General features: G+C 43.1%; 1 protein-coding gene, 29 non-coding genes and 2 pseudogenes across 30 annotated transcripts; 1 reads left to right on the forward strand and 31 right to left on the reverse strand.

The window, feature by feature from the left end:
• The first annotated feature begins 36,906 nt into the window (after positions 1-36,906).
• LOC142385949 (uncharacterized) lies at positions 36,907-44,335 on the forward strand (annotated as a pseudogene).
• An 8,554-nt stretch (positions 44,336-52,889) lies between these two features.
• trnar-acg (transfer RNA arginine (anticodon ACG)) lies at positions 52,890-52,962 on the reverse strand. Its single transcript has one exon. It is a non-coding gene; the product is annotated as a tRNA-Arg (tRNA).
• A 114-nt stretch (positions 52,963-53,076) lies between these two features.
• trnay-gua (transfer RNA tyrosine (anticodon GUA)) lies at positions 53,077-53,165 on the reverse strand. The gene is given in 2 exon segments: positions 53,077-53,112; positions 53,129-53,165. It is a non-coding gene; the product is annotated as a tRNA-Tyr (tRNA).
• Positions 53,166-53,879: 714 nt separating this feature from the next.
• Positions 53,880-53,951, reverse strand: trnah-gug (transfer RNA histidin (anticodon GUG)). Its single transcript has one exon. It is a non-coding gene; the product is annotated as a tRNA-His (tRNA).
• Positions 53,952-55,834: 1,883 nt separating this feature from the next.
• On the reverse strand, positions 55,835-55,923 carry trnay-gua (transfer RNA tyrosine (anticodon GUA)). Its single transcript is given in 2 exon segments — positions 55,835-55,870; positions 55,887-55,923. It is a non-coding gene; the product is annotated as a tRNA-Tyr (tRNA).
• Positions 55,924-57,213: 1,290 nt separating this feature from the next.
• On the reverse strand, positions 57,214-57,302 carry trnay-gua (transfer RNA tyrosine (anticodon GUA)). Its single transcript is given in 2 exon segments — positions 57,214-57,249; positions 57,266-57,302. It is a non-coding gene; the product is annotated as a tRNA-Tyr (tRNA).
• Positions 57,303-75,420: 18,118 nt separating this feature from the next.
• On the reverse strand, positions 75,421-75,493 carry trnar-acg (transfer RNA arginine (anticodon ACG)). The gene has a single exon. It is a non-coding gene; the product is annotated as a tRNA-Arg (tRNA).
• Positions 75,494-75,607: 114 nt separating this feature from the next.
• trnay-gua (transfer RNA tyrosine (anticodon GUA)) lies at positions 75,608-75,696 on the reverse strand. The gene is given in 2 exon segments: positions 75,608-75,643; positions 75,660-75,696. It is a non-coding gene; the product is annotated as a tRNA-Tyr (tRNA).
• A 1,130-nt stretch (positions 75,697-76,826) lies between these two features.
• Positions 76,827-76,898, reverse strand: trnah-gug (transfer RNA histidin (anticodon GUG)). The gene has a single exon. It is a non-coding gene; the product is annotated as a tRNA-His (tRNA).
• A 504-nt stretch (positions 76,899-77,402) lies between these two features.
• On the reverse strand, positions 77,403-77,491 carry trnay-gua (transfer RNA tyrosine (anticodon GUA)). Its single transcript is given in 2 exon segments — positions 77,403-77,438; positions 77,455-77,491. It is a non-coding gene; the product is annotated as a tRNA-Tyr (tRNA).
• Positions 77,492-78,596: 1,105 nt separating this feature from the next.
• On the reverse strand, positions 78,597-78,669 carry trnar-acg (transfer RNA arginine (anticodon ACG)). Its single transcript has one exon. It is a non-coding gene; the product is annotated as a tRNA-Arg (tRNA).
• Positions 78,670-78,783: 114 nt separating this feature from the next.
• On the reverse strand, positions 78,784-78,872 carry trnay-gua (transfer RNA tyrosine (anticodon GUA)). Its single transcript is given in 2 exon segments — positions 78,784-78,819; positions 78,836-78,872. It is a non-coding gene; the product is annotated as a tRNA-Tyr (tRNA).
• A 1,130-nt stretch (positions 78,873-80,002) lies between these two features.
• Positions 80,003-80,074, reverse strand: trnah-gug (transfer RNA histidin (anticodon GUG)). Its single transcript has one exon. It is a non-coding gene; the product is annotated as a tRNA-His (tRNA).
• Positions 80,075-80,578: 504 nt separating this feature from the next.
• Positions 80,579-80,667, reverse strand: trnay-gua (transfer RNA tyrosine (anticodon GUA)). The gene is given in 2 exon segments: positions 80,579-80,614; positions 80,631-80,667. It is a non-coding gene; the product is annotated as a tRNA-Tyr (tRNA).
• Positions 80,668-81,772: 1,105 nt separating this feature from the next.
• Positions 81,773-81,845, reverse strand: trnar-acg (transfer RNA arginine (anticodon ACG)). The gene has a single exon. It is a non-coding gene; the product is annotated as a tRNA-Arg (tRNA).
• A 114-nt stretch (positions 81,846-81,959) lies between these two features.
• Positions 81,960-82,048, reverse strand: trnay-gua (transfer RNA tyrosine (anticodon GUA)). Its single transcript is given in 2 exon segments — positions 81,960-81,995; positions 82,012-82,048. It is a non-coding gene; the product is annotated as a tRNA-Tyr (tRNA).
• Positions 82,049-83,178: 1,130 nt separating this feature from the next.
• Positions 83,179-83,250, reverse strand: trnah-gug (transfer RNA histidin (anticodon GUG)). The gene has a single exon. It is a non-coding gene; the product is annotated as a tRNA-His (tRNA).
• Positions 83,251-83,567: 317 nt separating this feature from the next.
• Positions 83,568-83,640, reverse strand: trnar-acg (transfer RNA arginine (anticodon ACG)). Its single transcript has one exon. It is a non-coding gene; the product is annotated as a tRNA-Arg (tRNA).
• A 114-nt stretch (positions 83,641-83,754) lies between these two features.
• trnay-gua (transfer RNA tyrosine (anticodon GUA)) lies at positions 83,755-83,843 on the reverse strand. Its single transcript is given in 2 exon segments — positions 83,755-83,790; positions 83,807-83,843. It is a non-coding gene; the product is annotated as a tRNA-Tyr (tRNA).
• A 1,105-nt stretch (positions 83,844-84,948) lies between these two features.
• trnar-acg (transfer RNA arginine (anticodon ACG)) lies at positions 84,949-85,021 on the reverse strand. The gene has a single exon. It is a non-coding gene; the product is annotated as a tRNA-Arg (tRNA).
• A 114-nt stretch (positions 85,022-85,135) lies between these two features.
• On the reverse strand, positions 85,136-85,224 carry trnay-gua (transfer RNA tyrosine (anticodon GUA)). Its single transcript is given in 2 exon segments — positions 85,136-85,171; positions 85,188-85,224. It is a non-coding gene; the product is annotated as a tRNA-Tyr (tRNA).
• A 1,292-nt stretch (positions 85,225-86,516) lies between these two features.
• Positions 86,517-86,605, reverse strand: trnay-gua (transfer RNA tyrosine (anticodon GUA)). Its single transcript is given in 2 exon segments — positions 86,517-86,552; positions 86,569-86,605. It is a non-coding gene; the product is annotated as a tRNA-Tyr (tRNA).
• A 1,291-nt stretch (positions 86,606-87,896) lies between these two features.
• On the reverse strand, positions 87,897-87,985 carry trnay-gua (transfer RNA tyrosine (anticodon GUA)). The gene is given in 2 exon segments: positions 87,897-87,932; positions 87,949-87,985. It is a non-coding gene; the product is annotated as a tRNA-Tyr (tRNA).
• A 1,291-nt stretch (positions 87,986-89,276) lies between these two features.
• trnay-gua (transfer RNA tyrosine (anticodon GUA)) lies at positions 89,277-89,365 on the reverse strand. Its single transcript is given in 2 exon segments — positions 89,277-89,312; positions 89,329-89,365. It is a non-coding gene; the product is annotated as a tRNA-Tyr (tRNA).
• Positions 89,366-91,342: 1,977 nt separating this feature from the next.
• LOC142385950 (uncharacterized) lies at positions 91,343-97,302 on the reverse strand. The gene is made up of 10 exons (XM_075472623.1): positions 97,236-97,302; positions 96,590-97,128; positions 96,162-96,489; positions 95,223-96,027; positions 94,853-95,062; positions 94,453-94,733; positions 94,225-94,332; positions 93,978-94,130; positions 93,723-93,875; positions 91,343-93,296 (listed from the first exon to the last, which is right to left on the reverse strand). The coding sequence occupies exons 2-10, from the start codon at positions 97,048-97,050 to the stop codon at positions 92,262-92,264; spliced, it is 3,534 nt and encodes a 1,177-aa protein (XP_075328738.1). The 5' UTR covers positions 97,051-97,128; positions 97,236-97,302; the 3' UTR covers positions 91,343-92,261.
• Positions 97,303-100,785: 3,483 nt separating this feature from the next.
• Positions 100,786-100,858, reverse strand: trnar-acg (transfer RNA arginine (anticodon ACG)). The gene has a single exon. It is a non-coding gene; the product is annotated as a tRNA-Arg (tRNA).
• A 114-nt stretch (positions 100,859-100,972) lies between these two features.
• trnay-gua (transfer RNA tyrosine (anticodon GUA)) lies at positions 100,973-101,061 on the reverse strand. The gene is given in 2 exon segments: positions 100,973-101,008; positions 101,025-101,061. It is a non-coding gene; the product is annotated as a tRNA-Tyr (tRNA).
• A 1,694-nt stretch (positions 101,062-102,755) lies between these two features.
• trnay-gua (transfer RNA tyrosine (anticodon GUA)) lies at positions 102,756-102,844 on the reverse strand. Its single transcript is given in 2 exon segments — positions 102,756-102,791; positions 102,808-102,844. It is a non-coding gene; the product is annotated as a tRNA-Tyr (tRNA).
• Positions 102,845-107,591: 4,747 nt separating this feature from the next.
• Positions 107,592-107,665, reverse strand: trnai-aau (transfer RNA isoleucine (anticodon AAU)). Its single transcript has one exon. It is a non-coding gene; the product is annotated as a tRNA-Ile (tRNA).
• Positions 107,666-109,431: 1,766 nt separating this feature from the next.
• On the reverse strand, positions 109,432-109,504 carry trnar-ucg (transfer RNA arginine (anticodon UCG)). Its single transcript has one exon. It is a non-coding gene; the product is annotated as a tRNA-Arg (tRNA).
• A 13,349-nt stretch (positions 109,505-122,853) lies between these two features.
• trnar-ccu (transfer RNA arginine (anticodon CCU)) lies at positions 122,854-122,926 on the reverse strand. The gene has a single exon. It is a non-coding gene; the product is annotated as a tRNA-Arg (tRNA).
• Positions 122,927-124,867: 1,941 nt separating this feature from the next.
• Positions 124,868-127,314, reverse strand: LOC142385951 (uncharacterized; annotated as a pseudogene).
• Positions 127,315-138,335: the final 11,021 nt, after the last annotated feature.

Below are 138,335 nucleotides of genomic sequence, written 5' to 3' on the forward strand. Positions count from 1 at the left end.
ATGCTCTTCCTGTTACCGGGAGATCTTCTAGTTACATGGTGTGGAGTAGCGAGTTGAGAGGATGTGTTATGATTAGCAGCACACCATAAGAGACATATGGAACCGAGCAGAGTTATTGCAACCGTTACTGAGGCATGACCATGTAGCCCCCAAAGTGGTGCTTTTCTTACTGGTTTCATTGTCAGTCACTTTTCTTTAATCTTTGTCCGTTAATGAGGTTCTTAGGTCAGTACGAACCTCAGTCAGTGTTCTGTCGGTAGGATCTTGATCAAAAGTACAGTGCGTCTTGTGAATCCAATTACTGAGTTTGTCTTCTGTCAACCATACCTTTACACAATGTGATGTGGTCTCTGCTACTTTGTATGGTCCAGACCACCGTGGAGAGGACCAGTTAAGTTTGTTGACTCTCCTTAGGACCCAGTTTCCAACTTCAACTGGTGAAGTGTCTTGGTCCTGTTCCTTCGTGAGTATTTCTGCAACCTGTTGAGATATACTCATCACCGTGTTGTTCAATTGTTTTACATATTCACACATGTTTTCATGTTGTAATAAAACCGGAGGTGTATCTGTTGGTGCAGTTGTAAATGGACAGGGCATCTTCCTGCCTGTCAAAATCTCATGTGGACTCACATTCATGGTGGCATTTGGAGTAGATCTCATGTTAAATAGCCCAATAGGGAGAGCATCAAGCCAGGTTAACCGTGTGTCCGCACAGACTTTTGCTAAACCCTCCTTAATTGTTCTATTCGCTCTTTCCACAAGTCCCTGTGAAGCTGGGTGATACACTGCACCAAACATATGTCTAATTCCAAACATCTTTTCCACTTCTCTTAATTGGTCATTAGAGAAGTGGGTGCCATTATCAGATCTTATCACTTCTGGTACCCCAAATCTTGGAATTATTTCTCTTGTAAGCCATTTAATGACTTCTTTGCCTTGTTCAGTTCTGGTCGGTGTGGCTTCAACCCATCTAGAGAAGGGATCTACACACACGAGAAGAAATCTCTTACATTCAGTCCTTTTGGCTGCTCCCATGTCAGTAAAATCAATTACTATTTGTTTCCATGGGGCATCAGGCACTGGGAAAGTACCCAATCCTGCTTTGAGAGAAACCTTTGGATTAAAGTGATTGCAAATTTCACATGATTGCACAAAGTATTTCGTTGTGTCCTTGAGGTGGGGATGCCACCAATGTTGTGAAATGAGCGCTGTCACTTTTGAGCTAGCACAGTGAGCTCTACTGTGTGCCTCTTGACATAGCAAGTTTAGCAGCCCAGCTGGAGCTACGATTTTGCCTTCATGATTCCTCCAAAGTCCTGTGGAATCTTTTGTGGCTCCCTTTTCTTTCCATGCTTGTTTTTCTGAGGGAGCAGCTGCTCCCTGGAGCTCTCTGATGTTTTGTACACTTAGCTGTTGTTGCAATTTATCCTCTAATGTATTCTGAAACATTTGGTTAAATGCAGTGTACCCCGCTATGGCTTTTGCTGCCATATCTGCCGCATGGTTACCCCTTGTTATTTTACCCTCCCCTTTTTGATGTCCTCTGCACTTGACTATGGCAACTTGTTTTGGTTCAAGTAAAGCATGGTATAAGTCAAGTAATTGTTTCAGGTGTTTTACAGGGGTGCCTGCTGAGGTCACAAACCCCTTTCTTCTCCAGTGACACATATCTACATGTACAGCTTGAACTGCGTAAGCTGAGTCTGTATAGATTGTTACCGTTTTGTCTTTTGCCAATAGGCATGCCTCTGTGATTGCAACCAGTTCTGCCATTTGAGCTGATGCCGGCTGTGGAATTATCTGTGCCTTTCGTGTCCGCAATCCATCGGATGCGTCTTCCACAACAGCATATGATGCTATTAATGTGCCGCCTGGTGCATGATGGCTATGCCCATCACAATATAAAGTCATTTCAGAGTTTTGGACGGGCTCGCTGTGCAGTGTAGAATGCAGCTGCATTTCTCTGTTTGTCTCTGCTACACAGTCATGATTTTGTACAGTGTCCATTTGTGAGGCCATATTTGTTCCTGCGTTTGAAAAATGGATATGCGGTTTGTCCAGTAGTTGTTGCAAACCGTGGACTCTGTGTTGTGACAATGTGAATGAGTTGGAGTCAAGGAATGCTTTTACTCCATGTGTAGTGTGCACTACAGTGTGATTACACATTGTGATATGGGATGTTTTCTGCAGTGCTTTTCCTATGGCCGCCACATGTCTGACACATGTAGGGTGGCCTATTTCCACATTATCCAATTTAGAGCTGTAATACATTAACACCTTCCTGTCTGCCGTGGCACTGTCCCCCTTTTGAAACAGTACAGCATTGACAAACCCGTCCTTTTCATCAACATCAAGGTGAAACGGTTCTGAGTAGTTTGGAGCATGTAAAGCACAAGCTGCAGACAGGGCAGATTTCACATCCACAAACGCTTTCTCTGCTTCAACTGTCCACTGCAATGGAGACTTTTTATAGCCTGCCTGTGTTATTAGTGCTCTTAATGGTGCTACCAACCCAGAAAAATCAGGGACAAAATTTTTGCTGTACGTTACTAGCCCAAGAAATTGCATCATTGATTTCACAGTGGTTGGCTTGGAGTAACTTGAAATGTCTATTTTTTGTTCATTTGTCATGTACAAGCTGGAGGACCAAATGACACGGCCCAGAAAAGTCACCTTAGGCCTCCGAATTTGGAGCTTGGATTTTGACACTTTAAATCCACACTCAGCAAGATGACGCAAAACTGTTTCAGTTGCTGTCATAATCGATTCTCCGTCTGGAGCGGCCACCAGGATATCATCCACACACTGCAGAAGGGAGACGCCTGGTGGTAGTGTCAATGATTGTAGTTGTTGTCTTAAGACATGATTGAAGATGGAAGGTGAATCAATAAAGCCTTGTGGTGGACGAGTGTAAGTGTATTGCTTACCCTTGAAAGTAAATGCAAACATTTTCTGTGATTCCTCATGAAGGGGCACACAAAAGAATGCATTAGCCAAGTCAATGCAAGAAAAGAAGCGCTGGTCCGGTGAAATGCCATTCAACATAGTGTATGGATTTGGCGTGTCATAATTTGTGGGGATGATGACCTTGTTAATGGGTCTGAGGTCATGTATCATTCGATAATCAGGTTTTCCAAGTTTTGGGACAGGGTTTATGGGAGTGTTCCATAAAGACATTGTCGGTTTAAGAACACCAGTGTGTAAAAATCCCCTAATTGTGTTCCCAATACCCATAATTTGTCCCTGCTTTAGTGGGTATTGGGCCCTATAAATAGGAACAATGTTGTCTTTCAAAGGAATTGATACAGGCGGGATCTTTAAAAGACCCACGTCCGTGGGTCCAGTCGACCACATGGTATCAGGCAAGCTGTCTAGCAACACTTGTGTGTGTGGGTGATCAGTATTTTCCCTGCCATGTGTTCGGGACAAATAACATTTTTCTGGATGCAGTACAGTATGAGAGACGTGAGCAATCATATAGGTCTGCGTAGAGGGTGAATAACGAAGATTTTTGTTCTGCGTTGGAGTCCAATCAGATGCCAGTAAACACTGTCTCACCATGGGACCCAAGTTCTTCGCTTCTCCTCCATTCGCTATCTGCAGGGTGATGTGGGGGGCAGATGTGTCCGACAAAGCATACAATGCTTCCATTGAGGCCGGCACAGACACAGCTGCAGCTACACCCTCCTTTCCTACATAGATATCACATATCTCAACACACGGTTCCTCCCCAGTCTCCAAACACTGAAGTACAAAGCCGTCCCACAGCGCATCATAGTTTTCATCACCATATAGCTCATAATTAAATGTGCAGTGTGGTGGATCAACCGGATCGGTGTACAGATGCATGACAGAAATCCAAGGAAGCCAAGAGGAAAACGTGGCATGGAGTGAGGTGGAGTCAAAGTCCGGAACACGCCCCCACCATATCTCAGCTGTGCTCTCACTGCCTCTGACAGAGGAATCAGCTGTTGTTTGCACCATTTGCCCACTTAATTGTTGTGACTTAGCACATCGCTGTACAGAGCCATTCGGGAAGGCGATGTCCACATAATCTGGAGTCATAAACACAGATATGTTTTGTGAACACAAGATATCCCTGGCTAAAAGATTAACCGGACAAGAGGATGAAAGAAGAAATGAATGATCAAACACAATAGAGTTCCATACACATGAAACAGGTGTTGACATTGGCCACTCTTCTGTTTTTCCCGAGAAACCAATGACGGGTACGGTATGCCGTGATAGAGGAAGTGGCGTATTAAGTGTGGAATACCTGGCTCCTGTGTCGATCATACACGTGTGATCTCGGCCGTTAATCGATAATTCAATCAGCGGCTCGAGAAACAAATCGTCACAACACAGTGAGTCACCCGTCGTTGGTTCTGGGCACCCCTATTGGGGCATTTGATGGGAGCCTGGGGCATAATACCCAGAATCCTGTCGCGGGCCCTGTTGAGAAGTGACTGCCCCCCCAGGAGCACTGTGGGGGTAGTTATTGTACTCATATGGTCGCGTCCCATCCCCTGATTGCACTGAGTAGGGAGCATCGCGACAGTCAGAGGCCCAATGGCCGTATCGTTGACAGATATAACATCTGTCATTTTTTCTATTATTTACGCGTTGACGGGGTTTTCCTCTTCTATTAGCTCTGACCTGGGATCTGTTCTGTTCTGGGTATGACCCATATGAAGAAGCTGGATCTTGTGGTCGTACAGCACGAGGAGGAGCCTGCTGAGACATCTGTTTAATTTGAGCCTTATTTTGGTTTACCTGGTCCCTCATATCTTTAAGCTGTGATTTTGCCACTTGTGCCTGCAGGGTAACTAACTCAGCTTTTTCTTGTTCTCGTTCTTCGATTTCATTATCAATGTATTGAGTGACATGGGCTGACCATAATTCATACGTGAAATTTGTTAGTCCAACAACTTTTCTTAACGTATTATGTATATTGGGAGATAACGATGCTTCCACCGCTCCTCTAAATAACATCTCAGTGGCATCACTGATGGCTGGATCTTCCCCAGTTCTCTCATGCCATAACTCTCTCACCCGCAATAAGTAAGCTGTACCTTTCTCGTTTTCATTAGGTGGAATTCGACATAATTCAGCCGATTTGATATGTACAGGGAATTTCTCTCGTACCTGTGGCCATAATAAGTACACCAGATCCTCCAGGGGTGTACTGTCTTGAGCCGAATCAGTGTGGCATAGCAGTTCGATTTCTGTGAGCATGCCTAATGACGTACATGAGGCAAATACTCGTCTGAAATCACCCAAGGCTGGGGTTAATCCAGCACATGCCTCCAAAAATGCTTTAATCCACGGAGCCCCGCCCTTATCAATGTCCGGCAAATTAGATTTAATCATTTTAGCGTCCTGCAGGGAGAATGGACTGTATGTGACCGTGATACGCCCATTTACATTATGTGTTGCTAACAATGGCATTTGATGACGACCCCGACGGATGTCAGCGCATGCATGAATATTACCAGTACTTTGATTGCGAGGGAGGCTGTAATTTCCTGATTGGTTAGTTTGATTCATTCCCTCACCAAGTGTTTGTCTACGCAGCAAAGATGTTAAATCACGCACTAATGGATCAGCATGTGTTGGAGAGGGTGTTGCGTACGAGCGCGTATTCAGTGATCCAAATGTATCGTCTGTAGCTCTGGAGGCGGGTGCCTCCTCTATAGTACTAGTGGTTAATTGTGTACTGTTTTGCGCTGTTACATTTAGGTATTCTGCTGCCTGGGCTTGGCTGTGCGAGTCCCCTGGAAAGGGTGCAGTTTGCAGTAAGCCGTTTTTTATTACTACTACTTTGCTCCTTACACTAGGGTCAGACAACCCGCCTGCAGCAGTGGGCGTTGTTTGAGGCATTTGCCTTTGTGTGGCATCCAATAGCATGCGAGCTTCAGCATAAGGGGGAGGAGAATGCAGAAGCGAGTCGCTTCCCTGCTTCTCAGTCGGAAGAGCTGTGCTTGGAGGTCTTTTTTCCTCCTCATTCTCATGGCTCACTGGAGAAGATTTTTTCTCTGGGTTAATTTGTTCCATAAGTGCAGAGGACCGTGTTTGAATTGAAACTTTTAATTCCTCGAAAAAACATTCACAATCTGCGAGAAAAATTGAGGCTTTTGTTAATTCTCTCTCTGCTGTGCGTCTCTGCATTATCCCCGCTCCCTGACATTTCTGTTCTGCCTGTTCCTTACTGATTTTCGCTTGCTTTGCAAAAACTGCCAACATTATAAGCTTAGGCGGAACATTTGCAACGGGTCCAAACATCCCCCTATTTTGCATCTCTGTGGACCAATCCACAAACCTGTCCGTTGCTCGTTTTTCGCCACTCATCGCCACTTTTTTCTTCCATCTTTCTAACGTGTCAACCAGCACCGACCCCAGCGAGCCGGATTTACATTTTTTCCAGTCGTCAATCAATTTTTGTGACATATTCAAAAGTTATACACATGTTAGTCAAAGTATTTGGAGACGTAATTGCCCAAATGCTGAAAGTAGTGAAGAAACTTCTACGCAGAACGCAGTGTTCTGTGCGCTCCACCTCTCGGGGTTACCCCACTTATCAAAGCATTTGTTTATTCCAAAACTTTGGGTCACACCATAAAAATACTGATTTCCCCGAACAAAGCGACCCGTATAGCACGCGCAGCCACTTGTTCTCCCCCTTTTTATCTATACCAACCCCAATATTGAACAGAAACCACTCGAGATCTGCTGGCGCAGTCAAATATCTTCGAGCGGCGAACCCCACCCCACAGTTGCATGAAAAAAAATAAAAAAAATCTGACCCTGTGTCCTACAGTATAAATTTATTCTTGTCAGACCGACTGTCTCGGGATTATAGACCGCTTCGCACACCGGAGGTCTCAATCCCTCGTTCTAACTTTCGTCAGAGGAGAAACCTTCCGTGTCGGAATTCCACTAATTTTATTTATTTATTTAGTTGACCCCCTCAATTTGGGGATTTTATAAACTACTTCGGCCACACTTAGCTATTAGTGCACGGAAACAATTTGAAGACAAGCTCCCCGCATGGGACATTCATTTATAAAATGAATTTATCTTGTCACTTTGTTCGAATTCACTTGTCAGGACACTTATTTGCTTTCCCTATGTGAGACTATGTGTATTATACTTCACGTGTTACCATTCAATGCAAACATCAGACAGTACATTAACACTTGGATTCACTATGACCAGAGGACAACTTAATTCAGACAACTTCATTTAGTTTACCCAATATGCAGATATTTCACATTTAGTCATTAAGTGGTGTTCTGCTCACCTTTTCTCTGGCGCCTGATTGTCTGAAAAAAGCTGTCCCTCCAATCACCTCGAGGCGTCCTCCCTCGGACGGGGTCGGTCGCACGGCACGGTGGTCCTTTAGCCTTCGAACCTCGTGTCACGGCACCATTTGTTAGATCTGGTTCTTTTAGTAGGAGGCTCAAGAACGGACCGGAGTAAATTCAAGTGAAAATGAAGTCTTTATTGGTCTGGCAACAAGTGGAGCATTTCAGCGCTGGTCTTAGTCTGACAGAACTCTCGCAGGAATACGTCAGCCCGAGCCCCGTATCCCCGGTGACACCTCGTATATATGTCTCCTAGTTTCCCGAGGTGGATCCCTTGTTGATCAAATGTGATTGGATATGAATTGTCTAACTCAAATAATGTCTGTGAGGAATTCAAATAATGTGTGTGTATCAATCTGCCCTTGGTTTCCCAGACTTTCCTGATTGTTTTGTCTGTCTACTCCTGCATCACTTAAGGTCATATGGAAAAGTACTGAGACTTATTTCATTCCTAATGTCTAAGAACAAAGCCAATTATAACATGCCTCAAACTCGATCCAAGACGGACGGACGGATGGACGGCCAGCACCTGCCAGATCACCAAATGCTCCAAGTCCACGGACAAAAACATTTTGTCCGACAATAGACCATGAAATTTCTCTTTTTCCGTATCATTCGTGGATGCCCATGTCATTTAATGACAAATAGCATTTGTCTTTGCTGCTCAAAATTTTATTAAGCACCGTGTTACCCAACAAAGTATCAGAAAAACTTGATCATTCTTTTAGTTTTTAAAAGCCACAATGGTCCTAGAGCTGCTGGAAAGAGTTAAGCGAGCCCTTCTCTAAAGAGAAGTAGTAAATCTGCTGGCTGTAATGTGTTATTTCAAATCAAGTGGTGCGCATAGGATGACCCCTTACAAACCAACGTCCTATTGAATTTGTGACAGGGCTCCATTAAATTGACATTCTTGTCATGTCATTGGAAAACAACAGCAGAAATGTCTTTGGTTTACGCTACACACAGTGCCAAAACCTAGTTCCCTCATTCCCTGACGGGGAATCGAACCCGGGCCGCGGCAGTGAGAGCGCCGAATCCTAGCCACTAGACCATCAGGGACCCAAAAGCAGTGCACACGGTACAGGTTGCAAGACAGTGGTAAACTCATTCCTAACTGGCAAATTAATTGGCATAGTGCATTGTACTGAAGTTGTGAACATTTTAACCGAAGATGAAAGCAATGGTGCGCATCTGGAGAATAAATCCAAGCAAGCACAAGTTTCACGCTTTAGACTTCTCTCTTATTTCAGGGAGAAATAGAAAGATTCCTGAGTAAGAGTGAGTGTGTCATAGCCCTGCAAGAAAAACAGTTGATAGATGACTAAATAAGGGTCTGTCAGGGCATTGGTGGTATAGTGGAGAGAATAAATGCTTGCCAAGCAGTTGACCCGGGATTGATTCCCAGCCAATGCATACTCTGCACCTTGTATAATCAGCTTTCAAATGTACCTTGCTATCTCTACCTCTGCTCAGAATATGGGTGGCTTGTAGGGAAAACACAGTCTCCAGCTTAATGCACTCTAGCAACTCTTCAACCAAGGAAGCATGTTTTGCTATGACTCTTCAGTTAAAGCACTGCTGCTCAATTTCAGCCATTTTCACAGTCATGATGGATGATAGAGTTCCATTCAGAGCCAACTTATTCCTGGTCTTAGTTTCATTGCGCCCCACCATGGAAAAAACCCTCTCTGCATCAGCATTTCAGGGCGGCAGAACTAATACCATTTGGCAATTGTAGATATCCTTGGGAATCTGCTCACACCTTTGAAAAAATTAACCACGGAAGCCTAATTACACTCCTACATATTTTTCATTTTTCATTAAGTTGCTCATGTCAAAGGGTGTGTGCTGAATATTTAGGCCTACTACTCCAACAAACACTTTAATCGGCAGGTCTTTTACAAAGAGTAGGAAAACTATGGTAACTAATAAAAGATTAAAATAAATGAAGATATGACCTGCTGATGATTCTGACGGGTCTCTTCCACCTCCAGCTCGTTTACAACTTCTGGACGCATTCAGAGCATAATAGTTGCATTCATGGAACGCGTGCTTGCAGCTGAAAGCTATTTCAGACCTCACCCGGCAACAAGAAATTCTGTTTTCTGATTGGCTGAGAAATTCCATTTTGTGATTTGCCGATTGGTTGCCAAATCAAGACAGCTGTACCAGAGCTATAGTTCTGAGCTGTACAAGCGTACAGTAACATGCCAGTGATTCGTTTATAGTATAGGCCATTAGAATTTCTGTGCGACGAAGTTGATCATTTCTCAGCGTGAGAAATGGCATGTGTGGCGTGTGAGCGTGTGAACTTGTTGAAATGCGTGTCTCACGCTCATTGGTGAGACTTGAGAGCCCTGATAAAGTATTTTTATGAGCCTGGATAGAAGCATTTTTGAACAGGGAAACGTAACATCCTGTATTAATGTTAAGACCTTTATTTTATAAGCAAGACAGGAAGTGGTTCTGTGGTTGACCTGGAAGTGAAGGTGAGGATTAAAGGTTAAAGGAGCCAGCCAATGTTGAACGCCACGTGTGGTTCTTTTGTTTTCTTCAGTAAATAAAGTCAAGACGACCCTCTGTTACATTTTGAACTTTTTTATTAATTCATCTATAAAATACACGGCTTACATCATCTTATATACATTTTAAAGGAGCATTTTTACTTTTTATAATATTAAGGGACTTTGGTAAAGGAAAGAAAATCTTTATGAAATACAAAAAATCTGGGTTTTACCTTCATATATTTACATTTATGTATGAAATATTTTCTGAATAATAATATGTTATTGACCAGAAAGTCCCATTCACTATTAACCATCATAACACCATAAATAATGTCTTTTAGGGAGAAGGGTTGGAGACGGATCCCCGTGTGCAGCCAGTCATGTACATCAATCCAGAATGTTGAAAACATACAATGAAAAAACAAGTGATCAGAAGTTTCATCCTCTCCACAAAACACACATCCATCCGATTCACAACCAAATCTCCATCTCAGTAGCTCTCCGGATGGATATACACCATTTAGGATTTTAAAGTGAATTTCTTCTACTTTGGGATTAAAGGGGAATTTTAAATATTTAGAACGCAACGAATATATGTCTTCTTTGGAGAAACTTTGTTTAATGGAGTTACGAAATGACAATAAAGGGTGCGTGACGTCATCAAATATCTTTCTAATTGTTTTTATTAGGAATCTTAATAGTCTTAAAATGACAATTTCCAACAAGAAGAAGTGGAACATTAGGAGTGATGTCAGTGGAATTGGAAACAATCCCTTGAATTAAATGTAAAGTAGGTTTAGGGATGGCTTTTATTATGGATACAAAGAAGTTTCGATTGATGATCAGATTATATTTGAGGCAAAAATGTTCATATGTCTACGCGACTTCCGCATTCCTTTCTTTCTTTGGAAGTCTGTGGGGGTGTCGCTGTCCAAGATGGCGGCCCCACGGCTCGTCAGCGCCAATAAACAGTAGCGGTACTATATAAGTAAGCCTATTATGAATATTAAAATACGCTGAATCAAGTGTCCCGTAACCTGGGACAAACTTAAGAGTAGGCCCTATTCGTATTTCAAAATCCGCATTTTAGTACAAGACACGATTTCGGTTATTGCACAGCCCTTGACACACCAACAAATCTCAGACAAACCTCGACCAAGCAAGAGCACAACAGGAGACGTAGCCTGGCTACAAACAGCCCTTGCCCTGACAAAGTTTTCAAACATTGCCAGGCTATGAAACGACGGGCAAGAGTGAACGAGCAGCAACCCCTCTGTGAAATAAGTTTTCATTCATTGTCTCTCGCCTGATATGCATCATAAACACTGACGAATCTTCACCTGCAACACCAGCGACGTCTTTCATTACACTGTAACAGACTGCAGACCGCAAGCGCAGTGTGTGGGAGCGGATTCAACATAGTTGCTATTCAGCAATGGGGGCTGATCGCAAGCGCCATTCATACAAGGAGAGTGAAAGCAGAGCGGATCAAATAGTCTTTGGTTAGGAGAATGCCATGATATAAAATTATAGTTTTTAGGTTCTGCACCAAAAGCGGCGTTTGCACTTTCTCTACTTTTTTAAAGTGGTGGGGACAAATCTGCTCATCAGACAAAGTGCCGGGGACGCGTCCCCACCGCATTAACACGTTTTATTTTTTTTTAAAGAAATTTTTTGAGGTCTTTTGTGCCTTTAATGGATAGGAAGTTCAGACAGACAGGAAGCAGGGGCCGAGAGAGGGGGAACGCACATGACACTGACATGATGAATGAAGGTGAAATGCTGTTTCAAAAAGCCTTTCCTTTCAAGATACTTTTAATAATTTGAGGAACTAATGTTAGCTAAACCTTGGTCCAGCGCAGTGTTGGCCAGGGCTAGCGAGCTAAGCTAACGTTAGCTAGCTAGACAACTTCGCTAGGTAGCTAGAGGCCAAAGTCAACCACATAAAAAAAAATAAATAAAAAAAAAATCGCTAAAATCATTAAAAAAGAGAACATTTTATTGACCGAAACTTAACTTACCGTAGAAAGAAGAGACTTGGAAGACAAGTGTGACTGCAGTCTGAGTGCTGACTCTGAGTGTAAATCCAGAGTGATTCTCAGAACGACGGAGTTCTTTCACTATCAGGAAAGAACTGCAGGGGAAGTTCATTTTGATCAATTCTGAGTAAAATGAATAGTAACCCCTGTTAATTTACACCAACACTAAAAAAAATAACACTGACACATTTGCTGCGCAGTGAAGCACTCGGGATGGGTGTCACTGTGGGCCCCTCCTCTCTCACTTGGGAGTGTGAAGGGTGTGACAGAGATTTGGTCTGAAGGTCTCCATGGTAACCTCGGTTCTAATACGTCACAAAGAGCTCACAACATATGTGATGATAAGGCCTCAACGACACAGTCAATGCACGTCAATGTAAAACACGTGCATGCCACGTGATTTATACGTCATAACACATCATTATACGTCAGAGGCGAAAGTTTATAAATAGGACCCAGAGATATCAACAGCTTTGTGTTGGGAGGTTGTGGCTCCCCTCCCTCAGGGAGCAGGTTGAGAGGCTGATGGCAGATGGGCGTTGAGTCTCGGCTGCCAGGACAGCAGTCAGGCTCTTTCCATGCGTACAGTATGAGGCTGCGGCTGGAAGCGTCTGCTCCGCACTCGCAAGTCAGGCTTGTGTTGTGGACAGGAGCCCCCGGAATTGGTTGCGTCTTGGTCTCGGTCCTCTCATGTCCTTCTGGTCCCTGAGTACGTCTTTTGTGTTAATTCCAAACACAATCATCTGAGGCTACAGCAGTGCCCGCTGTCACTGCCGTGCATTATTAGCCTCCATCACAACAGCTGGTCTCACTTTTCCATGGCAAGGAAACGAAACCAAATCATCACGGGTCCAACACATCACTTGTCCACTTCACTAGTGGGACCTGCTAGTAGGTTTTAAAGGGGGAAAAACTGAGATCGGGTTTAAGTATTAAGTTAACGTGCTGAGTCTTGGAAATAACTCTAAAATAATTTTACTCCTCGGCAGGAATATCTCTGCAGCTCTCTCATCCAGAGGATCTACAATCATGCATGTGTTTGTAACATAGCCGAGGGTGTATTCTTCCTAAAGTCAAGCATATTGCCTTTTGTGCACTCTGAGATGTTTAAAGATCAGATTAATGTCAGAGCTGAGATTCAGAAACACGTGGAACATTCTGTATTTCCTCTTTTGTCTGTTGAGGAGCTGCTAAATATCAATGGTTCAGTATTTGTAGCACATGCGCGTGCACGTAAACACATTCACTTATAATATCGTGCGCTCATAAATTCACAAACACTTACACAGGCGTGCACAGACACACACACACACACTCACAACGGCCTACAACCACCACACGCGGGCAAACTAGTGTGTTGGTGTGTGTTCCTGCAGATCTTTCAGTCAAACCTGCAGCTGATTGGTAAGATAAGAAAGCTGGGAAAGCCTTGGCAAAATAAAAGAACGTTCATTTCTAAATTTTATTAAGTGTACTCAGGAAAAAAGTTTAAGTGTATTTCTAAAATATACTCTGTATGTCACAGCCTGTGGGTCTTTGCTTCCATTTGTCATACTTGGTCATTTTGATTTCAGGAATCTGGGTTAGTTCCGTTTGGCTCGTGCTGGATCTCTGTTTCGTGTCCTTTTGTCTTCTTCCATTTACTCAGTTATACTCTTGTTTTCTGCTCAGCCTGTAAAACTGGCTGAAGTTAGCCAAAGACCACCACCTGTCCTGTGTTAATCATCAGCCTCCTCAATATGAATGCTCTCAGTTTCCTTTTTTCATAGCCAGACCCTCATTGTTGTTGTTCCCTTCTTGTGAGTTTGTTGTCAGTTTTGTGTTCCAGCTCTGCTCGATGTCTAGTTTTGTCTGAAGTTTTCATTTTTGGTGATTTCCTGTTTTGCATTAAAAGTACGCATTTGTCATACTGTCCCGTGATTTAGTACAACAAATAGATCTTTCGAGAGTATAAATCATGTTATCATGTACTGTAAGAGTACCTCTGGTGTGAGAGCAGTAAACTTTAAGGTAACTACTAGTTATGTTTAGGTTTTATTTTGTACTGTAGCTATACATACTGTGAGCTACACCACAGCTGACTGCTTATACCTCATTATATAGTCATATACTGTATACATAGACCACTTTGGTATTGCCCTTGAGTATAATCCAGGGTTTTATACCTGAAGCTATGCCATAAATCCACTATCAGTGGACTACACATACGAATTCACAGACCGACTTGGAATTATTAGGAAGTTTATTTCTAAGAGTTCTGTGTTGAAGCAGTGCTGCACACTTAGAAGACGGTACATTGGGTTTAATTCATTTTCATTTTCAATTCATTTTTATTTATATCGCGCCAAATACAACAAATGTCATCTCAAGGCACTTAGATAATAAAGTCCAATTCAAGCCAATTGGAATTCAATTAATTGTAATCATAATTATTCATAAAATAATCCAATTTGTTCATACAGAGCCAATTCAAAAACAATTTCCTAGCTAAGGAAACCAACAGATTGCACTGAAAACTTTTTGTTTTTCGGTCCAATCTCCCGTCCTGAGCATGCCTGAGGCGACTGTGGAGAGAAACGACTCCCTTTTAACAGGAAGAAACCTCTGGCAGAACCAGACTCAGGAAGGGTGGCCATCCAGGGAAACACGAGTTAATGACCACAATAATGTCACACATACATAAAGAGAGTAAAGTGAGGAAAGGTGTGACAGATGAGGCCCCCCAGCAGTCTAGGCCTATAGCAGCTTACCTATGGGATGTTTCAGGATCACCTGAGCCATCCCTAACTATAAGCTTTATAAAAAAGGAAAGTTTTAAGCCTGGTCTTAAAAGTGGAAAGGGTGTCTGCTTCCCGGACATTTACTGGCAGCTTATTCCACAGAGAGGGGCCTGATAACTGAAGGCTCTGCCTCCCATTCTACTTTTAGAAACTCTGGGAACCTCAAGTAAACCTGCAGTTTGGGAACGAAGTGCTCTGTTAGGAAAATATCTTACAATGAGATATTTAAGATATGATGGAGCTCGGTCATTAAGAGCTTTATATGTTAGGAGAAGAATCTTAAATTCTATTTTTAATTTAATAGGGAGCCAATGAAGAGAAGCTAAAACTGGAGAAATATGATCTCTCCCGTTAGTTCTCATCAGAACTCTGGCTGCAGCATTTTGGATCAGCTGAAGGCTTTTCAGAGAATATGTGGGACAGCCCAATAATAAAGAATTACAGTAGTCCAATCTTGAAGTAACAAATGCATGGACTAGTTTTTCTGCATCACTCTGAGACAAGATGTTCCTGATTTTAACAATATTACGAAGATGAAAGAAGGCAGTCCTAGAAACCTGTTTTATATGCGAGTCAAATGATAAATTCTGGTCAAAAATAACTCCAAGGTTCCTCACTGTAGAACTAGAAGCAAAGGAAATACCATCTAGAGTAACCATATAGCTAGACAATTTCTCCCTGAAGCGCTCAGGTCCAAAGATAACGACTTCAGTTTTGTCTGAATTTAGAAGCAGACAGTTCTGAGTCATCCGGGTCTTTATGTCTTTAAGACATGCTTGTAGTCTGACCAACCTATTGGGTTCATCTGGTTTTATAGATACCTCCTTGAACAGTCTGGTTGGGATTGGGTCTAAAACACAAGTTGATGGTTTAGAAAAGACTATTGCTGTTGTTAGTTCAGAGAGATCAACTGGGCAGAAGCCGTCTAAATACAAATCAGGTTCTAAAGATATTTCTAAAGCTGCTGTACTTGATGATACATCACTGATAATAGTGGGAAGGACTCCATCAATCTTCTCTCTGATAGAAACAATTTTATTGATAAAGAAGCTCATGAAATCATCACTGCTGAGAGTTAAAGGAATAACTGGCTCAGCAGAGCTCGGACTCTTAGTCAGTCTGGCTACAGTGCTGAAAAGAAACCTGGGATTATTCTTATTCTCTTCTATCAATGATGAATAATAAGCAGTTCTAGCTTTACGAAGGGCTTTCTTATACGTTATTAAACTATCTTTCCAGACTAACTGAGACTCTTCTAAATTAGAGGAACGCCACTGTCTCTCCAGCTTTCTTGCAGTCTGCTTTAAAGCACGCAGCTGTGAATTATACCAAGGAGCCAATCTTTTCTGACTGATTACCTTCCTTTTCAGAGGGGCAACATTGTCCAGTGCTGTACGCATTGAAACTATAGTGCTGTCAACAAGAGAGTCAAGTGTTGCTGGAGTAAAATTTAGGTAGTCGTCCTCTGTCATATCTGCACATGGCAGTGAAGAAAAGGATGATGGAATTAATTCTTTAAATCTGGTTACAACATCCTCTGATAGGCACCTTCTATATGTAAATTTCTTCTCAGAAACTGTATAGTCAAGTAATGTAAACTCAAAGGTTATCAGAAAATGGTCAGATAAGACAGGGTTATGAGGGAACACTGTTAACTGTTCACTCTCAATGCCATAAGTCAGAACAAGATCAAGGGTGTGATTAAGGCAGTGAGTCGGTCTGTGAACACTCTGAGAAAATCCAATAGAGTCTAATATAGAATTAAAGTTCATATTTAGGCTGTCATTTTCAACATCTACATGATTATTAAAGTCACCCACTACAATGTGTAACCCACATGGTTTTCATATTATTTTACCCCTCCGTATTACTATCCAGCTGTTTCTGATTTACAGCGCACAAGGAAAATGTTTGAGAGTCTTCTTCCACCTGCGGCTCATATGGTGAAGCATCTACAGCCAGATACACCGCCCATAACTTATCTCCAGATTCTTGACTCCGCCTACGGAACTGTTCAAGATGGCGACGAATTGTATGCAAAGTTTATGGAGCTGTTCCAGGATGCTGGAGAGGAGCCATCTACGTACTTGCAACGCCTGCAAGTTGCATTGAGTCTTGCTGTGAAGAGGGGAGGAGTAAAAGTGGTTGACCTGGACCGACACTTATTAAATCAATTTTGTCGAGGTTGTTGGGACAACACGCTCATCTCAGAACTTCAACTGAAGCAGCGCAAGTCCCAGGCGCCCACTTTTGCCGAGTTATTACTGCTACTACGCACTGAAGAAGACAGAGAGGCTGCAAAAGCTCAGCGTATGAAGCAGCACCTTGGCTCAAAAGCTAGAGCCGGGGCGCACGCTCAATACGCTTATGCTACGCTAGAAGACAGTAAAGTGGATGCATTAACTACCATCACTCAGCAGCTCACCCAGCAGCTTGCAGACATTCAAAGGCAGCTGGCATCCCTTACTACCCACTCGACTCGGAAGCAGATCACTCCCACTCAGCCTATGCACGTCAGCAGGTTCAGTGAAAGTGCAATGAAAAAACAGACTCTTCGCTCCCCTCACAAAATTTCAAATCCAGGGCCAAAGCCAGGCTATTGCTATAATTGTGGAGAAGACGGGCACATAAGACCAAACTGTGATAATGATCCAAACCTGTCACTTGTTGCCATGAAGAAAAAACAGTTTTCAGAAAAGCAGCGAAAATGGCACAAGTCCAACCCTCACAGTACTCCATCTTTAAACTAAACAGAGTTCCTGTTGAGGGGCAAACGGGAACTGAGGAGGACCAACAATGTCCCACCAAGCAGACACCAGTGATATGTACAAACCAGTCCACTATCAAAGAACTTATTCACCTACCCAAGGGCTTGATCGGATCCAAATGCACTGGACATGTAAAGATTGCTGGTCACAATTTCTCATGTTTATTGGACACTGGATCGCAAGTGACGACCATACCCATATCAACCTATAACCAACACTTCTCTCATCAACTTGTCAAGCCACTTTGTGACTTGCTTCAAATAGAGGGTGCTGCTGGACAAGAAGTCCCATATTTGGGCTACATCGAAATCATCATCACCTTTCCACAGGAGTTTGTTGGTGAAGATTTGGACGTGTGTACATTGGCACTGGTGGTCCCGGATGTGAACCCTGGAATTCAGTCCCAAGTCTTGATTGGGATGAACACACTTGAACCCTTGTATGAGCACCATCTGGGAGGTGAGAATGCTACGTACCAACCCCCTCAGCATGGCTATAAAGCTGTCCTCAAGTTGCTCCAGTTGCAGCACCAGCAGGCTCAGGGGTCTTGTGACAACTTGGTGCGGTTAGCTGGCACTTCTCCAGTCAATGTTCCAGCATGCTCCACAATGGTCATCATGGGTTCCATCCAGGCTCGTCCACCAGCCTTTGGCAAGTGTGCTCTCGTAGAAACTCCATCTACGCCACTGCCAGGGGGGCTGTGTGTAAAGAACTGTATTGTCACATCACCAAGCCACGCACCTTACAAGTTTCCAATCATTGTTACCAATGAATCACAACAGAACATCACACTTCCGCCGTTGTGTGTTATTGCTGAACTGTCTTTTTCACCACAGATTCTGTCACACAGTGCCTTTGTCAGCAATAAACAGCAGAGTACAACAGGGGAAGCTCTGGATTTTGATTTTGGAAACTCTCAAATTCCTCCGGACTGGAAGGAGCGAGTTATCTCCAAACTCAGGCAGATCCCAGAAGTGTTCTCACATACTGATCTGGACTTCGGATGTACTGATCGGGTGAAGCATCATATCAGACTACACAATGAGACTCCCTTTAAACATCGAGCTCGACCCATCCACCCTCGAGATATCGAAGCGGTGCGGAACCATCTACGGGACTTGTTGGAGGCAGGAGTGATAAGAGAATCTGAGTCACCTTTCTCATCACCGATTGTTGTCGTTCGTAAGAAAAATGGAGAAATAAGACTATGCATCGATTACCGTAAGCTTAACCTCCAGACGGTCAAGGATGCTTATGCTCTTCCAAATCTGGAAGAATCTTTTTCAGCACTTACTGGTTCCCGCTGGTTTAGTGTCCTTGACCTCAAATCTGGATACTATCAGATTGAGATGGCAGAAGTTGACAAACCCAAGAGTGCTTTTGTTACACCTCTGGGGTTCTGGGAATTTAACAGAATGCCTCAAGGTGTAACCAATGCTCCTAGCACTTTTCAGCGCCTTATGGAGAAATGTATGGGTGACCTACACCTGAAAGAGGTCTTAGTCTTTCTGGATGACCTTATCATCTTTTCTGACACCCTTGACGAACATGAACGACGGTTGTTGAGAGTACTTCACCGTCTTAGGGACTATGGTCTTAAATTGTCACCAGAGAAGTGCAAATTTTTCCAGAAATCTGTACGTTATCTCGGCCATATTGTCTCTGAACACGGTGTGGAAACTGATCCGGAGAAGATTGGAGCGTTAAAATCCTGGCCAGTTCCGCAAACCCTCAAAGAACTCCGATCATTCCTCGGTTTTGCAGGGTACTACCGTAGGTTCGTTAAGGGGTATGCTGAAATAGCCAAACCTCTAAATGACCTCACCAGGCGGTACGTACCAAACCGCCACCTAAACCGTAACCATGAGTCCTTGGAGAACTGCATCACTTTGGTGGAGTCGCTGAGCATGTCAGTCAAAGCTATTCCTGATTGCTATGCCAGTGAGTCCTACCAAGGGCTGCCAGTTGTGCCAGTTCTCTCTCATGTCGACCTCTGTGAGAAGCAACGGGAAGACTCCTGTCTCCGGGAGGTGATCCATCAATTGGAGACTGGAGAGAAAGTTCCTCCTACTGTAAGGAAAGAACTCCCAGACCTTTCACTTCTGTTGAGAGAGTGGAACCGGCTGGAGCTACAAAATGACATCCTATACAGAAAAAGAAAAGATGGGGAACGCATGTCTTACCAGCTCATACTTCCAGAAGAATTGCGTCCTGTTGTCCTGACCAGCCTCCATGATGATATGGGCCATATGGGGGTTGAGCGGACACTTGACCTTGTGAGATCTCGATTCTTCTGGCCACGTATGGCAGTAGATGTGGAGGCAAAAATAAAGACATGTAACCGTTGCATAAGGAGGAAGGCCCTTCCTGAACGAGCTGCACATCTGGTAAACATCAGGACCAGTCGGCCGCTTGAGTTGGTGTGCATGGACTATCTATCGCTCGAGCCAGATAAAAGCAACACCAAAGACATCTTGGTCCTCACAGATCATTTTACCAAATACGCTGTGGCTATTCCAACTGCCAACCAAAAAGCAAAAACAGTTGCAAAGTGTCTGTGGGAGAACTTTATCGTTCATTATGGCATCCCCGAGCGTCTGCACACCGACCAAGGACCAGATTTTGAGTCTCATTTGATCAAGGAACTCTGCGATATTGCTGGCATTGAGAAAACCAGGACCACACCATACCATCCTCGTGGAAACCCGGTTGAAAGGTTCAACCGAACTCTGCTAAGCATGTTGGGAACCTTGGAACCTGAGCAGAAGCAACGATGGAAGGAGTATGTGAAGCCTCTGGTCCATGCTTACAACTGTACCAGAAATGAAGTTAAGGGCTACACTCCTTGTGAGCTCATGTTTGGTCGTTCGCCCCGGCTACCTGTCGATCTAGCCTTTGGTTTACCCGTCCGAGAATTACCTTCGACATCTCACTCTCAGTATGTGCAAAACCTTCGGTCTCGGCTAGAAGAGAGCTATCAACTTGCTTCCAGAAATCGTGAGCTTAGAATTATAAGGTTCTATCTCCGTTTAGGGTAGTTCTGAGATATTGAGCATCAAAGTTTTTACATCCCAGCTGGCAAAAGTGTTATGTAGTATAATCTACTATTATAGCTCAACAAGACCATCACCCTACAGACACTTTAAGGACATAATATCAAAATCTTGGCACATTTGGAAATGGGATTTTTTAACATGGCCCAAATGGAGATAGAACCTTATAATTCTGAGAGCTCTGATTCTGTTCAGAATTATAAGGTTCTATCTCCATTTTTACAAATAAACCCCTACATTTCAAAGAATAAATGTATATAACCATTAATTTTAATCAATTTATATATTTAGAATACAAGCACACAGCTTGTACTATAAAATATAATATATAATAGTATAGTATACATCACAGTCAAGCGAGTTTGTAAAAAATTTTATTTTTATTTTTTTCAAAGATCATGGACATGGACAAATTACAACATTTTAAACATTTTAATTTTAAAAAGAGTTCATTTATTTAATTTCACCCTTTATATCCCCTCCTCTCCAGCCGTACACCCCTTACACTGTTACTAAACATCATTAAACACTTTTTAAAAACACATTGTTCATTTAAGATAGTGTTAAACTATGAGACACTATTATTTATTATTCTGTATGTCTGTTTTGTTATGTATGATTTACTTCATGTATAGATGAACTTCAGATATCACTCTCTATCCATACCCCCCCCCCACACACACACACACACACTGTTACTAAACATCACTAAACACTTTTTAAAAACACATTGTTCATTTATTTTATAAGCTAGGGTTAAACTATGAGACACTTTTACTATTTATTATTCTGTATGTCTGTTTTGTTATGTATGTTGTACTTCAGATTTCACTTTCTAAATACTGCGCTGTAGTAGGCTTTGTCAACAGCAGGCATGTACTTGAACATAGATAAAAGGTCAGACTTCTTCGCCTCTGCAATGGTGTTTTTGTTGGTGTGCAACTTTGGCTTGAGCAGCAAGAGCGATGTTGGCATGTTAGACCTGGTTTTGGTGTTAGAGCCCCTAATATCTACCTGTATGGGAAGCTGAGCATGAGAGGTACTGTACTGTACACTGAACAGATTTTGAGTGAATGTAATTTGGGCCACTGAAGCGAATGGTATCTGCTTGTACTGGAAAAGTTTGGCACATGACTGAAAGTCTTTGAAATCTGTTTCTTTCATCTGGATGACAGTGTAAGGATTGGTTCTGTTCGCTCTCAGAAGGACACGCAAGAATGACAATGGGCTGTAAAACTCTGAGCTTGCCATTGCCTTTTCAATGTTGCTATGCATATTGTCCACTTCTTGGACAGCCGAGTGGCCAGGCGTAGAATATTTCATTGTGATCTTTTGGATTTTGGTATTTCTGGACAAGAACTCAACAATTGCAAAAGACATAATAGAATTTCTATTTTGTGGCACACAGCTGTCACTCCATGTGACTATCTCAGTTACTTCAGGATGGTCTTGAACCACTCTTTCAAGTATTTTGACTATGGCACTTGCCATGTCATTCCCTCCTCTACCTGACATTGCCTCCGTCCACACAGCACAATACCCTTTTTTAGTAAGTGAGCTGTGGGCAGTCATATTATAGAGATTCATCTTCCTTTTATAAAAGAATGAAGTAACCTCAGCTCGCGGACATGAGATTACATTTTCTAAGTCAAAACAGACCGTAAGGTGCTGTTTGTCATCTCTATCTCTTTGACGCACTTGGCGCATGGCATTTTTTTCATTGACATGTTTATTGTGTGCATCCTCTTGGTGCTGGTTTAACAACCCCTGTTTTTGTGCTGCTGCATGTGCCTCACACTCATCACACCTGTCTGATTTGGGGACATGAAACCCAAGATTAAACTCAGTGTTAAATATAAATCTATAGTAAGACATTTTCACTGGTGTTTCATGTACACCACAGGTGATTTTATAGAGATCATACATCTTGGCCACATTTAGAGTTGGCTCCAGATATTGCTTTTGGGTGCGGGCACGACAGTAGTGTGACTCGACTACAGGGAAAGACCTAATGTGCTCCAGCACCTTCTCTTTTTTGTTCTCATCTATTTGTTTTTTAGGATGCTTTCCCCGTGCATCTGATTTTGGCATGCCAGCCTGGCTTTTCTTTTGGTGTACATTATACACTGTTTTCTGACTAATTGAAAGAGTACCTAGAAAAAATGGCTTGCATACTCTCACTTTCTGTCCCTCTCCTAGATCAAGAAAATATTTGAATGAGTGTATACGGCGTGAGTTGTCGCCACTATCACGTTGTCTCTCTTTGATATGGCACTCAGTTGTCATCATAATGTAATCATATTTTCTGTCCTGATTCAGACTATAGTACCCTTCAAAACACCTCTCCCTCTCGCCACTAGTGACTTTCCTGGCACAATTAAATTTACAGGACACAGTGCAGTCCTTAAATGTTTTTATTTGTTTGGCTGGCACTGTCTCTTTAGACGTGTTCACGTGTTCTTTACCCTCTTGATAAAGCCTCTTTCTGCATACTGACTTCCATGATGATGGAGTGCAGACCCTTTTCCGACTCTTCCCTTGCTCTGATCTCTGCTGTATCCCAACTGCTGGTGTCTCTGCTGCAATGGCCCTGGGTGTCTCAGCTGGTCTGGCCCTGGGTGTCTCTGCTGCAATGGCCCTGGGTGTCTCAGCTGGTCTGGCCCTGGGTGTCTCTGCTGCAATGGCCCTGGGTGTCTCTGCTGCAATGGCCCTGGGTGTATCTGCTGCAATGGCCCTGGGTGTCTCGGCTGGTCTGGCCCTGGGTGTCTCTGCTGCAATGGCCCTGGGTGTCTCGGCTGGTCTGGCCCTGGGTGTCTCTGCTGCAATGGCCCTGGGTGTCTCGGCTGGTCTGGCCCTGGGTGTCTCTGCTACAATGGCCCTAATGTACTTCTTAGTGTACACACTACCAGTTGCATGTTTGCCTACATAGTAGTGTCTGAAAACATCTGTGCAACTCGAGCATTCACTGCCCGTCAAACCTGCAAAAATATAACCCCAGTAGTAGCGAAGAGAAGTTAAAGATTCTTTCTTATTACATGATCCAATATTATAATAATGTGGCCGTTTATTATTTTGTTTTATGACACTGAGAACAAAGTTTGGGTATTTTACAAACCTGCAAAAACATAACCCCAGCAGTAGCCAAGAGAAGCTTAAGATTATTTATTATTACATGATCCAATATTATAGTAATGTGTCAGTTTATTATTTTGTTTTATGACACTAAAAACACAGTTTGGGTATTTTACAAAAAAAAGCATGGTAAATACAATAGAAATTCCAGCCATCCATACCCACCACTATCTGCTGTCCTCTTTGCTTTTGGAGAATCACTATCATTTCTGTAATAATAAAAATAAAAATAATTATTATTATCGTGATATAAATGGGGCAACTTTTATCAAAACACCATAATCGAGGAATCTTAAAAAGTTAGTTAGCTTGCATTTATTGAAGGGGAGTAAATTAGAAATTGGTGTTATGTTAGGCTGCAGTCATCAAGACACCTTCTATCAAGCTTAAAAGATAGCAGCTAGCTAGCTTGCATTTATGGAAGGGGAATAAAGTTAGAAATTGCCATTCATTTAACTAAGCTACAGTTGCCCATCTACAAGGATACAAGTATACAGGGATGTTTATTTGTCACAAATATAGATTTACAGGTGCAAAACGGTAAGCAAGCTGTTTGTGAGCTAGCAAGCTAATGATAAAGTTCGCTAGCAAGTTAATGCTAACGTTCGCTAATGCTAAACTATATAGCTAGCTAGCTACTTTGGCAAACAAGCTGATTTACAATAGTTAGCTAATGATTTGTAAATTAAGTATCATATACCAGCTCTATGTGCTTCTACTTACCGATCTCTTCCAGTACTGGCGTATGTGCGTTTATATCTTTTGGGCGCCATTGCCGGCTTCAAATGTCCTCAGCTTAGCCTTAGCACCTTAGCTCTGTGTCCAGACAACAGAGTTAAGAGGTGGGTTTTGATTGGTCCGTCCGTGTTCAGTCAGGGTTTTTATTGGATATTGAATCTACATGAGATAGAACCTTATAATCCCAACTCGGTTTACGTTTTGTGAGATTAAAAATGTGAAATAATACTTTTTTACAAAAATAACACCACACAGGCATTAATAAACATGTAATGGGTCAGATTATGTCAAAAACTCAATTTCGACCAAAAATGGAGATAGAACCTTATAATTCTCAGCTCACGAAATGCAGCTAAGTCAGCTGAAAGAAATAAAACCCGGTTTGACCAGAGGGTAAAGCCAGCTGCTCTTGAAGAGGGAGATCGTGTCCTTGTCCGCAACGTGAGGCTCCGTGGTAAACATAAGTTGGAAGACAAGTGGGAGAGAGACATTTATGTTGTCGTCAAACGTGCTGGTGATCTTCCTGTTTACACGGTGCGACCTGAATCTGATTTGGTTGGTCGAACTCGAACGTTGCACAGAGATCTTCTACTTCCGTGTGGTTTCTTACCCAAAGGACCAGAACCGCAAACTACTACACATGTTCGCAGACCTCAAACCCGTAGTCTGAAGAAACCAGTGGTTGATCCTGAGCTATGTCTGAGTGAGGATGAAGAAGATATGTCATTTCTGTCAATCATAGTTCCATCCATGGAATACACTGTTGAAGGAGCTCTTCCTGTTCAGCCTTCGACAAATAATACCACAGTCTTTGAATCCGATAACTCAATTGCAAGCAACTTACCTGTGGTTGGAGAGTCATCCCTGGTGGTTGATGCTGAAGATCCATCTTTGTCCAGGGAGGAGGAACCTGAGGCGGACAATGGGATTGAAATTGGACAATATTTACCTGAAGGCCCTGTTACTGTCCCACAGCAACTTTCAGAACTTCAAGGCCCAGTGGAGACATCCCCAGAAGTGGTAGTTACATCATCACCTTCTCATGAAGCATCCGTTGTTGGTGCTGACCTTGAAGATGGTGACGCTTTAGGATCTGATACCGACCAGTCTATCCGTCGTTCTTCGCGACAGTATTTTGAGTTGGGCAACCCCTTAATTTCTGTGGTCCAAACTCTTCTTCATAGTTTAGCTGATGCTTACGCGGAAACTTTTGGTACTTCCGTTTCCGACATTCTTTATGTCCCCGCGTCATTGTAATTGACATGCATCGGAGTTGCATGGTTTTAAGGGGGGAGGGTGTAACCCACATGGTTTTCATATTATTTTACCCCTCCGTATTACTTTGCCCCGTGATTTCCTTGTCTCTGCGCTGCTTTTACTCTGAGCCAATCACCGCGGTCCTTGCTCAGATGTTGGTCATTGGTCAATGTGGCCAATCAGGCATAGTCTTAAGGTTGCCACAGGTGTTTTCAGGTAAGAGCAGTGGGGAAGCCAAACGAGAGCAGGTTGCAGGAGTCCCCTGTATAAGCAGACATCAGAAAAGCCTTACGGGATCGGTTAAAGACGGAGCTGGCCAGGTTCCAATGTGATGGCGAGCTAAAGGAAGGCCTAGCCTAGAAACTCTGCATCGTCCTCTCCTGCCGGGCTGGTAGGGGGCTCCTTGTGCCCAGACCCATAACTCTCGCCCCACACTCTAACTCGGGCCTTTGGCCAAAAGCACACAGCACTTTAACATCCAAGTCAAAACTCAGACGTGGGTTTTTATGGACTTTATGAACTGAACTGTGGGCTGTTGGGAGGGTATTTGTGTTTTTGTGTTGCAATGGACTTTGATATTTGCACTGCAAGGTTTAAACTGCAGTTGCATTGTAATTTCTATTAACTGTTACTTTGAATGGCCATTTACTTGAATTTATATTACTGTACATACAAGCACTTTGTGGAAAAAAATATGGTACCAACAAAAAGCAAACTTCAGTCTCCTATTCCTTCCTCTGAGAGTTGAATACTAGATCTATGATACTAGCCTATACCTATATACTCTTCACACTATTTCCATTTTATTAGCATACCTGCTACAAATGACTTTATCTGTACTCAGCACTAACTGGGATAAAAACTCTGAGAATTCAGACAGAAACTCAGAATAAGGGCCAGGTGGACGATACACAACAACAAACACAAGAGGTTTCTGGGATTTCCACTTTGCGTGGAAAAAACTGAGAATCAGAGATTCAAAAGAACTCAAACTAATCTTGGGTCTGGGACTGATTAGTAAGGCCTATTTCAGACCAGGGCGGCAAAGCGTGGCGGAACGGAAGCGATTTTCACCGGCGGAGGTGAAAATACATGGAAACAGATCTGTCCTTGCACACCGACGCGGCGGTAGTCGGGCGGTAGCGGCGCGGAGATGCCTCCGTCCCGCGCTGCTTTTGGAAAATAGAACTCGAGCGGACTTTGGACGGCAGCGGCCGGCGGCGGCCGGCGGTGTCCCGTTGAAATGAATGGGGAATACAGACAGGGCTGGAGCAGAACTACCGCGGCCGCGGACTGTCCGGTGTGAAAAGCCAAGTTGAACACACCGCCTGATAACCGGCGTAAGACTGCCGTCGTTTCGCTGCCGCCACGCCACGCTCTGGTCTGAAATCGGCCTAACCCTGATCTGAAGATAGCTGCCACTCCTCATCCTCTGCCTGTGGTTCCAGGAACGTGAACATTTAAACAGTCAGAGGGAGTTGCTTCATTAATGCTAACATGATCCTCCTGCTGCAGCCAGGTTTCTGTAAGACAAAATATATCAATATGATGATCACAAATCAACTCATTCACTAACAGAGACTTGGAAAGGACAGATCTGATATTCAGCAAACCACATTTAATAGTTTGATGTTTTTGTTCAGTTAAAGTTTTTGTTTTAATCATTTCTTTTTGCACAAGAGGATTTGCTCCTTTTGTGTTAATTGATTGGGTGGGTAGCAGCAGGTGGGAAGCTGCAGAGAAGTGTGTAAGACTACAACTCTGCATCCTGGTCTGAGCCCTGGGTTGTCATGTTTTAGGGTGGCAAATAAATTCGTCCATATTTCTAGAAATGAGAGCCGCTCCTTCCAAAGTGGGATGGATGCCGTCTCTCCTCATCAGACCAGGTTTTCTCCAGAAAGATTGCCAATTATTTATGTAGCCCACGTTGTTTGCTGGACACAGTGGCGGCGCCAAGGGGGCGCTAGGGGGCGCTATAGCTCCCCCTGGAAAAGTAATATCACCTCCATAGCACCCCCAGGAAATTTTTAGATTTTTTTTCTTCAACTAATTTAATATTTTAAATATGTAGTTGTGGCATTTTCTTCAAAAGACAAAAAAATGTGGTTGGAATAGAGCGTGAGTAAAGATGCCGTGTTTTGTTTTGCTTGTCGGCATTTTCTAAGGAAGACACAGATTCCATCTTGAGCCAGCATTTACCGCTCTCAGCTTTAATAACTGGCGGCAAGCAGCAGCGTCATTGAAGAGCCATCATGAAAGTGCCGGACACAAATTTGCAATGGAAGCATGGAGTGAATTCAAGTTAAAACAAACAAGTGGATCAATACTTCCAAACATGTTCGACAAAGGACATTCTACGTTGGTTTAGGAGAACCGGAGGTACATGATGGGTGTTGTAAAAAGTTTGCGCTACACAGCTTGTTAGGGAATCACTCAGCACAGTCACAGTGAGAAAGAGGATTCAGCCAACAAAGGTAATTTTCGTGAGATGCTTGATGTGATTGGAAAATTTGATCCCACTGTCCAAAAAAAGCTGACAATTAATCCATCTAATGCCAAGTATGTTCATCATGACATACAGAACGAAATATTTAATGTTATGGCTGAAATGATAAGAAAACAAATCAGGAATTCATTGCAAAATTAATTGCAGAGTACCACATTACCACATTATTCACTATCCATTGTATTGGTGACTGCTGATGTCAGAGTTTTCAGTGCACCTGTGTGTGTGTGTGTGTGTGTGTGGGGGGGGGGGGGGGGGGGCGCTTGTGTGTGTGTGCTTGCATTTGTGTTGATAACTCTAGGGTAGAAAAATATCCTTCATAGCACCCACAGTTAAACGCGTAGCCCCTCCTTAGCACCTGCAGAAAAAAATTTCTGGAGCCGCCACTGGCTGGACACCATCTAGACAACCAGCGATTGTAGGACGACATGCGGCTAAACATGTCATCACTGGTCAGATTTTTTACTCTGAGCTGGATTTTATCCAACATATTAGAAATGTAACAAATAGAATGAAATAGAAATGTAAGACAGGATTTTATCATCTTAAAAATATTGCCAGAGTTCACCCATTTCTCTCTCTTGCCAGCACGGAGGTGCTGATGCATGCTTTTATTTCTAGTAGAATAGATTATTGCAATGCCCTGCTCTCTGGTCTTCCCAAAAAAAGTATTTCTTACCTACAATTACTACAGAATCTGCTGCACCTGCTGATGAAGACCAGAGGGCGGGAACACACGACACCAGGTTTATATTAAAAAAAAAAAAAAAAAAAAAAAAAAAAAAAAAAAAAGCTGCATTGGCTCCCCGTCCATTTGACGATTGATTTTAAGGTTCTTTCAGTTGTTTATAAATGTCTTAATGGTCTTATTTTTCTGATCTGCTTTTAAATTATTGGCCCTCGCGGACCCTGAAGTCCTCTGGTACCGGCCTTTTAGTTGTTCCTAAAGTTGGAACAAAAACTTATGGTGAGACGTCGTTCCATTATTATAGACCTGCCAGAGAACCTCAGGGCTGCAGAGACTGTTTTTAAAAAGAGGCTCAATACCTACCTTTTTAGTTTAGCTTTCAGCTGAATTTTATTTCATTTATTAATTTGGGTTTAGTTTACTTTCATCCATTATTTTAAACAGGGCTGGGCGAGTCAACTTGTTATTATCGCATTAACTCATTAGACACCGATAGGTGGAGGTGTCGATCACATTATACCTCAAATAAAATTATATCCAAGACTTGTGGAAAGAAGTAGAATTTAAAAGTGAATGAAGCTGTAAGCAGCAGGAGGAAGCAGAGATGTCTGCAATCTTCAGAAGCAGGAAGTAAAAACCATTGCAGGCGCCTACATCTTCATCACCATTTAAAAAGGAGTTCTGGCATAATATTTTACTTTCAGATGACTCCACGAGACAAACTAAAAATACAGAGACAGCTGTACACAGTTTTAGCTTCAGTCACTGCTCCTCCCCATGTGGAGAGAAGGCATTGCAGCTCACTTCCTTGATTAAGGACATTACTACTTTGTGGTTATGGCTGGGGGTGGTGTTACTTGGCTGAAAACGGGATAGGACCCTGCTGGCAACTGGCTGTACAGAGCCATCATTTTGAGTAGCTGTTTCTATTCTATTCTATTTCTGTTGCAGCTCCAAATAGTTCGCTCCAAATTAAATCAATTTCCAAACATGAAGATATTTCTCCCTGGTTCCCTTCCTTAGGCCTTCGACAGCCACCCTTCCATCGAGACAAATAAATGAATTATTTGGAGCCAAAGAATTGGTTTCAGCAGCACACATTGTACAATACCACCGTTTTATTTAAAAAGAGGTTCAGGCTGGCAAGTTAGACAGCTTCATGACAGCCGCCTCAGACGGCCTCTTACGGCTGCTTCCGTCGGATTGGCGGCCGCCACTGCTGCGGCTGCTTCCGTCGGATTGGCGGCCGCCACTGCTGCGGCTGCTTCCGTCGGATTGGCGGCCGCCACTGCTGCGGCTGCTTCCGTCGGATTGGCGGCCGCCACTGCTGCGGCTGCTTCCGTCGGATTGGCGGCCGCCACTGCTGCGGCTGCTTCCGTCGGATTGGCGGCCGCCACTGCTGCGGCTGCTTCCGTCGGATTGGCGGCCGCCACTGCTGCGGCTGCTTCCGTCGGATTGGCGGCCGCCACTGCTGCGGCTGCTTCCGTCGGATTGGCGGCCGCCACTGCTGCGGCTGCTTCCGTCGGATTGGCGGCCGCCACTGCTGCGGCTGCTTCCGTCGGATTGGCGGCCGCCACTGCTGCGGCTGCTTCCGTCGGATTGGCGGCCGCCACTGCTGCGGCTGCTTTCGTCGGATTGGCGGCCGCCACTGCTGCGGCTGCTTCCGTCGGATTGGCGGCCGCCACTGCTGCGGCAGCTTCCGTCGGATTGGCGGCCGCCACTGCTGCGGCAGGTTCCGTCGGATTGGCGGCCGCCACTGCTGCGGCTGCTTCCGTCGGATTGGCGGCCGCCACTGCTGCGGCTGCTTCCGTCGGATTGGCGGCCGCCACTGCTGCGGCTGCTTCCGTCGGATTGGCGGCCGCCACTGCTGCGGCTGCTTCCGTCGGATTGGCGGCCGCCACTGCTGCGGCTGCTTCCGTCGGATTGGCGGCCGCCACTGCTGCGGCAGCTTCCGTCGGATTGGCGGCCGCCACTGCTGCGGCAGGTTCCGTCGGATTGGCGGCCGCCACTGCTGCGGCAGGTTCCGTCGGATTGGCGGCCGCAACCGCCACTGCTGCGGCAGCTTCTGTCGGATTGGCGGCGGCAACCGCCACTGCTGCGGCAGCTTCTGTCGGATTGGCGGCGGCAACCGCCACTGCTGCGGCAGCTTCTGTCGGATTGGCGGCGGCAACCGCCACTGCTGCGGCAGCTTCTGTCGGATTGGCGGCGACAGCCAGAGAAACATTCACTTCTCTTTTAGCTTTCAGATTTACTTGTGAGATTTCAGCTTGCTTATATTTCATGTTGCCAATGGATGCAGCAGCTTTAACTGCTTTGCTTTCCATTAAGACTGCAAAGAAGTTCAAAAGTGGATTAAGAAATATAGACAAGTTAGCCATAAACAGAAAATGCAAATACTTCAGACCTGCCCCAATAGATGGCATTAAACTCAGTTTAGTTACTTTCCTTGCAGTGTGACAAAGCTTTAAAGGGCTTTACCATATCCTGACACGTACTATACAACTATGCAGAAGTCAAGTAAACAGCTGCAGATTGAAACGGGTCACTGTTCAAACAGAAGTCTTCTGAAAACCATTTTCCAGTCGATGCTCAAACGCAGTTTATAAAGTTTCACCACCCAAGGAAGACTCAAACTCTTTATGCATACCTTCTTTTGAGTTCTTCCCCAACATGGAATCCATTGGCTGGACAAGTTCAAGGGGTTTCCTTGAAGACAAGTCTATGACACAAAAGGCATTGAGTTACTATGAAAACCTACAGCTTTAAAACATTTCTTACAGCTGTCCTTACCGCTTTGCTTTTTCTGAACCTCATTGGCAGCTCCATGATTCAGCCCAACTATTGGCATACATGATCCTATGGAGAGAGCATATTTTGCACAAATGCTAATCGTGAGACAGAACAACAGACACAATCCAGTTTTAGGACTTAACACCAAAAACAGCAGACAAAACGCAAAACCTTTGGCCAGCCAAGCCGTCAGCACAGAAATCAGCAGGACTCCAACAGCTCCCATTGTTCCAGTCAGCAAACAACATCCCAACCCACCTGTGAGGTTTAAATCAGCTCCTCGTGGAGGTGACACAGCTGTTGCTCATCAGGTATAATTAGATTTAGAAGATTCAGGGCTCATTCAGATAATAGTGAATTAAAAATACCAAAAGTGGATTTAAATAGTAGTATTGAGGATTTTAATCTTTATATATGTAATGCTATTGTAGAAGTGGCTAGTCAAACTATAAGGATAAAAGGTGGGAAAAAGGAAAGGAAGTTGGTACCATGGTGGACAATAGAATGTACTGCAGCTATGGAAGAAACAAAATAAAGCCTTTAAAGTATTAAAAAGAAATCATAGCCCTCAGAATTTGAATGAATACAAAAAATTGCAAGTGAAGGTAAGAAGAACTGTTAAAAGTGATTAAAAGAATGAAAGGAATTAAAAGAGTGAATGGATGTCCAATATTAAATAATGGAGAAACAACAGCAGTGAAAAATAAAGATAAGGCAGACATGTTGAGAAAAGTGTTTGTTAGAATTCATAGTTCTGAAAATATCAGTGTAGTAGGGCGAGAAAAGACAATTCTGGAAAATAAGGAGTTATTGGAGAAAATGGTCTAATCAAAAGATTCATTGAATATGTCATTTACAATACTGTAATGGAATTGAATAGGGCAGTTTAAAAATATAAATTATCAGCTCCAGGAAAGATTAGATTTGTTATGGAATGGTAAGTAATTTGAGTGAATTTTCTAAAAATATTTGATTGGAATTGTATAATAGAATTTGGGAGGAGCGAGAATTACCAAAAAGTTGGAAAGAAGCTGTGGTTATACCAATTAGAAAGCCAGGAAAAGATGAATCAAAACCAAAATTAAAAAATTATAGACCAAGAGCTTTAACATACATCCATCCATCCATTATCTATACCGCTGAATCCGTCGATCGGGTCGCGGGTGGGCTGGAGCCTATCCCAGCAGTCAATGGGCGAAAGGCTGGGTACACCCTGGACAGGCCGCCAGTCCATCGCAGGGCTACATAGAGACATACGAGACAAACAACCATGCACGCTCACACTCACTCCTAAGGACAATTTAGAAATGCCAATCAACCTAACATGCATGATTTTTTGGACAGTGGGAGGAAGCCGGAGTACCCGGAGAGAACCCACGCATACACGGGGAGAACATGCAAACTCTACACAGAAAGGCCCCAGGTGGGTGTTGAACCTGGAACCTTCTTGCTGTGAGGCTACAGTGCTAACCACCACACCACCGGGCAGCCTGCTTTAACATCCAATATATGTAAAATAATGGAGAGAATGATAAATGAAAGATTGTTATATTATATAGAAAGTAAAGGACTTATATCGAAGTATCAAAGTGGATTTAGGAGAGGGAGGAGTACAATGGATCCAGTAATATGTCTAGAGAATGAAATTAGGAATGCTCAAGTAAATAAAGAGAGTGTTGTAGCAGTATTCTTTTATATTGAAGGAGCGTATGATATGATGTGGAGAGAAGGGTTATTAGTTCAAATTAGAAGAATGGGTATAAATGGTTGTATGTTTAAATGGATTAAAAAAATTTTAGAATGAAGAAAAATACAAGTGAGAATAGGGAAGGAATATTCTGAGAATTTTAACATAGAAAGCACAGTAAGTCCATTATTATTTTCTGTGATATGTTTAAGGCCTCTCACCAGAAGAGCACCTAAAAGATTTCTGAGGAGTGTGGACATAAATCCCACCACATTTTACCTGGAAAGCAAGCCCTTTATAATTTGACCTCATTTGCCTTCCACATTTGGGTATATACTGAAGAGATTGTAATAACCCCAACCCTAAATTTGACTTGTCCTAAGTGCAATTGCTTTTGTTTCGCCCAATTTTAAATCAAACAACCTCAAACATCCCTACATGAAACCACATTTAGATAATAATGATTCTATTTTTGTGAAAGGGGGATGAATTCATACCCTCTGTACACATAGCCTAGCTTTACATTAACCTGTTTTATTAATGTTTGCAGATGACTAAGACCTGAAAACCTGATGCTTACTGGAGGGACATCTGTGTAAAATATGCCCAGGGCCAATACCACTTCTCTACTGGCAAACGTCCAGGGGCCAAGAAGTGGAAAAGGGCCCTGGAGAAAATTGATGCTTGTCCCCTGCAGAACCACACAAAGGATCTGTTCGGGGGAATTAGCCTTCTGTGCTCCTGTGGGTTCCACAAGGTAGGCGAAATGATTTACTAAGTCCTGATAAGCCACTGCAGCATGTGGATTTATTTATAGAACAATATATATCTGCACTATTCTGGAGAAAACTGTGAGTGTAGGATTCATGTTGCATGTAGCATGGCCCTCTTTTTGTAACCCCCCCCCCCCCCCCCCCAGCCAGCACATCTGTCATTAGCTGGCTCCAGTAAGGCAGCAGAGGTTCAGATGGAGGCAGGTCGAGTCCGAGTCAGCGCAGAGGCAGGGAGAGGAGACACAGAGACAGGGAGAGGAGACACAGAGACAGGGAGAGAAGACACAGAGACAGGGAAAGGAGACACAGAGACAGGGAGAGGAGACACAGAGGCAGGGAGAGGAGACATAGAGGCTGGGAGAGGAGACACAGAGGCAGGGAGAGGAGACACAGAGACAGGGAGAGGAGACACGGAGGCAGGGAGAGGAGACACAGAGACGGGGAGAGGAGACACAGAGACAGGGAGAGGAGACATAGAGGCTGGGAGAGGAGACACAGAGGCAGGGAGAGGAGACACAGAGGCAGGGAGAGGAGACACAGAGGCAGGGAGAGGAGACATGGTGACACGACAAACTAAGCAACACTGATTGACCAGAGTATTACGTCCCCTCCTCCTCTCTTCCTTAGGCTGCCCCCTACTCAGAGGACATGCATTTATGTTGTGGGATGATTGTGCTACTCATGGAGGAGATGGATGTGTATGCATGTCCTTTCTTCATCTTTGTGTTTATACTGGTTACAGGCGAGCGCATAGGAGTGGAATATTTATTGGCCCAGACCAACAGAGGTGACCTCCTGGCTCCATCGCAGGTCCCTGAAGTCCCCTCGCAGGTGCTGGAGGAGGAGGAGGAGCCAGATGACACCATCAGCACGCCTGACATTGTGGGCCAGTCAGCTGCGATAGGGGCTGGTGATCCTCTGAGTGCTGTGATGGGTGACGCTGAACCCGGACCCCTCGTCACAGAGCTCAGTAACACTTTCTGTAACACCTTACTCTAAAACATAATATTTAACTGAAGTAAATGTGGTTACATTTTAATAAGATAAATGAATGTAAAATCAGCATGGCTCACATATTAGAAACAAGAGTGTACATTTATTTGCTTGGTTATTCTTTTTCTCACTTTTCAGACCAGTCAATGTGACTGGAGAGGTGTTGCAGGATGGGAGGCAGTTGATGCCCTAGCATCCTACCTACTAGACTTGAATCGCACCATCACAGCCTAGTCAGCCAAGGAGGAGGAGGAAATAGTCCACCGCTACACAGCTCTCCATGCCATGGACAAGAAGCCTTCAAGGTACAAAATAGTAATTATTTTGTGCACCAGAATTAAACATACATTCCATGGGCTGAATGAAGAATATGGATGTCTCTTTCACCATTTAGCTACACCCAGAAGGCTAGGAAGAAAGCGCGGGCATCAGGAGGACCGTGGAGAGCACCGAGGAAGCCGAGTGGCTCTGCTCCTGGACAGCAGGCAGCAGAGAGGTGCTTTCTATCATTTTGGTTCAATGCAAATCATTGACTAAGAGAAACATATGTTATTAAGTGTAAATTACTTTATTGCAATCCCTACTGACATTGTCACTTGGTTCATCGTGGCTTTACAACCTTGTTCACAGTCCAGATCATATCACACTTCTCTCCCACAGACTGTACATGACTCACGGCCAAGCAGCCCGGGACCCTGAAGTCCACAGGGTCAGTGAGTGTGTCTGCCTCAGACTGGCCAAAGAGTTCCAGCAGTCACACAACAGGCCCAAGGACATGAAGGGGAAAACCCTGCCCATCCCTCAGTCCACTGTGAGTGTGTACAGCCACATTAGACAGCTGCTGGAGGACAGCAGGGTTGTCCTGGTCCAGACGACGCTGGCTCTGGTGCCGGTGAACAACACCACGGTCTCTGCATGGTATGTGTTATTTCATTTACCTTCCCCATACAGCTAAGACAGTATCTGTATATACATGTATATGAATATTTAACCTCAAGAAAACCCTCCACCTGCATGCTTGTTAGAAAATATTCAATACACTGTATGTAATAACCTTAGGGGGGGAGGATAGGCTTACACATATAAAATAATGAATGTTTGTCTTGTAAGCTGCTTAAGAGGGACAAGAGGAAGGACGGTAACATGCTGCTGAAAGGTACAGTTCTCCCTCAACAGCTGCACCTGGCCATGGAGCCTCTCCCTCCAATCAGCACTCTCCCGGCTGCCCCTGTGCAACATGCACACGAACAGATGACCTTTGACCTCCTCAGTTCCCTCCACAATTTGGGCCAGCTCCGTTCCAGCAAGCTCCCTTTTCATATGCTCCCCCATTTCCCCACTTTCCATCTACACATGCTCCTCCTTTTTCTCAGGCTCCTCAACCACAAGCTCCTCCAGAGGGCCTTCCAGGTGCCCAGCCAAGGCAACCTGCCTGGAGGCTGAACAAAGCTGCCCAGGAGGATGAGGAGCGAATGGCAAGGGGGGAACAGCCACGGAAGAGGCTGAAAAAAAAGGAGAAATACCACTACATCTGCAAAGTGTGTGGCCAGGACAAAAACAAGCAGACTGGACACACCCAGCTAAAGGGGCGGTGCTACTGTCTAGAGTCAGGACAGACCCTGGATGACTGGAGGAAGAGTGGAGGCCTATTTACCCTTCCCACTCACGTGACCTTCGTAAAAGCGGCGGCCATTTTGGACATGTAGTGGACTGCAGTTTGAATGCAATACGAGAAAACGAAAATAAAAAACTAAAATAAAATGCAGATAACACCTTCACTGTTTACCTGCTTCCATCAGGATGGTTCACTGACGTTCGGAAGTTCACGGCGATGTCATCATTACCCGACTTCACCCCTCATGATCTGTACCAGTATGTGATTAACAATCCATACACAGGTAGTGATCTGAAAGCGTTTAAAAGTTTGGATGCCTACAAGTACTTTGTGTCAGGCTGGGTCACATGCCTACATCAGTGGATCGTCCCTGGAGCCGGTGGTCGCCATCTTATTACAGCTAAGGTTTGTTTACATTTTCATTTAACGTTGGTTATCAGGATCAGGATAAACAAAATGCAGGGTTGACAACTCTCACGCATCTGCCGTGACACTCACTCTTTCAGACTCAGTGTCACGCTCTCACACTTAACAAAGAAATCTCACGCTAGATACTTTTTTCTTTCTGTGTTGATTTTTTTCACTCTCATTCTATCTCTGAATGCTTAAACTCATGATTGGACCACAGCAGAGTGCCTAATCCCTCTTTGATTGTTGATTCGCTGGAAACGGCTTGTCATTACGTCAGTCGGTACGTCAGTGACGTCGGTCTGCCAAGGCGAAATCTGATTGGTAACGCAGCGCTGTCTCACTACAGCAATGTAGTGTTATTCCGTTCAAGTGAGCGCGGCCAGTTCAGTCTGAAGGACAGAATTTACCACTTCACTGAGAAGCCGCGAAATCAGTAAGGTAACACAAGAAATAGGCTTTCACTCGATGGTACCCTCTCTTCCATTATGTGCATAAAAATGAACGACCTAGAGCCGTGCTACAAGTATGAGCCCCTGGCTCAGATAGTGAAAAACGCAAAGTCTGCCACAACCCGCTTTAACAGTTCTTTACGATGTGATGATTAGATATGCACACACTGATATCTTCTGGGTTTTTTTTGTGCCTGGTGGTGGGTGTGTGTCTGTCTGTCTGTCTGTCTGTGTCTGTCTGGTGGTGTGTGTGTGCCTGGTAGCCTTTTGGAGGGGACTGTACTGTATGAGCTGGAAATTGAAGAGAGACACTTTGGATATGGACATTAAAGGCAAAAAAAAAGAGACAAAAAAGGCAAAAAAAAAAAAAGACAGGAAGAAAAGGCAAACAAAAAAATGTATCAGCAACCCTGATGAATGGTTATTTTTTGATAGTCGCAATTGTTACAAGATTTGCAGATCTGTGTTCGCTCAATCAACTAGTGATAGGAGGCAGCATCTTTATGCACAAACGAATCCACAAAGCCAAATGGAGATCACCCGACCACTTCACAGAAAACCAGATCGACCACATGTGCATCAACCGGAAGTTCCGACGACTGTGGAGTGATGTAAGGGTGATGAGGGGGGCAGATGTGTCATCAGACCACCACCTTATTGTGACGTCAGCACGGCTGAGGCTGAAGAAATACTCCACAAACACCAATCCACGTAAAAGATTCAATGTAGGCCTGCTCAAGGAAAAGGACATCCAGACAGCATTCAAACTCAGCATTTCTAACAGGTTTCAGCCACTGCAGGAACTCTTTAAAGAGGAGGATATAGATATTGAGAACCAGTGGCAACAGGCCAAAAGGGGCTGGCTGGACACATGTTAGGAGGTCTTGGGCAAGACGAAACAACATCACAAGGAGTGGATGACCTTCCACACTATGAAGAAGCTAGAAAGGAGGAAACAAAAGAAAGAGGTATTGAACACAAGCCGGACAAGAGCAGAGAAGGCAAGGGCACAGGAGGCCTACACAGCAGTAGACAAGGAAGTTAAAAAGAGCATCAAAAAGGACAAAAGAGACCACTTTGAGGACCTAGCCAAGCAGGCAGAGGAAGCTGCAGGGAAGGGAAACCTGAAAGAGCTCTACCTGACGACAAGAAAGCTAGCAGGTAAATTCCAACAAGTAGAGAAACCAGTCAAGGACAAAGAGGGCAACCCACTTACAACAACAGAACAGCAACTTAGAAGATGGGCAGAACACTTTAATGAGCTATTAAACAGACCAGCCCCAGAGGCACCTCCAGATATACCACCTGCAAATACAGAGCTACCTATCAACACTGGAAAACCTACAAAGGTAGAGATCAAGAAGGCCATCATGTCTTTAAAGAACGAGGAGTCAGCAGGACCAGATGAAGTACCAGCAGAGGCCCTCAAGGCGGACATAGTGAGCTCAGTCAACATGCTGCACAGCCTTTTCAATAGGATTTGGGAAGAGGAGCAGGTTCCCCTGGAGTGAAGGGAGGGCATACTCGTTAAACTACCGAAGAAGGGGGATCTTGGTAATTGTAACAACTACAGAGGGATTATGCTACTGTCAACAGCAGGGAAAGTGTTCAACAGAATTGTCCTAGAGAGAATGAGGGATGTAGTGGATGTCAAGCTGCGAGATGAACAGGCAGGTTTCCGGAAGAACAGGTCCTGTGCTGACCAGATTGCCACCCTACGCATCATAATAGAACAGTCACTGGAATTGAACTCTCCTCTCTACATCAATTTCATAGACTACGAGAAGGCCTTTGATAGCATAGATAGAGACACCTTGTGGAAGTTGCTGCGGCACTACGGGATACCAGAGAAGTTTGTATCTCTAATCCGGAACACATATAAGGACATGAAATGCAGAGTAGCCCATGCAGGACAGCTAACAGAGAGCTTTAATGTGAAGACAGGAGTACGTCAGGGATGTTTACTGTCGCCATTTCTTTTCATACTGGTTATTGACTGGATTATGAGGACTACTACTAGAGGAGGGAGAAATGGGATCCAGTGGACACTTTGGACACAGCTGGAGGATTTAGATTTTGCCGACGACCTGGCACTCCTCTCACACAACCACAAACAAATGCAAGATAAAAGAGCCCATCTGGACAGAACATCAATCAGTACAGGACTCAAGATCAGCAAAAAGAAGACTGAACTCATGAAGATTAACATTACAAACAGCACACCAGTCACAATTGGAGGGGAAGAGGTGAAGGAGACAGAGTCCTTTGTGTACTTGGGAAGTGTGGTTGACCGGCAGGGGGGCACGGATAGGGATGTAACAGCCAGGATAGGGAAAGCAAGAGCAGCCTTCATCATGCTTAGGAATGTCTGGGCCTCCAGAGTGATTCGCATAGCCACCAAACTCCGGATCTTCAACTCCAATGTCAAGTCAGTATTGCTCTACGGATCCGAGACATGGAGAACCACAAAAGCAACACAACACAGGATACAAACATTTATAAACACTTGTCTGAGAAGGATCTTTAAGATTAAGTGGTCAGACAAGATCAGCAACCTGGAGCTGTGGGATAGAGCAGGACAAAACCCGGTGGGAAGCCAGATCCTCAAGAGAAAATGGTCTTGGATAGGGCACACCCTTAGGAAGACACCATCCAGCATCACAAACCAGGCTCTAACCTGGAATCCACAGGGTAAACGAAGGAGAGGAAGGCCAAAAAACAGCTGGAGAAGAGACACGGAGGAGGAGATGAGCATATGCAACAGCTGGCAAAACCTAAGGAAGAAGGCCCAGAGACGAGTGCAGTGGAGGACAATCATCGGTGGCCTATGCTCAGGCATGAGTAATGGGCCTAAGTAAGTAAGTAAGCAATTGTTACAGAATGTTAATGTTTATATTAATAATATTAATATTTTGATTTCTGATTTGAGTTTATATATTGATATTTGTAATGTATTATATTTCTCTCTGTTAAACAACATTGTCTTTTGAAGGGCAGCTGAGGATGTAGGCTATGAATGAGATGTGGATTTAGGATTTGCCATGTCTAACTAGTCACCCTAAAATCGACCAGAATGGAAGAAATTGCATTTAAGAAATTTAAAATTTTCTAGAGGAAGGCCCCACACTCTGCACTATTGCATATTCATAAAATGTATACATGTATCTACATCATATCTACACAGATATATATATCTGTACTGTGGAACAACTTCTGAGATGCGTGTCGCGAACCGACCCGCTGAAATCTCACTCCAAGGTTTTTGGAAAAGTTGGCAACCCTGAAAATGTTATGAACTGTCATTGAAATAACTGCTTAATCTGTTGAGAAATGGTCCCTGTCATAAATGTGCTGCTACCAGAACCAAGCACTGTATTACTGAAGGGTCGGTGTCTGTAGTGTTAGTAGCCTACAGGGGTCGGGAACGTGTGGCTCGCGAGCCACTAGTTATGCATGTCGCACACTGAAACAAGTTAGTATTAGCATTAACAAGTTGTAACTATGTTCGATTCCACTTATGCACGTGAGAAATCCTACTATTCAGTTTGGACGAGAGCTTATTTAGTCCACTTGTGTTCGCTCTCGATGACGTGCGAACGCAAACACACCTTGTTCTTGGTTGTTAGCAGTGGTAGACTACTGGTAGTCCATGTCCAAAATGGCGCTTACTTTTGCGCTGACGTCACACGGGATGGGTCAATAGTCACCATTACTTGTCTCTCTCTGTTGTTTGTCTGTCTGTCTCTGGGTTGTTCCGGTCCGTCTCTCTGTCTGTTGGCGTGGATATATGACAGGGCCAGAGCTGAGGTGTGTGAGTGAGTGAGTGAGTGAGTGAGTGAGTGAGTGAGTGAGTGAGTGAGTGAGTGAGTGAGTGAGTGAGTGAGTGAGTGTGTGTGTGTGTGTGTGTGTGTGTGTGTGTGTGTCAGTCAAAAGTTCTGTTCGGTTCGGTTCTGTTTCAGTGAGAAAGGAGGGACTTAACATACTTTAAAACAGAATCTTCTTGAATAACAGGACAGTGAGTGTCATCCACTGAATGTGATTGTGAAAACCAAAGCCAGAATCATTTACATTTATTCACAAAACACAACACTCTTTGCTTCTCAATTTGGAATTTGTTTGCACAGATGTAGTCTCTCAAATAATTGAGATTACAATAAAGAAGGAGGGGAAACATGATGGGGAGTTATTTACATTTACAGTTATAGACTGTTAGATTCGGTTCTTTAATTGGAAGCTCAAGAATGGACCGGAGTAATTCAAGTGAAAATGAAGTGTTTATTGGTAGTCACACGTCAAAGCATATCAGCGCTGGGCTCAGTGGAACAGAGCTCCCGCAGGAAGTCTGTCAGACTGAACCTCGACTTCCGGTTATCATTTGTATTTATAGCCTCATAGGTTGGACTCACACTCGAACGAGTATGATTGGACATGAGTAGGTTCAACATGCTTCGTCATATTCTCTGGATCAGCCCAAAACAATGTGTGTGTGTGAATCTGCCCTTGCTTTCCCAATTGTTTTGTCTTCCTACTCCTGGATCACTTTAGGTCATCATGGAAAAGTACTGAGACTTATTTAATTTATAATGTCTAAGAACAAAGCCAATTTTTACAGCCGCTAGGTGGCAATACTTGTTCCAAGTCAACTTACAGTACGATTTATAACGGAGTAGAGCTAGACTGCATGAACGCATGTATGTTGTTGAGAGCGGGAGTTATTAAAATAGGTTACTTGATAACAACACGGCCTAATCCTTTTTTTGTGCCTGGTGGTGTGTGTGTGTGTGTGTGTGTGTCTGTCTGTCTGTCTGTCTGTCTGTGTCTGTCTGGTGGTGTGTGTGTGCCTGGTAGCCTTTTGGAGGGGACTGTACTGTATGAGTTGGAAATTGAAGAGAGACACTTTGGATATGGACATTAAAGGCAAAGAAAAAGAGACAAAAAAGGCAAAAAAAAAAAAAAAAGACACCAAGAAAAGGCAAACAAAAAAATGTATCAGCAACCCTGATGAATGGTTATTTTTTGATGGTCGCAATTGTTACAAGATTTGCAGATCTGTGTTCGCTCAACCAACTAGTGATAGGAGGCAGCATCTTTATGCACAAACGAATCCACAAAGCCACATGGAGATCACCCGACCACTTCACAGAAAACCAGATCGACCACATGTGCATCAACCGGAAGTTCCGACGACTGTGGAGTGATGTAAGGGTGATGAGGGGGGCAGATGTGTCATCAGACCACCACCTTATTGTGACGTCAGCACGGCTGAGGCTGAAGAAATACTCCACAAACACCAATCCACGTAAAAGATTCAATGTAGGCCTGCTCAAGGATAAGGACATCCAGACAGCATTCAAACTCAGCATTTCTAACAGGTTTCAGCCACTGCAGGAACTCTTTAAAGAGGAGGATGTGTTCTCCAAAGTCCACTTTTCTGATATAAGTAAAAAAAGAATTATTGTGTCAAAAGACTGAAATCTTTCACTTTTGTTAAATGGATTAGAGGATCGTTTACCCGATTTCTTTTAGTTGTGTTTTTTATTTTGAATAGTCACGTGGATAAGGCACTGTCCTCCTAAGCCAGGGATTGTGGGTTCGAGTCCCATCAGGGGTGTAGAGCAGAGTGGTGCAGCAGAAGCGCCTCAGTGGCCTAATGGATAAGGCACTGCACCAAAGCTGGGGAACAATAGTCTGTATAAGGGTGGGAAGAAGGGGGAAGAAGAGGAAGGAGGGGGGAAGAAGGGGGAAGGGGGAAGGAGAAGAGAAAAAAAGAAAAGAAAAATGAGAAAATCGCAGGTTTGAATCCTCATTGGAACATGCATCAATTCATGCAAAGTCTAATAAATATAGCTTTAAAACTGATACAAATACAATTGGTAAGAATAATAATGCAATTTGTTGCAATAATAACAATACAGAGAAGAGTATTAAACCACCACACACCTAATACTGCTTATATTTTTTATATTATGAAAAATGTTTCTGTTAATCACTTCTCACACATTGTCTGCAACATAAGTCTGTCCCTTTCTTGTAGTTTTAATGTTGTATAAGATTGATACAATTAAGAATATTAATTGTATGAATTGAATTGTAAGTTTTACATTTTATTTCAAGAATATTGATAAAAATAAGAATGTTATATTACTATTACTACTACTGCTTATAATAATTAACATTTATATCAAAGAAATGTTTCTGAGATTCAGTTCTCACAGCCTGTGGATCTATCAGCAATACCATTATTTCCCTTTCCTGTAAATTTCATATTTGTGTGAGTTTACAAAGGTTTTCCATAGGTGTGCTAGGAAAAAACAAAGGATACTGCTGTAGAAATAAAGTTATTTTTATTTATATTTACAAAAACACTGACAAACATACACACACACACAGACACGCATGCACACGCGCACACACACACACACACACACACACACACACACACACACACACACACACACACACACACACAATAACAGTCAATGAAAAGAATGAGTAATTTTTTTTTTCTGCCCTCTTCCTCTTCATCTCCTCCATCCACTGGTCAAGTGGCACAACAGCTGTCTGTGGGCAGTAAATGTGGCCATAATACTGGCTGTGGCCAGTATCTTTGTTGCGCGGCTGGTGGCACAGACAACACTTGTTTTTCTCCACAGTGCGGACATAGGGCTTACGAGCAAGTGGTGGAGAGGGAATGGGTCCAGCAGGAGCAATCTGACGGACAGCAGGAACTGGAGTTGGACACACAAAAACAAATGGGCCAGAGGAAGGACTGGGGTTGGGGATGACCGGTGAAGGAGCAGAAAGGTGTGAAGGTGTTTGGATCATGGTGGGACATGCAGGACTGGGGTTGTGGACAACAGGTACGGGAGCGGGATCAGCAGGGAACAGCTGCCTTATCTGGAAAGCCTTGGGACGAACTCCAGACTTGTGCCACTGGTTCAAAGTTGTTTGATTGACCTCAAACAATTGAAGGGTTGTGTTCTCCATAACAGTCCCATTGCCCAGAACCAGCTGGCGGATCTTGCTGTAGTCCCTAAGAATTAGGGTCCACCTTGTTACCGCCTGATGTCCCATTTTTTTGGGGCTCCTTAAATATCGCACAGTTTAATAAAGATGGACTCTACCAGACGGCAACTGTCTGGCCAGTGGGCAGGGGATCCTGTTGACCCCAGGACACAACGGGTCATGCAGTCAACACCAGGCGTGAATTCAGGTTTGGGTTTTGAGCACCTGAAGCGCCCTGTCGTAAGGCGTACCTGGTGCCGCGCAGCGTACGCCACTCTCCGCTGGTCATATGGCAGTAGGTTTTGCCAAAGGGCAATTATATTGCTGGCATGCTGGTGGCTCAGCGTTTGCCCACTTTCCATGCGTAGCCCCACCAAGTAGTCTGCCAGACTGTCCACTCTGTCCATCCCTGGCACACTGCGATCATCCACAGCCTGGTAAAATATAACAATGGATCAATGTCAAAAAAAGATACAATATCACAGGGAGACAAAAAACACAACTATCACAATGTAATTGTCACAAAAAGTCTTACCATCGGTTGCTCAGGCACCGGTTGCGCTGCTGGGGGTGCAATGGCTGCAGCATCACAGACAGCAAGGGTGGTCGAGAGAGGAAGGATGGAGGCGGAGGTGGTTGTGGAGGATGGAGCAGAGGCGGCATGGGTGGTAATTGTGGAGGATGGACCAGAGGTGGCGTAACGGCTCATTGTTGGTCCATAGCTGGTGAATGTGGTCATTGTAGAAGATGGACCATGGGCGGTGACAGTGGCCATCATGGATGATGGAGCAGAAGGCACCGTGGTCATCCAGTCGAAAGACTGAAAAAAATGTCACGTCAAAACATGTTTATGGATTTGTTTATGGATTATGATTTTAATCGATTTACTCTTTAGATGGTATACATGTTATATTGTTTGTTTCTATTTTTTTCTTCATTGAGCTATTCAAAGAAAGTTTCAAATTCAAATTCAAAATTTATTTATATAGCACATTAAAACAGCCTCAGCTGACCGAAGTGCTTCACAACAGCAACTGCATCACAAGAGAGTCATCAATAAAAGCAATAAGAATGACTTATCATCGTCACAGATCAAAATAAAATTTAAGATAAAATTAGCAATAAAATAACAATAACAATAAAAGTAGCAAGCCAAGGTGAACTCCATTTCAGCTAGTGGAAGGCCAGGGAAAAGAGATGTGTTTTCAGTTAAAGTTAGTAGTGCTATACAAATAATACTACATGTACTGTTATTATTAAGAATGGTTACCAGTTCTGTAGTCTGGACAGTGGCAGGAGTGCTGGCTACACTGGTCGTGGCAGGTGATGAGCCATCAGACGGGTCCAGCATCTCAATAGTAGGATCCAGGTTGAGGTCCAAACTGCTGTCTATAAAGCCCTCGTCCTACAACTCTTCCTCTGTGCCCACATCCTCCAACAGCTGGTCTGTTGCCTCAGAGTCAGGATCCACGTCCTGCAAGGCCTGTCCTGTTTGGCTATACAGGTAATCTACACCTAGGAGTTCACCTGGGACAGATGTTAGAACACAATAGAAGGAAATCAGTAAAAATGAATATATGAATTTATGAATACAAGTGCTTTAAAGCCAAAACTCACCAGTATAGACAGATGGTGGCTGAAAAGATTGTAAAAGCCGTCTTCCAAGCACCAGAGCACAAAGGGTGTTGGCACAGTGCACCAGGTCCCCAGAGTAGCTCAAGAGGGACGGAGGTTTGCCTGCCAAAGAAGCTACTTTGCGGTCCTGATTCCACCTGTTCAGGCCTTCCAGGAGTTACAGTTGGAAATTCAAACTGTTGGCACTTATTCCTTTGGATGAGATGAATAACTTTAAGTTAATTGTTTTGTGCTTGGCTATTTGAAAGACATTCATTGTGTCACCTTTCATATTTCCGATGAATACTGATTTATACTGACCGGGAATGAACCTGTTCAGGTGAAGGTGAAATGACTCCAGTGATGTGGACCCCCTTGCACATCAGTAGTTGGGCAGGACAATACCCTCTTTGGTGGTGGTGCCAGTCTGTGTGTAGAGGAGCAGTCCGGGTTCATCCTGAATGCACTTCACATGCCTCTTCTGGACTTGCCAGATGTGCTGCATCCTCTCCTGGTCCAAGAGAGGGACACCAAGAAGGTCTCGACCCTTTACTCCCATCAGCTCGTTGAGGAGACGCTCGATCATCAAAATGGTCTGCTGCTCTCCTCTTGTCTGCCGTCGGCAGTGCAGGGCCAATTCCTCCTTGGAGATCCGTTGGTCCACCATAGTGTCTGTGATGCCAGGGACACCTTCATGGATCAGCTGCTCCCTCTTGGCCCGCCTCAGCAGAGACACATCCCCACTGTCCCATTCAAAAATGCAGCGGGACATACACGCCATGAAAATGGGGTAAAGTGGATGTGCATCCTTCGTGCAACCAGCTGCCAGACGCCGCATGAAGTGGTAGATGTCCAGCTTCACGACCAAGTCTGGCCACCCACCAAATCGCTGCTTGAGCTTGGTCTGCCCAGTGCCCTCCAGACAGCAGTCACAGTCCACATAAAGAACTTGAGGTGGAGCCACACCTGCATCAGTGTACCTCTGGATGAGGCCAGCTGCCATTCGGTCCACGGCAGGACCCTCTTGAGCTGTCAGAACACTGATGAGGATCTGGCCCACCTCATTTCCAACAGATGTCAGCCACAAAGCTGTCCCCTTTGCTAACCCTGACAGCTTCTTTGTGATCTGTAATAACATAGAAAAGACAGCGAGTGATGCTTGATTATCTATATATGAAGCATTACTTTCATATTTCAGGTCTATACTACTACTAATGGTTTATTTTAAATTCTTTTAATATTAAAAATGTAAAAACAGTTACCTTTTTGGTGGAGTCCATCTTCAAGATGCCGCCATATGTGGACGTTATGCTGGCTTTAACGTGGTCCAGCCTGCCCAAGATATCCCTGCCATAAACAGCCAACATCCACCTGTGGGAGGGGATTGTTTCAGGCTCAGGTGGCTCCTGAAACCTCACAGGGAGCAAGCTTGGCTGGGACGTTAAGTCGGAGCAGCCAACGAGATACCGGCAAAAACGCTTCAGCCACTCCTCGCTGTGGTTCTCCCGCAGCTGCCTCACCAGGCGAGAAGGGCTGTTTCCCAGGGCCCTCTCCCTCAGGAACCGTATGACCCGCATGTCACAGGCACATCTGAATAAAACAAAGGAAAAGAGAGACAGACAGACTGACATAAACTTTAAAACCAGCTAATCTCAATTATGCTTTACATGACAAACATTTGTTACCCAAGCTAAATAATCTCAGTATTCTCACTTGCGAGTTACGATCAGCCTTAATTCCAGTCTGTGGGCTAGGTCCAGCTGGTCTAAGATGGCCTTGCTGGTGGAAATAAAGGCCAGTCTAACGTTCTCCCGGCACCGCTATCAAAGGGGGTAAAGCCCACCTCCTTTTCATGAATGCTGTATGAATGCATGTAACCAGGCTTAAGATGCGTATCATGGGACACCTGCAGTTCTCTGCTGTACCAAATGAGTTATGGAAGGGAGCCAGGGGCTTGGGCTCAGTTGGTAGAGCGGAGGACTGTAGGTGCCCAACAACAGTTATCCTTAGGTCGCTGGTTCAATTCCGGTCTGAAGGATGTGCCAAGCTTTTGTATACAGAGGCTCTTTTGGCCAACTCCGTCAATCATTTCAAAGCTTTTGGAAAATGCAGTTTTACGAAAAACTGTCCCACTCTCTATTGAACTTGCTAAGGGCTAGTGGCATCTAAAGAAGCAAAGAAGCAAAGGCAAACACGTTCATCTTATCAATGGGTAGCTTGTGCTCATCAACCAACACTCCAAAGATGGACATATCTGCTGACGGTTTGACTTTGGTATTAAATGCATCATTTAATATTTCACAGATAGCTGGCCAAAATTCAGTTAACTTAGGGCAATTCCAAAACATATGGGTCATATTTGCTGGAGCAGAATATCAACGCTCACACCTGTCATCAATGTCGTCGAAAATTCTTGAGAGTTTAGATTTAGTATAGTAGATTCTATGAAAGACTTTGAACTGTATCAGGCTAAGCCGGGCACAGGATGATGTTCCGTTAATTCTTTCCTGAGCACGTTCCCAGAAGTATCCAGGAATTTCAGAGCCAAGTTCTTCAGACCATGCCGTTCTAAGCCCATCTAATGACGTTTCTTGAAGAGAGACAATTATGTTTGAGATGTTTGCGATATGCCTCATCAAATGCATAGGGTTACGCAAAATCTTCTCAAGTCCTGAGTCTGCTGGAAAGGCAGGAAACGTTGTACTCTGGCTTTGAATAAAATGACGGACCTGAAAATATCTAAATTGGTCAGATTTTTGTAAGTGGAATTTGGCAGAGAGGTCAGTGAAGTTGGCGAAAATACCATCTAAATAGAAACGTTCGCATGTATCCAAACCTTTCCTCCTCCATAGGGTAAAGGTGTGGTCTATTCTGGCAGCAGGAAAAAGGTGATTATTACAAATAGGGCTGTATACAGAAAAATCTTTTAGTTTGAAATGTTGTCTGAATTGTGTCCATATCCTAAGAGTAGAAGATCCCACAGGGCTAGAAGTGAATTTAGAAGGCGAAAGTGGTAATCCGGAAGTGACCAAAGCAGGAAGTGAAGTAGAGGTGCAGGAGTTTGCCTCAATCTTACACCAATCCAGCTGTGGACTTTGGTACCAATATATAACTTTTTGAATATTAGATGCCCAGTAGTAATTTCTCATATTAGGTAGTGCCAGGCCACCCTTATCCCTAGGCCTTTCTAAAAACTCTCTGCGTATTCTAGCATTTTTATTTGCCCAATGAAAAGAGGAGATTAATTTATTTAAAGATTGGAAAAACGAATTGGACAAAAATATTGGGAGACATTGAAACAGATACAACTTTAAGCGTTTCCCATAATGTAGATGGGGATATGGAGTCAGACCTGTTAAAGTATATGAACTCGTCTATTGCTTTACCAATGACTTCACAGAAGTGACTGTCTTATAGTAGGGATGTGTCTAATCTCCAGACTCTTGGCTATGTGACATTTTGAGAGATTGAGATATGCAGGGAAACTGGTGCATGATCAGATTCGACAATTGCAGTATATTCAGTTTTTTTTGTATAAGGGAGAAGTGTCTTATCAATGAGGGAAAAAATCAATCCGACTATATGTGTGATGAACGTGTGAAAAGTAAGAAAATTCCTTTTTGTGAGGATTAAAGAACCTCCAAGGATCAACACAGCCTGCCTTGTCAGCAAACTCACCAAGAGCAAGAGACATTTTAGAGCGTGCCAAAGTTCTAGGGCTAGAACGGTCCATAGCTGAGTCCATAACCATGTTAAAGTCACCAGATAGAATAAGACTATGTCTGTTTAAGTTTGGGAAAAGAGAGGTGAGTTTATGTATAAAGCTAACATCATCCCAGTTTGGGGCATAAACACTTGCTAGTAATACTGGAGTGCTAAATAGCAACCCAGACACTATCACAAAAAGTCCCTGAGGGTCTGAGATGGTTTGAGATGGTGTAAACGATATCTTTTTATGGATCAGGATGGCTGCCCCCCGTGTCTTATTAATGAAGTTAGAATGGAAACTCTGTCCAATCCAGTTCTTCCTAAGCCTGATATAATCTGCTATTTTCAAATGCGTTTCTTGTAAAAATATTATTTCTGCATTTAACCTCTTTAAATGAGAAAAAATCTTTGCTCGCTTATTAGGCCCATTCATTCCTTTCACATTCCAGGTAATAAAACGAGTTAGCCTCACCCCTATATCTGCCCTGACTTTATTTATTTCATGTGACATGTGACATGATTAGAAATGAAAAGCAGGTTTTGCACTCCAAAGCGTCTGTCAATAACAAACAAAAACATACTAAATAATATAAAAAAGCAGTATAGGATCTCTGTTCAATAAAAAAACAACATAACACTTCCATAGGAATAAGCCCCACTTTAACCCCAAACATAACAAATCCTATGCCCGCCCCTAAAACATGGGCAGACTGCAGGCTCTCATCTAACTCCTGAACCTTCCGATACATCCTCTCCTTCTAGACTGTGAAGAGCCTGTGACCATTTAGCAGTGATGACTTGTATTAGTTGACAACACTTTCATATTAAAGTTTAAATGAAAAGCATGCCGTTAAATATGCTGCTGACGGTCCTTCAGTCACATAAACACATTCAATGTATAACCTAAACAAAATGGAATTGAAAACAAAAATTTAAAAAATTTAAAAAATAAAAAATTCCGACCACCATCAAACATTAGCAGGGCGACCTTCAACAGGTAGGCTATCAGTCGACCATTATCTCTAAAACAGAAAGAAGAACAGGTAAAGGCACTTACCATGGGGAAATGAAAGAAAAAACTAATGGGAAATGGTCTGTTGATTACTCATAGTCCTCATAACCAAGTCGATTGACCAAAGTAGACGTCGACGAGAGTTCCAATTCAACGACATGTCAAAACGTCCTCCAAGCAGAAAAACGTCTTTCTCCCTTCAAGCGTGCATGAACTGAACTGACCAGGTCACCTCAGTCTCCTTCGCCAACTACCTGTTGATCATAGTAAGCCCGTGCCTCCTCCGGTGAGTTGAAATCGAAGGTCTTTCCCTCATGGAGGACAGCTGGATAACGCAAGCGGAATTTTATATCCTTCTTGTAGAATGCTTGTTTCACGCCGTTAAACCCAGCGCGTTTCCTTGACAGGGCAGCGCTGTAGTCTGGATATATTCTCAATTTCACGCCCTGATAGGTGATAGTGGTCTGCCTTGCCCATTGCAGTAATCGTTCCTTCTCTTGGTGCCTTTGGAAACACACCATAAAGGGGCGCGGGGGGTGATCCGCGTCGTCGGGTTTCTTGCCCACTCGGTGCGCTCGCTCCAACACTGGAGCAGATTCAAACAGCGCATTGCCGCCGATGATCTCCATGAACATGTTCGCCACGAAGTTAACAGTATTTCCAACACCCTCGCTGCTTTCTGGAACATTTATAATCCTCAAGTTATTGCGGCGTGACCTGTTTTCTAAATCTTCGATACGGTCCAAAAGTGCCGCATTTTGGGCTTTCAGAGCTGCAACGGCAGAATCGGTTGCACATATCTTCTCAAAATTATCACCTGCAAGTGATTCTGCCGCCGCCACTCGTTGTTGCACAAGGTCCACCGTTTCAGTCAAAACATTCACTGAAGTTTGTAATGGTACCAGTGATTATTGAATGTGGATAGAGATGTCTTCTTTTAAACTTTCTCGCTGCTTGATTAGCTCTTGCACCAGCTGAGTCATGCTTATTCCGTCGCTTTCGGAAGGGCTAGCGTCAGAGGCCATGGTAGATAGCTTACTAGCAATGGTGTTTCGCGTGGTCATCACAGAAGTTTGTTTTTGTTTGGAGGTAGCCATTAGCTGTTCAAGGTCGTATAATACTATAACATGCGTAGGTTACACCACTCCTATAGTAAAGGTATTAAATTTGGTCACTTAAGTTATAAATTAGGTCGGAGCTCTTCACACTTGCTGCCTACTCCTTCATACCCCCTGTTTAGTTCTTTTTTTGTCAGGTCTATCCACCCATTCATTTGGCACACGATTTTCATCTTCTGTTGTTAGGATGTTTATACTTTGGGTGTGGCGGTGTGTGAAAACCCTCCCTTTAGAAGAGCTAAAAAACACAGAACATATGCGGCCTTGGCGACTCATTAAAAAGGCACTATTTCTCATTGGGGCCTGTTTGATACTTTGACCCCTTTTATGCTCTTTAAATGGGCAAACCTTCTGCACTTGTGCTGTTTGATTCTTTCAGACCTTTGATACGGGACAGAGGCCTGTAGACAAAATTTTTTTTTTTTAAATTTAAGAAATCTAAGTTGAAAGTGGGATCTTTTTTCAGCGATGCAAACAATTTGGGTCGGGGGGTTGCCGTGACCCAGATTCGAACCGGGGTTGCTGCGACCACAACGCAGAGTACTAACTACTATACGATCACGGCCGGTTGTGGGTTTTTGTCGTGTGTGGCTTTGATGTGATCCGAAACACCTTCGTATCCCAAGGATAGCATATGTAGCTCTGCGGCATGTGGCTGGCAGGCATGTTTTTTTTTTTGTGTTTGTAGCAAAATCATTGACAGCAGAGATAAAGCTGAAGATGAGCTTTCCTTACGGTGTGGGGTCAGCCACATGTGTTGCAAGACAACACACTGTGAGGTATTTTTGGGGCGTAAGTGAGCTGGGATACCCAGGGAGTAGAAGGTTTAAAGCGATCCTGTTCTAAAGCAGTGGGAGAAGTGAGAGACTAAAACCAGCGTGCCGAGCTAGCCAGGAGTTGAACCTAGAATCTTCTGATCCGTAGTCAGACGCGTTATCCATTGCGCCACTAGCCCTTAGCAAATCTGATAGAGAGTGGAACAGTCTTTCGTAAAACTGCATATTCCAAAAGCTTTGAAAGGATTGACGGAGTTGGCCAAAAGAGCCTCTGTATACAAAAGCTTGGCACATCCTTCGAGCCGGAATTGAACTAGCGACCTAAGGATAACAGTTGTTGGGCACCTACAGTCCTCCGCTCTACCAACTGAGCTATCGAAGGGAGCAAAGCTGACATCCTTGTCATGAATCCTGTATGAATACATGTAACCAGGCTTAAGATGCGTATCATGGGACACCTGCAGTTCTCTGCTGTACCAAATGAGTTATGGAAGGGAGCCAGGCGCTTTGGCCTGTTTATCAGTTAAATAAACACAAAAAGTGATGAGAAACCATCAGTTTCAGATGAGTTTCAGATCAAATCAGCCTCAGTTTCTATCATGCATTTAGTCGTTACAGAAACATATCTGGCATCTATCTGGGAAAGTCTCCACATCGTCCAACACAGATGTTGATCCTCAATATACCCTCACATTGTCCAGCGCAAAAGTCCAGCCTTTTTGTTTGGTTCTTTTTTTGTCAGGTCTATCCATCCATTCATTTGGCACACGATTTTCATCTTCTGTTGTTAGGATGTTTATACTTTGGGTGTGGCGGTGTGTGAAAACCCTCCCTTTAGAAGAGCTAAAAAACACAGAACATATGCGGCCTTGGCGACTCATTAAAAAGGCACTATTTCTCATTGGGGCCTGTTTGATACTTTGACCCTTTTATGCTCTTTAAATGGGCAGACCTTCTGCATTTGTGCTGTTTGATTCTTTCAGCCCTTTATACGGGACAGGGGCCTGTAGACAAAATTATTTTTTTAAAAGTTTAAGAAATCTAAGTTGAAAGTGGGATCTTTTTTCAGCGATGCAAACAAATTCGGTCGGGGGGTTGCCGTGACCCGGATTCGAACCGGGGTTGCTGCGACCACAACGCAGAGTACTAACCACTATACGATCACGGCCGGTTGTGGGTTTTTGTCGTGTGTGGCTTTGATGTGATCCGAAACACCTTCGTATCCCAAGGATAGCATATGTAGCTCTGCGGCATGTGGCTGGCAGGCATGTTTTTTTTTGTGTGTTTGTAGCAAAATCATTGACAGCAGAGATAAAGGGGAAGACGAGCTTTCCTTACGGTGTGGGGTCAGCCACATGTGTTGCAAGACAACACACTGTGAGGTATTTTTGGGGCGTAAGTGAGCTGGGATACCCAGGGAGTAGAAGGTTTAAAGCGATCCTGTTCTAAAGCAGTGGGAGAAGTGAGAGACTAAAATCAGAATGCTAAGCTAGCCAGGAGTTGAACCTAGAATCTTCTGATCCGTAGTCAGACCCATTATCCATTGCGCCACTAGCCCTTAGCAAATCTGATAGAGAGTGGAACAGTCTTTCGTAAAACTGCATATTCCAAAAGCTTTGAAAGGATTGACGGAGTTGGCCAAAAGAGCCTCTGTATACAAAAGCTTGGCACATCCTTCGAGCCGGAATTGAACTAGCGACCTAAGGATAACAGTTGTTGGGCACCTACAGTCCTCCGCGCTACCAACTGAGCTATCGAAGGGAGCAAAGCTGACATCCTTGTCATGAATCCTGTATGAATACATGTAACCAGGCTTAAGATGCGTATCATGGGACACCTGCAGTTCTCTGCTGTACCAAATGAGTTATGGAAGGGAGCCAGGCGCTTTGGCCTGTTTATCAGTTAAATAAACACAAAAAGTGATGAGAAACCATCAGTTTCAGATGAGTTTCAGATCAAATCAGCCTCAGTTTCTATCATGCATTTAGTCGTTACAGAAACATATCTGGCATCTATCTGGGAAAGTCTCCACATCGTCCAACACAGATGTTGATCCTCAATATACCCTCACATTGTCCAGTGCAAAAGTCCAGCCTTTTTGTTTGGTTCTTTTTTTGTCAGGTCTATCCACCCATTCATTTGGCACACGATTTTCATCTTCTGTTGTTAGGATGTTTATACTTTGGGTGTGGCGGTGTGTGAAAACCCTCCCTTTAGAAGAGCTAAAAAACACAGAACATATGCGACCTTGGCGACTCATTAAAAAGGCACTATTTCTCATTGGGGCCTGTTTGATACTTTGACCCTTTTATGCTCTTTAAATGGGCAGACCTTCTGCATTTGTGCTGTTTGATTCTTTCAGCCCTTTATACGGGACAGGGGCCTGTAGACAAAATTATTTTTTTAAAAGTTTAAGAAATCTAAGTTGAAAGTGGGATCTTTTTTCAGCGATGCAAACAAATTCGGTCGGGGGGTTGCCGTGACCCGGATTCGAACCGGGGTTGCTGCGACCACAACGCAGAGTACTAACCACTATACGATCACGGTCGGTTGTGGGTTTTTGTCGTGTGTGGCTTTGATGTGATCCGAAACACCTTCGTATCCCAAGGATAGCATATGTAGCTCTGCGGCATGTGGCTGGCAGGCATGTTTTTTTTTGTGTGTTTGTAGCAAAATCATTGACAGCAGAGATAAAGAGGAAGACGAGCTTTCCTTACGGTGTGGGGTCAGCCACATGTGTTGCAAGACAACACACTGTGAGGTATTTTTGGGGCGTAAGTGAGCTGGGATACCCAGGGAGTAAAAGGTTTAAAGCGATCCTGTTCTAAAGCAGTGGGAGAAGTGAGAGACTAAAATCAGAATGCTAAGCTAGCCAGGAGTTGAACCTAGAATCTTCTGATCCGTAGTCAGACCCATTATCCATTGCGCCACTAGCCCTTAGCAAATCTGATAGAGAGTGGAACAGTCTTTCGTAAAACTGCATATTCCAAAAGCTTTGAAAGGATTGACGGAGTTGGCCAAAAGAGCCTCTGTATACAAAAGCTTGGCACATCCTTCGAGCCGGAATTGAACTAGCGACCTAAGGATAACAGTTGTTGGGCACCTACAGTCCTCCGCTCTACCAACTGAGCTATCGAAGGGAGCAAAGCTGACATCCTTGTCATGAATCCTGTATGAATACATGTAACCAGGCTTAAGATGCGTATCATGGGACACCTGCAGTTCTCTGCTGTACCAAATGAGTTATGGAAGGGAGCCAGGCGCTTTGGCCTGTTTATCAGTTAAATAAACACAAAAAGTGATGAGAAACCATCAGTTTCAGATGAGTTTCAGATCAAATCAGCCTCAGTTTCTATCATGCATTTAGTCGTTACAGAAACATATCTGGCATCTATCTGGGAAAGTCTCCACATCGTCCAACACAGATGTTGATCCTCAATATACCCTCACATTGTCCAGCGCAAAAGTCCAGCCTTTTTGTTTGGTTCTTTTTTTGTCAGGTCTATCCACCCATTCATTTGGCACACAATTTTCATCTTCTGTTGTTAGGATGTTTATACTTTGGGTGTGGCGGTGTGTGAAAACCCTCCCTTTAGAAGAGCTAAAAAACACAGAACATATGCGTTCTTGGCGACTCATTAAAAAGGCACTATTTCTCATTGGGGCCTGTTTGATACTTTGACCCTTTTATGCTCTTTAAATGGGCAGACCTTCTGCATTTGTGCTGTTTGATTCTTTCAGCCCTTTATACGGGACAGGGGCCTGTAGACAAAATTATTTTTTTAAAAGTTTAAGAAATCTAAGTTGAAAGTGGGATCTTTTTTCAGCGATGCAAACGAATTCGGTCGGGGGGTTGCCGTGACCCGGATTCGAACCGGGGTTGCTGCGACCACAACGCAGAGTACTAACCACTATACGATGACGGCCGGTTGTGGGTTTTTGTCGTGTGTGGCTTTGATGTGATCCGAAACACCTTCGTATCCCAAGGATAGCATATGTAGCTCTGCGGCATGTGGCTGGCAGGCATGTTTTTTTTTGTGTGTTTGTAGCAAAATCATTGACAGCAGAGATAAAGAGGAAGACGAGCTTTCCTTACGGTGTGGGGTCAGCCACATGTGTTGCAAGACAACACACTGTGAGGTATTTTTGGGGCGTAAGTGAGCTGGGATACCCAGGGAGTAGAAGGTTTAAAGCGATCCTGTTCTAAAGCAGTGGGAGAAGTGAGAGACTAAAACCAGCGTGCCGAGCTAGCCAGGAGTTGAACCTAGAATCTTCTGATCCGTAGTCAGACGCGTTATCCATTGCTCCACTAGCCCTTAGCAAATCTGATAGAGAGTGGAACAGTCTTTCGTAAAACTGCATATTCCAAAAGCTTTGAAAGGATTGACGGAGTTGGCCAAAAGAGCCTCTGTATACAAAAGCTTGGCACATCCTTCGAGCCGGAATTGAACCAGCGACCTAAGGATAACTGTTGTTGGGCACCTACAGTCCTCCGCTCTACCAACTGAGCTATCGAAGGGAGCAAAGCCAACATCCTTTTCATGAATCCTGTATGAATGCATGTAACCAGGCTTAAGATGTGTTAAAATTGGCTTTGTTCTTAGACATTATGAATGAAATAGGGCTCAGTACTTTTCCATATGACCTAAAGTGATCCAGGAGTAGAAAGACAAAACAATTAGGAAAGCCTGGGAAAGCAAGGGTAGATTCACACACACACATTGTTTTGGGCTGATCCAGAGAATATGACGAAGCATGTTGAACCTACTCATGTCCAATCATACTCGGTCGAATGTGAGTCCAACCTATTGTTAGATCGGGTTCTTTTAGTAGGAGGCTCAAGAACGGACCGGAGTGAATTCAAGTGAAAATGAAGTCTTTATTGGTATGGCAACAAGTGGAGCATTTCAGCGCTGGTCTCAGTCTGACAGAACTCTCGCAGGAATCCTTCAGACAGAGCCCCGTATCCCCGGTTACACCTCGTATATATGTCTCCTAGTTTCCTGAGGTGGATCCCTTGTTGATCAAATGTGATTGGATATGAATTGTCTAACTCAAATAATGTCTGTGAGGAATTCAAATAATGTGTGTGTATCAATCTGCCCTTGGTTTCCCAGACTTTCCTGATTGTTTTGTCTGTCTACTCCTGCATCACTTAAGGTCATATGGAAAAGTACTGAGACTTATTTCATTCCTAATGTCTAAGAACAAAGCCAATTTTAACAATCCCCCTTTTGAAGTGATTTTATCATTTCAACTAATTCAGTCAAATAACTGAGGTAGGAATGTAATATTCTGTATTGTGTCACATCTGTATTAGCAGTAGCAAGACTTTAGCAGCCACCCCCCAACCTGCAAGAGCCACTTACCCTTTGAGATGTAGCACAACCAGTTAGGAGATATCTGTCATCCCCCTTTTGAAGTGACTTCATGTATCATTATGTAAGCTCATGTGTAAGCTGTTCATCATTGCAATTAAAAGCAGCAAGCAAATCTTCATTGCACAGGCATGGAAATAGTAAACATAATTGTACTGCTTAAGCTACACTTTCAAATCAGGACTATTCCATCATTTTACTCGGAACAGAAACTCTTTCCGAGAGGGTTAAGACCTTCATAAGTCACTGATTATAACTCTGCAAATAAGCACATTTAGAAAATAATTGTGATGCGTTAGCAAAACCTTCTATATCAGGAGTATTAATCAAGATTCTAGAAATAGAGACTCTTTTCTAGTAAGTTTAAAACCTTCCTCACTCAACTGATAATAACTCCGCAATGAGCACATTTCTTAATAGATTATATGTAAATAATAATTTGCTATATGTATTGTGTGTATGTGGCCCCGAACCTATCCTCTGTGGACTCTTTGTTCATTATTGCCTAAAAGCTTATGTGGCTAGCAAGGCCTTGCTCCCCCATAAGTACCATAACAACACAACACTGATTAATCAAAAATTTTCACATCATTTCTATTCTACTGACACTCAAACATTGCATAAGGCAATTAGCATCACCCGCAGGTTCGTCCACCGTTTGCAGCGAATAGGAGCGAAAACCCGATGTATCCGGGAAAAATTCACCTATGGCCCCATTTCCACTTGGCGACCGACCAACCTAGGTCCCGCTCCAAACAGCTGAGTCACCCCACTGGCAATTGACATTCTAAAAATGATTCATTATCAGCCTTTAAGAGGAACAATCTAAACACTTTAAACATGAAACATAAACATATGAATTTAATCAAGGCTCGACTATATGATTATATTAGTGTTAGATTCGGTTCTTTTAGTAGGAGGCTCAAGAACGGACCGAAGTAATTCAAGTGAAAATGAAGTCTTTATTGATATGGCAATACGTGCAGTATTTCAGCGCTGGTCTCAGTATGACAAAACTCTCGCAGGAATCCGTCAGACAGAGCTCCCCATTTCCGGTTACAATTTGTATATATGTCTCTTAGTTTCACACGGTGGATCCCTTGTTGATCCAATTTGATTGGATCACCATACTAACCCAAATACTGTCTCTGAGTAATCCAAATAATGTGTGTGTGAATTTGCACCTGCTTTCCCAGGCTTTCCTAATTGTTTTGTCTGTCTACTCCTGCATCACTTAAGGTCATATGGAAAAGTACTGAGACTTATTTCATTCATAATGTCTAAGAACAAAGCCAATTATAACAATCCCCCTTTTGAAGTGATTTTATCATTTCAACTAATTCAGTTAAATAACTGAGGTAGGAATGTAATATTCTGTATTGTGTCACATCTGTATTAGCAGTAGCAAGACTTTAGCAGTCACCCCCCAAACTGCAAGAGCCACTTACCTTTTGAGATGTAGCACAACCAGTTAGGAGATATCTGTCATCCCCCTTTTGATGTGACTTCATGTGTTATTATGTAAGCTTATGTGTAAGCTGTTCATCATTGCAATTAAAAGCAGCAAGCAAATCTTCATTGCACAGGCATGGAAATAGTAAACATAATTGTACTGCTTAAGCTACACTTTCAAATCAGGACTATTCCATCATTTTACTCGGAACAGAAACTCTTTCCGAGAGGGTTAAGACCTTCATAAGTCACTGATTATAACTCTGCAAATAAGCACATTTAGAAAATAATTGTGATGCGTTAGCAAAACCTTCTATATCAGGAGTATTAATCAAGATTCTAGAAATAGAGACTCTTTTCTAGTAAGTTTAAAACCTTCCTCACTCAACTGATAATAACTCCGCAATGAGCACATTTCTTAATAGATTATATGTAAATAATAATTTGCTATATGTATTGTGTGTATGTGGCCCCGAACCTATCCTCTGTGGACTCTTTGTTCATTATTGCCTAAAAGCTTATGTGGCTAGCAAGGCCTTGCTCCCCCATAAGTACCATAACAACACAACACTGATTAATCAAAAATTTTCACATCATTTCTATTCTACTGACACTCAAACATTGCATAAGGCAATTAGCATCACCCGCAGGTTCGTCCACCGTTTGCAGCGAATAGGAGCGAAAACCCGATGTATCCGGGAAAAATTCACCTATGGCCCCATTTCCACTTGGCGACCGACCAACCTAGGTCCCGCTCCAAACAGCTGAGTCACCCCACTGGCAATTGACATTCTAAAAATGATTCATTATCAGCCTTTAAGAGGAACAATCTAAACACTTTAAACATGAAACATAAACATATGAATTTAATCAAGGCTCGACTATATGATTATATTAGTGTTAGATTCGGTTCTTTTAGTAGGAGGCTCAAGAACGGACCGAAGTAATTCAAGTGAAAATGAAGTCTTTATTGATATGGCAATACGTGCAGTATTTCAGCGCTGGTCTCAGTATGACAAAACTCTCGCAGGAATCCGTCAGACAGAGCTCCCCATTTCCGGTTACAATTTGTATATATGTCTCTTAGTTTCACACGGTGGATCCCTTGTTGATCCAATTTGATTGGATCACCATACTAACCCAAATACTGTCTCTGAGTAATCCAAATAATGTGTGTGTGAATTTGCACCTGCTTTCCCAGGCTTTCCTAATTGTTTTGTCTGTCTACTCCTGCATCACTTAAGGTCATATGGAAAAGTACTGAGACTTATTTCATTCATAATGTCTAAGAACAAAGCCAATTATAACAATCCCCCTTTTGAAGTGATTTTATCATTTCAACTAATTCAGTTAAATAACTGAGGTAGGAATGTAATATTCTGTATTGTGTCACATCTGTATTAGCAGTAGCAAGACTTTAGCAGTCACCCCCCAAACTGCAAGAGCCACTTACCTTTTGAGATGTAGCACAACCAGTTAGGAGACGTCTGTCATCCCCCTTTTGATGTGACTTCATGTGTTATTATGTAAGCTTATGTGTAAGCTGTTCATCATTGCAATTAAAGCAGCAAGCAAATCTTCATTGCACAGGCATGTGGAAATAGTAAACATAATTGTAATGCTTAAGCTACACTTTCAAATCAGGACTATTCCATCATTTTACTCGGAACAGAAACTCTTTCCGAGAGGGTTAAGACCTTCATAAGTCACTAATTATAACTCTGCCAATGAGCACATTTAGAAAATAATTTTGATGCTTTAGCAAAACCTTCTATATCAGGAGTATTAATCAAGATTCTAGAAATAGAGACTCTTTTCTAGTAAGTTTAAAACCTTCCTTACTCAACTGATAATAACTCCGCAATGAGCACATTTCTTAATAGATTATATGTAAATAATAATTTGCTATATGTATTGTGTGTATGTGGCCCCGAACCCACGCTGTGTGGAATCTTTGTTCATTATGGCCTAAAACATTATGTGGTTAGCAAGGCCTTGCTTCCCCATAAGTACCATAACAACACAATACTGATTAATCCAAAAAATTCACATCATTTCCATACTACTGACACTCAAACATTGCATAAGGCAATTAACATTACCAGCAGGCTCGTCCACCGTTTGCAGCGAATAGGAGCGAAAACCCGATGTATCCGGGAAAAATTCACCTATGGCCCCTAGTTCCACTTGGCGACCGACCAACTTATTACCGTTCTAAGTCTAAGGTCCCGCTCCAAACAGCCGAGTCACCCCACTGGCAATTGACATTCTAAAAATGATTCATTATCAGCCTTTAAGAGGAATTAGCTAAACACTTTAAAATGAAACACAACAAATATAAATTTAACCAAGGCTCGACCATATGAGTATATTAGCCTCTTGAACAATTATGATTAACTTTTCTTTTAAATGATATATCTTTCTTAGATGACCACATGACGAGTCGTGTGGTCTTTGCTGGTCCAATCCTGTCGGTGCTCGGTTTTCCTCTTGGCTGAACGTCTGTTCAGTACTCTGATCCGGAACTAATCTTGGAAGGAGAGGTCACCAGTACATCGCTTCCTTGAGGGATATTCAGCATCCCCTCCCTAACTAATTTTCTTTTGTGACAATTTCGTTGTGTAGTTCTCCACCATCATCTTGGCATGATGGGAAAGGCCCCCCAGAACTCAAGCTTATGAGTCCTCCGGCCGTACATCCTGTAGTGGTTCTGAATCTGTGGAATAATCTTAGCAAATCTCGCAGCGCAGTAGTGCAAAATGTCATTTGCACTGTATTTTTATACTTAGGGCATGTCTCTTTGAAAGGTTCAATTTTAATGCCCAATTCTTTATTTATTTATTTTTCATATGTACCCCAAACCAAAACAAAACCAAAATAAACAAAATAAATGAAATTCAAATAAAAAATCATAAAACAAACATAAACGAAAACAAAACAATTGGCCAGTTGGTATAACCTTTGCTTTTAGGAACTAGAATAGTCATCAAACTGCTGTGCAGCCTTAATGAGAAATCCAGTGCCATGTCCTTTCTTTTGCTGTGAAAAAACTTCAAATTATTTAGAGAACACATCATCACGATCAACATCAACATCAGCACAGTTGGTATAATCCTTGTTTTAAGGACAATACTAGAATTCTCAACAAGTTGCTGTCCAGCATTCATGAGATCTTCTGTATTATCCATTTATTCTGCCGTGGAAAATCATTTAGACAGTTTTGGGATCATGACAACACACAAACAACACTCAACACCAGACAACACAGGTTAGGACAACAGATGACAACAGACGACACCAGATGACAACAGATGACAAACATATATTGCATTTCTGGGTTTGATGAAGCAAACCTCCTGTTTTCATTGGGGTCTAAGTCTACAAACAGTGGTTTTCTTATTCTGAGTTTGATTCCATGTCTTCCTCTTCCAGGTCCGGGAAGTCTTAATGCAAAAGAAGACAGAAACACACACAGAATTTTTGGGAAACTTTGAATTGTTAATTAATTGCCGAACTGCTCCACTGCAGTTTCTCCTCCTGTGTTGTTGTTTGCTGTAGGACAGAAATATTCGTGGTTAGATCTCACTTTGGTATCAGCACAGCATCAAGAAAGCAGACATTTCTTTTCAATGCCTAACTGATTAAGTTGTTTTGGATAAATATTGTCTGTCCTCTCTTAATTCAGGTCAGAGCGTTAAAAATAAAATTTCAGCATAATCTGCTTTATTCTTACTTGTTAGTTAGTAATAATGTTGTTTAATTTTTACCTGTGGCCGTTTCGTGATGCTGAGCCGTACACAGATAGTTCAGGATCAGCATTAAGTTTTTTCCGGTTCTAACTGAATCAGAAACACCTCATGTGGTACCAACGGTGTGACATCAGAGCTGTTCCTGACCATAACATGATACCATAACATGTTTCCATACAGATATTAAAAGCCTAGTTTAATTTTATTTCTTTATTTATCCTAATTCATCCTTTATTTTTCTTTAAGGATCACGTTGTGGTCCCTGTTTCCAGTATGTGTGGCGTGTGTGTGTGCGTGGCTTTATATGTGATTGTGCATGTGTCTGTATGTGGCCTTGGGTTTCACTGCTTCGTTCTATCTGAAAGGTCTTTGTTCTATATTTTCTTGGATGAGAAATGCTATATAAATAACGTCTGATTGATTGATCGATTTAGTGCACTAGATTAAAACTTTCTGGTCATCTCTAATGGAACGTCTTCCGATGACCCAAAACACCTAATTACAGAACATTTCATTCATCCCATTCATATCCTTTTTCTTTCAACCACAGGCACTGCCTCAGCACAGTTTGAATTTCCATCACGCCACCTATTGGCGTCCTTCTCCTCCCCCCTCAGGTAGCCGTTGTTCCCCAACCCGTTAGTGCCCCCTTTGGGAACTCCTCAGCCCCCACTCACCATGGCTGTTGCTTGGCAACTGAACCTTGTTTCCCACATTAACACAAGTCCTCATAGTGTCCCAAAGAAGCTATGATCAGGGTATTTTCTCCCCGTCCAGGCCTCATGTGGGACCACCTGAAAACATTTATAGGTCATATATTATATCATATAAAATAGTAGGTTAAATAATGCATAATATAATGCATAATAGGGATAGCTTTATCCAAATTAAGTCTGTGTCTGCATAGATCGTTATTTTGGCTCACCAAGTTGCACTCTGTTCACTGTTTTTAAATGCGCCTTAAAAACAAACCTTGACTTGTCTTGTTATGTCTCAGTCTTTGCTGCAGCTGTCCTTTCTGTATTCTTCCAATGGATTTAAATCTATTTGCTTTTTTTTTTTTTTTTGTTAAGGGAGCATATTAATTATTTCATAGATCTGCTGCAGTTAAATACTTAAATGATTTAGTTAAATAGTCAAATGGTTTAGTTTGAATCTAAATATTGCTGATAACTATTGACTATCGAATTTGTGACAAGAGGCAGGAAATTCCGAGCAGCTAAAATTTTAAAGTCAAGTTAATATCTCCTAATAAGAATAAAGGCTAAGCCTCAATAAATTCAATATGATATCAAATTGTTTGAAATCTGACTGTCTGGCCGTGATATTAAATCCTAAATCCTGGTTGTTTAATCTATGTCATATGGTCTGACCGCCTGATCTCAGTCCTGTTTCAGGTGGAATCATAAAATTTCACTTTGTAGAACATTTTTTCAGATTATATTTTAATTAAAGGAGCAAATCTCCTAAACACTGCGCTTGTGTATTTGACTTTAGCTCTTTAAGAGAGCTGTTAAATCTTATTTCAGCAACAATTTGTATGAATGTCTCAAACACTGTTCTTCCTGGATTTATTGTTTCTTATCTCATCTCTGCGATTTTTCATTGTGTTTTAAGTTTATCTACATACTTTGGTGTCTTTCCTAATCATATGCATTTTAAAATGGATGGATGAATCAATACTATTTGCTCTAATACAAACTTAACCCTCTATTATAAGCAGTATATCATTATAAACTCAGGCCAATGATCACCTAGAGTCTGTTTGGATTGTTCTCACTCTTAGGGCTGAATGAGAGAAAGAAAAGACAATGTTAGGGTGTGCGCAGTTATGATAAAGAGAACAACTATAAAATTAACTTGGGAATATTATGGCTCAAAAAGCGTTTGAGGCTTTTCATTATTCATTATTCCTGTAACGCTGCTGCACAGCTGATCTTTAGTTAGTAACTTCAGGCCTCAGGTCAAGCCTCCAAATCTGTTAATTTTTTCCTTATATTTGTCTTATTAGTGTGTTGATGCTGAAACAAAATTATTAACTTTTGTCAAACTTTGGGATCAAATATATCATATATCAATACTATTCTTTCTGTAATATGCATGGCTTGATTCTTATTCTCTCGTTTGTTTTGATTCACCGGGCAAGAGGATGAAAGAAGAAATGAACAATCAAAAGCAATACAGTCCCACCAACATGCAACAGGTGTTGACAGAGTGACAAAGTGTGGAAGAACTCTCTAATGAGTCGATCACACACACGCTCGGCCACCAACCAATATTCAGCCGGTCAAGAAACAAGTCACTACAACACAATGAGTCACCCATCGTTAGTTCTGTGCCTCCCTATTGGGGCATTTGATGGGAGCCTGGGGCATCATACGCAGAATCCTGATGCGGGCCCTGTTGTGGGGCCTGTTGAGACGAAACTGCCCCCCCAGAAGCACTGTGGGGGTAGTTATTATACCCATATGGTCGCGTCCCATCTCCCGATTGCACCGGGTGGGGAACCTCGCGACAGTCAGCGGCCCAATGGCCATATCGTTTGCAGAGATAACACTTGTCATTTCTTCTACTAATGTTACGTCCCCTGAGTTTTCTTCTTTTATTAGTTCTGAACGGAATTCTGTTCTGTTCTGGGTATGACTCATATGAAGAAGCTGGATATTGTGGTTGTACAGTCTGAGGAGGAGTCTGCTGAACCATTTGTTTACTTTGAGCCTTATTTTGGTTTATCTGGTCCCTCATATCTTTAATCTGTGATTTTGCCACTTGTGCCTGAAGGGAAACTAACTCTGCTTTTTCTTGTTCTCGTTCTTCGATTTCATTGTCAATGTATTGAGTGACATGGGCCGACCACAATTCATACGTGAAGTTTGTAAGTCCAACAACTTTTCTTAACGTGTTTTGAATATTGAGAGATAACGAAGCTTCCACCGCTCCTCTAAATAGCATCTCAATGGTCTCACTGATGGCTGGATCTTCCCCAGTTCTCTCATGCCATAACTCTCTCACCCGCAATAAGTAAGCTGTACCTTTCTCGTTTTCATTAGGTGGAATTCGACATAATTCAGCCGATTTGATATGTACAGGGAATTTCTCTCGTACCTGTGGCCATAATAAGTACACAAGATCCTCCAGGGGTGTACTGTCTTGAGCCGACTCTGTGTGGCATAGTAGTTCGATTTCTGTTAGCATGCCTAATGACGTACATGAGGCAAATACTCGTCTGAAATCACCCAAGGCTGGGGTTAATCCAGCACATGCCTCCAAAAATGCTTTAATCCACGGAGCCCCGCCCTTATCAATGTCCGGCAAATTAGATTTAATCATCTTAGCGTCTTGTAGGGAGAATGGACTGTATGTAACAGTAATACGACCATTTACATTATTTGCTGATATCAATGGCATTTGATGACGCCCCCGACAGATGTCAGCGCATGCATGAATATTACCACTATTTTGCTGGCGGGGGAGATTGTAATTTCCTGATTGGTTAGTTTGATTCATTCCCTCACCAAGTGTTTGTCTGTCTAGCAAAGCTGTTAAATCACGCACTAATGGATCAACATGTGTTGGAGAGGGTGTTGCGTACGAACGGGTATTCAGTGATCCAAATGTATCATCTGAATATCTGGAGGCGGGTGCTTCTAATATAGTACTAGTGGTCAATTGAGCACTGTTTTGCGCTGTTGCATTTAGGTATTCTGCTGCCTGGGCTTGGCTGTCTGAGTCTCCTGGAAAGGGTGCAGTTTGCAGTAAGCCATTTTGAATTACTACTACTTTGCTCCTAGCGTCACACAGACCGCCTGCAGCTGTGGGCGTTGTTTGAGGCATCTGATTTTGTGTGGAATCCAATAGCATGCGAGCTTCAGCATAAGGGGGAGGAGAATGCAGAAGCGAGTCGCTTCCCTGCTTCTCAGTCGGAGGAGCTGTGCTTGGAGGTGTTTTTTCCTCCTCATTTTCATGGCTCACTGGAGAAGATTTTTTCAGTGCAGAGGACCGTGTTTGAATTGAAAATTTTAATCCCCCGAGAAAACATTCACAATCTGCTAGAAAAATTGAGGCTTTTGTTAATTCTCTGTCTGCTCTGCCTCTCTGCATTATCCCCGCTCCCTGACATTTCTGTTCTGCCTGTCCTTTACTGATCTTCGCTTGCTTTGCAAAAACTGCCAACATTATAGACTTAGGCGGCACATCTGCCAGTGATCCAAACATTCCCCTAGTCTGCATTTCTGTGGCCCAATCCACAAACCTATCTGTTGCTCGTTTTTCATCACTCATCGACACCTTTTTCTTCCATCTTTCTAACGTGTCAACCAGCACCGACCCCAGCGAGCCGGATTTGCATTTTTTCCAGTCGTCAATCAATTTTTGTGACATTTTCAAAAGTTATACACGTGTCACCCAAAGTATATGGAAGACGTAATTGCCCAAATGCTGAAAGTAGTGAAGAAACTTCTACGCAGAACGCTGTGTTCTGTGCGCTCCACCTCTCGGGGTTACCCCACTTATCAAAGCATTTGTTTATTCCAAAACTTTGGGTCACACCATAAAAATACTTATTTCCCCGAACAAAGCGACCCGCATAAGCACGCGCAGTCACTCGTTTTACCCACTTTTTATCTATACCAACCCCCAATGTTGAACAGGAACCACTCGAGATCTGCTGGCCCAGTCAAATATCTTCGAGCGGCGAACCCCAACCCACAGTTGCATGAAAATTAAAAATCTGACCCTGTGTCCTTCAAGTATAAATTGACTCTTGTCAACCCGACTATATTTCGGTTTTACAGACTTCTTCGACCCGCGGAATTCTCAATCCCACGTTCTAACCCTCGTCAGAGGAGAGACTTTCCCGTTCGGAATTCTAATTAGTTGACCCATTCAAGATGGGCTTTTATAAACTACTTCGTATCACTTACAAACAGTGCACGGACAAAACATTTTTGAAGACAAGCTCCACAACTGGGATATTCATTTATAAAATGAATTTAACTTGTCTTAATTTCCGAATTGACTTGACAGGACACTTATATACTTTCCCTGTGTTTATGTGTTTTTATACTCGACGTGTCACCATTCAATGCAAATAGACAGACAGTACATTAACACTCGAATTATCATGACCAGAGGACAACTTCATTCAGACAACTTCATTTAGTTTACCCAATATGCAGAAATTACACAAATAGTCCTTAATTGGTGTTCTGCTCACCTTTTTTCTTGGCGCCTGATTGTCTGAAAAAAGCTGTCTCTCCAATCACCTCGAGGCGTCCTCCCTCGGACGGGGTCGGGTCGCACGGAACGGTGGTCCTTTAGCCTTCAAACCTCGTGTCACGGCACCAATTTGTTAGATTCGGTTCTTTTAGTAGGAGGCTCAAGAACGGACCGAAGTAATTCAAGTGAAAATGAAGTCTTTATTGATATGGCAATACGTGCAGTATTTCAGCGCTGGTCTCAGTATGACAAAACTCTCGCAGGAATCCGTCAGACAGAGCTCCCCATTTCCGGTTACAATTTGTATATATGTCTCTTAGTTTCACACGGTGGATCCCTTGTTGATCCAATTTGATTGGATCACCATACTAACCCAAATACTGTCTCTGAGTAATCCAAATAATGTGTGTGTGAATTTGCACCTGCTTTCCCAGGCTTTCCTAATTGTTTTGTCTTTCTACTCCTGGATCACTTTAGGTCATAATGGAAAAGTACTGAGACTTATTTCATTCATAATGTCTAAGAACAAAGCCAATTTTAACATTAGCCTCTGAGTAATTATGATTAACTTTCTAAATGATTATATCTTTCTTAGATGACCACATGACGAGTCGTGAGGTCTCTTCTGGTCCAATCCTGTCGGTGCTCGGTTCTCTTCTTGGCTGAACGTCTGTTCAGCATTCTGATCCGGAACTAATCTTGGAAGGAGAGGTCACCAGTACATCGCTTCCTTGAGGGATATTCAGCATCCCCTCCCTAACTAATTTTCTTTTGTGACAATTTCGTTGTGTAGTTCTCCACCATCATCTTGGCATGATGGGAAAGGCCTCCCGGATCTCAAGCTTATGAGTCCTCCGGCCATACGTCCTGTAGTGGTTCTGAATCTGTGGAATAATATTAGGGAATCTCGCAGCGCAGTAGTGCAAAATGTCATTTGCACTTTATTTTTATACTTAGGGCATCTCTCTTTGAAAGGTTCAATTTCAATGCCCAATTCATTCTTAATTTAATTTTCATATGGACCCCAAACAAAACCAAACCAAAATAAATTAAATAAATAAAAATCAAATAAAAAATCATAAAATAAACATAACCCAAAACAAAACAACTGGCCAGTTGGTATAACCCTTGCTTTTAGGAACCAGAATAGTCATCAAACTGCTGTGCAGCCCTAATGAGAAATCCAGTACCATCACCTTATTTTGCTGTGACAAACTTCAAATCATTTAGGGAACACATCATCACAATCAACATCAACATCAACATCAACATCAGCACAGTTGGTATACTCCTTGTTTTTAGGATAATTCTGCTGTGGAAAAATCATCGTTCAGTTTTGGGATCATGACAACACACAAACAACACTCAACACCAGACACCACAGGTTAGGACAACAGATGACAAACATATATTGCATATCTGGGTTTGCTCAAGCAAACGTCATATTTTCATTGGGGCCTAAGTATACAAACAGTGGTCTTCATATTATGAGTTTGATTCCATGTCTTCCTCTTCCAGGTCCGGGAAGTCTTAATGCAAAAGAAGACAGAAACACACACAGAATTTTTGGGAAAATTGGAGAAGTTTTAGTAAACCATGATTAATTGTTAATTAATTGCCGAACTGCTCCACTGCAGTTTCTCCTCCTGTGTTGTTGTTTGCTGCAGGACAGAAATATTTGTGGTTAGATCTCATTTTGGGAGCAGCACAGCATCAAGAAAGCAGACATTTTCCAATGCCTAACTGATTAACTTGTTCAGGATAAATATTGTCTGTCCTCTCTTAATTCAGGTCAGAGCGTTAAAAATAAACTTTCAGCATAATCTGCTTTATTCTTACTTGTTAGTTAGTAATAATGTTGTTTAATTCTTACCAGTGGCTGCGTTTTTTGATGCTGAGCCGTACACAGACAGTTCAGGAATAGCATTAAGTTTTTTCCGGTTCTAACTGAATCAGAAACACCTCATGTGGTACCAACGGTGTGACATCAGAGCTGTTTCTAACATCATATGATACCATAACATGTTTTCATACAGATATTAAAAACATAGGTTCATTTTATTTCTTTATTTATCCTAATTTATCCTTTATTTTTGTTTGAGGATCACGTTGTGGTCCCTGCTCCTGATTTTGCTTCCAGTATGTGTGGCATGTGTGTGTGTGTGTGCGTGGCTGTATATGTGAGTGTGCATGTGTCTGTATGTGGCCTTGGGTTTCACTGCTTTGTTTCATCTGAAATATTGTCTTGGATGAGAAGTGCTATATAAACTGCTATATAAATAACGTCTGATTGATTGATTGATTGATTTAGTGTAGTAGATTAAAAACTTTCTGGTCATCTCTAATGGAACGTCTTCCGATGACCCAAAACAACTAATTACAGAACATTTCATTCATCCCATTCATATCCTTTTTCTATCAACCATCACGCCACCTATTGGCGTCCTTCTCCTTCTCCCTCAGGTAGCCCTTGTCCCCCAAGCCGTTAGTGCCCCCTTTGGGAACTCCCCCTTTGGGAACTCCTCAGCCCCCACTCACCATGGCCATCGCTTGGCAACCGAACCTTTTTCTCACATTCACACAAGTCCTCATAGTGTCCCAAAGAAGCTATGGACAGGGTATTTTCTCCCCGTCCAGGCCTTATGTGGGACAACCTGAAAACATTCATATATAGGTCATATATTATATATCATATAAAATAGTAGGTTAAATAATGCATAATATAATGCATAATAGGGATATTTTCAGCCAAAGTTAAGTCTGTGTCTGCATAGATCTTTATTTTGGCTTCTAAGCTGCCCTGTGCTCAATGTTTTTAAATGCGCCATAAAAACAAACCTTGACTTGACTTGTTATGGCTCAGTCTTTGCTGCAGCTGTCCTGTTGCTATTCTCCCAATGCCCTAATCTATCCAAACTTCTACGAAGCACTTTGCTGCTTTATTAAGTTAGCATATTAATTGTTTCTTAGATCTGCTGCAGTTAAGTAGTTTAATGATTTAGTTAAATAGTCAAATGGTTTAGTTTGAATCTAAATATTGGTGATAACTATTGACTCAGAATTGGTGACCTGAGGCAGAGGAAATTTAGAGCAGCTAAAATTTTAAAGTCAAGTTAATATCTCCTAATAACAATAAAGGCTTTAATAACTTTAAGATGATATCAAATTGTTTGACATCTGACTGTCTGGCCGTGATATTAAATCCTAAATCCTGTTTTTTTAACTTATGTCGTATGGTCTGACTGCCTGATCTCAGTCCTGTTGCAGGTGGAATCATAAAGTTTCACTTTGTAGAAAATTTTTTCAGATATTTTTTTTTTTAATTAAAGGAGCAAATCTCCTAAACACTCTGCTTGTGTATTTGACTTTAGCTCTTTAAGAGAGATGTTAAATCCTATTTCAGCAACAGTTTTTATGAATGTCTCAAACAATGTTCTTCCTGGATTTTATTGTTTCTTATCTCATCTCTGTGATTTTTTCATTGTAAAGCTGTTTTCAGTTTATATACATATTTTGGTGTCTTTCCTAATCATATGCACTTTAAAATAGATGGATCAATCAATACGATTTGCTCTAGTACAAAATTAAACCCCTATTATAATCAGTATATCATTATAAACATAGGCCAATGATCACCCAGAGTCTGTTTGGATTGTTGTCACTCAGGTCTGAATGAGAGAAAAAGCAGGGTTGAGAAAAGACAATCTTAGGGTGTGCGCATTTATGATAAAGAGAACAACTATAAATTAAATTGGGAATATTATGGCTCAAAAAGCGTTTGAGGCTTTTCATTATTCCTTATTCCTGTAATGCTGCTGCACAGCTGATCTTTAGTTAGTAACTTCAGGCCTCAAGTCAAGCCTCCAAATCTGTTAATTCTTTCTTACAGGTCTCTTATTAGTGCGTTGATGCTGAAAAACAATTATTAACTTTTGTCAATAAACTTTGGGATCATATATATCATATATCAACTTTTTCCTTCTGTATCCTGCATGTGCTTGATTCTTACTCTCTCGTTTGTTGAAAACATTTTGAACACACACACTCAGCCTCAGTGGAGCAAACTCACACACTCTTTTTTCTGCATTTCTCCAGTCCAATTTATCTGTCCCTCGTTTTTCTTCTCACCCCGGGACCATTTCTTCCATCTTTCTAACGTGTCAACCAGCACCGACCCCAGCGAGCCGGATTTGCATTTTTTCCAGTCGTCAATCAATTTTTGTGACATATTCAAAAGTTATACACGTGTTAGTCAAAGTATTTGGAGACGTAATTGCCCAAATGCTGAAAGTAGTGAAGAAACTTCTACGCAGAACGCTGTGTTCTGTGTGCTCCACTTATCAAAGCATTTGTTTATTCCAAAACTTTGGGTCACACCATAAAAATACTGATTTCCCCGAACAAAGCGACCCGTATAGCACGCGCAGCCACTTGTTCTCCCCTCTTTTTATCTATACCAACCCCAATATTGAACAGAAACCACTCGAGATCTGCTGGCGCAGTCAAATATCTTCGAGCGGCGAACCCCACCCCACAGTTGCATGAAAAAAAAATAAAATAAAAATCTGACCCTGTGTCCTACAGTATAAATTTATTCTTGTCAGACCGACTGTCTCGGGATTATAGACCGCTTCGCACCCCGGAGGTCTCAATCCCTCGTTCTAACTTTCGTCAGAGGAGAAACCTTCCGTGTCGGAATTCCACTAATTTTATTTATTTATTTAGTTGACCCCCTCAATTTGGGGATTTTATAAACTACTTCGGCCACACTTAGCTATTAGTGCACGGAAACAATTTGAAGACAAGCTCCCCGCATGGGACATTCATTTATAAAATGAATTTATCTTGTCACTTTGTTCGAATTCACTTGTCAGGACACTTATTTGCTTTCCCTATGTGAGACTATGTGTATTATACTTCACGTGTTACCATTCAATGCAAACAGACAGTACATTAACACTTGGATTCACTATGACCAGAGGACAACTTAATTCAGACAACTTCATTTAGTTTACCCAATATGCAGATATTTCACATTTAGTCATTAAGTGGTGTTCTGCTCACCTTTTCTCTGGCGCCTGATTGTCTGAAAAAAGCTGTCCCTCCAATCACCTCGAGGCGTCCTCCCTCGGACGGGGTCGGTCGCACGGCACGGTGGTCCTTTAGCCTTCGAACCTCGTGTCACGGCACCATTTGTTAGATCGGGTTCTTTTAGTAGGAGGCTCAAGAACGGACCGGAGTAAATTCAAGTGAAAATGAAGTCTTTATTGGTATGGCAACAAGTGGAGCATTTCAGCGCTGGTCTCAGTCTGACAAAACTCTCGCAGGAATCCCTCAGACAGAGCCCCGTATCCCCGGTTACACCTCGTATATATGTCTCCTAGTTTCCCGAGGTGGATCCCTTGTTGATCAAATGTGATTGGATATGAATTGTCTAACTCAAATAATGTCTGTGAGGAATTCAAATAATGTGTGTATCAATCTGCCCTTGGTTTCCCAGACTTTCCTGATTGTTTTGTCTGTCTACTCCTGCATCACTTAAGGTCATATGGAAAAGTACTGAGACTTATTTCATTCCTAATGTCTAAGAACAAAGCCAATTATAACACTATGCAATAAGTACAGATGATAACCGGAAATCATGGCCAGTCTGACAGACTTCCTACGGGAGCTCTGTTCCACTGAGCCCAGCGCTGATATGCTTTGATGTGTGACTACCAATAAACACTTCATTTTCACTTGAATTACTTTGGTCCGTTCTTGAGCCTCCTACTAAAAGAACCGAATCTAACAGATGCGTATCATGGGACACCTGTAGTTCTCTGCTGTACCAAATGAGTTATGGAAGGGAGCCAGGGGCTTGGGCCTGTTTATCAGTTAAATAAACACAAAAAGTGATTAGAAACCATCAGTTTCAGATGAGTTTCAGATCAAATCAGCCTCAGTTTCTATCATGCATTTAGTCGTTACAGAAACATATCTGGCATCTATCTGGGAAAGTCTCCACATCGTCCAACACAGATGTTGATCCTCAATATACCCTCACATTGTCCAGCGCAAAAGTCCAGCCTTTTTGTTTGGTTCTTTTCTTGTCAGGTCTATCCACCCATTCATTTGGCACACGATTTTCATCTTCTGTTGTTAGGATGTTTATACTTTGGGTGTGGCGGTGTGTGAAAACCCTCCCTTTAGAAGAGCTAAAAAACACAGAACATATGCGTTCTTGGCGACTCATTAAAAAGGCACTATTTCTCATTGGGGCCTGTTTGATACTTTGACCCCTTTTATGCTCTTTAAATGGGCAGACCTTCTGCATTTGTGCTGTTTGATTCTTTCAGACCTTTGATACGGGACAGGGGCCTGTAGAAAAAATAATTTTTTTAAAAGTTTAAGAAATCTAAGTTGAAAGTGGGATCTTTTTTCAGCGATGCAAACAAATTCGGTCGGGGGGTTGCCGTGACCCCGATTCGAACCGGGGTTGCTGCGACCACAACACAGAGTACTAACCACTATACGATCACGGCCGGTTGTGGGTATTTGTCGTGTGTGGCTTTGATGTGATCCGAAACACCTTAGTATCCCAAGGATAGCATATGTAGCTCTGCGGCATGTGGCTGGCAGGCATGTTTTTTTTTGTGTGTTTGTAGCAAAATCATTGACAGCAGAGATAAAGAGGAAGACGAGCTTTCCTTACGGTGTGGGGTCAGCCACATGTGTTGCAAGACAACACACTGTGAGGTATTTTTGGGGCGTAAGTGAGCTGGGATACCCAGGGAGTAGAAGGTTTAAAGCAATCCTGTTCTAAAGCAGTGGGAGAAGTGAGAGACTAAAACCAGCGTGTCGAGCTAGCCAGGAGTTGAACCTAGAATCTTCTGATCCGTAGTCAGACACGTTATCCATTGCGCCACTAGCCCTTAGCAAATCTGATAGAGAGTGGAACAGTCTTTCGTAAAACTGCATATTCCAAAAGCTTTGAAAGGATTGACGGAGTTGGCCAAAAGAGCCTCTGTATACAAAAGCTTGGCACATCCTTCGAGCCGGAATTGAACCAGCGACCTAAGGATAACTGTTGTTGGGCACCTACAGTCCTCCGCTCTACCAACTGAGCTATCGAAGGGAGCAAAGCCAACATCCTTTTCATGAATCCTGTATGAATGCATGTAACCAGGCTTAAGATGTGTTAAAATTGGCTTTGTTCTTAGACATTATGAATGAAATAGGGCTCAGTACTTTTCCATATGACCTAAAGTGATCCAGGAGTAGAAAGACAAAACAATTAGGAAAGCCTGGGAAAGCAAGGGTAGATTCACACACACACATTGTTTTGGGCTGATCCAGAGAATATGACGAAGCATGTTGAACCTACTCATGTCCAATCATACTCGGTCGAATGTGAGTCCAACCTATGCAATAAGTACAGATGATAACCGGAAATCATGGCCAGTCTGACAGACTTCCTACGGGAGCTCTGTTCCACTGAGCCCAGCGCTGATATGCTTTGATGTGTGACTACCAATAAACACTTCATTTTCACTTGAATTACTTTGGTCCGTTCTTGAGCCTCCTACTAAAAGAACCGAATCTAACAGATGCGTATCATGGGACACCTGCAGTTCTCTGCTGTACCAAATGAGTTCTGGAAGGGAGCCAGGGGCTTTGGCCTGTTTATCAGTTAAATAAACACAAAAAGTGATTAGAAACCATCAGTTTCAGATGCGTTTCAGATCAAATCAGCCTCAGTTTCTATCATGCATTTAGTCGTTACAGAAACATATCTGGCATCTATCTGGGAAAGTCTCCACATCGTCCAACACAGATGTTGATCCTCAATATACCCTCACATTGTCCAGCGCAAAAGTCCAGCCTTTTTGTTTGGTTCTTTTTTTGTCAGGTCTATCCATCCATTCATTTGGCACACGATTTTCATCTTCTGTTGTTAGGATGTTTATACTTTGGGTGTGGCGGTGTGTGAAAACCCTCCCTTTAGAAGAGCTAAAAAACACAGAACATATGCGTTCTTGGCGACTCATTAAAAAGGCACTATTTCTCATTGGGGCCTGTTTGATACTTTGACCCTTTTTATGCTCTTTCAATGGGCAGACCTTCTGCATTTGTGCTGTTTGATTCTTTCAGACCTTTGATACGGGACAGGGGCCTGTAGACAAAATTATTTTTTTAAAAGTTTAAGAAATCTAAGTTGAAAGTGGGATCTTTTTTCAGCAATGCAAACGAATTCGGTCGGGGGGTTGCCGTGACCCGGATTCGAACCGGGGTTGCTGCGACCACAACGCAGAGTACTAACCACTATACGATCACGGCCGGTTGTGGGTTTTTGTCGTGTGTGGCTTTGATGTGATCCGAAACACCTTCGTATCCCAAGGATAGCATATGTAGCTCTGCGGCATGTGGCTGGCAGGCATGGTTTTTTTTTTGTGTTTGTAGCAAAATCATTGACAGCAGAGATAAAGAGGAAGACGAGCTTTCCTTACGGTGTGGGGTCAGCCACATGTGTTGCAAGACAACACACTGTGAGGTATCTTTGGGGCGTAAGTGAGCTGGGATTCCCAGGGAGTAAAAGGTTTAAAGCGATCCTGTTCTAAAGCAGTGGGAGAAGTGAGAGACTAAAATCAGCGTGCCGAGCTAGCCAGGAGTTGAACCTAGAATCTTCTGATCTGTAGTCAGACCCATTATCCATTGCGCCACTAGCCCTTAGCAAATCTGATAGAGAGTGGAACAGTCTTTCGTAAAACTGCATATTCCAAAAGCTTTGAAAGGATTGACGGAGTTGGCCAAAAGAGCCTCTGTATACAAAAGCTTGGCACATCCTTCGAGCCGGAATTGAACTAGCGACCTAAGGATAACAGTTGTTGGGCACCTACAGTCCTCCACTCTACCAACTGAGCTATCGAAGGGAGCAAAGCTGACATCCTTGTCATGAATCCTGTATGAATTCATGTAACCAGGCTTAAGATGCGTATCATGGGAGACCTGCAGTTCTCTGCTGTACCAAATGAGTTATGGAAGGGAGCCAGGGGCTTGGGCCTGTTTATCAGTTAAATAAACACAAAAAGTGATGAGAAACCATCAGTTTCAGATGCGTTTCAGATCAAATCAGCCTCAGTTTCTATCATGCATTTAGTCGTTACAAAAACATATCTGGCATTTATCTGGGAAAGTCTCCACATCGTCCAACACAGATGTTGATCCTCAATATACCCTCACATTGTCCAGCGCAAAAGTCCAGCCTTTTTGTTTGGTTCTTTTTTTGTCAGGTCTATCCACCCATTCATTTGGCACACGATTTTCATCTTCTGTTGTTAGGATGTTTATACTTTGGGTGTGGCGGTGTGTGAAAACCCTCCCTTTAGAAGAGCTAAAAAACACAGAACATATGCGTTCTTGGCGACTCATTAAAAAGGCACTATTTCTCATTGGGGCCTGTTTGATACTTTGACCCCTTTTATGCTCTTTAAATGGGCAGACCTTCTGCATTTGTGCTGTTTGATTCTTTCAGACCTTTGATACGGGACAGGGGCCTGTAGAAAAAATTATTTTTTTAAAAGTTTAAGAAATCTAAGTTGAAAGTGGGATCTTTTTTCAGCGATGCAAACAAATTCGGTCGGGGGGTTGCCGTGACCCCGATTCGAACCGGGGTTGCTGCGACCACAACACAGAGTACTAACTACTATACGATCACGGCCGGTTGTGGGTATTTGTCGTGTGTGGCTTTGATGTGATCCGAAACACCTTCGTATCCCAAGGATAGCATATGTAGCTCTGCGGCATGTGGCTGGCAGGCATGTTTTTTTTTGTGTGTTTGTAGCAAAATCATTGACAGCAGAGATAAAGAGGAAGACGAGCTTTCCTTACGGTGTGGGGTCAGCCACATGTGTTGCAAGACAACACACTGTGAGGTATTTTTGGGGCGTAAGTGAGCTGGGATACCCAGGGAGTAGAAGGTTTAAAGCAATCCTGTTCTAAAGCAGTGGGAGAAGTGAGAGACTAAAACCAGCGTGTCAAGCTAGCCAGGAGTTGAACCTAGAATCTTCTGATCCGTAGTCAGACACGTTATCCATTGCGCCACTAGCCCTTAGCAAATCTGATAGAGAGTGGAACAGTGTTTCGTAAAACTGCATATTCCAAAAGCTTTGAAAGGATTGACGGAGTTGGCCAAAAGAGCCTCTGTATACAAAAGCTTGGCACATCCTTCGAGCCGGAATTGAACCAGCGACCTAAGGATAACTGTTGTTGGGCACCTACAGTCCTCCGCTCTACCAACTGAGCTATCGAAGGGAGCAAAGCCAACATCCTTTTCATGAATCCTGTATGAATGCATGTAACCAGGCTTAAGATGTGTTAAAATTGGCTTTGTTCTTAGACATTATGAATGAAATAGGGCTCAGTACTTTTCCATATGACCTAAAGTGATCCAGGAGTAGAAAGACAAAACAATTAGGAAAGCCTGGGAAAGCAAGGGTAGATTCACACACACACATTGTTTTGGGCTGATCCAGAGAATATGACGAAGCATGTTGAACCTACTCATGTCCAATCATACTCGGTCGAATGTGAGTCCAACCTATGCAATAAGTACAGATGATAACCGGAAATCATGGCCAGTCTGACAGACTTCCTACGGGAGCTCTGTTCCACTGAGCCCAGCGCTGATATGCTTTGATGTGTGACTACCAATAAACACTTCATTTTCACTTGAATTACTTTGGTCCGTTCTTGAGCCTCCTACTAAAAGAACCGAATCTAACAGATGCGTATCATGGGACACCTGTAGTTCTCTGCTGTACCAAATGAGTTATGGAAGGGAGCCAGGGGCTTTGGCCTGTTTATCAGTTAAATAAACACAAAAAGTGATTAGAAACCATCAGTTTCAGATGCGTTTCAGATCAAATCAGCCTCAGTTTCTATCATGCATTTAGTCGTTACAGAAACATATCTGGCATCTATCTGGGAAAGTCTCCACATCGTCCAACACAGATGTTGATCCTCAATATACCCTCACATTGTCCAGCGCAAAAGTCCAGCCTTTTTGTTTGGTTCTTTTTTTGTCAGGTCTATCCATCCATTCATTTGGCACACGATTTTCATCTTCTGTTGTTAGGATGTTTATACTTTGGGTGTGGCGGTGTGTGAAAACCCTCCCTTTAGAAGAGCTAAAAAACACAGAACATATGCGTTCTTGGCGACTCATTAAAAAGGCACTATTTCTCATTGGGGCCTGTTTGATACTTTGACCCCTTTTATGCTCTTTCAATGGGCAGACCTTCTGCATTTGTGCTGTTTGATTCTTTCAGACCTTTGATACGGGACAGGGGCCTGTAGACAAAATTATTTTTTTAAAAGTTTAAGAAATCTAAGTTGAAAGTGGGATCTTTTTTCAGCAATGCAAACAAATTCGGTCGGGGGTTTGCCGTGACCCGGATTCGAACCGGGGTTGCTGCGACCACAACGCAGAGTACTAACCACTATACGATCACGGCCGGTTGTGGGTTTTTGTCGTGTGTGGCTTTGATGTGATCCGAAACACCTTCGTATCCCAAGGATAGCATATGTAGCTCTGCGGCATGTGGCTGGCAGGCATGGTTTTTTTTTTGTGTTTGTAGCAAAATCATTGACAGCAGAGATAAAGAGGAAGACGAGCTTTCCTTACGGTGTGGGGTCAGCCACATGTGTTGCAAGACAACACACTGTGAGGTATCTTTGGGGCGTAAGTGAGCTGGGATACCCAGGGAGTAGAAGGTTTAAAGCGATCCTGTTCTAAAGCAGTGGGAGAAGTGAGAGACTAAAATCAGCGTGCCGAGCTAGCCAGGAGTTGAACCTAGAATCTTCTGATCTGTAGTCAGACCCATTATCCATTGCGCCACTAGCCCTTAGCAAATCTGATAGAGAGTGGAACAGTCTTTCGTAAAACTGCATATTCCAAAAGCTTTGAAAGGATTGACGGAGTTGGCCAAAAGAGCCTCTGTATACAAAAGCTTGGCACATCCTTCGAGCCGGAATTGAACTAGCGACCTAAGGATAACAGTTGTTGGGCACCTACAGTCCTCCGCTCTACCAACTGAGCTATCGAAGGGAGCAAAGCTGACATCCTTGTCATGAATCCTGTATGAATTCATGTAACCAGGCTTAAGATGCATATCATGGGACACCTGCAGTTCTCTGCTGTACCAAATGAGTTATGGAAGGGAGCCAGGGGCTTGGGCCTGTTTATCAGTTAAATAAACACAAAAAGTGATGAGAAACCATCAGTTTCAGATGCGTTTCAGATCAAATCAGCCTCAGTTTCTATCATGCATTTAGTCGTTACAAAAACATATCTGGCATTTATCTGGGAAAGTCTCCACATCGTCCAACACAGATGTTGATCCTCAATATACCCTCACATTGTCCAGCGCAAAAGTCCAGCCTTTTTGTTTGGTTCTTTTTTTGTCAGGTCTATCCACCCATTCATTTGGCACACGATTTTCATCTTCTGTTGTTAGGATGTTTATACTTTGGGTGTGGCGGTGTGTGAAAACCCTCCCTTTAGAAGAGCTAAAAAACACAGAACATATGCGTTCTTGGCGACTCATTAAAAAGGCACTATTTCTCATTGGGGCCTGTTTGATACTTTGACCCCTTTTATGCTCTTTAAATGGGCAGACCTTCTGCATTTGTGCTGTTTGATTCTTTCAGACCTTTGATACGGGACAGGGGCCTGTAGAAAAAATTATTTTTTTAAAAGTTTAAGAAATCTAAGTTGAAAGTGGGATCTTTTTTCAGCGATGCAAACAAATTCTGTCGGGGGGTTGCCGTGACCCCGATTCGAACCGGGGTTGCTGCGACCACAACGGAGAGTACTAACTACTATACGATCACGGCCGGTTGTGGGTATTTGTCGTGTGTGGCTTTGATGTGATCCGAAACACCTTCGTATCCCAAGGATAGCATATGTAGCTCTGCGGCATGTGGCTGGCAGGCATGTTTTTTTTTGTGTGTTTGTAGCAAAATCATTGACAGCAGAGATAAAGAGGAAGACGAGCTTTCCTTACGGTGTGGGGTCAGCCACATGTGTTGCAAGACAACACACTGTGAGGTATTTTTGGGGCGTAAGTGAGCTGGGATACCCAGGGAGTAGAAGGTTTAAAGCAATCCTGTTCTAAAGCAGTGGGAGAAGTGAGAGACTAAAACCAGCGTGTCGAGCTAGCCAGGAGTTGAACCTAGAATCTTCTGATCCGTAGTCAGACACGTTATCCATTGCGCCACTAGCCCTTAGCAAATCTGATAGAGAGTGGAACAGTCTTTCGTAAAACTGCATATTCCAAAAGCTTTGAAAGGATTGACGGAGTTGGCCAAAAGAGCCTCTGTATACAAAAGCTTGGCACATCCTTCGAGCCGGAATTGAACCAGCGACCTAAGGATAACTGTTGTTGGGCACCTACAGTCCTCCGCTCTACCAACTGAGCTATCGAAGGGAGCAAAGCCAACATCCTTTTCATGAATCCTGTATGAATGCATGTAACCAGGCTTAAGATGTGTTAAAATTGGCTTTGTTCTTAGACATTCTGAATGAAATAGGGCTCAGTACTTTTCCATATGACCTAAAGTGATCCAGGAGTAGAAAGACAAAACAATTAGGAAAGCCTGGGAAAGCAAGGGTAGATTCACACACACACATTGTTTTGGGCTGATCCAGAGAATATGACGAAGCATGTTGAACCTACTCATGTCCAATCATACTCGGTCGAATGTGAGTCCAACCTATGCAATAAGTACAGATGATAACCGGAAATCATGGCCAGTCTGACAGACTTCCTACGGGAGCTCTGTTCCACTGAGCCCAGCGCTGATATGCTTTGATGTGTGACTACCAATAAACACTTCATTTTCACTTGAATTACTTTGGTCCGTTCTTGAGCCTCCTACTAAAAGAACCGAATCTAACAGATGCGTATCATGGGACACCTGTAGTTCTCTGCTGTACCAAATGAGTTATGGAAGGGAGCCAGGGGCTTGGGCCTGTTTATCAGTTAAATAAACACAAAAAGTGATTAGAAACCATCAGTTTCAGATGCGTTTCAGATCAAATCAGCCTCAGTTTCTATCATGCATTTAGTCGTTACAGAAAAATATCTGGCATCTATCTGGGAAAGTCTCCACATCGTCCAACACAGATGTTGATCCTCAATATACCCTCACATTGTCCAGCGCAAAAGTCCAGCCTTTTTGTTTGGTTCTTTTTTTGTCAGGTCTATCCATCCATTCATTTGGCACACGATTTTCATCTTCTGTTGTTAGGATGTTTATACTTTGGGTGTGGCGGTGTGTGAAAACCCTCCCTTTAGAAGAGCTAAAAAACACAGAACATATGCGTTCTTGGCGACTCATTAAAAAGGCACTATTTCTCATTGGGGCCTGTTTGATACTTTGACCCCTTTTATGCTCTTTCAATGGGCAGACCTTCTGCATTTGTGCTGTTTGATTCTTTCAGACCTTTGATACGGGACAGGGGCCTGTAGAAAAAATTATTTTTTTAAAAGTTTAAGAAATCTAAGTTGAAAGTGGGATCTTTTTGCAGCGATGCAAACAAATTCGGTCGGGGGGTTGCCGTGACCCGGATTCGAACCGGGGTTGCTGCGACCACAACGCAGAGTACTAACCACTATACGATCACGGCCGGCTGTGGGTTTTTGTCGTGTGTGGCTTTGATGTGATCCGAAACACCTTCGTATCCCAAGGATAGCATATGTAGCTCTGCGGCATGTGGCTGGCAGGCATGTTTTTTTTTGTGTGTTTGTAGCAAAATCATTGACAGCAGAGATAAAGAGGAAGACGAGCTTTCCTTACGGTGTGGGGTCAGCCACATGTGTTGCAAGACAACACACTGTGAGGTATTTTTGGGGCGTAAGTGAGCTGGGATACCCAGGGAGTAGAAGGTTTAAAGCGATCCTGTTCTAAAGCAGTGGGAGAAGTGAGAGACTAAAACCAGCGTGTCGAGCTAGCCAGGAGTTGAACCTAGAATCTTCTGATCCGTAGTCAGACGCATTATCCATTGCGCCACTAGCCCTCAGCAAATCTGATAGAGAGTGGAACAGTCTTTCGTAAAACTGCATATTCCAAAAGCTTTGAAAGGATTGACGGAGTTGGCCAAAAGAGCCTCTGTATACAAAAGCTTGGCACATCCTTCGAGCCGGAATTGAACCAGCGACCTAAGGATAACTGTTGTTGGGCACCTACAGTCCTCCGCTCTACCAACTGAGCTATCGAAGGGAGCAAAGCCAACATCCTTTTCATGAATCCTGTATGAATTCATGTAACCAGGCTTAAGATGCGTATCATGGGACACCTGCAGTTCTCTGCTGTACCAAATGAGTTATGGAAGGGAGCCAGGGGCTTGGGCCTGTTTATCAGTTAAATAAACACAAAAAGTGATGAGAAACCATCAGTTTCAGATGCGTTTCAGATCAAATCAGCCCCAGTTTCTATCATGCATTTAGTCGTTACAAAAACATATCTGGCATTTATCTGGGAAAGTCTCCACATCGTCCAACACAGATGTTGATCCTCAATATACCCTCACATTGTCCAGCGCAAAAGTCCAGCCTTTTTGTTTGGTTCTTTTTTTGTCAGGTCTATCCACCCATTCATTTGGCACACGATTTTCATCTTCTGTTGTTAGGATGTTTATACTTTGGGTGTGGCGGTGTGTGAAAACCCTCCCTTTAGAAGAGCTAAAAAACACAGAACATATGCGTTCTTGGCGACTCATTAAAAAGGCACTATTTCTCATTGGGGCCTGTTTGATACTTTGACCCCTTTTATGCTCTTTAAATGGGCAGACCTTCTGCATTTGTGCTGTTTGATTCTTTCAGACCTTTGATACGGGACAGGGGCCTGTAGAAAAAATTATTTTTTTAAAAGTTTTAGAAATCTAAGTTGAAAGTGGGATCTTTTTTCAGCGATGCAAACAAATTCGGTCGGGGGGTTGCCGTGACCCCGATTCGAACCGGGGTTGCTGCGACCACAACACAGAGTACTAACCACTATACGATCACGGCCGGTTGTGGGTTTTTGTCGTGTGTGGCTTTGATGTGATCCGAAACACCTTCGTATCCCAAGGATAGCATATGTAGCTCTGCGGCATGTGGCTGGCAGGCATGTTTTTTTTTGTGTGTTTGTAGCAAAATCATTGACAGCAGAGATAAAGAGGAAGACGAGCTTTCCTTACTGTGTGGGGTCAGCCACATGTGTTGCAAGACAACACACTGTGAGGTATTTTTGGGGCGTAAGTGAGCTGGGATACCCAGGGAGTAGAAGGTTTAAAGCGATCCTGTTCTAAAGCAGTGGGAGAAGTGAGAGACTAAAACCAGCGTGTCGAGCTAGCCAGGAGTTGAACCTAGAATCTTCTGATCCGTAGTCAGACGCGTTATCCATTGCGCCACTAGCCCTTAGCAAATCTGATAGAGAGTGGAACAGTCTTTCGTAAAACAGCATATTCCAAAAGCTTTGAAAGGATTAACGGAGTTGGCCAAAAGAGCCTCTGTATACAAAAGCTTGGCACATCCTTCGAGCCGGAATTGAACCAGCGACCTAAGGATAACTGTTGTTGGGCACCTACAGTCCTCCGCTCTACCAACTGAGCTATCGAAGGGAGCAAAGCCAACATCCTTTTCATGAATCCTGTATGAATGCATGTAACCAGGCTTAAGATGCGTATCATGGGACACCTGCAGTTCTCTGCTGTACCAAATGAGTTATGGAAGGGAGCCAGGGGCTTTGGCCTGTTTATCAGTTAAATGAACACAAAAAGTGATGAGAAACCATCAGTTTCAGATGCGTTTCAGATCAAATCAGCCTCAGTTTCTATCATGCATTTAGTCCTTACAAAAACATATCTGGCATCTATCTGGGAAAGTCTCCACATCGTCCAACACAGATGTTGATCCTCAATATACCCTCACATTGTCCAGCGCAAAAGTCCAGCCTTTTTGTTTGGTTCTTTTTTTGTCAGGTCTATCCACCCATTCATTTGGCACACGATTTTCATCTTCTGTTGTTAGGATGTTTATACTTTGGGTGTGGCGGTGTGTGAAAACCCTCCCTTTAGAAGAGCTAAAAAACACAGAACATATGCGTTCTTGGCGACTCATTAAAAAGGCACTATTTCTCATTGGGGCCTGTTTGATACTTTGACCCCTTTTATGCTCTTTAAATGGGCAGACCTTCTGCATTTGTGCTGTTTGATTCTTTCAGACCTTTGATATGGGACAGGGGCCTGTAGACAAAATTATTTTTTTTAAAGTTTAAGAAATCTAAGTTGAAAGTGGGATCTTTTTTCAGCGATGCAAACAAATTAGGTCGGGGGGTTGCCGTGACCCGGATTCTAACCGGGGTTGCTGCGACCACAACGCAGAGTACTCACCACTATACGATGACGGCCGGTTGTGGGTTTTTGTCGTGTGTGGCTTTGATGTGATCCGAAACACCTTCGTATCCCAAGGATAGCATATGTAGCTCTGCGGCATGTGGCTGGCAGGCATGGTTTTTTTTTTGTGTTTGTAGCAAAATCATTGACAGCAGAGATAAAGAGGAAGACGAGCTTTCCTTACGGTGTGGGGTCAGCCACATGTGTTGCAAGACAACACACTGTGAGGTATCTTTGGGGCGTAAGTGAGCTGGGATACCCAGGGAGTAAAAGATTTAAAGCGATGCTGTTCTATAGCAGTGGGAGAAGTGAGAGACTAAAACCAGCGTGTCGAGCTAGCCAGGAGTTGAACCTAGAATCTTCTGATCCGTAGTCAGACGCTTTCTCCATTGCGCCACTAGCCCTTAGCAAATCTGATAGAGAGTGGAACAGTCTTTCGTAAAACAGCATAATCCAAAAGCTTTGAAAGGATTGACGGAGTTGGCCAAAAGAGCCTCTGTATACAAAAGCTTGGCACATCCTTCGAGCCGGAATTGAACCAGCGACCTAAGGATAACTGTTGTTGGGCACCTACAGTCCTCCGCTCTACCAACTGAGCTATCGAAGGGAGCAAAGCCAACATCCTTTTCATGAATCCTGTATGAATGCATGTAACCAGGCTTAAGGTGCGTATCATGGGACACCTGTAGTTCTCTGCTGTACCAAATGAGTTATGGAAGGGAGCCAGGGGCTTGGGCCTGTTTATCAGTTAAATAAACACAAAAAGTGATGAGAAACCATCAGTTTCAGATGCGTTTCAGATCAAATCAGCCTCAGTTTCTATCATGCATTTAGTCCTTACAAAAACATATCTGGCATCTATCTGGGAAAGTCTCCACATCGTCCAACACAGATGTTGATCCTCAATATACCCTCACATTGTCCAGCGCAAAAGTCCAGCCTTTTTGTTTGGTTCTTTTTTTGTCAGGTCTATCCACCCATTCATTTGGCACACGATTTTCATCTTCTGTTGTTAGGATGTTTATACTTTGGGTGTGGCGGTGTGTGAAAACCCTCCCTTTAGAAGAGCTAAAAAACACAGAACATATGCGGCCTTGGCGACTCATTAAAAAGGCACTATTTCTCATTGGGGCCTGTTTGATACTTTGACCCCTTTTATGCTCTTTAAATGGGCAGACCTTCTGCATTTGTGCTGTTTGATTCTTTCAGACCTTTGATACGGGACAGAGGCCTGTAGACAAAATAATTTTTTTAAAAGTTTAAGAAATCTAAGTTGAAAGTGGGATCTTTTTTCAGCGATGCAAACAAATTAGGTCGGGGGGTTGCCGTGACCCTGATTCGAACCTGGGTTGCTGCGACCACAAGCAGAGTACTAACCACTATACGATGACGGCCGGTTGTGGGTTTTTGTCGTGTGTGGCTTTGATGTGATCCGAAACACCTTCGTATCCCAAGGATAGCATATGTAGCTCTGCGGCATGTGGCTGGCAGGCATGGTTTTTTTTTTGTGTTTGTAGCAAAATCATTGACAGCAGAGATAAAGAGGAAGACGAGCTTTCCTTACGGTGTGGGGTCAGCCACATGTGTTGCAAGACAACACACTGTGAGGTATCTTTGGGGCGTAAGTGAGCTGGGATACCCAGGGAGTAAAAGGTTTAAAGTGATCCTGTTCTAAAGCAGTGGGAGAAGTGAGAGACTAAAACCAGCGTGCTGAGCTAGCCAGGAGTTGAACCTAGAATCTTCTGATCCGTAGTCAGACGCTTTCTCCATTGCGCCACTAGCCCTTAGCAAATCTGATAGAGAGTGGAACAGTCTTTCTTAAAACTGCATATTCCAACAGCTTTGAAAGGATTGACGGAGTTGGCCAAAAGAGCCTCTGTATACAAAAGCTTGGCACATCCTTCGAGCCGGAATTGAACCAGCGACCTAAGGATAACTGTTGTTGGGCACCTACAGTCCTCCGCTCTACCAACTGAGCTATCGAAGGCAGCAAAGCCAACATCCTTTTCATGAATCCTGTATGAATTCATGTAACCAGGCTTAAGATGCGTATCATGGGACACCTGCAGTTCTCTGCTGTACCAAATGAGTTATGGAAGGGAGCCAGGGGCTTTGGCCTGTTTATCAGTTAAATGAACACAAAAAGTGATGAGAAACCATCAGTTTCAGATGCGTTTCAGATCAAATCAGCCTCAGTTTCTATCATGCATTTAGTCCTTACAAAAACATATCTGGCATCTATCTGGAAAGTCTCCACATCGTCCAACACAGATGTTGATCCTCAATATACCCTCACATTGTCCAGCGCAAAAGTCCAGCCTTTTTGTTTGGTTCTTTTTTTGTCAGGTCTATCCACCCATTCATTTGGCACACGATTTTCATCTTCTGTTGTTAGGATGTTTATACTTTGGGTGTGGCGGTGTGTGAAAACCCTCCCTTTAGAAGAGCTAAAAAACACAGAACATATGCGTTCTTGGCGACTCATTAAAAAGGCACTATTTCTCATTGGGGCCTGTTTGATACTTTGACCCCTTTTATGCTCTTTAAATGGGCAGACCTTCTGCATTTGTGCTGTTTGATTCTTTCAGACCTTTGATATGGGACAGGGGCCTGTAGACAAAATTATTTTTTTTAAAGTTTAAGAAATCTAAGTTGAAAGTGGGATCTTTTTTCAGCGATGCAAACAAATTAGGTCGGGGGGTTGCCGTGACCCTGATTCTAACCGGGGTTGCTGCGACCACAACGCAGAGTACTCACCACTATACGATGACGGCCGGTTGTGGGTTTTTGTCGTGTGTGGCTTTGATGTGATCCGAAACACCTTCGTATCCCAAGGATAGCATATGTAGCTCTGCGGCATGTGGCTGGCAGGCATGTTTTTTTTTTTGTGTTTGTAGCAAAATCATTGACAGCAGAGATAAAGAGGAAGACGAGCTTTCCTTACGGTGTGGGGTCAGCCACATGTGTTGCAAGACGACACACTGTGAGGTATCTTTGGGGCGTAAGTGAGCTGGGATACCCAGGGAGTAAAAGATTTAAAGCGATGCTGTTCTATAGCAGTGGGAGAAGTGAGAGACTAAAACCAGCGTGTCGAGCTAGCCAGGAGTTGAACCTAGAATCTTCTGATCTGTAGTCAGACGCTTTCTCCATTGCGCCACTAGCCCTTAGCAAATCTGATAGAGAGTGGAACAGTCTTTCGTAAAACAGCATAATCCAAAAGCTTTGAAAGGATTGACGGAGTTGGCCAAAAGAGCCTCTGTATACAAAAGCTTGGCACATCCTTCGAGCCGGAATTGAACCAGCGACCTGAGGATAACTGTTGTTGGGCACCTACAGTCCTCCGCTCTACCAACTGAGCTATCGAAGGGATCAAAGCCAACATCCTTTTCAGTTATCCTGTATGAATGCATGTAACCAGGCTTAAGGTGCGTATCATGGGACACCTGTAGTTCTCTGCTGTACCAAATGAGTTATGGAAGGGAGCCAGGGGCTTGGGCCTGTTTATCAGTTAAATAAACACAACAAGTGATGAGAAACCATCAGTTTCAGATGCGTTTCAGATCAAATCAGCCTCAGTTTCTATCATGCATTTAGTCCTTACAAAAACATATCTGGCATCTATCTGGGAAAGTCTCCACATCGTCCAACACAGATGTTGATCCTCAATATACCCTCACATTGTCCAGCGCAAAAGTCCAGCCTTTTTGTTTGGTTCTTTTTTTGTCAGGTCTATCCACCCATTCATTTGGCACACGATTTTCATCTTCTGTTGTTAGGATGTTTATACTTTGGGTGTGGCGGTGTGTGAAAACCCTCCCTTTAGAAGAGCTAAAAAACACAGAACATATGCGGCCTTGGCGACTCATTAAAAAGGCACTATTTCTCATTGGGGCCTGTTTGATACTTTGACCCCTTTTATGCTCTTTAAATGGGCAGACCTTCTGCATTTGTGCTGTTTGATTCTTTCAGACCTTTGATACGGGACAGAGGCCTGTAGACAAAATAATTTTTTTAAAAGTTTAAGAAATCTAAGTTGAAAGTGGGATCTTTTTTCAGCGATGCAAACAAATTAGGTCGGGGGGTTGCCGTGACCCTGATTCGAACCTGGGTTGCTGCGACCACAACGCAGAGTACTAACCACTATACGATGACGGCCGGTTGTGGGTTTTTGTCGTGTGTGGCTTTGATGTGATCCGAAACACCTTCGTATCCCAAGGATAGCATATGTAGCTCTGCGGCATGTGGCTGGCAGGCAAGGTTTTTTTTTTGTGTTTGTAGCAAAATCATTGACAGCAGAGATAAAGAGGAAGACGAGCTTTCGTTACGGTGTGGGGTCAGCCACATGTGTTGCAAGACAACACACTGTGAGGTATTTTTGGGGCGTAAGTGAGCTGGGATACCCAGGGAGTAAAAGGTTTAAAGCGATCCTGTTCTAAAGCAGTGGGAGAAGTGAGAGACTAAAATCAGAATGCTAAGCTAGCCAGGAGTTGAACCTAGAATCTTCTGATCCGTAGTCAGACCCATTATCCATTGCGCCACTAGCCCTTAGCAAATCTGATAGAGAGTGGAACAGTCTTTCGTAAAACAGCATATTCCAAAAGCTTTGAAAGGATTGACGGAGTTGGCCAAAAGAGCCTCTGTATACAAAAGCTTGGCACATCCTTCGAGCCTGAATTGAACCAGCGACCTAAGGATAACTGTTGTTGGGCACCTACAGTCCTCCGCTCTACCAACTGAGCTAAAGCTGGGGAACAATAGTCTGTTTGGGGGGGGGAAGAAGAAGGAAAGAGGGGGAAGAAGGGGGAAGAAGGGAGAAGGAAAAAAATGAAGGAAAAGAGAGGAAATTTTGAGAAAATGAGAAAAAATGAAAGGAACTTGTAGTTATTTGTGTCTCTGCTGTCCATCACAAGTAAAAGAACACATATTCTGGTCTATTCATTTGAGAAAACTAACCAAACATGACACTTTACTGTACAATAGCATAGGAGGCTCTTGATCCAAAGGTCGCTGGTTCGATTCCACCATTGGAACATGACGCCTGTAACACAAACTACTACCAAGTGTGATCAAATGTAACTAAATGTACTTTTAAAGTGATTTCTGAATTAAGTACTGCAACAATCGTCTTCTATGAATGAGTTTGCATGTTTGCAGAAAAAACTGAAGACACTCACTGAAATGTAACAAATTTATTACTAATTTCACACACACAAACACTCACAAACAAGTGTGTGAAATTAAACCAGAAAACCTGAAGCAATAAAAACAGGAATAAATTAAACAATTAAAAGTAGAAAAAAAAGATAAATAACCTAAATAAAATAAAAGCAATATATAAAATGTTTAAATTTAGGAAATATTAGAACAATAGTAACAACTTGAAATAGAATAAATAAATGATAAATACCAAAATAAAATAAATACAATAAATAAACAAAAATGGAAAATATTTAAACTTAGAAAATTTAGAACAAGAAACAATTTAAAATAGAATAAAAAAAGATAAATAACCAAAACAAAATAAGTAAAATAAATACAATAAATTAACAGAAGAAGAAAATAAATTTTAAAAAAATTAGAACAGATTTTTTAGATACACCGATCAGCCTGGCCACTGACAGGTGAAGTAATTAACAGATTGCCTCATAAAAGGTGCATATATTAGGCCGCCAGTGAACCTCAAAGTTGACGTGTTTGACGCAGAAAAAATATAGGCAAGCACCAGGATGCACCCCCAGCAGAGGCAGTGGGATGCAGCAGGATAATACGCCCTGCCATGAATGATTCAAGAACAGTTTGAGGAACACAACAAGTTAAAGGTGTTGACATGGCCTCCAAATTACATCCAACCAGCCATTTTGGAGCTGGAGCCTGTCCCAGCTGACTTAAGGCGAGTGGCTGGTTACACTCTGGACAAGACAGCTCATCACAGGGTACACTGAGACAAACAACTATTCACATGAACATTTTAGTCATCTATTAAGTGCATGTCTTTAGACTGTGGGAGGAAGCCCCTGCAGACATGCAAAGAATAAACAGCCCCCACATAGAAAGGCCCCAAATTTCCTAGATCTCAATCCAATCGTGGGATGTGTTGGACAAACAAGTCCGATCCAAAGAGTAAGTATAAGTAAAATAAATACAATATATTAACAAAAGAAGAAAATAAAAGAAGTTAGAAAAATTAGAACAGGAGTAAATGAAGACATTTCTTTTCTTTTGAAACTATTTACATTATATTATATACATATTGACAAAGAATGTCACACCATTTTTTTTTCTTCCCTCTTTCTCCTCATCTCCTCCATCCATTCTTCCAGTGGCATTCTGTTATTTTTGGGACAGTATATACTCCCATAATACTGCCCATGACCATTTTCCTTTATGCGCGGCAGGTGGCACTGACGGCATTTGTTTTTTTCAACCGTTCGGGTGTAAGCTCTCCGGGTCGGCGGTGGTGAGGGCAGGGGGCCAGACGGCACAATCTGTTTGTTTCCAGCAACAAACGCAACTGGCACAAAGAATGGGCTGGCGTTTGAAAGAACAGGAGCTGGAGGTGGTGGCTGAATGAATAACTGCCTTTGAGCTGCTGACCTCCGCTTATCCACTGCCTGTCCAACTGTACTGCGGGGCAAGTGGTACTGATGGTGGGGACCAGGCCGTGGAGGTACAGCAGGAGGGCGCACTTGCGCAAGTGGCAGAGGCCTCGCAGCAATGGGGACAGAGTCAGGCAGGTTGACCCCTTGCAGCAGAATGCCACTGTCCTGCCTCTTCAGTCTCTTATTGTGCCACTGAGTCAGTGTTGTTTGATTAATATCAAACAACTGCAGAGTAGTGCTCTGCATCACTGTGGCATTCCCCAGAACCAGCTGCCTGATCTTGCTGTAGTCAGTCAAAATCAAAGTCCATCTTGTCAGGCTGGAAGTGCCCTGTTTTTTGGGGCTCTTGTGAATGTTACACAGCTTGACACATATGGACTCTACAAGGCGACTACAGTCTGGCCACTGGGCAGGAGATCCTGAGGATGCTAAAACGCAGCGTGTTGTGCTCTCCACACCAGGTGTAAATTCAGGTCTCTTTTTAGAGCACCTGAAACGTCCTGTGGTAAGGCGCACCTGATGACGTGCAGCATATGCCACCCGTTGCTGGTCGTACGGCAGAAGGTTCTGCCACAGTGCTACTATTGTACTGGCCTGCTGATTGCTCATTGTTTGACCAGTTTCTGTCCTCAGACCCACCAAATATTCTGCCAGGCTATCCACTCTGTCCATCCCTGGGATGCCACGCTCATCAACAGCCTGGAAAAGAGGTAGGAGTATACATCAAAATTAAAACACAATAACACAACTAGAAAAGTACAGCTGTCACAGTCCAACAGTCACAAAACACTTACCAACTACTGTAGGATGTTCTTCTAATCAGACATATGGATATGGATCAGTGTTTTTGTGTTACCTTGACATGTTTTGACTGCATCTGATGTCTTCCTCAGAAGAGTCACCTGATGTTGCTGTGATGTGTCTTCTCAGCTGATTTTCTGTGTAACATCAGCTGGTGTGACACATCACAGCAACATCAGGTGACTCTTCTGAGGAAGACATCAGATGCAGTCAAAACATGTCAAGGTAACACAAAAACACTGATCCATATCCATATGTCTGATTAGAAGAACATTGGTGATTATTAAATTAAGTCTTAATGAACTTCACTGAACTAAGACTTACCGCCTGTTCCACAGGTGCTGCTGGAGCCAAGGTATGTGCCCCAGAGGGACCAACAGTTGCTGTGGGGAGAGTGGCTGGTTGGATGTTAAGGGGGGGGGCAGAGGCTGTTCTGGAGGTGACAGCTGTTGGTCCAGAGGACAGGATGTGCTCAATCTGTTAAATGTAATAAGACAATTATTAATATCAGTGATATATAATACATTGACAAGCAGGACATTAAGACCACTGACACCTTTTTGATGCAAAAAGACTAACCAGTTGTTTCTCAGGGGCTGCTGGGGTGGCGGTGGCCATTTTTGACCCAGCTGTAGCTGCAGCTGCAGCAGCAGAGGTAGTCATTCTGAAGGCGGTGGAGAGAGGAAGGGCAGAGGCTGCACTGGTGATAGTGGCTGACTGGCCAGAGGACAGCTGAAAAAAAAAATAGAAATAAAAAATAAGAAAAAACATATTACATCATATTACAAGTGCAACAAATGATTTGTCACATAATAAGAACACTTACCAGCTGTGACAGTTCGGCAGGCGTACTTGCTGGGAGGCTGGTGGAAGTGTGGAGAGCAGGAGCAGAGCAGGTAGCTGATGGATCAGAGAGTGTGGACTCATGCACAGGCTGTAAAATGTAATACAAAAAGGTGATTATAAAAATGCATTCAATTGGACTTCATCTTTTTGCATAATTACTTTATTAGTATGTATTTATTTACTATAATTATAATTCTATAATTATTACCAGTTGTTGCTCAGGTGCTGTAAAGGTGGAAACAGCCGGACTAGGGGAGGGCTGGAGAGAGGTGGGAGTTGGAGTCGAGCTGGTGGTGACAGGGGCTGGATCAGACAGGTCCAGCAGCTCTACGGTGGGGTCTAACCCACTTTCTTCAAACCCCTCATCTTCCAGCTCCTCCTCAGTGCCTACATCTTCCAGCAGGGCCTCAGTTTCCTCTGAGTCAGGATGTACATCCTGCAAGGCCTTTCCGGTCTGGCTGTACAGGTAGTCCATGCCAAGAAGCTCACCTGGGACAGGTGAGAGAACAATAGAGGGTGGAAAATTCACTTTCAGAAAATGCATTAAAAAGATGAATATATAGTAAATATAGCAAATAGCTTCATCAGGATGAAAAGCTTAAACTTACCAGTGTAAACAGCAGGTGGCTGAAAGGACGGGACAAGGTGCCTTCCAAAGACCTTGACACTGAGGGTGTTGACGCAGTGAACAAGGTCTCCAGAATAACTCAGCAGGGGGGCAGGCTTGACTGCTAGAGATGCAGCTTCTCGGTCCTGGTTCCACCTGTTCAGTCCTTCCAGGAGGTACAGCTGGAAATTTAAACTGTTGGCACTCGTTCCTTAAGATAGTAGAAAGGTAAACACGATGATACATTTATTTGTTGTGTTTGGTCATCTGAAAATTATTAATTGTGCCACTGTTTCCAGGGTAATGGTAATGACAAACAACAGAATTGCGATGTTAAAGAATCTTACTGATGAATAATGATTCATACTGACCTGGAATGAACCTGTTCACATGGAGGTGAAAGGATTCCAACGATGTGGACCCTCTGGCACACCTGTAGTTTGGCAGGACAATGCCTGCCTTGGTGGTGGTACCAGTCTTGGTGTAAAGCAGCACACCTGGTTCGTCCTGTATGCACTTCACGTGCCTCTGTTGGACTTGCCAGATGTGCTGCATCCTTTCGTGGTCCAAAAGAGGGACACCAAGAAAATCCCTGCCCTTTGCCCCCATCAGTTCATTGAGGAGCTGCTCAATCATCCCCAATGTCTGCCGCTCTCCTCTTGTCTGCCTCCTGCAGTGCAGTGCCAGCTCGTCTTTGCTGATGCGCTGATCGACGAGAGTGTCAGTGATGCCAGGGATGCCTTCCTGTCTCAGCTGCTCCCGCTTGGCCTGACGCAGCAAGGCAACATCTCCTCTGTCCCACTCGAAGATGCAGCTCGACAGCTTCGCCATGAAGACAGGGTACAAAGGATGAGCATCCTTTGTACACCCTGATGCCAGTCGGCGCATAAAATGGTAAATGTCCAGCTTGATTATGAGGTCTGGCCACCCACCAAATCTCTCCTTCAGTTTGGTCTGTCCTCTGCCCTCCCGACAACAGTCACAATCGACGTACAGCAGCTGAGGTGGAGCCACTCCGGCATTACTGTACCTGGAGATGAGGCCAGTTGCCATTCTGTCCAGGGCAGGACCCTCCTGAGCAGACAGGACACTGATCAGGATTTGCCCTCTCTCATTGCTTACAGAAGTAAGCCACAAGGCTGTCCCCTTAGCAGTGCCTGAGAGCTTCTTGGTGATCTGCAATAGCACAGAAAACACAGTGAATGCCTAAATAAATTGTTGAATTTGTATCTGAACATCAGGGTTATAATTATGTATTTATTTTACATGTATTTACTGAATTTCACAGCATTAGCAGTTAAAATACTTACCTTCTTTGTGGAGTCCATTTTTAGGATACTGCCAAAGGTGGACGTTATGCTGGCTTTGATGTGGTCCAGCCTGCACAAAATGTCCCGCCCATACACAGCCAGCATCCATCGGTGCGATGGAACATCCACAGGCTCAGGGGGATCCTGGAATGTTACGGGAAAAAGGCTTGGCCTGGCAGCAAAGTCAGAGCAAGCTCCAAGGTAACGGCAGAGGCGCTTAAGCCATTCCTCGCTGTGGTTCTCCCTCAGCTGTCTGACCAAGCGGGTGGGACTGTTTCCAAGGGCCCTCTCCCTCAGGAAACGGATCACCCGCACATCACAAGCGAATCTGTATAAAACAAAGGAAACGAGAGACCGAATGAGACAAACATCAAAACCTTCTAATTTCTTGATAACAAACTAAGGCAAAATTATCTACGTATACTTACTTTCGAGTCAGAATCAATCTGAACTCCAGCCTGTGAGCCAAGTCCAGCTGGTCCAAGACTGTCTTGCTGGAGGAAAGATATGTTGTCTTGCAACCAGCTGAACTGCACCAGAGAGTCTCGGTGATCATCAGGTAATACCTGTCCACATCCAGAATGTGTCGGGCTCTCTTGTGAGCTCCATAGCTTGTGAGCTGTGTGCCACAAGCAGGACAGGACAGCCTGACCTTCCACAGATGGTATGGCATCCACAAGAGAAGCCGGTGATGGAAAAAGCGCTCTGGAGTGGGGACTTGATGATAAATAAGGGACGGCTCTGGTGGATCATACCACAGTTTTAGGTCTGTGCGCAGACGCTGGTTCTTCCACAGGGCTGCTGAAATCCACTTCTGGTCTTGCGGTGGTATTGTCTTCAGCAGCTTTGTGGGCAGCCAGGCAGCATCTGAAACGTGTGGAATCTCCATATTTTCAGGAAATGGCGAGGTGAGAGGAGCAGAGGGGGTTCCAGAGGATACACAGGAGGAGGTGGCAGATGACACTTCCTATTTTATGAAAAATAAAATAAAATAAAATAAGGTAAATACATAGATATGATAACAATCTACTTAAGAGCAGTTCCTGTTTCAAGTGTAGTAGAATATCTTCTTACAACTGTAGCAGTGGAGGGCAGAATGGAAGGAGCTGGTGATACAGGAACAGGAGAGGGAGGAAGAGACAGAGGAGAGACAGTTTGCAGGAACAACTTGGAACTGCGGCCAGGCGGTGACAATGTTCTTTTGGGTGGGCTGATGATGAGGCTGGATATGTCAGAGGTCTGAGGGAATAAAGGCACAGTTCACAATATAGGATAACCTTAGATGATAACGAATGAATGAATGAATCTATCCATTATTGGTATAGCAGTCAATAAAACCAGATCATTTCAACATGAAACGGATGCATGAAAGTCCCACTATAGTTACTGCTACATGAAAACAATAACAGTGTATGTTTTTTAAAATCAAAGTCAGTCTATGTATCATTCTCTTTACATTACCTTAGATGAACGCTTCCCAGCCGAACTTAGGTTTGGCTTCAACATGGCACCATGAGAGCCACCAAACCGTGGCTTTGTAAACTGACAAAAAGAAAAAAATGACCTTCACTGGGGCTTTGTACATTTTTTATAGTTGAGTATATTAATAACATCAAGATAAATATCAGCATAAGTAAATCCTCATTACTTACTGATGCCAAAGTCAAAAGGGGCCTTCTAGGTTCACCAGCAGGTGAGGGTCCTGACTGTACGGTCCCAGCAGATGACAGCCCTGGCTGCTGTGCCACCGTACATGAAGGTCCAGCAGATGAAGGCCCTGGCTGCTGTGCCACCGTACATGAAGGTCCAGCAGATGAAGGCCCTGGCTGCTGTGCCACCGTGCATGAAGGTCCAGCAGATGAAGGCCCTGGCTGCTGTGCCACTGTACATGAGGGTCCTGAGTCAGGGAGCGAACTGGAAGGCTACAGGTTCACAGAGAAGATGAAAAAATTGTAATACTACAGAATTCAACACCAGCACGTCATAATTATATGAGAAACTTCTGATACCTTCTTTGCATGGAAACCACAGTTACAGCTCTGTGCACCTCCAAACAGTGACATTTGTCCCCTCGTCTGCATTGGGCATTTCTCAATCTGTATTAATGTTTGACAGCGAATAAGAAGGTGTTCCGTTTAAATATGTCATAGCTTTACATTTAATATGATACACATATCACTCTGTCCAGGTTTACCTTCAGATACAGATCATGCCACTTTTTCTGCCGAGGTGCTGGTCTGTTTCCTGCCTCAGAGGGCCAAACGCCTGAGGCAGCAAATCTACGAAGGCGGCGTATCCACTCCTCCTCTCCCATGGCCCTGTGCTTTTTTTGTTTGCAAGCCATCTGCCATTAACAGGGAAAGAATATTTATACCAAAACGGCTAATATTTATTCATAAATATGAACAATGTGCAATATTTTTAACTTACTAATATACATATATTTATGCACACACACAAGTTCTTACAGTCACACAAGCACACAGCTAATTATTAACAAAGAGCAGTAGTCTACATATTATATATTTATTACAACAGAAGTGAATACTACACAGATTTCATTCATCATACCGTAGCTTATTATCAACTAGTACTAATAGAAGCAGTGCATATTGAAGACTTTGGTGAAGTGAATACTACCAGTAGACAGATTTAATTCGTACTGTAGCTTATTATCAACTGGTAGCAGTGCATAGTCAAGACTTTTGTGACAATAGAAATGAATACTATACAGGTTTAACATACTGCTATACGTTACGAATACGTTCGTTATACGTTATACCGATGCCGGTAACCGGGGAGGGGGCCAGCATTACCGTTAGTCGTTGCTCTTGGAGGAAACTCGCACATAGAAAAAGTCCAAAAGTGGTCAAAATAAGTTTCACAACGGTGACTGCAACAGTATGTGACGATGATGGAGACGATACTGAAAAGCCAAAACAAAATGGCTCTAAAAGTCACGTTTGGACACGTCGACGGCGATGCGACGTCAACGTCGTTTCTTTTTAACCGTAATTTCTCTTTTTAATATATCATTAATATTTGCCTAGCTACCTAGCTAACTTAATACAATATTATAACGAGTGTCTGAGTATTATAACGAGTGTGTTTCCTTTTGGCGGCGAATGAAAAATCAATTTAATGTTAACGTCTGGGGAGGCAACGGCAGTCGTTTCTGTTATCGTATTTTTTTATTTATTTTTTTCTCTCTATAATACATATTTCACACCGACCAAGTTAGATAGTTGACAGAATACAATGATATTAGCGATATATTTACCTTTTTCCACAGCTTTCGGTAAAGACATTTGAAGTTCGGCGGGATGAATTTTTGGAGAAGCGGCATCGTGATTGGCTGTCAGAAAGATGGAACTTCTGGGCTGCGATTGGTCCGTCCCAGCAATGTTGGAGAAGGACTACTGTGATTGGCTGACAGCAAAGATGGAGAAAGATGGAAATGGGCCAACGTGATTGGAGGAGATTATACAGACGCTCGGTCCCCCGCTACCGCTATCGAAGGGAGCAAAGCCAACATCCTTTTCATGAATCCTGTAGGAATTCATGTAACCAGGCTTAAGATGCGTATCATGGGACACCTGCAGTTCTCTGCTGTACCAAATGAGTTATGGAAGGGAGCCAGGGGCTTTGGCCTGTTTATCAGTTAAATGAACACAAAAAGTGATGAGAAACCATCAGTTTCAGATGCGTTTCAGATCAAATCAGCCTCAGTTTCTATCATGCATTTAGTCCTTACAAAAACATATCTGGCATCTATCTGGGAAAGTCTCCACATCGTCCAACACAGATGTTGATCCTCAATATACCCTCACATTGTCCAGCGCAAAAGTCCAGCCATTTTGTTTTGGTTCTTTTTTTGTCAGGTCTATCCATCCATTCATTTGGCACACGATTTTCATCTTCTGTTGTTAGGATGTTTATACTTTGGGTGTGGCGGTGTGTGAAAACCCTCCCTTTAGAAGAGCTAAAAAACACAGAACATATGCGGCCTTGGCGACTCATTAAAAAGGCACTATTTCTCATTGGGGCCTGTTTGATACTTTGACCCTTTTATGCTCTTTAAATGGGCAGACCTTCTGCATTTGTGCTGTTTGATTCTTTCAGCCCTTTATACGGGACAGGGGCCTGTAGACAAAATTATTTTTTTAAAAGTTTAAGAAATCTAAGTTGAAAGTGGGATCTTTTTTCAGCGATGCAAACAAATTCGGTCAGGGGGTTGCCGTGACCCAGATTCGAACCTGGGTTGCTGCGACCACAACGCAGAGTACTAACCACTATACGATGACGGCCGGTTGTGGGTTTTTGTTGTGTGTGGCTTTGATGTGATCCGAAACACCTTCGTATCCCAAGGATAGCATATGTAGCTCTGCGGCATGTGGCTGGCAGGCATGTTTTTTTTTGTGTGTTTGTAGCAAAATCATTGACAGCAGAGATAAAGAGGAAGACGAGCTTTCCTTACGGTGTGGGGTCAGCCACATGTGTTGCAAGACGACACACTGTGAGGTATCTTTGGGGCGTAAGTGAGCTGGGATACCCAGGGAGTAGAAGGTTTAAAGTGATCCTGTTCTAAAGCAGTGGGAGAAGTGAGAGACTAAAACCAGCGTGTCGAGCTAGCCAGGAGTTGAACCTAGAATCTTCTGATCCGTAGTCAGACGCGCTATCCATTGCGCCACTAGCCCTTAGCAAATCTGATAGAGAGTGGAACAGTCTTTCGTAAAACTGCATATTCCAAAAGCTTTGAAAGGATTGACGGAGTTGGCCAAAAGAGCCTCTGTATACAAAAGCTTGGCACATCCTTCGAGCCGGAATTGAACCAGCGACCTAAGGATAACTGTTGTTGGGCACCTACAGTCCTCCGCTCTACCAACTGAGCTATCGAAGGGAGCAAAGCCAACATCCTTTTCATGAATCCTGTATGAATGCATGTAACCAGGCTTAAGATGTGTTAAAATTGGCTTTGTTCTTAGACATTATGAATGAAATAGGGCTCAGTACTTTTCCATATGACCTAAAGTGATCCAGGAGTAGAAAGACAAAACAATTAGGAAAGCCTGGGAAAGCAAGGGTAGATTCACACACACACATTGTTTTGGGCTGATCCAGAGAATATGACGAAGCATGTTGAACCTACTCATGTCCAATCATACTCGGTCGAATGTGAGTCCAACCTATGCAATAAGTACAGATGATAACCGGAAATCATGGCCAGTCTGACAGACTTCCTACGGGAGCTCTGTTCCACTGAGCCCAGCGCTGATATGCTTTGATGTGTGACTACCAATAAACACTTCATTTTCACTTGAATTACTTTGGTCCGTTCTTGAGCCTCCTACTAAAAGAACCGAATCTAACAGATGCGTATCATGGGACACCTGCAGTTCTCTGCTGTACCAAATGAGTAATGGAAGGGAGCCAGGGGCTTGGGCCTGTTTATCAGTTAAATAAACACAAAAAGTGATGAGAAACCATCAGTTTCAGATGCGTTTCAGATCAAATCAGCCTCAGTTTCTATCATGCATTTAGTCGTTACAAAAACATATCTGGCATCTATCTGGGAAAGTCTCCACATCGTCCAACACAGATGTTGATCCTCAATATACCCTCACATTATCCAGCGCAAAAGTCCAGCCTTTTTGTTTGGTTCTTTTTTTGTCAGGTCTGTCCACCCATTCATTTGGCACACGATTTTCATCTTCTGTTGTTAGGATGTTTATACTTTGGGTGTGGCGGTGTGTGAAAACCCTCCCTTTAGAAGAGCTAAAAAACACAGAACATATGCGGCCTTGGCGACTCATTAAAAAGGCACTATTTCTCATTGGGGCCTGTTTGATACTTTGACCCCTTTTATGCTCTTTAAATGGGCAGACCTTCTGCATTTGTGCTGTTTGATTCTTTCAGACCTTGGATACGGGACAGAGGCCTGTAGACAAAATAATTTTTTTAAAAGTTTAAGAAATCTAAGTTGAAAGTGGGATCTTTTTTCAGCGATGCAAACAAATTAGGTCAGGGGGTTGCCGTGACCCTGATTCGAACCTGGGTTGCTGTGACCACAACGCAGAGTACTAACCACTATACAATGACGGCCGGTTGTGGGTTTTTGTCGTGTGTGGCTTTGATGTGATCCGAAACACCTTCGTATCCCAAGGATAGCATATGTAGCTCTGCGGCATGTGGCTGGCAGGCATGGTTTTTTTTTTGTGTTTGTAGCAAAATCATTGACAGCAGAGATAAAGAGGAAGACGAGCTTTCCTTACGGTGTGGGGTCAGCCACATGTGTTGCAAGACAACACACTGTGAGGTATCTTTGGGGCGTAAGTGAGCTGGGATACCCAGGGAGTAGAAGGTTTAAAGCGATCCTGTTCTATAGCAGTGGGAGAAGTGAGAGACTAAAACCAGCATGCCGAGCTAGCCAGGAGTTGAACCTAGAATCTTCTGACGCATTATCCATTGCGCCACTAGCCCTTAGCAAGTTCGATAGAGAGTGGAACAGTTTTTCGTAAAACAGCATATTCCAAAAGCTTTGAAAGGATTGACGGAGTTGGCCAAAAGAGCCTCTGTATACAAAAGCTTGGCACATCCTTCGAGCCAGAATTGAACCAGCGACCTAAGGATAACTGTTGCTGGGCACCTACAGTCCTCCGCTCTACCAACTGAGCTATCGAAGGGAGCAAAGCCAACATCCTTTTCATGAATCCTGTATGAATGCATGTAACCATTCACCCATTTATTGGTCCTGCAGACTTTGCTAAAGGTATGTGATGCCCACTTGCCCAGCTCACATGGATTGCATGGTTATCAAATAAGTGGATGGTAGGAAATAAGATATTCTAATCTGCAGCCTCCTGTGACACCTATGTGGGGCGACAAAGGCAAAACCGAAGAAAAATGTGTCTGACTTGACAAGTTTAAGTTGATAATAAAGGAAGCAGAAACTAAAAGGCGACAAATATCTGATTGCAAGGCATCTATAAAAGAGCGATGGTTCGAATCCCCATAACTTGGCTTTGAGACATGGCGACAAAGATCTGATTGCAATGCTTTTCTAAAAGAGACATGGTTCGAAGCGCCATAACTTGTGTTTGACACCTTCCACACTTTGGAGTGACTGAGCTTCCGAGTGGTCTTTCTGCAGCTCCAACAGAGAGCAATCGGAGCCACCTGTGCCCAGCAAGTTTCCAGCAATAACTGAGGTGAAGTGCTATAAAGACACCATCAAAACAACTGCCCTGTGTGAGGGTCAAACTCACTACCTTCAGATTATGAGACTGACGCACTGCCTACTGCGCCAACGAGGCCTGCAAAACATAAACATGCATGTATTGTCAGCCTAGGCTCACTTTCCCACACCCATTCATTGGTCCTGCAGACTTCGCTAAAGGTATGTGATGCCCACTTGCCCAGCTCACATGGATTGCATGGTTATCAAATAAGTGTATGGTAGGAAATAAGATATTCTAATCTGCAGCCCCCTGTGACACCTATGTGGGGCGACAAAGGCAAAACCGAAGAAAAATGTGTCTGACTTGACAGGTTTAAGTAGATAATAAAGGAAGCAGAAACTGAAAGGCGACAAATATCTGATTGCAAGGCATCTCTAAAAGAGCGATGGTTCGAATCCCCATAACTTGGCTTTGACACATGGCGACAAAGATGTGATTGCAATGCTTTTCTAAAAGAGCAATGGTTCGAAGCGCCATAACTTGTGTTTGACACCTTCCACACTTTGGAAGGACTGAGCTTCCGAGTAGTCTTTCTGCAGCTCCAACAGAGAGCAATCGGAGCCACCTGTGCCCAGCAAGTTTCCAGCAATAACTGAGGTGAAGTGCTATAAACACCACATCAAAACACCTTGTTGTGAAGCAACAATCGGAGGTATTAAAACAAGACTTTATGGACCTGGTAAACAAAATTCGATGCACAAGTACAGAGGTGTTTTTCAGTGGACCTCTACCAACAGTTTGGAAAGGAGATGAGAGATTCAGCAAACTGATGATGCTAAACAGATGGCTCAAAGAAATGTGTGCTGCTCATTCAATTAATTTTATTGACAATTTCAACATCTTTTGGGGACGCAGGCACCTTTTTAAGGCAGATGGATTTCACCTTAACAAGTCAGGAGTACAGTTGCTAAGCTCCAACATTTTTTACTCTCTGCGTCACACACCAGCAGCCCCTATCAAGGACAAGACAGGACAAAACGATCCAAAATGACAGATAGGACAATGCTCTGGTGAGGGCGCTGAGACAAGGACTGACCATGGAGGACAGCAGATCCAGAAAGAACCTGCAACGTCATCATCCTCACCCCAAGATAAGGAGTCTTCACCAGCCCCAACAGCCCAACAAGTGGAGTCTTCCCTGTGATGACAGGAAACAGACAAGTGGTCAAACTGGTGAGAAATAAAAAAGGTTCAGTTAAATCTACCAATCTATTGAATATAGTGTGTCAACCCCGAAACACACCAGTATCACCTGTTGTCTCCACGAGATTAGCCCTACTCAATATCAGATCACTAGCCAACAAATCCCTCTTAGTAAATGACATGATCATGACCCATAATCTAGACTTTTTATTTCTTAGTGAAACATGGCTGACTGAATGTAGCTGTGATACCATTCTCAATGAGGCCGCACCAACAAATTTCAGTTTTATCAATAAGTGTCGAAGTGGTAAGAAGGGCGGGGGAGTTGCCGCCATTTTTAAATCAGTCTTTCAGTGCAAAGAAATTTTACTTGGTGATTTTAGCTCGTTTGAATATCTCTGTTTTTTAGTAAAGGGGGATCCAAAAGTTATCTTCCTAATCATTTATAGACCACCAAGATACCCAGGAACTTTCTTTGATGAGTTTGTTGAACTGCTGTCAGTTATCTGCACTGACTATAACTTTTTTATCATAACAGGGGATTTTAACATTCACATGGACAATAACATGGACACTAATGCCAAAGAACTCTGCTCTCTACTTGACACTTTTGGCCTCCTTCAACATGTGAATGGACCCACACATACTCGAGGCCACACACTGGATCTGGTTATCTCTAAAGGTGTTGACATTTCTTCTGTTGATATCAAGGACTTGGCGCTTTCTGATCATTTCTGTGTGTTCTCTGACTTACAGTTAACTCCAAACATTCAGTTAACCCGTGTGTCTGTTAGAAAAAGGTACATAAATGAGAATACCAGTGCTAAGTTTATGGAAGTTATAGCTATGTCATCAACTGCGAGTGCAGAGACAGTTGATGAACTCTTAGATAACTTTAACTTGAAAATCTCAAATGTCATGGATACTGTTGCACCTGTTAAAAATAAGATGATCTTGAGCAGAAAGCGAACACCATGGAGGAACACTATGATGGTAAAGGCCTTGAAAACAGAATGCAGGAAAGCAGAGCGTAAATGGAGAAAAACTAAACTTCAAATTCACCATGACCTCTACAAACAAAGTCTTTGTAATTTTAACCACGGGTTACTCCGCGCTAGACAGCAACACTTATCTGAAATGATTAATAAGAACATCAACAACACTCGTGCTCTGTTTGCTATGGTTAATAAGCTGACAACCCCCCCAAAACAGATAGTTTCAGAACTCTGTTCCACAGAAAAATGTAATGAATATGCTTGTTTTTTTCAATGAAAAAATCAAATCTATAAGGCTAAATATCAACATAAATCAGCAAAATAATAAAATGACGCAAACCTTAAAACCACCTAGGAATCAATCAACTATGATGTCAGAATTCAATACAGTTGACCAAAAAACCATAGAAGAAACAGTCCAGCATCTTAAACCATCGACATCCTGTCTTGACACAATGCCATCTGACCTCTTTAAAACTATTGTAAGCTCTGTCCAAACAGATTTGCAGCAAATAATAAACTGCTCACTTCAATCAGGCATGTTTCCTAAACCCTTAAAAGTAGCTGCCATCAAGCCACTCCTAAAAAAGAGAACATTGGATGCTTCCATTTTAACCAACCACAGACCAATCTCAAATCTTCCTTTTATAGCCAAGATTGTTGAGAAACTGGTTTTTAATCAACTCAGTAACTTCTTGAACTCCAGTGGACTCCTTGACAAATTTCAGTCAGGCTTCCGACCTCACCACAGTACAGAAACGGCTCTCATTAAAGTGTTAAATGACATAAGGTTGAACACTGACTCAGGCAAGGTGTCAGTTCTGGTTTTGTTGGATCTCAGTGCTGCATTTGACACTGTGGATCACAGTATACTGCTGAACAGGTTGGAAACCTGGGCAGGACTCAGCGGGACAATCCTAGAATGGTTCAGGTCCTACTTGGAGGAGCGGAGTTATTTTGTGACTATTGGAAGTAATCAATCTGATCGAGTGGCTATGACATGTGGAGTTCCTCAGGGGTCAGTTCTTGGACCCCTTCTGTTCACTCTACACATGCTGCCTCTGGGTCAAATTCTGAAGAACTCTAAAGTCAACTACCACAGCTATGCAGATGACACACAGATATATCTCGCACTGTCTCCAGATGACTGCAGTCCTATAGAGTCATTGTGCGACTGCTTAGAGCAAGTCAAAAAGTGGATGAACCAAAATTTCCTTCAGTTAAATCAAGAAAAAACTGAGGTCATTGTGTTTGGCAACAAAGAGAAGAGGTTTGCTGTCAGTAAACTCCCCCAAGACTCCCCCAAAAGAGTCTCAAACAGCTGCAGCTCATTCAGAACGCTGAAGCCTGAGTTTTAACCAGAACAAAGAGATCACATCACATCACCCCAGTTCTCAAGTCTTTACATTGGCTCCCGGTCAGATACAGAATAGATTTTAAAGTTCTGCTGCTCGTCTACAAATCACGGAATGGTTTAGGTCCAGAATACATGAATGACATGCTAGCAGAGTATAAACCCAGCAGAGCTCTGAGATCTACTGACTCAGGTCATATAGTGGAGCCCAGAGTTCAAACTGGACACGGTGAAGCAGCTTTTAGCTGTTATGCTGCACACAACTGGAACAAACTACCAGCAGAACTGAAATCAGCCCCAACTGTAAGCACTTTTAAATCCAGGTTAAAAACATTTCTCTTTCGGTGTGCTTATGGTTGAGTTTATATTTTTCTTTTTCCCCTCTTCTTTGATTGCTTTAATTTTTATTCTATTTTTTTTCTCTTTAAATTGCTTGTTTTTATGCTGCTTTATGCTGTTCTTTTAAATGCCTTGTCTTTATGTAAAGCACATTGAGTTGCCTGTGGTATGAAATGCGCTATATAAATAAAGATGCCTTGCCTTGCCTAGATTATGTCCTGTGAGAATTGGGGCTAGGGATGTCTGCTCACATTGCTTCCCCTGTGATCCGTTCCAGGACAAGCAGCATATATTGATATATCTTTAAAAGTCATGTGTTATGGAAGGGCGCCTACACATGTGCTGTTGTTGCTGATGTTTGTGGCCAGTATGGGGATTAAACCCATGACCTTGGCGTTATTAACACCGCACTCTGACCAGCTGAGCTAACCAGCCTGATTTTGAGTTGCCCTATGAGCAAATTTTTGTGAGAATAAGTCCTCTCATTGTTTTTTCTGTTACCTATTTAAGTCACACAAACATTCTATACAGCTTGCCTTTGGTATTGCGGATTTGGATGTTATCAGCAGGTGAGATGAAAGACTTTTAGTTCTTCAAAAAGTTGCTTTCAAAGCAATTATTTTATCATTTGTTATATGCTACAATGACTCGACGTGATAGAACTTACTCATTCAAGTCTCTCATCTTTTCTTATAGCTTGAGCGTAGGCAGTATGGGGAAGCCAAGATCATAGCGCAACATCAGCTTAACTTTGGATTTTTTTACCAGTAACAGACTGGTAAAATCCTCCGACTTTAATGGCATGCCATTCAGAGGATTTCTGACACGGAGTACAACAAGAAAAGTACTTACCAGCTTTCACCATGTGTTTATTTGGTTAGTACTCAGTACAGTGCTCTTGATTTCTGTACATATATGACAGCACACAACTAAACAAGAACACCACGAAGGGACTTGAACCCTCAATCTTCTGATCCGAAGTCAGACGCCTTGTCCGTTAGGCCACATGGTCTCACCTGAGTCATCTGGCCGGTACAGGGGTGGTCTGCTGCCAAGTGTGAAACAGCCAGGAATAAAATTGTGCCTCCAAGTCTGAGGCTCTGATCCTTAGTTGGAAAAGGGTTGAGGGCCCTCTTCTTGCTTAGAACCAGTTGCTGCCTCAAGTGGAAGAGTTTAGGGATCAGACCATTTTGACCACGACTGGAGGATCTCGTTCTACCTGTCGATCTTCCTTCCAACGCTCACCTCTGGTCACTCCTTATGAGTGGTGACTAAATGAATGAGATTGCGAATGCATAAGGGCTGAAATCGTCTTCCACTCTGTGGTGATTAGGCTCACCCTCTTGGATCAGGGTGATAGGCGAAGTCATCTGGAATACGCGGAGAATACAGTCTCTACCGCTCTTCTTTGAATGAAGCCAGATCAGGCGGTATGGGCATCTGGTCAGAATATCATGTAGATTCCCCCCAGGGGAGATATTTTGGATCAGTTGCACGGTGAGGAGGCCTGAGGGAAGGTCCAGGACTCACAAGAAATAAACCATGCTGGTCTTGCATTGGTATTTCTGTGTGTCCACCCGAGAAGAGGTGTAGATTATGTCCTGTGAGAATCGGGGCAAGGGATGTCTGCTCACATTGCTTCCCCTGTGATCCGTTCCAGGACAAGCAGCATCAAATATGTTGATATATCTTTAAAAGTCATGTGTTATGGAAGGGCGCCTACACATGTGCTGTTGTTGATGATATTCGTGGCCAGAATGGGGATTGAAGTCACACAAACATTCTATACAGCTTGCCTTTGGTATTGCGGATTTGGATGTTATCAGCAGGTGAGATGAAAGACTTTTAGTTCTTCAAAAAATTGCTTTCAAAGCAATTATTTTATCATTTGTTATATGCTACAATGACTCGACGTGATAGAACTTACTCATTCAAGTCTCTCATCTTTTTGTATAGCTTGAGTGTAGGCAGTATGGGGAAGCCAAGATCATTGCGCAACATCAGCTTAACTTTGGATTTTTTCTTACCAGTAACAGACTGGTAAAATCCTCCGACTTTAATGGGATGCCATTCAGAGGATTTCTGACACGGAGTACAACTAGCAAAGTACTTACCAGCTTTCACCATGTGTTTATTTGGTTAGTACTCAGTACAGTGCTCTTGATTTCTGTACATATGTGACAGCATACAACTAAACAATACAACCACGAAGGGACTCGAACCCTCAATCTTCTGATCCGAAGTCAGACGCCTTGTCCGTTAGGCCACATGGTCTCACCTGAGTCATCAGGCCGGTACAGGGGTGGTCTGCTGCCAAGTGTGAAACAGCCAGGAATAAAATTGTACCTCCAAGTCTGAGGCTCTGATCCTCAGTTGGAAAAGGGCCGAGGGCCCTCTTCTTGCTTAGAACCAGTTGCTGCCTCAAGTGGAAGAGTTTAGGGATCAGACCATTTTGACCACGACTGGAGGAGCTCGTTCTACCAGTCGATCTTCCTTCCAACGCTCACCTCTGGTCACTCCTTATGAGTGGTGACTAAATGAATGAGATTGCGAATGCATAAGGGCTGAAATCATCTTCCACTCTGTGGTGATTAGGCTCACCCTCTTGGATCAGGGTGATAGGCGTAGTCATCTGGAAAACGCTGAGAATACAGTCTCTGCCGCTCTTCTTTGAATGAAGCCAGATCAGGCGGTATGGGCATCTGGTCAGAATATCATGTAGATTCCCCCCAGGGGAGATATTTTGGATCAGTTGCACGGTGAGGAGGCCTGAGGGAAGGTCCAGGACTCACAAGAAATAAACCATGCTGGTCTTGCATTGGTATTTCTGTGTGTCCACCCGAGAAGAGGTGTAGATTATGTCCTGTGAGAATTGGGGCAAGGGATGTCTGCTCACATTGCTTCCCCTGTGATCCGTTCCAGGACAAGCAGCATCAAATATATTGATATATCTTTAAAAGTCATGTGTTATGGAAGGGCGCCTACACAGGTGCTGTTGTTGCTGATATTCGTGGCCAGTATGGGGATTGAAGTCACACAAACATTCTATACAGCTTGCCTTTGGTATTGCGGATTTGGATGTTATCAGCAGGTGAGATGAAAGACTTTTAGTCATTTATTTTATCATTTGTTATATGCTACAATAACTCGACGTGATAGAACTTACTCATTCAAGTCTCTCATCTTTTTTTATAGCTTGAGTGTAGGCAGTATGGGGAAGCCAAGATCATTGCGCAACATCAGCTTAACTTTGGATTTTTTCTTACCAGTAACAAACTGGTAAAATCCTCTGACTTTAATGGCATGCCATTCAGAGGATTTCTGACACGGAGTACAACTAGCAAAGTACTTACCAGCTTTCACCATATGTTTATTTGGTTAGTACTGTGGGAGAAGGATGTCATGACATGCTCATGACTTCTGGCCTAGTTACATCCTGGGCCTTGTTGACTGGTTCATATGAATATTGTTGATAGTTAGAATGAGTGTGTTGATGATAAACTGCGAAAGCTAGGCGCCTCCAGAGAGGGCCACGTACACTTGTTATGATAAAACGGTATAAAAGGGTGTCCCAAAATGAGCTCGTCGGACATTTTGTACATTCTGTATGCACATTTGCTGTGACGGTTTGTTCAATAAACTCCCCAATGGACGGCTGACCAACGCGGGATTCGACTCTAATTTCTCCACAACATAATGGTGACCCCGAATTCGTGAGATTTTGCATCTGGATCCCGGCGGAGTGTGTCCTCTGTGCCCCGACAACCGACATCAGCTGTAACAAGCCGGCAGGTGGGATTTTGTTCCTACCATTACAGTTGATCTCTGTTAGTGGAGCACAGCTGACGGCTTCTTCCGGCTTCCCCAAATTTAAAAGAACACAGGAGAGAGACGGATCCTGCACACGGTAGGCTCTTCCATTGTTTACTTCTGCGCAGGGGGGCTGCTGAAATTGTTTGGGAAATTTTGGGCCAAGAGGTGCCATATGTTTGAATTGGGATAAAATTGGGTAAACAGCAGCTTATGTGAGTTGTAAAGCAGACAGCTGTGGTCAGTTGGTCTGGCTTGTGTGGTTGTATTGTATTTTTTTTGTTGGTAATTAAGAAGGACTATAGTCGCTGCGCTCCGGCCAATTGTGAATCGGATGAATTCAAACTGGATTAATTAATAGCTGTAAAGAAGCGGGTAGGTTGTTGAGCGACCATCAATGGTACCTCTTGCATTCTATCAGCCATCCTTCAATGCATGGGGGGGAGGAACACTGACGAGAGTACGGGGTACACTAGACTCATTAAACATACGTGAAAATTATTTTCACTAGTCAAGGAGTAAAACGAATACTGATAATTGATTGACTTGCGAACATTAAAGTTCAACGATTGAATCAATCAGGCTTTCAAAAAAACTCTGAAATGAAAAAATCCAGTTCTATGAGTAAGTAAGTAATTTATTTTATACAGCGCCTTTCGCAGACCAGGGTCACAAAGCGCTTTACAGGTACAATAGAAACACACAGTTAAGAAGTACATAAAAGTATTAGTTTTAAAAAAGGCCAAAGCAACTCAGTCACAATCATAGCAGCCCAAGACAATTAAGAAATTAAGACAATTAAGAAAATTAAGAAAAAACCTGAACAAATAAAAAGGTCTTAATGAGGAGCACATTTTAAGTATATATGTTTATATAATTTTATATATCTGCCTAGAACTCTTTGGAGTTATCCGAGACCTCAGTATAAAGACATTTTGAGAAGAAAATTCAAATTCGTTTATGAAATTGGCCACAGGAGATTATTATTGAGAGGTCACAGCGAAGCTGGTAAAGTACACGTCAGCATCTGTTGCTTTGGTCAAGAAACCATATCACAAGGCTTGTAGGGAAAACACATTTTGTATTCCATATATTGCCGACACCAACATCTCCTGAAAAATTAAAAGTCTAAATGAAATAAATTGATAATTTAAAACTGTGAAGATTTGAACGGTGACTGACAAAACTTTGATCGACCGACTTGGTGTGAGTGCGTGGGACCGGTCTCTGTTTGTCTTTCAATGTGTGTGCCAATGTGTGTGGAGTCCTGCTGGTTTGTGTGAATCAAGAAAGAGAAGAAAAGAAAAAAGGTTCTGACTCATATCATCCCTTGACTTTTGAGTATTCGTAGTATTTTAAGTTAAACTCAGATTTGCCTCATTGTTATAATTTGCTTAATTGTTATAGTTGCCACATTAATAACTTGGGAAGATAAGAAGTTGTTGCAGTAATGTGCTATGACTTTTAAACGCTGAGTGTTTATTTCTTTAAGATTCTGTATTTTCGTTGCGTGCATCTTGTTATTATTGAGTACTGCTGTGATTGGTGTTAAGTTTCTAAAGTTCTATTCTCAACAGGCGAGTGAAGGTGTTTTGGCTTTCAGGGGGACAGAGGGTGCTGCGCGTTCACGAGGCCGGTGTGAAGGCGCGGGCTCTGTCCTTGAGAGTTTCCTGCTGCTGCAAATGTTCGTGTGTGATCACATTTTCTTTCCTTGTGTCTTCCAGGGGCAATTTATGGTTGAACTGTAATAATTATTAGTTTTCTTTAGGTAATGTGCTAATTGCGGACTTGTTATCAGTCGAGTAATGAGGGTTTCGCAATTCTAGAGGAGAGTTTCTGTCTCTAGTCAAGTTGAATGTGACATTCCTGATAAAGAAAGTTTTTCGCTTATGCATTGTTTCTGTATCTTTTGATTTGTAGTTTCCCTGTCCACAGCGTGTTAAATTGTATTTCTTTCTCTTTCTTAACAAATGCCATTTTGAAGTGAAGAATAGTGCAACTGTTATTTCTGTGTTAAATTGTATTTCTTCTCTGTCCAGCTGAAAGTTTGTATTTCCTCCTTTTTCTCAACTTGTAACAAAAAGTGTGACAAACGCCATTTTGAGTTGGGGTGTGGTTCAATTGTTATGTCTGGTTCAATTGTTATGCTTGGGAGGAGTTAATAACAGTCTAGGAAGTAGATGTAATGGTGTGTTCATATTTGATTTGTTAGAAATTCACGTGGTTCATTGGAGGCAGGCTTAGAGGTGTGTTCATATTTTATTGGTTAGTAGTTACGTGTCTCAGACGTGTTTCATTGGAGGTAGATTTAGAGGTGTGTTCAGATTTCATTGGTCAAAAAAAAAAAAAAAAAAAAATTATTTCATTGGTCAGAATTGACGTAGCTGTGACGTACATTGGATCATCTGGATTGGTGGAGGACATTGTGTGTGGATTGGATCGGCAACATACGGATGTGAGCAAAAGTTGGGGCAACGCCTTTAGCCTGAGTCACTTCAAACAGAGTAAGCATTAACTGAGCTTTCGATTAGCAATAAATTAACATTGGGTAGCATTAGCAATACAGCAAGTATTGATTAGCAATAATTAGTATTGATTAGCAATAACTAGCATTGTTTAGCATTGATTAGCGTTGATTAGCAATTAATAGTATTGATTAGCAATAACTAGCATTGATTAGCAATCACTAGCGTTGAATAGCATAATTAGCATTCAATTAGCATTGGTCAACAAGGAAGCTAGTATTGATTAGCAATAGTTAGCGTTGGTTAGCATTAGTAGCATTTGTTAGCATTTCGTTAGCCATAATTAGCATTGATCAGAAAGACAATTAGCATTGATTAGCAATAGCAATAAGGCAAATATTGGTTTAAATTTTAATTAGCAAGAGGTTAGCATTTATTAGCAACAGCTAGGAAGCTAACATCAATTGGCATTGGTTAGCAAACATTAACATTAGCAATAATAGTAACCGAACTCCAAACCGGAAGTCAAAAAGCTAAATTAGCCTAACATTGAATTAACATTGGTTTAATTTAAAAAAAAAAAAAAAAACAACCTAGAGCATAAGCTTTCAAAGCTAACGTAGGCTAACCTTAACATTAGCATTGACAACATCCAATCCAATAATTAGCTGCATCTAAGCTAAATTTAGCCGAGCATTAAATTAGCATTGATTAGAGTTAAATAATTAGTTCATTTAAATTGACTTTCAAAAAAAAAAAAAAAAAAAGGGGGAATACGAATAATAATTAAGGAAAATTTAGAAAATAGATAAGTAAATAAAAAGAAAAAGTCAAAAAACAATAGAAGGGAACTAACTAGGTGAAACAATGGATGTAACACCAACAATAATCATCAGCGCCAAACATCCTGAACATTCCAAAGATATTAAAAAGATATCTCTAAAATGGGAAAAACGAACAAAAAATAACGTCTCACCCTGGCCAAAAGGTGGCACTTTCAATGTAACTACCTGTAAGATTATGGAACAAAGGATTAAAGCTTACAAACCAAAGGACAAAAGCAAAAAGAGACAGGAAAAGAGAGAGCTTGAATTAAAAGTTTTACATTTCTTTGAAAATGCAGAGCTATTTCCAACACTGCCAGGAGCAGCAAACATACAAGGAGATTCTGAAATAAAAGATCATAAAATATCTCATGAACGTCCAGAACTACAAATAGCTACATCAAGCAGTCATGGAGCTCCTGAGCCAGACGCCATCTGTAATTCAGATCAGGCAAGGGGACAGCTCCCACAATACCAAAAATCACCCGAACTGGCACCTCCAGTTCAAAAGGCATCTTCTGAAGAACATAAGAGTCCAACAGCGTCAGCACCGAGTTTGATAGAAATGACGCAGGGACAGTATGTGCCGTGGCAGACGCTCGTCCTAGGGGGGCTGGTTGCTCGACTGCCGGACATTCACACAGGTGCAAGTAGATGGATAAGAGCTTTTGAACAAGAGACTGTGGATAAACTGTTGACTGTGGGACACATTAAGGCAGTGTGGGCACTGTGTTTTGGAACTTCTACCATGGAGGGCATTTTGAGACACAGTGAGAATGACTGGATGTTGAGCCACCGAGCTGATGGAACTGATTTTAATGCATATCGAGCTGCACTCTGGAGAGCGTTACGAGCTGAGTTTCCTGTGGGAGTGGACCTCGAAGCATTAAAGGGGGAGCCACTGTCAGGAACAGAGAGTCCAGCTGTGTACATTGCACAACAATTGAAGAAATGGAGACAAGAGTCTGAGGGAGAAATCGAGAAGAGCCCAGCTTGGGTGACATTGTTCAGAGTTTCCATCAAAGAGGCTCTGCCTGTCCCAGTTCAGGGGAGGCTGGAGGATGTGGTGGGGTTGAATTCAATGTCACATGGGCAATTCCTAGACCACGTGGTGCATGCAGTAAACAAATACAGAAAAGAACTGAAACGGAAGGAGCAGGAGAAGGATATGCAAAGGGAACTTGCACGGTTGCAGTTAGAAGAACTGCAAGCGAAGCAAGAAGTACGAAATGAGGCCATGACAGCGGGGGCCGCTGAACAGCCATCACAGGGGCAAGTCCATCGTCGACCCTGTCAAAGGTCAAGAAGAGATGCACCTGGAGGACGAAGGTCCTCGGGGGCATGTTGGGCCTGTGGCGAGAGGGGACACTTTGTTTACAGCTGTCCGAGAGCACCGAGAAACCCGAGTGTTCGGCAGGACCGTGGCCAGTCCCTGGGGGGCGGAGCAAGTGGCCCGGCAGGTCCAAGGCGTTCCTCTGGCAGAGGAATCCCAGTATTGGTTTACATTGACACATAGAGGTAAGAAGTACACTTACATCAGACGTACTCAAAAGGGTTTAAAAACCGCCCTCAGGTGTGTCATCATCACAAAACAAAACAAAGTTTTTAAGTTAAATGTGTCACGACTACTAAGTTTCTAAAACTTGAATTTAAATAGGTCACTGTTACTAGGACAGAACAAAACAAAGTTTCTGAATGTAAAATTTAAATGTGCCACTATTACAAAGTTCTAAAATTTAAACGGAACGAAGTTTCGAATTTAAATTTTAGCATTGATAGCCTGAATTAGAGTATCTATTTAGCCCATAGGGAATTACTGATATCTCTCCATCCCACTTGGAGGGAGTAAGAAAAGCGCCATGTCCAAATTAAATAAATAAATAACTAATGAATAAATAAATAAAATTAAAATACAACAAGTATGATCTTCTTTTGGGAGGATTATGCAATAAAATGCGCTTCCTCTGGAAGGAATCATGAAAAATCCAAAGATCAAAGGTTGAAAGCACAACTGGAGAGGACAACCGAGGCTAAGTTAGCCTTTGGAAATTTGAAACGAAATTAGCAAAAGTCATCCAAAACGGCCAACACTAGTCTATGAGAAGCCATTTTTCTTATATGTCTCCAATAAAAACCATAAGATTTCAGAACTAATAAATCAGAGTAGGTATGTTGTGACTCAGGCAGGATGTTTGCAGGTTGTGCATCTTTTGACACGTCCAGATGTGAGAATACAGAAGTGTACTACATCGGTATCTGCGGATGTCATTCCACGTGAGTTTGAAGGAGAACCACATGAGCGTGTGTCAGAAGCTGTGAGATACATTAAACTGAGACCTGACTTAGGAGCAACTCCACTTGTTCAGGCTGATGTCACTTATGTTGTGCATGGTTCATGTGGTGAGATCATTTGGGTGATCATGAGGTTTTGCAGTTGTGAAACAGGAAGGTGGAAACTTTGTGACGGTGAAAGCTCAGAAGTGTGAACGGCCATGTTCGGCACAGTTGGCTGAACTGAAGGCACTAACGGAAGCATGTTGACTGGTGAAAGGTGAGGTTACGAATGTGTACACAGATTCTGCATATGCTCATGATATTTGCTATTTGTTTGAAGCAGAGAGGGTTCAGGAGGTCAGACGGAAGTCCAGTGCGACAGGAGGTCCAAATGAAGGAGCGGATTGCAGTCATGAAAATTGAAAATTGGCAGTGATACAGTGTCAAATAATCGTAAAGGTAACAAAATGGTTGGTAAAGGTAATATCGCGGCTGATGAAGCAGCGAAAGTAGCATCAAAGTGCCAGCTTGCTGTTTTGGCACCAATGGTGTTACTGGAGCCAGAGGTCGCGCCATCACAAGGATATTGGTCATACATATTGGATAAATAGTCGTAAATTTTTTTTGGTAAGAGAATTGATTCATCTGTTTGTCATTCCATCAGAGATTAGCTCAAATAGCTCAAAGTGTTTGTTTAGAAAAGTGCAAGAGGCATTCTGCAGCAGCTGCGAATCAAGCAGCGCTGTGGGGCCGTTTATCATCCACAGAGTCAAGGGATGGTTGGGAGGATCAAAGGAACCTGGAAAGTGAAATTGAATTGAATCTGTGCTTCGACTGAACTAAACTAGATGCTTTGCCGCTTGCACTAATGAGATGTCCTATGCAGACTCATAGTCACGCACTAACACCGCATAAAATGCTAACGGGTCGACCCAGGCTGGCACCTCAGTTCCCACTTGAGCAGTTGCGAACAGAGAGGAGAGCTTACATGAAGCAATTAACTGCAATCCACAGAACAATCTATCTACAGGAGGAGTTCAGAGACGTGAGTCTCGAACAGCTGGTTGAGAGGGCAGTGGTGCCAGGCGACTAGGTGCACATCGAAGTGTTCCGGAGGAAGTGGCTTGAGCCAAGACGGAAAGGACCGTACACAATGGTGCGAGCAACATCAACAGCAGTTCAAGTGGAAGGTAGCAACACATGGTACCATTTGAATCACTGCACTAAGGTTCGAACTAAAGACACAGACGGAGTTAAGTCCGAGGGAGAGGATGAACAAAAGCAAGAGGTTAAGATTTCTGACACTGTGAGCATCCAGGTGTGGGTGTTGGCCGACAGCATGGGCTCAGGAGAACGAAGCCTGGAGATGTTGGACAGGATCCCGCAGACAGGAGAGGCTGGAAGGGTCCCGTGATGAAGCCACCCCGCAGGGAAGTAGCCAGCCTGGGTCAGATGAGTATGATGCAACAATACACACCCACTCAGACCATGCCACGCCACAAACTTTGCCAGCAATACACACGAGAGCTAGTCGTGAAGAGGTATCTGCTAAGCTTGAATTTAAGTACGTGGGAATAAAGGGTGAGGAAGTGTGAGGAAGGATGAGTAGGTATGGGTAAGTGTGAGGAAGTGTGAGGAAGTGTGGATCATGGGTCCGGAGGAGGAGACGACCAAATCACCGCCTCTGGACGCCACGACAAAGGGGCAATCTGGTAAGATCATGTCAGATTGGGTCAGAAGGAGTTGTTCACAATGGTTGTAAGAATAGAAAGATTTTTCGGGGAAGACTAGGGGGATTTGATACCATTAGCACTACAGGACAGAATAATCATGTTAATCCAAGAACAGACGGAGTGTACATGCACAGGTGGAGTCGGGAAAACAGTGTAACTGTGGAAAATGGGTTAAGGCAGCACAGGATATGTGGTATAGATGGGCATGGTACATTACGAGAGAACTGACAGCGACGGAGTGTCTCATATGAGCAGACGCTCCAGGAGCATTGCCTGTTGTTGTTCCAGAGCCACACACCTTCAGGGACTGTGCGGTGGTCCAGCAACGGGAATGCAGAGAAGGTAGGTTCACATCGGCAGAGGATAAATGGTTATTGTTTCCTATGTGTGGTATTAAATGCAGATTGATGTTTGGGCCAAAGAAATTACATAGTTATTTTCAAAATAAGGGAGGGCCAAAAATTGGAGTCTTCTTGTGCGGAATTTAATCATAGTACATCACAGGATGGGCCTCCCACTGATTATAGAGTAGATTACGATGGTGAGTTTGAATGCTTTTGGAACTCGCGTAGGTAATACTACTGTTAAATGAAAACAAGATTTATTGGGATTTATTTATTTGGATCATTTTGTGAAAATATAGAAATGATCATGTTAACTCTATATCTTTTTGGGGTCAGACACACCTGATAGCTGAGAGTTACTGGATGTGTGGAGATGATGTTTTGTTAAATGTGCTACCCAACAGGGAGATAGGTTTTTGGGCACTGGTGAGGAGGAACACATCAGTTGTGTGAGTGTATGACAAGGTAAACGAGATGCGAGGTTTGGATGTGGAAAAAGGGAGAGTTAAAAGATCTAGTGATGACTACATCAGGGATAAGCACGTTTACTTGGATGCAATATGACAGCCGAGAGGGATTCCTTTCGAGTTCAAAGCACGCAGGGAGGTTGCAGCTGGATTTGAGGCTGGTTTGCAGGGGATCATATTTAACAAAATGGGGAATGGATTAATTACATATAATACAACCAACAGGGAATTCTTATACACGAGTGAAGGGTTTGCAGGCTTTGGAGAACAACTACATGAGACGAGTATGATGGCTTGGTAGAACAGACAAGTTTTAGAATGTATATTAGAAGGGAAAATTGGTGTTTGCCAGATGGTTGGGGAAAATGTTGTACATTTATACCCGGGAACACTGCAGCTGATGGGACGTTTACAACGGCCGTGAAGAAGATCAGAGAACGAGCTGACGTGTGATGCTGGTGGAGGTGAACGGTGGTGGACTGGTCTGTTTGGGATTTTGGGTGAAGGGGGAGCGATGACAGTTAAGGCGGGAATAGCAATATTGTTGATAGTGAGGATGGTTTCCCTATTGGGGTGTTGCATTATACCCATTCTGAGAAGGTGTTTGCTGCAAGGGATGTTCAGACGAACAGTGGAGGGAATCAGGAGGCGGATGACCATGCGAGACCAGGTCTGAGGACCAACGCATGGGAAGAGCGGGTCAACGAATGAAGGTTATCAACGGACGGTTCACAAGTTTCTTTCCTCGAGGGTGGAACCAAGTATAGTCTGACAGGGAGAAGAGATGCTGAAGATCTCTTTGATTGGGAGTGACGTACTGGCGACCTCTCCTCCCAGAGTTAGCTTAGCAGTTCCAGACCCAGCCGGACGGATGTTCGGCCAGAAGCAGACGACACCAGAGTACAGGAGATGGGACGGGACTGGAAGAGCTGCATTACATTGCATTTTATTACTATTGTTGTGTGATAATCCATAATTTTATGTATTGTACTTGATACAAAACGGTGATTAACTGATTTGAAGGTGGTGTATTCAGTCTATGTGTATTATCAATCAAAACTGATCACTGATATGTCCATTGCCAATTGTGTCAGTCAACTGTTCGGAGTGCGACCTTGGTAAAGTGGTCGGTCGCCAGTGGGGGGGGCCGTAGCTGAATTTTCCCAAGATAAGAACATGAGTTACGAAAGTTACGAAAGTAGCAGCCGGTGGGTTTTTCGCACCTATGCACTGCGAACAGTGGACAAGTGTGATGGCAATGTAAAACTTGTAGTGTTGTTGAATTCAATATTGTGTAATTTAATTTAATCATTTAATGTGATTCGAGTACACGCATATGTATATTCCTTTTCATTTATTCAAAATGGTCCCGTTGATTGATATTGTAGAATTATTAGAATAATTTAGTGTTGATTATGTTAATTAATTCTTAATTAACTATGTGGGATGATTTTCTTTCATTTTAGATTATTTCTTTATTAAATCACTGATAAGTGATTTCAGGGGGGACTATGTGGGAGAAGGATGTCATGACATGTTCATGACTTCTGGCCTAGTTACATCCTGGGCCTTGTTGACTGGTTCATATGAAGATTGTTGATAGTTAGAATGAGCGTGTTGATGATAAACTGCGAAAGCTAGGCGCCTCCAGAGAGGGCCACGTACACTTGTTATGATAAAACTGTATAAAAGGGTGTCACAAAATGAGCTCGTCGGACATTTTGTACATTCTGTATGCACATTTGCTGTGACGGTTTGTTCAATAAACTCCCCAATGGACGGCTGACCAACGCGGGATTCGACTCTAATTTCTCCACAACGCTTATTACGGTCCGTCAGATTGCTCCTGCTGGACCCATTCCCTCTCCACCACTTGCTTGTAAGCCCTACGTCCGCACTGTGGAGAAAAACAAGTGTAGTCTGTGCCACCAGCCCCGCAACAAAGATACTGGCCACAGCCAGTATTATGGCCACATTTACTGCCCACAGACAGCTGTTGTGCCACTTGACCAGTGGATGGAGGAGATGAAGAGGAAGAGGGCAGAAAAAAAAAATGTACTCATTCTTTTCATTGACTGTTATTGTGTGTGTGTGTGTGTGTGTGTGTGTGTGTGTGTGTGCGCGTGTGCATGCGTGTCTGTGTGTGTGTGTATGTTTGTCAGTGTTTTTGTAAATATAAATAAAAATAACTTTATTTCTACAGCAGTATCCTTTGTTTTTTCCTAGCACACCTATGGAAAACCTTTGTAAACTCACACAAATATGAAATTTACAAGAAAGGGAAATAATGGTATTGCTGATAGATCCACAGGCTGTGAGAACTGAATCTCAGAAACATTTCTTTGATATAAATGTTAATTATTATAAGCAGTAGTAGTAATAGTAATATAACATTCTTATTTTTATCAATATTCTTGAAAGAAAATGTAAAAATTACAATTCAATTCATACAATTAATATTCTTAATTGTATCAATCTTATACAACATTAAAACTAAAAGAAAGGGACAGACTTATATTGTAGACAGTTTGTGAGAAGTGATTAACAGAAACGTTTTTTATAATATAAAAAATATAAGCAGTATTAGGTGTGTGGTGGTTTAATACTCTTCTCTGTATTGTTATTATTAGAACAAATTGCATTATTATTCTTACCAATTGTATTTGTATCAGTTTTAAAGCTATATTTATTAGATTTTGCATGAATTGATGCATGTTCCAATGAGGATTCAAACCTGCGACTTTCTCATTTTTCTTTTCTTTTTTTCTCTTCCCCTTCCCCTTCCCCTTCCCCCTTCTTCCCCCCTCCTTCCTCTTCTTCCCTCTTCTTCCCACCCTTATACAGACAATTGTTCCCCAGCTTTGGTGCAGTGCCTTATCCATTAGGCCACTGAGGCGCTTCTGCTGCACCACTCTGCTCTACACCCCTGATGGGACTCGAACCCACAATCCCTGGCTTAGGAGGACAGTGCCTTATCCACGTGACTATTCAAAATAAAAAACACAACTAAAAGAAATCGGGTAAACGATCCTCTAATCCATTTAACAAAAGTGAAAGATTTCAGTCTTTTGACACAATAATTATTTTTTTTACTTATATCAGAAAAGTGGACATTGGAGAACACTTGTGAGCACACCAAACTAATTTGAATTAAGAGTGTGTAGAAAGGCTTTCAGAGTTGGTCAAGTGTCAATTGTGATGCTATGAACATCCTCTTTTCCAGTTTTTTTTTAGTGAGATATGTTGAGTTTGATTTGAAAATGTATACATAGCAGAGGATGGTTTCGGTCCATCGACCTCTGGGTTATGGGCCCAGCACGCTTCTGCTGCGCCACTCTGCTACACACCCCTGATGGGACTAAAACCCACAATCCCTGGCTTAGGAGTCCAGTGCTTTATCCACGTGACTAATCAAAATAACAAACACAACAAAAAGAAATCGGTAAACGATCCTTTATTCCATTTAACAAAAGTGAAAGATTTCAGTCTTTTGACAATCATTCTTTTTTCTTACTTATATCAGAAAAGTGGACTTTGGAGAACACTCGTGAGCACACCAAACTAATTTGAATTATCTTTTCCAGGTTTTTTTAATGAGAGATGTTGAGTTTGATTTGAAAATTCATTCATAGCATTCATTCAGTTTCAGTCCATCGACCTCTGGGTTATGGGCCCAGAACGCTTCCGCTTCATACACTATGCTCCACACCTCAGATGGGACTTGAACCCACAATCCCTGGCTTAGGAGGCCAGTGCCTTATCCATTCGGCCACTGAGACTCTTCTGCTTCACCACTCTGCTACACACGTCAGATGGGACTTGTCATGTCCGTGTTTGAAGGATTAGGCCGTGTTGTTATCAAGTAACCTATTTTAATAACTCCCGCTCTCAACAACATACATGCGTTCATGCAGTCTAGCTCTACTCCGTTATAAATCGTACTGTAAGTTGACTTGGAACAAGTATTGCCACCTAGCGGCTGTAAAAATTGGCTTTGTTCTTAGACATTATAAATTAAATAAGTCTCAGTACTTTTCCATGATGACCTAAAGTGATCCAGGAGTAGGAAGACAAAACAATTGGGAAAGCAAGGGCAGATTCACACACACACATTGTTTTGGGCTGATCCAGAGAATATGACGAAGCATGTTGAACCTACTCATGTCCAATCATACTCGTTCGAGTGTGAGTCCAACCTATGAGGCTATAAATACAAATGATAACCGGAAGTTGAGGTTCAGTCTGACGGACTTCCTGCGGGAGCTCTGTTCCACTGAGCCCAGCGCTGATATGCTTTGACGTGTGACTACCAATAAACACTTCATTTTCACTTGAATTACTCCGGTCCATTCTTGAGCTTCCAATTAAAGAACCGAATCTAACAGTCTATAACTGTAAATGTAAATAACTCCCCATCATGTTTCCCCTCCTTCTTTATTGTAATCTCAATTATTTGAGAGACTACATCTGTGCAAACAAATTCCAAATTGAGAAGCAAAGAGTGTTGTGTTTTGTGAATAAATGTAAATGATTCTGGCTTTGGTTTTCACAATCACATTCAGTGGATGACACTCACTGTCCTGTTATTCAAGAAGATTCTGTTTTAAAGTATGTTAAGTCCCTCCTTTCTCACTGAAACAGAACCGAACCGAACAGAACAGAACTTTTGACACACACACACACACACACACACACACACACACACACACACACACACACACTCACTCACTCACTCACTCACTCACGCACATACTCACACACACACACACACCTCAGCTCTGGCCCTGTCATATATCCACGCCAACAAACAGGGAGACGGACCGGAACAACCCAGAGACAGACAGACAAACAACAGAGAGAGACAAGTAATGGTGACTATTGACCTATCCCGTGTGACGTCAGCGCAAAAGTAAGCGCCATTTTGGACATGGACTACCAGTAGTCTACCACTGCTAACAACCAAGAACAAGGTGTGTTTGCGTTCGCACGTCATCGAGAGCGAACACAAGTGGACTAAATAAGCTCTCGTCCAAACTGAATAGTAGGATTTCTCACGTGCATAAGTGGAATCGAACATAGTTACAACTTGTTAATGCTAATACTAACTTGTTTCAGTGTGCGACATGCATAACTAGTGGCTCGCGAGCCACACGTTCCCGACCCCTGTAGGCTACTAACACTACAGAAACCGACCCTTCAGTAATACAGTGCTTGGTTCTGGTAGCAGCACATTTATGACAGGGACCATTTCTCAACAGATTAAGCAGTTATTTGAATGACAGTTCATAACATTTTCAGGGTTGCCAACTTTTCCAAAAACCTTGGAGTGAGATTTCAGCGGGTCGGTTCGCGACACGCATCTCAGAAGTTGTTCCACAGTACAGATATATATATCTGTGTAGATATGATGTAGATACATGTATACATTTTATGAATATGCAATAGTGCAGAGTTTGGGGCCTTCCTCTAGAAAATTTTAAATTTCTTAAATGCAATTTCTTCCATTCTGGTCGATTTTAGGGTGACTAGTTAGACATGGCAAATCCTAAATTCACATCTCATTCATAGCCTACATCCTCAGCTGCCCTTCAAAAGACAATGTTGTTTAACAGAGAGAAATATAATACATTACAAATATCAATATATAAACTCAAATCAGAAATCAAAATATTAATATTATTAATATAAACATTAACATTCTGTAACAATTGCTTACTTACTTACTTAGGCCCATTACTCATGCCTGAGCATAGGCCACCGATGATTGTCCTCCACTGCACTCGTCTCTGGGCCTTCTTCCTTAGGTCTTGCCAGCTGTTGCCTATGCTCCTCATCTCCTCCTCCGTGTCTCTTCTCCAGCTGTTTTTTGGCCTTCCTCTCCTTCGTTTACCCTGTGGATTCCAGGTTAGAGCCTGGTTTGTGATGCTGGATGGTGTCTTCCTAAGGGTGTGCCCTATCCAAGACCATTTTCTCTTGAGGATCTGGCTTCCCACCGGGTTTTGTCCTGCTCTATCCCACAGCTCCAGGTTGCTGATCTTGTCTGACCACTTAATCTTAAAGATCCTTCTCAGACAAGTGTTTATAAATGTTTGTATCCTGTGTTGTGTTGCTTTTGTGGTTCTCCATGTCTCGGATCCGTAGAGCAATACTGACTTGACATTGGAGTTGAAGATCCGGAGTTTGGTGGCTATGCGAATCACTCTGGAGGCCCAGACATTCCTAAGCATGATGAAGGCTGCTCTTGCTTTCCCTATCCTGGCTGTTACATCCCTATCCGTGCCCCCCTGCCGGTCAACCACACTTCCCAAGTACACAAAGGACTCTGTCTCCTTCACCTCTTCCCCTCCAATTGTGACTGGTGTGCTGTTTGTAATGTTAATCTTCATGAGTTCAGTCTTCTTTTTGCTGATCTTGAGTCCTGTACTGATTGATGTTCTGTCCAGATGGGCTCTTTTATCTTGCATTTGTTTGTGGTTGTGTGAGAGGAGTGCCAGGTCGTCGGCAAAATCTAAATCCTCCAGCTGTGTCCAAAGTGTCCACTGGATCCATTTCTCCCTCCACTAGTAGTAGTCCTCATAATCCAGTCAATAACCAGTATGAAAAGAAATGGCGACAGTAAACATCCCTGACGTACTCCTGTCTTCACATTAAAGCTCTCTGTTAGCTGTCCTGCATGGGCTACTCTGCATTTCATGTCCTTATATGTGTTCCGGATTAGAGATACAAACTTCTCTGGTATCCCGTAGTGCCGCAGCAACTTCCACAAGGTGTCTCTATCTATGCTATCAAAGGCCTTCTCGTAGTCTATGAAATTGATGTAGAGAGGAGAGTTCAATTCCAGTGACTGTTCTATTATAATGCGTAGGGTGGCAATCTGGTCAGCACAGGACCTGTTCTTCCGGAAACCTGCCTGTTCATCTCGCAGCTTGACATCCACTACATCCCTCATTCTCTCTAGGACAATTCTGTTGAACACTTTCCCTGCTGTTGACAGTAGCATAATCCCTCTGTAGTTGTTACAATTACCAAGATCCCCCTTCTTCGGTAGTTTAACGAGTATGCCCTCCCTTCACTCCAGGGGAACCTGCTCCTCTTCCCAAATCCTATTGAAAAGGCTGTGCAGCATGTTGACTGAGCTCACTATGTCCGCCTTGAGGGCCTCTGCTGGTACTTCATCTGGTCCTGCTGACTTCCCGTTCTTTAAAGACATGATGGCCTTCTTGATCTCTACCTTTGTAGGTTTTCCAGTGTTGATAGGTAGCTCTGTATTTGCAGGTGGTATATCTGGAGGTGCCTCTGGGGATGGTCTGTTTAATAGCTCATTAAAGTGTTCTGCCCATCTTCTAAGTTGCTGTTCTGTTGTTGTAAGTGGGTTGCCCTCTTTGTCCTTGACTGGTTTCTCTACTTGTTGGAATTTACCTGCTAGCTTTCTTGTCGTCAGGTAGAGCTCCCTCAGGTTTCCCTTTCCTGCAGCTTCCTCTGCCTGCTTGGCTAGGTCCTCAAAGTGGTCTCTTTTGTCCTTTTTGATGCTCTTTTTAACTTCCTTGTCTACTGCTGTGTAGGCCTCCTGTGCCCTTGCCTTCTCTGCTCTTGTCCGGCTTGTGTTCAATACCTCTTTCTTTTGTTTCCTCCTTTCTAGCTTCTTCATAGTGTGGAAGGTCATCCACTCCTTGTGATGTTGTTTCGTCTTGCCCAAGACCTCCTAACATGTGTCCAGCCAGCCCTTTTTGGCCTGTTGCCACTGGTTCTCAATATCTATATCCTCCTCTTTAAAGAGTTCCTGCAGTGGCTGAAACCTGTTAGAAATGCTGAGTTTGAATGCTGTCTGGATGTCCTTATCCTTGAGCAGGCCTACATTGAATCTTTTACGTGGATTGGTGTTTGTGGAGTATTTCTTCAGCCTCAGCCGTGCTGACGTGACAATAAGGTGGTGGTCTGATGACACATCTGCCCCCCTCATCACCCTTACATCACTCCACAGTCGTCGGAACTTCCGGTTGATGCACATGTGGTCGATCTGGTTTTCTGTGAAGTGGTCGGGTGATCTCCATGTGGCTTTGTGGATTCGTTTGTGCATAAAGATGCTGCCTCCTATCACTAGTTGATTGAGCGAACACAGATCTGCAAATCTTGTAACAATTGCGACCATCAAAAAATAACCATTCATCAGGGTTGCTGATACATTTTTTGTTTGCCTTTTCTTGGTGTCTTTTTTTTTTTTTTTTTGCCTTTTTTGTCTCTTTTTTTTTGCCTTTAATGTCCATATCCAAAGTGTCTCTCTTCAATTTCCAACTCATACAGTACAGTCCCCTCCAAAAGGCTACCAGGCACACACACACCACCAGACAGACACAGACAGACACAGACAGACAGACAGACAGACAGACAGACAGACAGACAGACACACACACACACACCAACAGGCACAAAAAAACCCAGAAGATATCAGTGTGTGCATATCTAATCATCACATCGTAAAGAACTGTTAAAGCGGGTTGTGGCAGACTTTGCGTTTTTCACTATCTGAGCCGGGGGCTCATACTTGTAGCACGGCTCTAGGTCATTCATTTTTATGCACATAATGGAAGAGAGGGTACCATCGAGTGAAAGCCTACTTCTTGTATTACCTTACTGATTTTGCGGCTTCTCAGTGAAGTGGTAAATTCTGTCCTTCAGACTGAACTGGCCGCGCTCACTTGAATGGAATAACACTACATTGCTGTAGTGAGACAGCGCTGCGTTACCAATCAGATTTGGCCTTGGCAGACCGACGTCACTGACGTACCGACTGACGTAATGACAAGCCGTTTCCAGCAAATCAACAATCAAAGAGGGATTAGACGCTCTGCTGTGGTCCAATCATGAGTTTAAGCATTCAGAGATAGAACGAGAGTGAAAAAAATCAACACAGAAAGAAAAAATTATCTAGCGTGAGATTTCTTTGTTAAGTGTGAGAGCGTGACACTGAGTCTGTAAGAGTGAGTGTCACGGCAGATGCGTGAGAGTTGTCAACCCTGCATTTTGTTTGTCCCGATCCTGATGACCAACGTTAAATGAAAATGTAAACAAACCTTAGCTGTAATAAGATGGCGACCACCGGCTCCAGGGACGATCCACTGATGTAGGCATGTGACCCAGCCTGACACAAAGTACTTGTAGGCATCCAAACTTTTAAACGCTTTCACATCACTACCTGTGTATGGATTGTTAATCACATACTGGTACAGATCATGAGGGGTGAAGTCGGGTAATGATGACATCGCCGTGAACTTCCGAACGTCAGTGAACCATCCTGATGGAAGCAGGTAAACGTCATTCTCTACGCCAGCTAATCTAAACTTTTCTAAATACCTCTCCCTCTGCTCACCCTGTAAATGCCCTACGTCGCTGGACAGTGAAGGTGTTTTCTGCATTTTATTTTAGTCCTTTATTTTAGTTTTTTATTTTCGTTTTCTCGTATTGCATTCAAACTGCAGTCCACTACATGTCCAAAATGGCCGCCGCTTTTACGAAGGTCACGTGAGTGGGAAGGGTCAATAGGCCTCCACTCTTCCTCCGGTCATCCAGGGTCTGTCCTGACTCTGGACAGTACCACCGCCCCTTTAGCTGGGTGTGTCCAGTCTGTTTGTTTTTGTCCTGGCCACACACTTTGCAGGTGTAGTGGTATTTCTCCTTTTTCAGCCTCTTCCGTGGCTGTTCCCCCCTTGCCATTCGCTCCTCATCCTCCTGGGCAGCTTTGTTCAGCCTCCAGGCACGTTGCCTTGGCTGGGCACCTGGAAGGCCCTCTGGAGGAGCTTGTGGTTGAGGAGCCTGAGAAAAAGGAGGAGCATGTGTAGATGGAAAGTGGGGAAATGGGGGAGCATATGAAAAGGGAGCTTGCTGGAACGGAGCTGGCCCAAATTGTGGAGGGAACTGAGGAGGTCAAAGGTCATCTGTTCGTGTGCATGTTGCACAGGGACAGCTGGGAGAGTGCTGATTGGAGGGAGAGGCTCCATGGCCAGGTGCAGCTGTTGAGGGAGAACTGTACCTTTCAGCAGCATGTTACCGTCCTTCCTCTTGTCCCTCCTAAGCAGCTTACAAGACAAACATTCATTATTTTATATGTGTAAGCCTATCCTCCCCCCCTAAGGTTATTACATACAGTGTATTACATATTTTCTAACAAGCATGCAGGTGGAGGGTTTTCTTGTTTTTTCTTGAGGTTAAATATTTATATACATGTATATACAGTATATACTGTCTTAGCTGTATGGGGAAGGTAAATGAAATAACACATACCATGCAGAGACCGTGGTGTTGTTCACCGGCACCAGAGCCAGCGTCGTCTGGACCAGGACAACCCTGCTGTCCTCCAGCAGCTGTCTAATGTGGCTGTACACACTCACAGTGGACTGAGGGATGGGCAGGGTTTTCCCCTTCCTTATTAAAATGTAACCACATTTACTTCAGTTAAATATTATGTTTTAGCGTAAGGTGTTACAGAAAGTGTTATTGAGCTCTGTGACGAGGGGTCCGGGTTCAGCGTCACCCATCACAGCACTCAGAGGATCACCAGCCCCTATCGCAGCTGACTGGCCCACAATGTCAGGCGTGCTGATGGTGTCATCCGGCTCCTCCTCCTCCTCCAGCACCTGCGAGGGGACTTCAGGGACCTGCGATGGAGCCAGGAGGTCACCTCTGTTGGTCTGGGCCAATAAATATTCCACTCCTATGCGCTCGCCTGTAACCAGTATAAACACAAAGATGAAGAAAGGACATGCATACACATCCATCTCCTCCATGAGTAGCACAATCATCCCACAACAGAAATGCATGTCCTCTGAGTAGGGGGCAGCCTAAGGAAGAGAGGAGGAGGGGCCGTAATACTCAATCAATGTTGCTTAGTTTGTCGTGTCACCATGTCTCCTCTCCCAGCCTCTATGTCTCCTCTCCCTGTCTCTGTCTCTCCTCTCCCTGTCTCTGTGTCTCCTCTCCCTGCCTCTGTGTCTCCTCTCCCTGCCTCTGTGTCTCCTCTCCCTGTCTCTGTGTCTCCTCTCCCTGCCTCTGTCTCCTCTCCCTGCCTCTGTCTCCTCTCCCTGTCTCCCTGCCTCTATGTCTCCTCTCCCTGTCTCTGTGTCTCCTCTCCCTGCCTCTCTGTCTCCTCTCCCTGTCTCTGTGTCTCCTCTCCCTGCCTCTGTGTCTCCTCTCCCTGGCTCTGTGTCTCCTCTCCCTGTCTCCGTGTCTCCTCTCCCTGCCTCCGTGTCTCCTCTCCCTGTCTCTGTGTCTCCTCTCCCTGCCTCTATGTCTCCTCTCCCTGTCTCTGTGTCTCCTCTCCCTGTCTCTGTGTCTCCTCTCCCTGTCTCTGTGTCTCCTCTCCCTGCCTCTGTGTCTCCTCTCCCTGCCTCTGTGTCTCCTCTCCCTGTCTCTGTGTCTCCTCTCCCTGCCTCTGTCTCCTCCCCCTGTCTCCCTGCCTCTATGTCTCCTCTCCCTGTCTCTGTGTCTCCTCTCCCTGCCTCTATGTCTCCTCTCCCTGTCACCATGTCTCCTCTCCCTGCCTCTGTGTCTCCTCTCCCTGCCTCTGTGTCTCCTCTCCCTGTCTCTTTGTCTCCTCTCCCTGCCTCTGTGTCTCCTCTCCCTGCCTCTGTGTCTCCTCTCCCTGCCTCTGTGTCTCCTCTCCCTGTCTCTGTGTCTCCTCTCCCTGTCTCCGTGTCTACTCTCCCTGCCTCTGTGTCTCCTCTCCCTGCCTCTGTGTCTCCTCTCCCTGTCTCTTTGTCTCCTCTCCCTGCCTCTGTGTCTCCTCTCCCTGCTCTGTGTCTCCTCTCCCTGTCTCCGTGTCTCCTCTCCCTGTCTCTGTGTCTCCTCTCCCTGCCTCTGTGTCTCCTCTCCCTGTCTCTGTGTCTCCTCTCCCTGTCTCCGTGTCTACTCTCCCTGCCTCTGTGTCTCCTCTCCCTGCCTCTGTGTCTCCTCTCCCTGTCTCTTTGTCTCCTCTCCCTGCCTCTGTGTCTCCTCTCCCTGCTCTGTGTCTCCTCTCCCTGCCTCTGTGTCTCCTCTCCCTGTCTCTTTGTCTCCTCTCCCTGCCTCTGTGTCTCCTCTCCCTGCCTCTGTGTCTCCTCTCCCTGTCTCTTTGTCTCCTCTCCCTGCCTCTGTGTCTCCTCTCCCTGCTCTGTGTCTCCTCTCCCTGCCTCTGTGTCTCCTCTCCCTGTCTCTTTGTCTCCTCTCCCTGCCTCTGTGTCTCCTCTCCCTGCCTCTGTGTCTCCTCTCCCTGTCTCTTTGTCTCCTCTCCCTGCCTCTGTGTCTCCTCTCCCTGCTCTGTGTCTCCTCTCCCTGCCTCTGTGTCTCCTCTCTCTGTCGCTGTGTCTCCTCTCTCTGTCGCTGTGTCTCCTCTCCCTGCCTCTGTGTCTCCTCTCCCTGTCTCTGTGTCTCCTCTCCCTGTCTCCGTGTCTCCTCTCCCTGCCTCTGTGTCTCCTCTCCCTGTCTCTGTGTCTCCTCTCCCTGCCTCTGCACCGACTCGGACGCGACCTGCCTCCATCTGAACCTCTGCTGCCTTACTGGGGGGGGGGAGGGGGGGGTTTACAAAAAGAGGGCCATGCTACATGCAACTCAGAATCCTACACTCACAGTTTTCTCCAGAGTTGTGCAGATATATATTGTTCAATAAATAAATCCACATGCTGCAGTGGCTTATCAGGACTTAGTAAATCATTTCACCTACCTTGTGGAACCCACAGGAGCACAGAAGGCATCCCCCGAACAGATCCTTTGTGTGGTTCTGCAGGGGACAAGCATCAATTTTCTCCAGGGCCCTTTTCCACTTCTTGGCCCCTGGAAGTTTGCCAGTAGAGAAGTGGTATTGTCCCTGGGCATATTTTACACAGATGTCCCTCCAGTAAGCATCAGGTTTCCCTGTCTTAGTCATCTGCAAAAATTAATAAAACAGGTTAATGTAAAGCTAGGCTATGTGTACAGAGGGTATGAATTCATCTCCCTTTCACAAAAATAGAATCATTATTATCTAAATGTGGTTTCATGTAGGGATGTTTGAGGTTGTTTGATTTAAAATTGGGCGAAACAAAAGCAATTGCACTTAGGACAAGTCAAATTTAGGGTTGGGGTTATTACAATCTCTTCAGTATATACCCAAATGTGGAAGGCAAATTAGCTCAAATTATAAAGGGCTTGCTTTCCAGGTAAAATGTGGCGGGATTTATGTCCACACTCCTCAGAAATCTTTTAGGTGCTCTTCTGGTGAGAGGCCTTAAACATATCACAGAAAATAATAATGGACTAACTGTGCTTTCTATGTTAAAATTCTCAGAATATTCCTTCTCTATTCTCACTTGTATTTTTCTTCCTTCTAAAATTTTTTTTAATCCATTTAAACATACAACCATTTATACCCATTCTTCTAATTTGAACTAATGACCCTTCTCTCCACATCATATCATACGCTCCTTCAATATAAAAAAATACTGCTACAACACTCTCTTTATTTACTTGAGCCTTTCTTATTTCATTCTCTAGACATATTACTGGATCCATTGTACTCCTCCCTCTCCTAAATCCACTTTGATACTTCAATATAAGTCCTTTACTTTCTATATAATATAACAATCTTTCATTTATCATTCTCTCCATTATTTTATATATATTGGATGTTAAAGCTCTTGGTCTATAATTTTTTATTTTTGGTTTTGATTCATCTTTTCCTGGCTTTCTAATTGGTATAACCACAGCTTCTTTCCAACTTTTTGGTAATTCTCCCTCCTCCCAAATTCTATTATACAATTCCAATCAAATATTTTTAGAAAATTCACTTAAATTACTTATCATTCCATAACAAATCTGATCTTTCCTGGAGCGTATCATTTATATTTTTAAACTGCCCTATTCAATTCCATTATTGTAAATGACATATTCAATAAATCATTCGATTCGACCATTTTCTCCAATGACTCCTTATTTTCCAGAATTGTCTTTTCTCGCCCTACTACACTGATATTTTCAGAACTATGAATTCTAACAAACACTTTTCTCAACATCTCTGCCTTGTCTTTATTTTTCACTGCTGTTGTTTCTCCATTATTTAATATTGGATATCCATTCACTCTTTTAATTCCTTTACTTCTTTTAATCACTTTTAACAGTTCTTCTTACCTTTGCTTGCAATTTTTTGTATTCATTCAAATTCTGAGTGCTATGATTTCTTTTTAATACTTTAAAGGCTTTATTTTGTTTCTTCAATACCTGCAGTACATTCTATTGTCCACCATGGTACCAACTTCCTTTCCTTTTTCCCACCTTTTATCCTTATAGTTTGACTAGCCACTTCTACAATAGCATTACATATATAAAGATTAAAATCCTTAATACTACAATTTAAATCCACTTTTGGTATTTTTAATTCACTATTATCTGAATGAGCCCTGAATCTTCTAAATCTAATTATACCTGATGAGCAACAGCTCTGTCACCTCAACGAGGAGCTGATTTAAACCTCACAGGTGGGTTGGGATGTTGTTTGCTGACTGGAACAATGGGAGCTGTTGGAGTGCTGCTGATTTCTGTGCTGACGGCTTGGCTGGCCAAAGGTTTTGCATTTTATCTGCTCTTTTTGGTGTTAAGTCCTAAAACTGGATTGTGTCTGTTGTTCTGTCTCACGATTAGCATTTGTGCAAAATATGCTTTCTCCATAGGATCATGTTGGCCAATAGTTGGGATGAATCATGGAGCTGCCAATGAGGTTCAGAAAAAGCAAAGCGGTAAGGACAGCTGTAAGAAATGTTTTAAAGCTGTAGGTTTTCATAGTAACTCAATGCCTTTTGTGTCATAGACTTGTCTTCAAGGAAACCCCTTGAACTTGTCCAGCCAATGGATTCCATGTTTGGGAAGAACTTAAAAGAAGGTATGCATAATGAGTTTGAGTCTTCCTTGGATGGTGAAACTTTATAAACTGCGTTTGAGCATCGACTGGAAAATGGTTTTCAGAAGACTTCTGTTTGAACAGTGACCCGTTTCAATCTGCAGCTGTTTACTTGACTTCTGCATAGTTGTATAGTACGTGTCAGGATATGGTAAAGCCCTTTAAAGCTTTGTCACACTGCAAGAAAAGTAACTAAACTGAGTTTAATGCCATTTATTGGGGCAGGTCTGAAGTATTTGCATTTTCTGTTTATGGCTAACTTGTCTATATTTCTTAATCCACTTTTGAACTTCTTTGCAGTCGTAATGGAAAGCAAAGCAGTTAAAGCTGCTGCATCCATTGGCAACATGAAATATAAGCAAGCTGACATCTCACAAGTAAATCTGAAGGCTAAAAGAGAAGTGAATGTTTCTCTGGCTGTCGCCGCCAATCCGACGGAGGAACCTGCCGCAGCAGTGGCGGTCGCCGCCGCCAATCCGACAGAAGCTGCCGCAGCAGTGGCGGTTGCGGCCGCCAATCCGACAGAACCTGCCGCAGCAGTGGCGGTTGCGGCCGCCAATCCGACAGAACCTGCCGCAGCAGTGGCGGTCGCCGCCGCGAATCCGACAGAAGAAGCTGCCGCAGCAGTGGCGGTCGCCGCCGCGAATCCGACAGAAGAAGCTGCCGCAGCAGTGGCGGTCGCCGCCGCGAATCCGACAGAAGAAGCTGCCGCAGCAGTGGCGGTCGCCGCCGCGAATCCGACAGAAGAAGCTGCCGCAGCAGTGGCGGTCGCCGCCGCGAATCCGACAGAAGAAGCTGCCGCAGCAGTGGCGGTCGCCACCGCGAATCCGACAGAAGCTGTCGCAGCAGTGCCGGTGGCCGCCGCCAATCCGACAGAAGCTGTCGCAGCAGTGCCGGTGGCCGCCGCCAATCCGACAGAAGCTGTCGTCTGAGGCGGCTGTCATGAAGCTGTCTAACTTGCCAGCCTGAACCTCTTTTTAAATAAAACGGTGGTATTGTACAATGTGTGCTGCTGAAACCAATTCTTTGGCTCCAAATAATTTATTTATTCGTCTCGATGGAAGGGTGGCTGTCGAAGGGAACCAGGGAGAAACATCTTGATGTTTGGAAATGGATTTAATTTGGAGGGAACTATTTGGAGCTGCATATTCTTATAGATGCAGCTACTCAAAATGATGGCTCTGTACAGCCAGTTTGCCAGCAGGGTCCTATCCAGTTTTCAGCCAAGTAACACCACCCCCAGCCATAACAAAGTAGTATTGTCCTTAATCAAGGAATTGAGCTGCAATGCCTTTTCTCCACATGGGGAGGAGCAGTGACTGAAGCTAAAACTGTGTACAGCTGTTTCTGTATTTTTAGTTTGTCTCATGGAGTCATCTGAAAGTAAAATATTATGCCAGAACTTTTTAAATGGTGATGAAGATGTAGGCGCCTGCAATGGTTTTTACTTCCTGCTTCTGAAGAGTGCAGACGTCTCTGCTTCCTCCTGCTGCTTACAGCTTTATTCACTTTTAAATCATTCTACTTCTTTCCACAAGTCTTGGATATAATTTTATTTGAGGTACAATGTGATCGACACATCCACCTCTCGGTGTCTAATGAATGAGTTAATGCGATAATAACAAGTTGACTCGCCCAGCCCTGTTTAAAATAATGGATGAAAGTAAACTAAACCCAAATTAATAAATGAAATAAAATTCAGCTGACAGCTAAACTAAAAAGGTAGGTATTGAGCCTCTTTTTAAAAACAGTCTCTGCAGCCCTGAGGTTCTCTGGCAGGTCTATAATGGAACAACATCTCACCATAAGTTTTTGTTCCAACTTTAGGAACAACTAAAAGGCCGGTACCAGAGGACTTCAGGGTCCGCGAGGGCCAATAATTTAAAAGCAGATCAGAAAAACAAGATCATTAAGACATTTATAAACAACTGAAAGAACCTTAAAATCAATCCTCAAACGGACGGGGAGCCAATGCAGCGGTTTTAAACCTAGTGTCATGTGTTCCCGCCCTCTGGTCCTCATCAGCACACGTGCAGCTGATTCTGTAGTAATTGTAGGTAAGAAATACTTTTTTTGGGGAGACCAGAGAGCAGGGCATTGCAATAATCTATTCTACTAGAAATAAAAGCATGCATCAGCACCTCCGTGCTGGCAAGAGAGAGAAATGGGTGAACTCTGGCAATATTTTTAAGCTGATAAAATCCTGTCTTACATTTCTATTACATTCTATTTCTGTTACATTTCTAATATTTGGGATCAAATCCAGCTCAGTACAGATAAAGTCATTGTAGTGGGTGACTTTAATATTCATGTAGATGTTGAAAATGACAGCCTGAATATGAACTTTAATTCAATATTAGACTCTATTGGATTTTCTCAGAGTGTTCACAGACCGACTCACTGCCTTAATCACACCCTTGATCTTGTGCTGACTTATGGCATTGAGAGTGAACAGTTAACAGTGTTCCCTCATGACCTTGTCTTATCTGACCATTTTCTGATAACCTTTGAGTTTACATTACTTGACTATACAGTTTCACAGAGAAAAAATTTACGTATAGAAGGTGTCTATCAGAGGAGGCTGTAACCAGATTTAAAGAATTAATTCCATCATCCTTTTCTTCACTGCCATGTGCAGATATGACAGAGGACGACTACCTAAACTTTACTCCAGCAACACTCGACTCTCTTGTTGACAGCACTATAGTTTCAATGCGTGCAGCACTGGACAATGTTGCCCCTCTGAAAAGGAAGGTAATCAGTCAGAAGAGGTTGGCTCCTTGGTATAATTCACAGCTGCGTGCTTTAAAGCAGACTGCAAGAAAGCTGGAGAGACAGTGGCGTTCCTCTAATTTAGAAGAGTCTCAGTTAGTCTGGAAAGATAGTTTAATAACGTATAAGAAAGCCCTTCGTAAAGCTAGAACTGCTTATTATTCATCATTGATAGAAGAGAATAAGAACAATCCCAGGTTTCTTTTCAGCGCTGTAGCCAGTCTGACTAAGAGTCCGAGCTCTGCTGAGCCAGTTATTCCTTTAACTCTCAGCAGTGATGATTTCATGAGCTTTTTTATCAATAAAATTGTTTCTATCAGAGAGAAGATTGATGGAGTCCTTCCCACTATTTTCAGTGATGTATCATCAAGTACAGCAGCTTTAGAAGTATCTTTAGAACCTGATTTGTATTTAGACGGCTTCTGTCCAGTTGATCTCTCTGAACTAACAACAGCAATAGTCTCTTCTAAACCATCAACTTGTGTTTTAGACCCAATCCCAACCAGACTGTTCAAGGAGGTATCCATAAAACCAGATGAACCCAATAGGTTGGTCAGACTACAAGCATGTCTTAAAGACATAAAGACCTGGATGACTCAGAACTGTCTGCTTCTAAATTCAGACAAAACTGAAGTCCTTATCTTTGGACCTGAGCGCTTCAGGGAGAAATTGTCTAGCTATATAGTTACTCTAGATGGTATTTCCTTTGCTTCTAGTTCTACAGTGAGGAACCTTGGAGTTATTTTTGACCAGAACTTATCATTTGACTCGCATATAAAACAGGTTTCTAGGACTGCCTTCTTTCATCTTTGTAATATTGTTAAAATCAGGAACATCTTGTCTCAGAGTGATGCAGAAAAACTAGTCCATGCATTTGTTACTTCAAGATTGGACTACTGTAATTCTTTATTATTGGGCTGTCCCACATATTCTCTGAAAAGCCTTCAGCTGATCCAAAATGCTGCAGCCAGAGTTCTGATGAGAACTAACAGGAGAGATCATATTTCTCCAGTTTTAGCTTCTCTTCATTGGCTCCCTGTTAAATTCAGAATAGAATTTAAGATTCTTCTCCTAACATACACAGCTCTTAATGACCGAGCTCCATCATATCTTAAAGATCTCATTGTAAGATATTTTCCTAACAGAGCACTTCGTTCCGAAACTGCAGGTTTACTTGAGGTTCCCAGAGTTTCTAAAAGTAGAATGGGAGGCAGAGCCTTCAGTTATCAGGCCCCTCTCTTGTGGAATAAGCTGCCAGTAAATGTCCGGGAAGCAGACACCCTTTCCACTTTTAAGACCAGGCTTAAAACTTTCCTTTTTTATAAAGCTTATAGTTAGGGATGGCTCAGGTGATCCTGAAACATCCCATAGTTAAGCTGCTATAGGCCTAGACTGCTGGGGGGCCTCATCTGTCACACCTTTCCTCACTTTAGTGTCTTTATGTATGTGAGACATTATTGTGGTCATTAACTCGTGTTTCCCTGTTCCAACAGATATCCTTTGAATGGTGTTACAGT

Source organism: Odontesthes bonariensis, chromosome 8 (genome assembly GCF_027942865.1).
Source record: "Odontesthes bonariensis isolate fOdoBon6 chromosome 8, fOdoBon6.hap1, whole genome shotgun sequence".
NCBI lineage: Eukaryota > Metazoa > Chordata > Actinopteri > Atheriniformes > Atherinopsidae > Odontesthes > Odontesthes bonariensis.

Excerpts from the sequence above, each read along its gene's own strand:
- LOC142385950 (XM_075472623.1), bottom strand. The coding sequence starts at position 97,050 with ATGGAGATTCCACACGTTTCAGATGCTGCCTGGCTGCCCACAAAGCTG. Across the intron at positions 96,490-96,589 it reads AGATTGATTCTGACTCGAAA|ATTCGCTTGTGATGTGCGGG; the intron begins GTAAGTATACGT and ends TGTTTTATACAG. Across the intron at positions 93,297-93,722 it reads CAGCACCTGTGGAACAGGCG|GCTGTTGATGAGCGTGGCAT; the intron begins GTAAGTCTTAGT and ends CCTCTTTTCCAG.